Source organism: Salvelinus alpinus, chromosome 7 (assembly GCF_045679555.1).
Source record: "Salvelinus alpinus chromosome 7, SLU_Salpinus.1, whole genome shotgun sequence".
NCBI classification, from domain to species: domain Eukaryota; kingdom Metazoa; phylum Chordata; class Actinopteri; order Salmoniformes; family Salmonidae; genus Salvelinus; species Salvelinus alpinus.
The window spans coordinates 41,213,209-41,357,387 of NC_092092.1; the positions used below are offsets into that span (position 1 = coordinate 41,213,209).

General features: G+C 42.2%; 4 protein-coding genes and 2 pseudogenes across 16 annotated transcripts in view; 2 read left to right on the forward strand and 4 right to left on the reverse strand.

Annotated features, from left to right (window-relative positions):
• Nucleotides 1-10,562, forward strand: part of LOC139581029 (endoplasmic reticulum membrane sensor NFE2L1-like) — an 11,517-nt gene extending 955 nt beyond the window's left edge. For 2 of the 5 annotated variants that reach the window (XM_071410332.1, XM_071410333.1), the window contains exons 2-6: nucleotides 760-1,620; nucleotides 6,223-6,441; nucleotides 6,536-6,628; nucleotides 6,740-6,886; nucleotides 6,967-10,562. In XM_071410332.1, the coding sequence (XP_071266433.1) occupies nucleotides 1,066-1,620; nucleotides 6,223-6,441; nucleotides 6,536-6,628; nucleotides 6,740-6,886; nucleotides 6,967-8,346 (2,394 nt within the window). In that variant the 5' untranslated portion in view covers nucleotides 760-1,065 and the 3' untranslated portion in view covers nucleotides 8,347-10,562. The remainder of the gene's footprint in view (nucleotides 1-759; nucleotides 1,621-6,222; nucleotides 6,442-6,535; nucleotides 6,629-6,739; nucleotides 6,887-6,966) is intronic. The other 3 variants (XM_071410331.1, XM_071410334.1, XM_071410335.1) reach the window with 2 other exon arrangements.
• A 184-nt stretch (nucleotides 10,563-10,746) lies between these two features.
• LOC139581031 (chromobox protein homolog 1-like) lies at nucleotides 10,747-16,595 on the reverse strand. 4 transcript variants are annotated; one of them, XM_071410338.1, is made up of 6 exons: nucleotides 16,214-16,595; nucleotides 15,165-15,249; nucleotides 12,222-12,423; nucleotides 11,926-12,088; nucleotides 11,750-11,844; nucleotides 10,747-11,479 (listed from the first exon to the last, which is right to left on the reverse strand). In XM_071410338.1, exons 2-6 carry the CDS (start codon nucleotides 15,211-15,213, stop codon nucleotides 11,332-11,334), a joined length of 657 nt encoding a protein of 218 aa, XP_071266439.1. In that variant the 5' UTR covers nucleotides 15,214-15,249; nucleotides 16,214-16,595; the 3' UTR covers nucleotides 10,747-11,331. The 4 variants fall into 4 exon arrangements, with proteins under 4 accessions (XP_071266439.1, XP_071266440.1, XP_071266438.1 ...); XM_071410339.1 differs by having other exon boundaries at nucleotides 12,222-12,399; nucleotides 16,214-16,594; XM_071410337.1 differs by having other exon boundaries at nucleotides 12,222-12,447; nucleotides 16,214-16,586.
• Nucleotides 16,596-28,362: 11,767 nt separating this feature from the next.
• On the forward strand, nucleotides 28,363-44,165 carry LOC139581032 (enolase-phosphatase E1-like). 6 transcript variants are annotated; one of them, XM_071410344.1, is made up of 8 exons: nucleotides 28,373-28,411; nucleotides 28,639-28,677; nucleotides 29,271-29,320; nucleotides 29,575-29,661; nucleotides 37,747-37,847; nucleotides 37,978-38,073; nucleotides 38,265-38,486; nucleotides 39,182-44,165. In XM_071410344.1, exons 3-8 carry the CDS (start codon nucleotides 29,297-29,299, stop codon nucleotides 40,710-40,712), a joined length of 2,061 nt encoding a protein of 686 aa, XP_071266445.1. In that variant the 5' UTR covers nucleotides 28,373-28,411; nucleotides 28,639-28,677; nucleotides 29,271-29,296; the 3' UTR covers nucleotides 40,713-44,165. The 6 variants fall into 6 exon arrangements, with proteins under 6 accessions (XP_071266446.1, XP_071266445.1, XP_071266444.1 ...); XM_071410343.1 differs by lacking the exon at nucleotides 28,373-28,411 and adding an exon at nucleotides 28,890-28,982 and having other exon boundaries at nucleotides 28,438-28,677; XM_071410345.1 differs by lacking the exon at nucleotides 28,639-28,677 and having other exon boundaries at nucleotides 28,363-28,411.
• A 7,097-nt stretch (nucleotides 44,166-51,262) lies between these two features.
• LOC139581033 (src kinase-associated phosphoprotein 1-like) lies at nucleotides 51,263-101,321 on the reverse strand. The gene is given in 13 exon segments (XM_071410348.1): nucleotides 51,263-54,045; nucleotides 69,255-69,364; nucleotides 69,661-69,714; nucleotides 72,342-72,554; nucleotides 72,557-72,583; nucleotides 73,987-74,050; nucleotides 74,175-74,299; nucleotides 74,420-74,503; nucleotides 74,616-74,696; nucleotides 97,316-97,432; nucleotides 97,636-97,661; nucleotides 99,684-99,789; nucleotides 101,127-101,321. Coding segments are annotated over 13 exon segments (1,140 nt in total). The 5' UTR covers nucleotides 101,167-101,321; the 3' UTR covers nucleotides 51,263-53,952.
• Nucleotides 62,217-64,171, reverse strand: LOC139580249 (kinetochore protein NDC80 homolog pseudogene; annotated as a pseudogene).
• A 35,618-nt stretch (nucleotides 101,322-136,939) lies between the features above and the next one.
• On the reverse strand, nucleotides 136,940-138,032 carry LOC139580212 (homeobox protein Hox-B1b-like; annotated as a pseudogene).
• Between the last annotated feature and the right edge of the window lie 6,147 nt (nucleotides 138,033-144,179).

Below are 144,179 nucleotides of genomic sequence, written 5' to 3' on the forward strand. Positions count from 1 at the left end.
GTTGGCATGTCAAATTGGTCTTGAGGTACAGTGTGTTCTCTAGAGAGAGTGGTTTTCAAACCTCTCCTCAGGGACCCCCAGTTAACAATTTGATTGTAGCCCTGAACTAGCGCGTAAGGGCTTTATGATTCGTTGACAATTGGAATCAGGTGTGTTTTCTTTGGAATATATCAAATACATGGAACAGCTGGGGGTCCCCAAGGAGAGGTTTGAACACTACTGCTTTAGGAAGTGGCGATGTGATGGTTTGCTGCTAAGGAGTATGTGTCTATTGTTCCCTCCCATAGAAATATGTGGAATATGATTTACGGTTTGTTTTTGCATTCACTGGCAGTGCATATGCTAGGTTTGTGGTTTTGAGTTTAGAGTTTAGTTTGATTTGATTTGGCTATTGTTGGTTATCATTGAATTTGGTCATCTTAAATCGTTTGTGGCTGACTGCCCATTGTACACGTTTGAGGAAAAGCCTGAGGCCGTACTCACATTTCATCTTGTCCGAACAATGTTTGATGCATTCAGCTTCTGTTATGTCATATATTCTTTTGACATTATGTAATGTCATTTTTTAATATATATTTTTACTGTGAAATCATACTGTAGTACACAGCTTAGGTTGGAGGACATTTAACTTAACATTTAATCTAAGCTTGTTTACTCAACAAATTCACATTTCTTTATCCTGTCATACATTTTTTTTAAAGGCATCAAGGTTTCATTTGGCCTTGATCTCTCTGTCTGTCTGTCTGTCCGTCTGTGCAGGTATGGGAGGACTTACTGATGGGGAAGACCAAAGCCTGACCTAGAACACGGTTTACCCTTTGACTGATATTGGGCGCACATACAAGACCACAGAAACCCTCTCTATTCTATTCACATTTTAAGCAAACTCTGCAAAATACTGCTAAAAGAGAAAGTCGCGAAAGTCCCTCTTCTGTCATATCTGCAATTGTCATACTTTCATTGTTTATCCCAGTCTTTATCTCAGTATCAACTATTGCACCACTCTAGTTTGTCCCCTGTTCATTTTTTACTTTTTTACTTCACTTTTTGTTCCTTTGTAAAGAAATGCTTTACCTGAAAAAGTACTTCACAGAGGGCCTGATTCAGTTCACCATCCTCCTGAGTCTCATTGGGGTGCGGGTGGACCTGGACACCTACCTGAGCAATCAGCTGCCCCCACTGCGGGAGATCATCCTAGGCCCCAGCTCGGCCTACACCCAGACGCAGTTCCACAACCTCCGCAACACGCTGGACGGGTATGGCATCCATCCCAAGAGTGTGGACCTTGACCAGTTCTTTACCACCCGCCGGCTGCTGAACCAGGTGCGCCAGCTGGATCGCCTGTCAGTGCCCAGTCCAGAGCTGAGCACGTGGCTGGTCCACCGTGACCCTGAGACTGTGGTGTCCGCCGCCAGCCAGTCCAGCCCCAGCATCACCCTGGACAATGGGGCCGGCCTGGAGGACGTGAACAACTCCGAAACCCCAACCATGAGGGGTGGCGGCGGAGCGCCTGAGTCCACCTACAACCCAAGTGGAGATGACAGCACCCTGGGAGCCGTGGCCCCTGAGGACAGCCAGGAGCAGCGCAACAGGGATGGCAATGATGATCTCACCAAAGAGGTAGGAAAGCCTGAGTAGAGGTGAGATCAAGGCAAGCTGGGGCATGGCACTTCTATTGTAATGTACAGGGAGGGATATGTTACTAGGAGGAAATAGGCCTACTTCTCAGATTGCTGTATTTAGCTGTCTATCAGAGACGCCTTTGTGTGAACCTTGATAAATCACCATTTTAATGAAATATAATTATTTCTGGCATTATTGTGTAATGTGTTTTTTGCATTATTGTAATGTCCTTGCATTAGAATCATCCTTGCCCCTAATAGTCACAGGACCACCACTTGGAGGCGGTGTGGTTTTGGGTGACACTAAGCCATTGTTAAAGTAGAATTAACTAAGTCTCCAAATGGATCACATGCTTTTATGGTAATTAAGTGACTACGGCTGCATTAGTGGGCTTACATCAGGGATGGGCAACTGGCAGCCCCCGTGTGTGTGTGTGTGTGTGTGTGTGTGTGTGTGTGTGTGTGTGTGTGTGTGTGTGTGTGTGTGTGTGTGTGTGTGTGTGTGTGTGTGTGTGTGTGTGTGTGTGTGTGTGTGTGTGTGTGTGTGTGTGTGTGTATACGCTGCTCAAAAAAATAAAGGGAACACTTAAACAACACAATGTAACTCCAAGTCAATCACACTTCTGTGAAATCAACCTGTCCACTTAGGAAGCAACACTGATTGACAATAAATTTCACATGCTGTTGTGCAAATGGAATAGACAACAGGTGGAAATTATAGGCAATTAGCAAGACACCCCCAATAAAGGAGTGGTTCTGCAGGTGGTGACCACAGACCACTTCTCAGTTCCTATGCTTCCTGGCTGATGTTTTGGTCACTTTTGAATGCTGGCGGTGCTTTCACTCTAGTGGTAGCATGAGACGGAGTCTACAACCCACACAAGTGGCTCAGGTAGTGCAGCTCATCCAGGATGGCACATCAATGCGAGCTGTGGCAAGAAGGTTTGCTGTGTCTCAGCGTAGTGTCCAGAGCATGGAGGCGCTACCAGGAGACAGGCCAGTACATCAGGAGACGTGGAGGAGGCCGTAGGAGGGCAACAACCCAGCAACAGGACCGCTACCTCCGCCTTTGTGCAAGGAGGAGCACTGCCAGAGCCCTGCAAAATGACCTCCAGCAGGCCACAAATGTGCATGTGTCTGCTCAAACGGTCAGAAACAGACTCCATGAGGGTGGTATGAGGGCCCGACGTCCACAGGTGGGGGTTGTGCTTACAGCCCAACACCGTGCAGGACGTTTGGCATTTGCCAGAGAACACCAAGATTGGCAAATTCGCCACTGGCGCCCTGTGCTCTTCACAGATGAAAGCAGGTTCACACTGAGCACATGTGACAGGCGTGACAGAGTCTGGAGACGCCGTGGAGAACGTTCTGCTGCCTGCAACATCCTCCAGCATGACCGGTTTGGCGGTGGGTCAGTCATGGTGTGGGGTGGCATTTCTTTGCGGGGCCGCACAGCCCTCCATGTGCTCGCCAGAGGTAGCCTGACTGCCATTAGGTACCGAGATGAGATCCTCAGACCCCTTGTGAGACCATATGCTGGTGCGGTTGGCCCTGGGTTCCTCCTAATGCAAGACAATGCTAGACCTCATGTGGCTGGAGTGTGTCAGCAGTTCCTGCAAGAGGAAGGCATTGATGCTATGGACTGGCCCGCCCGTTCCCCAGACCTGAATCCAATTGAGCACATCTGGGACATCATGTCTCGCTCCATCCACCAACGCCACGTTGCACCACAGACTGTCCAGGAGTTGGCGGATGCTTTAGTCCAGGTCTGGGAGGAGATCCCTCAGGAGACCATCCGCCACCTCATCAGGAGCATGCCCAGGCGTTGTAGGGAGGTCATACAGGCACGTGGAGGCCACACACACACACTACTGAGCCTCATTTTGACTTGTTTTAAGGACATTACATCAAAGTTGGATCAGCCTGTAGTGTGGTTTTCCACTTTAATTTTGAGTGTGACTCCAAATCCAGACCTCCATGGGTTAATAAATTTGATTTCCATTGATAATTTTTGTGTGATTTTGTTGTCAGCACATTCAACTATGTAAAGAAAAAAGTATTTAATAAGAATATTTCATTCATTCAGATCTAGGATGTGTTATTTTAGTGTTCCCTTTATTTTTTTGAGCAGTGTATATATATATTAGTAACTCAGTTGGGGTCTCAACTTAATATGTTGAGTTAGAATAGTAGAATACATAAGGTGCGATTTTGAAATTTGGTTGTCCATTAGCAGTTTTTCCACTTATGTCAGTCACTGCCATTCACTCAATTAGCCCATGTCAGCTAGTGTTTTGCTCAGGGTGGGGGCAAAATTTTACTTAAGCCTCAAAGACTAGGACTAGCTCTGAATGCATGTGTGGGTATGCATGGATGTGGGTATGCAGACTTGCGAGCCACTTCGGCCCCTCATGATTTTTTATGGCCCTCACCCCAATCAGTTGCCCATCCCTGCTTACATGATCTGAAGTTCTGTGATTTTCTATGAAATATGACCTATAATTAATTCTAATATGAGTGAAATGCTTATCTTTTGGAAGGAAAGCTATGTTAAAAAAGCAGATTTTCTGTTTTGGAATGGTGTGGGTATGCATACCCCAACAACAGAATGTAGTCTAGGCCTATACCGGTCATGAAAAAATATTCATGCCAGTAGACTGCTGATTGGCCAACTCATCCTCTATGAGGAACTAGCATGTCTGTTTGAGACACAGGTTTGATGTGGGTTGTTAAGTGTTTTTTCCCTCCAATTTATGCTTTGGCCACAAGAGTACAGGATGAGTCAACAACATTATTTGTGAATGCGCTAACTGAATATGAACTTTTAAAAGTGAGATTTTGACAGGACAGTTACTTTAAATCGCATTATATATCTCACCTTGTGTTGACCTGAGGATGAAAATATTGAAATGTAAAGCTAACAGTATCACAGGTATAGGCATCCTTGATTTTTGCACCACAGTCAAGTACAGTACCATCAGTATTCATACCCCTTGACTTATTCCATGTGTTATATACAGCCTGAATTGAAAATGGATTATATATATTTTTTCTCACCCATCTACCCCATAATGAAAAAGTGAATGTTTTTTTATATTATTGAAAATTAAATACAGAATTATCTCAATTACAAAAGTATTCACACCCATGCGTCAATATGTTAGAATCACCTTTGGCAACGATTACAGCTGTGAGTCTTTCTGGGTAAGTCTCTAAGAGCTTTGCACACCTGGATTGTACAATATTTGCACATTATTCTTTTAATAATTCTTCAAGCTGGTTGTTGATCATGGCTAGACAGCCATTTAAGTCTTGCCATAGATTTTCAAGCCGATTTGAATCACAACTCTAACTAGGCCACTCGGGAACATTCAATGTCATCTTGGTAAGCAACTCCAGTGTGTATTTGGCCTTGCGTTTTAGGTTATTGTCCTTCTGAAAGATTCATTTGTCTGTTGGAAAGCAGACTAAACCAGGTTTTCCTCTAGGATTTTGCTTAGCTCTATTCTGTTTATTTTTATCCCCAAAAACTCCCATTCCTTGCCGATGACAAGCATACCCATAATGTGATGCAGCCACCACCATGCTTTAAAATATGAAGAGCGGTACTCAGTGTTGTGTTGGATTTGCCCCAAACACAACGTTTTGTAATCAGGACATAAAGTTAATGTCTTTGCCACTTTTTTTGCAGTTTTACTTTAGTTCCTTACTGCAAACAGGATTAATGTTTTGAAATATTTGTATTCTGTACAGGCTTCCTCCTTTTCACTCTGTCATTTAAGTTAGTATTGTTGCGTAACTACAAAGTTGTTGATCCATCCTCAGTTTTCTCCTATCACAGCCATTAAACTTTGTAACTGTTTTAAAGTCACCATTGGCCTCATGTTGAAGTCCCTGAGCGGTTTCCTTCCTCTCTGGCAACTGAGTTGGGAAGGAAGCCTGTATCTTTATACACCCTCCAAAGTGTAATTTAATAACTTCACCATGCTCAAAGGGATATTCAATGTCTGCTTTTTTTTATTTTTACCCATCTACCAATAGGTGCCCTTCTTTGCGAGGCATTGGAAAACCTCCCTGGTCTTTCTGGTTGAATCGGTGTTTGAAATTCACTGCTCGACTGAGGGACCTTACAGATAATTGTATGTGTGGGGTACAGAGATGAGGTAGTCATTCAAAAATCATGTTAAACACTTATTGCACACGGTGAGTCCATGCAACTTATTATGTGACTTGTTAAGCAAATGTTTACTCCTGAACTTATTTAGGCTTGCCATAACAAAAGGGTTGAATACTTATTGACTCAAGACTTCAGCTTTTAATTAATTTGTAAACATTTCTAAAAACATTATTCCACTTTGACATTATTGGCTATTGTGTGTAGGCCAGTGACGCATCTAAACATAATCAATTTTACATTCAGGCTGTAAAAAAAAAAAAAAGTCAAGGGGTGTGAATACTTTCTCAAGGCACTGTAGTTCTCTCTCCTTGAAGTGCTTTTTATTTTGAATTAAGTTGTGTAAGACAAGATGTTGTGCAACTCAATCAAGGGGGCTCTTTTCTTTGTAGTCCTAACATCTTTTTCACATCATGGATTTTTCAGGACATTGATTTGATTGACATCCTGTGGCGACAGGACATCGACCTTGGCGCAGGACGGGAAGTGTTCAACTATAGCAGTCGCCAGAAGGAGAGTGAGGCGGAAAAGCCCAGCCCAGAGGAGGAGGAAAGAGCAGAGGCACAGGAGAGATGGAGGAATGGAGTGAACCTTCAAGAGGCTCAGCCTGTGGATGGAGAGACCGGGGAGAGCATACCAGAGCAGGTAGCTAAGGGAACAGATTGTGTTCATGATCTTGTGTGTCCACTGTAGTTGATAGTAAAGGGAGTGACCTCTGTGCTGTCTGCCCCTCCCCCAGACCCCAGGCCTTGGCTCTCAGACCTCACTGTCCCTGCAGGAATGCCTAAGGCTGCTGGAGGCCACCTTCCCTTTCGGAGAAGAATCTCCTGAGGTAAAGACATTTGCATGCTGTTTTATGATATTACAAATGCTAGATTAACATTATAGTCTATGGAAATCAAAAAAATAATTGTGAGACTTTTAAAGGTCAACATCTTATCAGTTTCCAGCCCCTGTAGTCACAGCTGAGCTTGCGGTGGCCAATGAAGAAGCTCCATCCACATCTCGGGCCCTACCACTGCCTCCCCCGTTGCCCCAGTTGGACCTGGAGCAGCAGTGGCAAGACATCATGGCTATCATGGAACTACAGGTTTGTACTTGCGCTTTAATCACAACTGGTTCTCCAGTAAAAAAAGTACTTTTTTCTTACAATTCTTTTCTCTTTTGAAGGAAATGGAGGTTAATAACACCTCAGAGAACTCCTTCCTCAGCACTACTTCCAACAGTACCAATACCAGTGGCAGCACAAGTGAGTCCGGCTCAGTTGGAAGCTTTGGACTTACTCGTTCCTCCACCCTTATTCACCAAGATGTCAGCCTTCACCAGGCCTCCCTCCCTAGCTGCAGCCAGGACTTTCCCACACTTTTCAATCCAGAGATGGATGCCACTAGCACCCCACGGACCCCCTTGCTTAGAATGTCCTCCAGCAACTCCTCCAACGTCAACTCTACATTCGGAGCCACCAACCTGACTGGACTCTTTCTTCCACCGCCTCTGAACAGCACCAACAACATCACTTGCACTCCAGTGTTGCCTGATCCCTTCAGCACTCTGCTGGAGGAGTCTATGCTAGATGAGATCAGTCTGCTGGACCTGGCAATGGAGGAGGGCTTCAACCAGGCCCAGGCCTCTCAGCTGGAGGATGAACTCGACTCGGACTCAGGCCTCTCCCTAGACTCCAGTCACAGCCCGGCCTCCCCGAGCAGCTCTGAGACCTCCTGCTCCTCCGCCGCTTCCTCCTCCTCCACCTCTGCCACCTTCTCAGAGGAAGGGGCTGTGGGATACAGCACTGACTCGGAGTCAGCTGTCGTGGAACCAGAAGAAGGTGCTGTGGGGGGCTACCAGCCCGAGTTCAACAAGCTCTGCCGCATGAGCTACCAGGACCCCTCCCAGTTCCACGGGCTCCCTCAGCTCGACAACATCAACCACAATCACACCTACAATTTACCACTGTCTTCATCGTTCGATGAACACCTAGAGCTACCAATTCCCACTGGCAAGAAAATGGGCCGTGAGAAGCAGTCAAAGCTTAAGCCCCAACAGGACTTCCTGGACAAACAGTCGAGTCGCGATGAGCGACGGGCTCGGGCCATGAAGATCCCCTTCTCAAACGAGAAGATCATAAATCTGCCTGTGGAGGAGTTCAACGAGCTTCTGTCTAAGCACCACCTGAGCGAGGCCCAACTGGCCCTCGTCCGCGACATTCGTAGACGTGGCAAGAACAAGATGGCGGCCCAGAACTGCCGCAAGCGCAAGCTGGATACCATCATCAACCTGGAGCAAGGGGTGCATGACCTGCGTCGTGACAAGGCGCGGCTGCTGAAGGAGAAGATGGAGTTTATTCGCTCCATCCGCCAGATGAAGCAGAAAGTGCAAAGCCTCTACCAGGAGGTGTTCACCCAGCTTCGGGATGAGGAGGGCCAGCCCTACCCCCCCAGCGAGTACTCACTCCAGTACAGCGCCGACGGCAGCGTTCTGATCATGCCCCGCACCATGACAGATCAGCAAACCCGTAAGCCCGAAAAGAAACAAAAGGACAAAAAGAAGTGAGGAGGAAGCTGTTGCCTTTTCTTTCATTTAGCTAAAATCACTAAGAAATATTTCTGCAGATGCAAGAGAGGTCTTTTTTCCTTTGAGAAGATTCTTGTGAGGAGAAGCTGCATTGTTGACTACTTTTCCTGCATTAGGTTTTTTTCCTTTTCTTTTGTGGTTCCTGTGTTTTCTCTGGGAAACGACTTTGAAGCAGAAGTTCTTAATTTGAGTACTGAATTTTCATTGTTTGGGTGGAAAAAAAGGAACAAACAAGGAAAAGAAGGGGTTGAAAGATTTCTCTGGATCTTTGGCACCAGGCCATGATGTTATTACTTCATGTTAGGAAGTGAAGGGAGTGGTATCAACTGAAGTCAGAGTTAAAGGTAAAACTAACATTAAGTCAACATGAAACTGGCTGTAAATTCCGGTCCATTGTTAGTCAGCTTTGAACGGATTGTTAAACCAGTTTTATTTGCTTGGGCCTTGGAGTGATTGATGGAGTGACTGTTCCTGGAGTAAGTAGAAGTTGCACATGTTGAGGAGAGCTAAGACAGGCCTGGAGATGTCAAAGGTTAAGATACCAGTGGGGTAAAGCAAGTCCATCATCCAGGATACCATTATCTTAACAATACCGCCAATACTAACCAAATGTGTTGTGCACTTCACTTGTACTCGAAGCAAATGTCTAGCTAGTCTGACACTGCACTCATTCAAAATGTGTTTATTACAAATACCACCGTTTTTGACTGGCCATTGACTTTGAGTCCATCTGATGTAGAACTAGGACACTGGAACACAAAAGAGGCTTGGAGAGTGTTCTTGGGCTTGCCACGATGGTGGAGCATGACAAGTATAGGAGATGGAACGCTGAGGAAGAAGGCACACGCTGCGTTACAAATGTATCAGCTTCTGTATATATATATAGCTCTGTAATTTGTCCTTCTAAGGCTTGGCTGTATGCATCGTGCCGTGTCTCTGACTATCTGTCTGCCGCAGGTTTAAGGATGAGCTCTGCTGGTAGTCTTTTAGTTTTCCACACATCCTCATACTGTCCAGAATAAGCTAGGTTATAGGTCTAGCTTCATCATGTTGGGTCTACTCCCTGCCCTTATTGCATCACACACTGTGTGTTGTGCCTGTAACCACATTGCAGGAACTTTACAGGCCAGGGAATATTGATTTTGATAGCCGTCTTTGCAGGAAGTATTGTATGAACTGCAACCCTGTGGAAGTGTCCCGTTTATTACAAATCAAATGCACCCATCTTTACTATCATTAATATTAGGTTGGTTTGCTTCTTGTAAGGTGAGTCGTTCGGCTGTCAAGTAATTGCAGTGGTAGCCTTTGAAAGAGTTGTCATTCTATTTGATAAGTTACCTGAAGCAATGGACAAGACAGTTGATGAATAGCCTAGTTGTCGGCTTTAATAGTCTACGGTCATACGTGACATTTAGAATTGTAAACCAATTGAATCGAACTGAGAAGGATAATATGTGAAGTGAGAGCCTTGTTTTCGAATGCCTTTGTTTCACATGCACATTTCTAAATTCGAGGGTTTTGAGAACAAAAGGTTATTGGACTTATCAGAACATTAGAAGTGCTATTGCCTGAGCTTATGTGTTTTTTGGGGTCAAATTGTGTTTTAGCATGTACCCCTAATCAAAAAAAGATTAGGCCATTTATTAATGCAGCAGAGATAGCTGTTTAAAGAGAGTGAGTACATTTGTGAACCCCAGATCTACAGTGAAGGATGGGAAAGAACTAAGTCGCTGCACTGATGAATGTCCTATGTTCTTCTTCATCCACATAACTTTCATAGTTCTTGTCATCATTACCCTCTGAGGGGAGCCAAAGTACAAATACTTTTGCTTTTAAACAGATGTTTTCATGCAGTACTAATTATTTCGCAGGGGGAAAAAAGTTGCTGTCAATTTAAATGAAGAAAGTTGTTCGTTCTTGCACTTCAGAAAACATTTGATATTTAAGACGTGCAAACGTTCACCTGCATTGCAACACAATGCAAAGCCCATTTTAAGTTATTACTACTTAGTGCTGCTTTTGTTAATGGTCTTGTTTGTTCTGTAAATATTTTCTCCTTTTGTCATTCTTTTCTGTAGTTTGTCTGCATTTTGCACAGCCCCTGCTTTGGTTATTTTCTTTGGTTTACTTTTAAATATTTGCTGGCAATCTGGGATTGTTATTTTATTGATTAATAAAGTGTTTATTTTCATCTGTGACTGCATCATTTGCATGATTTAATAATGAGGGGACACGTGTCCATTAAAATAACAAGGTGAAATGTGTCCATTTGGGGGGAATATCTGATCATAAGGTTTTGTGAAGATAAATACATAAGGCCTTAATGTATCCAACTATTTACACACATTTTAAGCTTAGGCTCTGTTAGTATGAGACCGATGACAATTGTAACAAGTTTATTCTCCAAAAACAGACAAGCAAGTCCTGTTTATGAAAATGTTAGAATAAGATGGACACATGAGCAAAGTAAAAAAAAACATGGTTTTCAAAAATGTGTTGTCACCTCAATACACTAAACCGGTCACAAAACGAGCAAAGATTAACATTGTTTTGCACTATAAGCTACAAAACATTTACATAAAACTAAATGGCACCGTTGACTTGTTTACAAGACTATGAATGATAACATTTCCACCAGCCTACACAGTAATGTACAAGGCCTAGACCTCTTAGTCAACTGCCCTGTGAAAATGATCTTGTAGTATCCAAATGGTCACGAGTGAATCTTAAAACATTTAACACTGCATTATACATTTCTTCCAGGGTTGTGATTTCTCAAGAGAACCCATAGCCTGTATTGACTTTGGTCATATCCAGAGATTTTAACCTGATGGGTGATATTAAACCAAAAAGGGAGTCCATGTGCTGTCGTGCTTGTCTCAGACCCTTTGCCTAGAGCCCCATAAGCCCTTGACACTACCTCTACAGTCTTCAGAACCAGCTTGATACCGCTCTCCAAAACGGCTAGTTCTTGTCGTCCTTCTTCTCCTCCTCCTCCTCGGCGGGGTAAGAGTGCCACGTGAGCCGCTCCTCATAGAAGGATATGACCACCTGTGGACACTTCACGTTTGCTTCCTTAGCGGGTACCAGGTCTGCTTCATCCGAGTTTTTCCTACAAGAACAGGCCGTGTAAAGAAAACCACGAGTTGGATGAGTATTTAAGTGGTGGGTTCTGGCTAGTTCAGGGATTGTAGTGGCGCTATGAAATAGGTTAGGATGCACAGAATGAAGAGATTGAAGGCAATGGATCCACTTTTTTTTATTGATGCATAGGCATGATAAACAGAACACAGGGTTATGTGAATTGACAGGTACATTGACTTGCGACTGCTGGATGATTAGGTCTAGTAGCATAAAGGTTAAAAAAAAGGGCCATACAAACCATTTCATGAGGAACATGAGTTCTCCAGTGGAGTCAGTGGCGCCAATAATCCTTTCTGGATCCAAACCTCGAGTGAAGCCCCTTAGTTTCTCTGGCTAAAACAAAGGGCGAGTGTCACTCAATGTGAAAAAGACAAAATGATTCCATCTGTACACGCTTCTGCCTTTAGGACTTACGTCATCTTTTTTCTTCTTGGGTCGACTTTCCTCTCCTTCCACATTAGGCTCTGCAGACTTCCTCTTGCCTACAGACTCATGAGCGGATTTCTGTTTCTGCAGAAACAGTGCAATCAGGTCGGGGCAGTCCAAATTATCCTCTGGCTCCCATGTGTTGTCACCCCTGAAGAAACAAAAGCAGTGTTAATTAAGCCAGAAAATGGCATTGGAGTGAAAGAGGGGTTTTGTTTGGTCAATACAAGCATTCCACATAGGGATAAAAAAATATATATCACATCTGTATTGTGTAAACTCACTCTGAAAAGCCTTTCCACTTAAGAAGGTACTCCACTCTCCCTTTCACCACCCTTCGATTCAAAACTTTCTCCACCACATATTCTTCTTCCTCTTCCTCCACGGCCACCACATCCTCAGCCGCCTTCTCCTGTGTCTTCTCAGCCGGTGTCGTCATCGTCACCTCGGACTGGGTGGGGGCTGTGGGTGCAGGGGGAATGACGGCTGTGGGTGCAGGGTTAATGTCGGCTGTGGGTGCAGGAGCAGCAAATCACGGCTCCAGAAAACGGCCACTGTTGACGGTGACACTTATACTGAACTTTTCATTAAAGGGGTTAACCCCAGTTGAAACAATAAAGTGCCTTCCCGCCTCTGTTTTGGTAAAAAGCTAAGGGAAGGGGCCTGGAGAAATGTGACCAATCTTAAATTTATAGACAGCGCTATGGTTGCAAGGACTGACCACCCAATATATCACAATTATAGTTTTAAGCATGTTTTGAGGCTATAGAGTGTTTGTATACAAACATTGGAGAAAAACAAGATTATATTTTGGGTTCTGATGGGGTACGACAGCTTAACTAAGTTAATGAGGCATTTATAAGTTATATTCTTCAAGAATGAATGTGTATTCAGTCATGACTGAAATTATTGGCACCCTTGATAAAGATAAGCAAAACAATCCTGAGCAATATTGTATATAAAAAAAACAAGGGGAAAGAGATTTTGTTTGTAGTCATAAAACAAAGTCTAAAAGATAGGAGTAAAGTTTTCCAGCACCCTCCCCTTGCAAGGATAACGGCACCAATCCTTTTTCTAAAATGTTTGATGAGATTGAAGAACACATTGGGAAGGATCTTAGACCATTCCTCTATACAGAATATTGCCAGATTCTTGCTATCCTTCATCTGCGCTTATGGACGGCGCTCTGACAATTCAAACTATACGTTTTCAATGGGGTTCATATCCAGAGACAGATGGTCATTTCAAAATGTTGATTTTGTGGTCAATTGCCCATTTCTTTGTAGAATTTGATGTGTGCTTGGGGTTATTGTCTTGCTGCAAGATCCACTTGCGGCCGAGCTTCAGATTTACTGGCATGTAAAATCTTGGTGGGGCAAACACAAACAAAATGTTGGGGATGCATGCCAGTAAAGCCACTACACAACACTAAACAATACATTAATTGCACTATAAAGGTGACAAACCGCCCACCAACTGTTAGGGCCTACATAAAGCTGTCCCAACAGCAGTCCCAACACCTTACCACCGCTACACCTGGCTATCGGCAGAGATTTGTCTGGCAGCGAAACAGTTCATTCAGCCTCATTTACTACCATAAAAAATAAAAAAACATAGCTTATATGCCTGACTTGCTTAAACAAATGTGGTTTCTACTGACAATTGAGATGTACAAACTATAGCATAAGGGGACGACAAGCAGATAAGAGGCAATCCGTAAATTCGATTAAGACATTAATAAGCGAGCTAGGACAGACGTAGTCAATATAACTATTTGTTCGGCACTTTTGAAATGTACAGCGACAGAATTCAGAACATGGGCCGTTCTTACAGTGTTCTCCCTGTACACCAAGTCAGAACCGTATGATAAATAAAGGGGCCATATAAGCAGACAATGACAGCTCTTACAATATTCAATGATTACATTTCTCTAAAACAGGTTATAGGCTACATGTGCACCACCAAGTCAGAACAGTAAGCGAAATTAAGAGAGGAAAATACACCAAATTATTAGGGTGCGCCACATGGGCTACTAACAGCTTACTACACAATATACACTTAGTATTACTTTCTTAGCTACAGTATACACATCTCTCTGGTATATTATTTATGCAGCAGCGTACAACACATATTTGGACTCAACTTGTTGTGCTGTTCTCACTTGAACAGGCAGTCTCTTATGGGCAAATTGTCAAACTTTGTCATCTAAGTCTGGCCATCTCTGGATTTATGGTGATTAAGACAACTGCGTCTACATTTGTTTGTGATAATAACCCCAAGCACATATCAAAATCCAAAAATAAATGGTTAATTTCCCCCTACAAAAAAATCTACATTTCGCAATGGCCATCTCAGTCTCTGAACATGAACCCATTGAAAACCTGTGGTTTGATTTTGAAGAGGGCCGTCCATAAGGCAGACAAAGAATATCAAGGATCTGGGAAGATCCTAAGACCCCTCCCAATGTGTTCTCCAATCTCATAAAACATTTTAGAAAAAGGCTCAGTGCCGTTGTCCTCATAAGAGGAGGGTGCTAGAGTATTGAAAACAGGGGTGCTAATAATTTGACCCCTATCCCCTAACCCCTATCTTTTTAAAATATATTTTATTTTACATGTTTAACAAAATCTCTAAGCAATTGTATTTGTATAAAATAATTCCACTTTTTTTGAGGATACAATAGCTCAGTGTTTATTATTTATTTTATACCGTTTGTTTTTGCTCATCTTTATCAAAAATTTATGTAGCAGCAGCAGATTGTCCCTTTAAAGCCTACACATGCTAAGTTCTTTGGCAAGGCTCTCCAACCCTGTTCCCAGAGAGCTAACATCTTGTAGGTTTTCACTCCAACCTTAATCAAACACCTAATTCTTATCATTAGCTTGTTGATAAACTGAATCAGGTTACTTACAACTGGGGTTATATTGAAAACCTACAGGATGGTAGCTCTCCAGGAACAGGGTTGGAGCCCTGCTCTATGGCATCTTGTGAGACAAATAGCCTCACCTTTTGAATTGATATACTGTAATTCAGTTAAACAAATGAGAGGTAGATGGGGAAACTCAACACTGAGTGCCACACATAAATGATAAACGCCTATGTTTACCCATTGCTGCAGAAGTATATTTGTTAGTAGAAATAGCAGCTTGAGTTTTCAAAAACATATGCTCCCTTTACCCCACACAGACAAAACAGTGACATTGTATATATGAAAAATGTTATAAGACCTTCAGTAGGAGTGGGAGCATCATTAGAAGGTTCTGTAATCTCGCTCATACTAATCAGGTAGACCGTGGGACCAGCAGTTGGTTCCTGGTCAAAGTCAAGAATAGGGCAATGAGGGTCAGGAATCATTAAAAAGGTAGACAGGAAACAAAATAGCATTGGAGAGAAGGCAATTCATCAGTGGCTACATGTCTATATATACATTTTTTTGTACGTTTTACCCCTTTCTCCCCAATTGGTAGTTACAGTCTTGTTTCCAGTTCTCTAACAGGGGCCCTTAGCATAGGTGAGTAAAAAATAATGTAAGAACTTGGTTATTACAGGTTTACTATGTATTTTGTTATTTTTGGGGGTAGATAATTAAAAGGGATGTGCAGCAAGAGACCAGTGCCCAAAATTTCAAAAAACCAATGAGCACAGCGCTCAATAGAAGGCAGAGACTATGGATAGGTTGGCCACAGGCAGTTCCAATTTTAATTACCGTGGCAATCATGCAGGAGATGGTGCATTAACACACATCCTTCAATCTGTGAACAATCGGAGGGCCAGCTAGCTACCGCTTACAATACGAGGTGATACCAAAGTCAAAGGTCGTTATGAAATGATTTGGTCATACTGTATCATGATGTGCAAATAATGATCAGTTCGCTAAAGATGGTTTGAAAACTCTCAGTTAGCAGTCTAGCTTGCTGCCTGTATTATTTAGCTATTTAACGTTAACTAGTTAGCCAGCATTAGTCCTGGTCATGGACCAGCAGTGACACGGACGAGCTTTCCACTTCTAGTATACACGCCACTCTCCTCCATATTGGTTTAAAAAGAAAACAAAAGCAGCGTTACTCCGCTAGCATGCACATTCTGAATGTGTTAGCTATCCAGCTAAGTAATCTAACAAAGGCGCAATGTATATGGAAATGCATTGTATATTATTTTTCCGTAGCTAGATACACGCTGTCGCTATATAAACAGTAGCTAGAAACTATTTCCCAACACAAACGTGCAGGTAGCTAACGTTAAGAGCAAGGATATAATTAATGGAGCGTTAACTCACCTCAAAACGAGTTATTCGATGGTGAAAGTAGTCTGTCTTTAAATGATGTTGAGATATGATTAGAAAAATAACCTGTCTTATAATTTCTTATATAAATCAGTTTAGTTTATTATATTAAATCAAATATGAGCTTGCGTAAGCTAAATAGATCGTGTCCGCCCCCTTAATGTCCGATAAAAAAAACTACGTTTGTACACGTGCATCGATTCCACATTGTGTGGATTTCTCAACGAAACAAGTTCTCGTGTAGCTAGCTGGCGAGGTTTCTCAGATGTTGTAGAGATTAGCTAGTCGGTCGAGCTGAAGTGAGCGTACGAGCGAGGTATCTATCCGCCCCGCTCGAACAACCCAGCATTTTCTTCTGAATGCGAATAATTGTATCCTGTCCATAACAAGAATGTCGGTGATATAACATTTAACATGAAGGTAAACGGGCGAGTTTGAAATTTAATAAAATAAAATTCTTTGAGTTTGCCCGGAAACGGATATTACGTCGCGACTGACGTCTGATCTTATTTAACAGAAATACCTCTCATTCCATACCTTTCATTCCAAGTAATGTATTTAATAAATTGGGAGGTCTTCAAAAATTAAAATTATATTCCTGAAAGAGTTCCCTGCTAATTTGGCTAGGTTTCACCAACAAGCTTTAATGGCATGGAAAATATGTTTCCTGCAAATTCTTTCCCAACATAAAGCTCTTTTTTTGAATAATTCAGACATAACTGTAAGGAATAAGTCATTGTTCTACCCCAGCTGGCATGAGAGGAATATTGACTTTGATCTTGATGTTTTCGACAACAGGGGTAATATTCTTACATATGAACAATTTATAACATTGAAAGAGTTTCCAATACCTTTCAGATAGTTTATTTCTGTGATCAAAGCTGTTCCCAGTGGTCTAACTACACTCATCTTAGCTTTGGTAAAGATCACAAAGCTTATCCAGAACTCAGATTGGAAGGCATGGGCTTACTTGAGAAATCTTGTTGTAATAAATATATAAAACAAATTCTTCATTCACAAAACCAACTTACACCGAGAGGAAAATTTTTCTGGAACATGCTTATTCCTGACATTGTCTGGAAAAATGCATGGTTAAGGCCTTACAAATATTGTATACCATTGTATACCAAATCAAAGTTTTACATAAGATATATCCGTGTAATTCTATGTAGAACTTCCCGGGTGGCGCAGTGGTCTAGGGCACTGCATCGCAGTGCTAGCTGCGCCACCAGAGTCTCTGGGTTCGCGCCCAGGCTGGGCTGGGTTCGCGCCCAGGCTCTGTCGCAGCCGGCCGCAACCGGGAGATCCGTGGGGCAACGCACAATTGGCATAGTGTCGTCCGGGTTAGGGAGGGTTTGGCCGGTAGGGAGGGTTTGGCCGGTAGGGATATCCTTGTCTCAGTATGTAAGAATGTAATAAAATGTATGCACTCTACTGTAAGTCGCTCTGGATAAGAGCGTCTGCTAAATGACTAAAATGTAAATGTAATGTTATCCAAATGTATGGCTATTGATGATAGATTCTCACTTTTTTCACAGAAAACACAGCTGTCTCACTTGTTCTTTGAATGTAAATTTGTGTCAGAATTTTGGGAAAACCTTGCAAAATACTTATTTACCATTATGAACACTACCCATGTTTTTGACATGAAGGATATATGTTACTATTGATGATAACAAGACCATTGAAATGATTGTGATTTTTTTTTATTCTTGTTGCCAAATACTTTATACACAAACAAAAATTCAAAAATTCTATACCAAAATTACACATATTTGATTGAATTTAACTATCTTATTAAAACATTAACCATAGTGAATAACATTTTCCTGAATCATTATAAGATTTTTTTAGAGTGATTACAATTTCACTATAATTTTTTATTACTTCATCGATTTTTTTGTGTTTTAGTATTTTCTCGTTAATACCTGCGTTCTTTTTTGTATGATGTAACAATGTAAATTGTTGATCTGTATTTTGAATTTTAAAAATATATATTTAAAAAATACCTCTTAAAAGCAAGCAAAAACAAGCAATAAACTATCTGGAATCGTTGGGAAGTCACTTCGCTTGACCATAATGACCCGTGTACACTAGCACGCGGTGCCGTGCAGTGAAACACCGCTTCCTATTCATTTTCAGTAGAGGCAGCAGACAACCTTTTTGTCACCGTAAACGCGTCGTGGGAAGCGGTGAAAAATGGCAACCCCAGACTATTTGCATTGCCTCCCTCTTACCTGCTGCTACTCTGTTATTTATGCATAGTTACTTTAATAACTCTACCTACATGTACATATTAGCTCAACTAACCAGTGTATATAACCTCGCTATTGTTATTCTACTGCTGCTCTCTTATTATTTGTTACTTGTTTTTAGGTATTTTTCTTAAAACTGCATCGTTGGTTAAGGGCTTATAAGTAAGCATTTCACTGTAAGGCTGTTGTCACCTGTTGTATTCGGCGCATATGACAAATAACATTTGATTTTATCATAATCTTCAGGATGTAAAATGCAAAACTGACCTTGGATCATTAACTCTGGGACTACTACATCTCTAGCTGTATTTCACTGTCTCTAATAATACTTCCTGTTGACCCGACCAAGTTACCTCACCTCTGATCATGCTGTGCCCTCTACGTAGCCAGTTCAGATGTGGGAGGAGTTCACCAACACAGCGGATATAGCCTAGAGCAGATATTCCCAAACTGGGCAATGCTGTTGGGGTTACGCCAAATAAAAATGTGATTCATATTTGTAAAAACATTTGAATTAATAAAAAAATACGTCACATTTTCAAACAGTACATTTATATTTTCCAACATTTGGGTGAGTTTTTTCCCCCCCTCGCTTGAGTAGCCTCGTTTCACTGCCAAAAATTAAATTAAACCATCTATGTCAAATACAGGTAGCCTCGTCAAATAATTAACATCCGATCACATTAACAGTTACTTTCTAGCGGGAAACCTTCACTCTTGCACAGACATTTAGAAACGAAACATAACAATTTGAAAAATAAGCCACAGGAGTTTTTTGAGTGAGAATAAAGACGACTTTCAAGTAGTAAGACATGTATAAAAGCAACAGATACCATTAATTAATAAGAAGGGGCTAGAAGCGTCTTATATGGTGAGCTACCGAGTGGCTAGGACAGGCAAGCCCCATACTATTGTGGAGGACTTAATTCTTCCTGCTGCCGCAGATATGGCTGGGACAATGCTGGGGGAAAAGGCCCAAAATGCAGACAATGTCTTCATCAAACAACACTGTTTCACTAAGCATCAGTGACATGACAGGAGATGTTTTGAAAGAATTACTGCTTTGCATACAAGCCAGTGAATTCTATGCGTTACAGCTGGATGAGTCAGACGAGGCGGGCCTGGCACAGTTCCTGGTATATGTCCGTTACGTTTATGGGGGGTCAATTAAGAAGACATCCTCCAGTATTTATGCTGCAGTAGTTTATGTGTCGGGGGGCTAGGATCAGTTTGTTATATCTGGAGTACTTCTCCTGTCTTATCCGGTGTCCTGTGTGAATTTAAGTATGCTCTCTGATTCTCTCTTTCTTTCTCTCTCTCTCTCGGAGGACCTGAACCCTAGGACCATGCCTAAGGACTACCTGGCATGATGACTCCTTGCTGTCCCCAGTCCACCTGGCCGTGCTGCTGCTCCAGTTTCAACTGTTCTGCCTGCGGCTATGGAACCCTGGCCTGTTCACCGGACGTGCTACCTGTCCCAGACCTGCTGTTTTCAACTCTCTAGAGACAGCAGGAGCAGTAGAGATACTCTTAATGATCGGCTATGAAAAGCCAACTGACATTTACTCCTGAGGTGCTGACTTGCTGCACCCTCGACAACTACGTTTATTATTATTATTTGACCATGCCGGTCATTTATGAACATTTGAACATCTTGGCCATGTTCTGTTATAATCTCCACCCGGCACAGCCAGAAGAGGACTGGCCACCCCTCATAGCCTGGTTCCTCTCTAGGTTTCTTCCTAGGTTTTGGCCTTTCTAGGGAGTTTTTCCTAGCCACCGTGCTTCTACACCTGCATTGCTTGCTGTTTGGGGTTTTAGGCTGGGTTTCTGTACAGCACTTTGAGATATCAGCTGATGTAAGAAGGGCTATATAAATAAATTTGATTTAATTTGCATACCACTGGAAACCAGGATAACATGAGAGGATATTTTTTAAGTACTGGACAGCATTGTGACATCAAATGGACTTTGGTGGTCATGATGTGTTGGTATCTGTATTGATGGCGCAAAAGCCATGACAGGGAGACATAGAGGAGTGGTAACGCGTGTGCAAGCAGTTGCTCCCGACGCCACTTGGGTACACTGCAGCATCCGAGAGGCTCTTGCTGCCAAGCGAATGCCTGACAGCTTGAAAGACGTCATGGGGAAATCAAAAGAAATCAGCAAAGACCTCAGAAAAAAAATTGTAGACCTCCACAAGTCTGGTTCATCATTGGGGGCAATTTACAAACGCCTGAAGGTACCATGTTCATCTGTACAAACAATAGTATGCAAGTATAAACACCATGGGACCACGCAGCCGTCATACTCCTCAGGAAGGAGACGCGTTCTGTCTCCTAGAGATTAACATACTTTGGTGCGAAACGTGCAAATCAATCCCAGAACAACAGCAAAGGACCTTGTGAAGATGCTGGAGGAAACTGGTACAAAAGTATCTATATCCACAGTAAAACGAGTCTTATATCAACATGACCTGAAAGGCCACTCAGCGAGGAAGAAGCCATTGCTCCAAAACCGCCATAAAAAAGCCAGACTACGGTTTGCAACTGCACATGGGGCCGAAGATGTTACTTTTTGGAGAAATGTCCTCTGATCCAATGAAACAAAAATCGAACTGTTTGGCCATAATGACCATCGTTATGTTTGGAGGAAAAAGGGGGAGGCTTGCAAGCCAAAGAACACCATCCCAACCGTGAAGCACGGGGGTGGCAGCATCATGTTGTGGGGGTGCTTTGCTGCAGGAGGGACTGGTGCACTTCACAAAATAGATGGCATCATGAGGGAGGAAAATTATGTGGATATATTGAAGCAACATCTCAAGACATCAGTCAGGAAGTTAAAGCTTGGTCGCAAATGGGTCTTCCAAATGGATAATGACCCCAAGCATACTTCCAAGGTTGTGGCAAAATGGTTTAAGGACATCAAAGTCAAGGTATTGGAGTGGCCGTCACAAAGCCCTGACTTCAATCCTATAGACATTTGTGGGCAGAACTGAAAAAGCGTGTGCGAGCAAGGAGGCCTACAAACCTGACTCAGTTCCACCAGCTCTGTCAGGAGGAATGGGCCAAAATTCACCCAACTTATTTTGGGAAGCTTGTGGAAGGCTACCTGAAACGTTTGACCCAAGTTAAACAATTTAAAGGCAATGCTACCAAATACTAATTGAGTGTATGTAAACTTCTGACCCACTGGGTCATGAATGAAATAAATAAAAGTTGAAATAAATCATTCTCTCTACTATTATTCTGACATTTCACATTCTTAAAATAAAGTGGTGATCCTAACTGACCTAAGGCAGGGAATTTTTACTCGGATTAAATGTCAGGAATTGTGAAAAACTGAATTTAAATGTATTTGGCTAAGTTGTATGTAAACTTCTGACTTCAACTATACATTGTAAACTTTAATTCATAGGCTAGTTTGTATTAACCTCATGATGGGTATAGGGAATATTTGAGTATCATGTAGTAGCCTAAACCTATCGCTGTTACATTGGACTGGGTGAATGGCATATGAATGACAGTCATCCAATATGCTGTAATAGAAATAAGTCCATGTTCAAGAAAAAATCATAAAAATAAGATAAAAAAATTGGCCTCCCTCATCTTAAACGTCACTGACCGCTACTGGTGTGTAGGTTATAGGGTGTCTAATTGTTGTAAAAAAAATCTCTATGGTGACTTAAAATAGCCTGTTTTTGTACAGACATCACACCCTTACCTAAACAGCACCCTCACCTGAGTAGAAATCCAAGGGAGAGAAACTGGGAATTTAATAATTGCAGTTGACATAGCTAAGTAAATGGAAGAATACTCTTATTGCAATGTGGATAGCTTATAAAGAGCCTTTGGTTGTGCATAGTGTAGTCTATGTTGTTACCAGGGAACAGCACCCTCTTCGAAGTAGGAGGTGAAGATCTCCCGCACACAGATTGCCTCGCTTGCTGCGTTGTTGGACCCCATCCTTGAAACATCCTGCAGAGCAGCAGACTTCTCCTCTGGCACACGGCGAGCTGCAGATCCCCTCCTGTTCCTCGTGTCCATCCTCATGAAGTTATGCAGGACACAGGTAACCTTCACATGCCTTAATTCCCCCAAGAGGCAGTCCCAGATGGCCCTGGTCACCCAACCTTGCAGTGCCCTACATAGCAACTGTAGGCAATCGTTTTGAAGGAATCTCCAGTTACAAGGTATCTGTAGGAATATGGAAGATAATGTCATTAGACTTTTACATCACCAGGTCATTGTAGATTACTCAAATATAATATCCCTTACAACAAATCATGATACCATTGGATAGATAGATGCATGTGCACACACACATGTGCATGTGTAGCATGTGTCAATAGCAGGATCATATCAAGGTTAGCATCACAAATGAATACATAAATACCACTTGAAGTTTGATGATGAGTTGATCATTTGAAACAGATGTGTAGTGCTAAGGAAAAAACAACCCTACCTCACACAGGAAGCAGTGCAGGTCTTAATCCAGGCACGTGTCATCTCCTGTCTGGACTACTGCAACTCTCTGTTGGCTGGGCTCCCCGCTTGTAAGATCAAACCCCTGCAACTTATCCAGAACGCGTTTCTGCTCATTTAGTAAGATTTGCCAATCAGCTTAAATGCAGTAGGTTTTTTCATATTGGACATACAGTACATATTTCACCATACATAATTGAAATAAATGATAGGAGTACACACAAAAAAAACTACTGTTGACCATTTAGGCTTGAAAAATAAAGAATTAACACATACATCACATATCTTATATAAATACTTTTGATTAGTCTTTGTGTGATAAGTATTATAAAATATATTCATAATTGTGCACATTTTCCATAATCTTCGCACTAATTCTTAATTTACAAAGTATACACAACATGACTCTTATTCTAAATGATTCCAAAAATCCATGACCCTTTGAGTCAGAGACTCTGACAGACAAAGTCATGTTAGGCAATATCAGTTATCCTGTTAAAGCTTTTGTGCCCCGTTTATGCAACGTTTATGGTAATGTAGCAGCAAGCAATGCAGTTTCACTGCAAAATTACTGCAGTAAAAAAATATATATTTTAGACACAGTACTTGCAGCATACTGCAGTTATACTGCACTCTGACTGCAGCTATACTCAATCCAAGATGGAGTAGCAGTCAGGAGTCTTGTCCTGTCCTGTGTATATATCTTTTTTCTTTGCATATATTTCGTACATTTTTTATATATTTTTTAACCTCAACTCCAACATACTCTCCGGCAACCCGCCTAACCTTATGTCGTATGGATCTGCTATTTTCTTTACTTTAGAAACGGAACCCCCACAGGAGCTAGCCAGCTAACTAGAGACTAGCTAGAAGTCAGCTAGCCACTGCTAGCGGTCATCAGCTAACCTTTAGCCCATATAAATCCTGCCAGTATGCACAGCGCGATTCAACCCAGAGCTTACCGGACTCTTTTTCCCCACATCTCCGAATTCCTACCGCAAGCTCTGAACCTTTTCACCTGGATCATCGCAGCTAGCTAGCTGATATCCGAGTGGCTACTTCTGGCTAACGTCTCTGTCCCGAAGCAAGCACCAATTAGCCTGAAGCTAGCCTATGCTAGGCCCATCTCCCGGCTAGCTGAAGAGGTCCATCAGCCACTCCTTGGGCTACAATACCTAATTTTGCCAATTGGCCTGGACCCCTTTTACTGTCGATACGGAGCCCCGCCGATCCTTCACGACTGGTCTACCGACGTAATCAGCCCGAGGGGGTTCTCAACAGGCTCCTCCATCGCGACGTCCCCTGAATGCCCATCTACTAGCCTGCTAGCCGTGGCCCGCTAGCTGTCTAGAGCATATCGGACGGTTAGCTGAAGAGGTCCATCAGCCCATTTTCTTGGGCTACAATACCTATTTTGCCAATTGGCCTGGACCCTTTTACTACACGGAGCCCTGCCAATCCATCATGACTGGTTTGCCGACGTAACCACTCGAGGAGGCTACAACTGACTCTTATGTTGCGACGTCCCCCTAAGGCCCTTCTGCTAGCCTGCTAGCCCCGCTAGCTGTCTGAATCGCCGTGTCTCCAGCCCGCCTAGCTACTCACTACACCCCATGATCACTCGGCTACGCGTACCTCTCCCTAATGTCAATATGCCTTGTCCATTGCTGTTTTGTTCAGTGATTATTGTCTTATTTCACTGTAGAGCCTCCAGCCCTGCTCAATATGCCTTAGCTAACCCTTTTGCTCCACCTCCCACACATGCGGTGACCTCACCTGGTTTAAATGTTGTCTCTAGAGACAATGCCTCTCTCATCACATCCTACCATACCCTTATCTGTACATTATGCCTTGAATCTATTCTTCCGTGCCCAGAAACCTGCTCCTCTTACTCTCTGTTCCGAATGCCCTAGACGACCAGTTCTTATAGCCTTTAGCCTTATCCTACTCCTCCTCTGTTCCTCTGGTGATATAGAGGTTAATCCAGGCCCTGCAGTGCCTAGCTCCACTCCCATTCCCCAGACGCTCTCCTTTGTTGACTTCTGTAACCATAAAGGCCTTGGTTTCATGCATGTTAACATTAAAAGCCTCCTCCCTAGTTTTTTTTTTTTTTGTATTCACTGCTTTAGCACACTCTGCCAACCTGGATGTCCTAGCCGTGTCTGAATCCTGGCTTAGGAAGGCCACCAAAACCCCAGAAATGTCCATCCCTAACAATAACATTTTCCGACAAGATAGAACTGCCAAAGGGGGCGAAGTTGCAATCTACTGCAGAGATAGCCTGCAGAGTTCTGTCATACTATCCAGGTCTGTGCCCAAACAATTTGAGCTTCTACTTTTAAAAATCCACCTTTTCAGAAACAAGTCTTTCACAGTTGCGCTTGCTATAGACCACCTTCTGCCCCCAGCTGTGCCCTGGACACCATATATGAATCGATTTCCCCCCATCGATCGTCAGAGCTCTAAACTGGGACATGCTTAACACCCCGGCCACCCTACAATCTAAGCTAGATGCCCTCAATCTCACACAAATTATCAATGAACCTACCAGGTACAACCCCAAATCCGTAAACACGGGCACCCTCATAGATATCATCCTAACCTACCTGCCCTCCAAATATAGCTCTGCTGTCTTCAACCAGGATCCCAGCGATCACTGCCTCATTGCCTGCGTTCGTAATGGGTCTGCGGTCAAATGACCACCCCTCATCACTGTCAAACGCTCCCTAAAACACTTCAGCGAGCAGGCCTTTCTAATCGACCTGGCCCGGGTATCCTGGAAGGATATTGACCTTATTCCGTCAGTAGAGGATGCCTGGTTATTCTTTAAAAAGTGCTTACCTCACCATCTTAAATGAGCATGCCACATTCAAGAAATTTAGAACAAGGAACAGATATAGCCCTTGATTCACCCCAGACTTGACTGCCCTTGACCAACACAAAAACATCCTGTGGCGTACTGTATTAGCATCGAATAGCCCCTACGACATGCAACTTTAACGGGAAGTTAGGAACCAATATACACAGGCAGTTAGGAAAGCAAAGGCTAGCTTTTTCAAACAGAAATTTGCATCTTGTAGCACAAAAAGTTCTGGGACACTGTAAAGTCCATGGAGAATAAGAGTACCTCCTCCCAGCTGCCCACTGCACTGAGGCTAGGAAACACTGTTACCACCGATAAATCCACTACAATTGAGAATTTCAATAACCATTTCTCTACGGCTGGCCATGCTTTCCACCTGGCTACCCCTACCCCGGTCAACTGCCCGGCACCCTCCATAGCAACACGCCAAAGCCCCCACCATTTCTCCTTCACCCAAATCCAGATAGCTGATGTTCTGAAAGAGCTGCAAAATCTGGACCACTACAAATCAGCCGGGCTAGACAATCCGGACCCTCTCTTTCTAAAATGATCTGCCGAAATTGTTGCATCCCCTATTACTAGCCTGTTCAACCTTTCTTTTGTATCGTCTGAGATTCCCAAAGATTGGAAAGCTGCAGCGATCATCCACCTCTTCAAAGGGGGTGACACTCTAGACCCAAACTGCTACAGACCTATATCTATCCTACCCTGTCTTTCTAAGGTCTTCGAAATCCAAGTTAACAAACAGATTACCGACCATTTCGAATCCACCGTACCTTCTCCTCTTTGCAATCTGGTTTCAGAGCTGGTCATGGGTGCACCTCAGCCACGCTCAAGGTCCTAAACGACATCATAACCGCCATCGATAAGAGACATTACTGTGCAGCTGTATTCATCGATCTGGCCAAGGATTTCGACTCTGTCAATCACCACATTCTTATTGGCAGACTCGACAGCCTTGGTTTCTCAAATGATTGCCTCGCCTGGTTTACCAACTACCTCTCTGATAGAGTTCAGTGTGTCAAATTGGAGGGCCTGTTGTACGGACCTCTGGCAGTCTCTATGGGGGTGCCACAGGGTTCAATTCTCGTGCCGACTCTCTTCTCTGTATACATCAATGATGTTGCTCTTGCTGCTGGTGATTCTCTGATCCACCTCTACGCAGACGACACCATTCTGTATACTTCTGGCCCCTCTTTGGACACTGTGTTAACTAACCTCCAGACGAGCTTCAATGCCATACAACTCTCCTTCCGTGGCCTCCAACTGCTCTTAAATGAAAGTAAAACTAAATGCATGCTATTCAATCGATCACTGCCCGCACCTGCCCGCCGTCCAGCATCACTACTCTGGACGACTCTGACTTAGAATACGTGGACAACTACAAATACCTAGGTGTCTGGTTAGACTGTAAACTCTCCTTCCAGACTCACATTAAGCATCTCCAATCCAAAATTAAATCTAGAATCGGCTTCCTATATCGCAACAAAGCATCCTTCACTCATGCTGCCAAACATACCCTTGTAAAACTGACCATCCTACCGATCCTCGACTTTGGCGATGTCATCTATAAAATAGCCTCCAACACTCTACTCAACAAATTGGATGCAGTCTATCACAGTGCCATCCGTTATGTCACCAATGCCCCATACACTACCCACCACTGCGACCTGTACGCTCTAGTTGGTTGGCCCTCGCTTCATACTTGTCGCCAAACCCACTGGCTACAGGTTATCTACAAGTCTCTGCTAGGTAAAGCCCCGCATTATCTCAGCTCACTGGTCACCGTAGCAGCACCCACTCGTAGCATGCGCTCCAGCAGGTATATCTCACTGGTCACCCCCAAAGCCAATTCCTCCTTTGGTCGCCTTTCCTTCCAGTTCTCTGCTGTCAATGACTGGAACAAACTGCAAAATTACTGAAGCTGGAGACTCATATCTCCCTCACTAGCTTTAAGCAGCAGCTGTCAGAGCAGCTCATAGATCACTGCACCTGTGCACAGCCCATCTGTAAACAGCCCATCTATCTACCTCATCCCCATACTGTATTTATTTATTTATCTTGCTGCTTTGCACCCCGGTATCTGTACTTGCACATTCATCTTCTGCACATCTACCATTCCAGTGTTTAATTGCTATATTGTAACTACTTCGCCACCATGGCCTATTTATTGCCTTAACTCCTTTATCTTACCTCATTTGCACTCACTGTTTTATTTTTTCTACTGTATTACTGACTGTATGTTTGTTTATTCCATGTGTAACTCTGTGTTGTTGTATGTGTCGAATTGCTATGGTTTATCTTGGCCAGGTCGCAGTTGTAAATGAGAACTTGTTCTCAACTAGCCTACCTGGTTAAATAAAGGTGAAATATATATATTTTAAATTGACAAATACATTTTGTTTTGATTGAATGCACACAACCGCACAGTAGGTGGCGGCATGCACAAACAAAATGTCTAAACGCCATGATACCGAAGAAGAAAATAAAAAATCCGTTACCCGGAAGTACTTCGTTATTTTGGCCTGTTTCACACAAAGGTAACGAACATAGAGTTGATGCTGCGCCGAGTTCCACAGATCTTTGCATGGTAAGGATTTTGTTGGAATTCGCCATAATTGTAGACAGAGAGTTTTACCAAAGATACAGATCTGTGGTAGTGCACAGTCTATGTACTTTCTAAGACCTTCGTGACATGACATCATTTGTACAAAAACCTCTGACTCATGAATAGCTCAGCAGAGTTAGATAACGTTTGCTATAGCTGTACTTCTTACAAACTAAATAGCTAATTATTTGTGGCTCTTTCAAAACAAGTTTTTAAAGAAGACGTGATACCCTGACTACCATATGGAAGTAAGTAATGTTAACTAGCCTTGCATTAGTAATCAATCCAAAACATTCATCAGTTTGTTTAACGTTACCCACACATTTGCTAGCTAGAGCTAGACTAACTGTTAATGTCAGAGTGACTTGACTTTTATGAAAATTCGTTTATAGAATGTGGCTACAGTCAAAGACTTGCATGTATCAAATCTTCATGGATTGCAAATCCTTTTCTTACACAGGAGTGGGGAGTGATTGGTGGTGGGGGAGTTAAACATTTTTCCAATGCAGTGTCTGTACTATAAAGAGGAGGGCGTTTATCTTCAGGAGAAAGGGCAAGTGAAGGAATTCATCCCAGTCATCTCTTCTGTTCCCAACATGGCTAACATCAAAGAGAGAGACAAGTCAAATACTAACTGCATTTGAGATGTTATCCTTGCATACATTTTTCACACCTTATTGTGGCCCTGAAACGTTGTCCTCCTAAAAGTAGAGGATGAGATTATGTGAGTACTTTAGTCAGACTTGAGCGGCACAACCTGCGGAAGAGAAGCATTGGCTGAGTTCTTTCCCACTTGCTGAATTGTTTTTAATGGTTCTTTGGTTTCTTCTTTGTTTGGCAGATGTCTCCTGTGCAGCCTACATAAGGATGATGAAGAATCACGAAGAAGATGTAAGTTACCATCATTCACTCTTTTACCTTGACCCTCTTCTCCACTGTAGCCTCAGGTTAACAAAGAATTGTTGGGTGAAAAAAAAAAAGTTTCTACAGTAGTCGGTCAAGAGCCATCCATGACTTGGAACCACCTACACCATGTTGTATCACTTCCTCATTGCACTGCTCAAGCTGTTGATTCATCAATTTAGCTAGACTAAAGTCTATAGTTCCCTCTGTTAGTCAAACCACTTCTTTGTTTATCTCTGCAGGAGTTTGTTGCAGTGCGCGTCCAAGACCCTCGGGTTCAGAATGAAGGCTCTTGGAACTCGTACGTGGACTTCAAGATATTCCTTCACGTGAGTATCCATTCACCATAGACATAGGCTAAACCTTACAAAGAAGCAGTTGTCTCCTTAGTAAGTCCTTAGGCCATATTAGAGCTGTAGAACCCAAGTCTTGGGAAGGGCTAGTTTGAAATTACTTAAGACTCATTGTATGCATTTGTCATAGATGAGTCAGGATCAGAAAAAACAAATGACTAATCGCTAGGGTTGGGCGGTATACCGTATGTTACAGTATACCGGTATTTAGTATTTATGCACGGACCTGTCTGGGTTTTTACTTTACCTTCTATAACGGTATTAGAATGTTTATTTTTATTTTTTAATGTGATATGCCGTGTGTATCATCCTTTATAGTTTACACCGCTACTTGAGTAAGTCCTTTCCGCTCTTTCAACTCAAAGCGGAATAGGCAAAGCATGAATATGTTGGCTACATGAAGAAACATTTAAGGTGTTTTTGTAAATTCAATCTGGAGTGTGTTTTGGGCGTTCGTAAGCGTTTCGCTGTCGGAGCTTTCAGAGTGCACACTGGACTCTCGGGCCGAAGAGTAGGGTTGATCCGAGTGTTCTGACCTCAACGGCAGTAACGCACCCAAGAAAACTGGCTAACGTTGGCTAGCTTGCTAGCTACTTCCAGACATAAATGAGAGAATCTCACTCTGACCATTTTATTGGCCTAGTAGAGCAGGTTAGGGTGTTCATGTTATCCAGCGTGTTGGTGACTGACTGCTGCTGCCGGCCATATTCAACAAGTGTTGAGCGTTCGTAAATTCATCAGTTATTCTGCGCTCTAGCACACTCAGACGAGAATGCTCTGAAATCGGAGTAGATAGCCAGAGTGAATTTACGAACGCATCGTAATGTAGCCAACGATTATAGGGTCCCCTAGGAAACACTGAACATCACTTTGGTTCTTACCCTGTCACAATAACTCCTCCCTAGCATTTTCATTCGTTGTCATGTTAAACAACACTATTATTTATTCAGCTATAGAATTAGAATAAACATTCTATTTCCATGATGCTAACAGTTCACCCAAGTGTTTTGATCTAAATCACAAGTGAAATCGCAATTGCAACATTTGGTTTAAAATAAGGCCTTGCTTTTTTGCCCATATCGTGCAACCCTACGTGGCAGTGTGGAAATTATCTAAAATGATTGCAGAAATGCAGGAAATTATTTTAGGTTGAAGTTGAATTGAACAGTATAAAACAATCAGAATGGAGAAAGACCCGTTGACATCACTTAGAATGTATGCGTTGCCAGTAGCGGTGCGTGGGTAAAATCACTGGCAGTCACTTTTGTTGCACACATATCCGGATGATGCTGCGTACCATTTTGCGCAATGACGCTGTAGGTGTGATCGAAGAGTTAGAACCACAGAGTTACCGCAAGTCGCAAAGACAACGGTCCACTAGTCCAGGTCCATTTCAACTTCAACGTTTCAACATCATCAAATCACCTACAATGCATTAGGAAAGTATTCAGACCCCTACCCTTTTTCTACATTTTTTTACGTTACAGCCTTATTCTAAAATTGATTAAATAAAAATATTCCTCATCAATCCATACACAATACCCCACAATGACAAAGTGAAAACAGGTTTTTAGAAATGTTTGCAAATTGATAAAAAAATTAAATAAATGGATACCTTATTTACATAAGTATTCAGACCTTTTGCTATGAGACTCGAAATTGAGCTCAGGTGCATCCTGTTTGCATTGATCATCCTTGAGATGTTTCTACAACTTAATTGGAGTCCACCTGTGATCAATTCTATTGATTGGACATGATTTGGAAAGGCACACACCTGTCTATATAAGGTCCCACAGTTGACAGTGCATGACAGAGCAAAAACCAAGCCATGAGGTCGAATGAATTGTCTGTTGAGCTCCGAGACAGGATTGTGTCGAGGCACAGATCTGTGGAAGGGTCCCCAAGAACACAGTGGTCTCCATCATTCTTAAATGGAAGAAGTTTGGAACCACCAAGGCTCTTCCTAGAGCTGGCCGCCCAGCCAAACTGAGCAATCGGGGGAGAAAGGCCTTGGTCAGAGAGGTGACCAAGAACCCGATGGTCACTCTGACAGAGCTCCAGCGTTTGACTGTGGAGATGGGAGAACCTTCCAGAAGGACAACCATCTCTGCAGCATTCCACCCACTAATCGGGCCTTTATGGTAGAGTGGCCAGACGGAAGCCACTCTTCAGCAAAAGGCACATGACAGCCCACTTGGAGTTTGCCAAAAGGCACCTAAAGGACTCTCAAACCATGATAAACAAGATTCTCTGGTCTGATGAAACCAAGATTGAACTCTTTGGCCTGAATGCCAAGTGTCACGTTTGTAGGAAACCTGGCACCATCCCTATGATGAAGCTTGGTGGTGACAGCATCATGCTTTTGGGATATTTTTCAGAGGCAGGGACTGGGAGACTAGTCAGGATCGAGGGAAAGATGAACAGAGCACAGTATAGAGAAATCCTTGATGAAAACCTGCTCCAGAACGCTCAGGACCTCGAACTGGTGCAAAGGTTCACCATTCCAACAGGACAATGACCCTAAGCACACAGCCAAGACAACACAGGAGTGGCTTCGGGACAAGTCTCTGAATGTCTTTGAGTGACCCAGCCAGAGCCCGGACTTGAACCCGATCGACATCTCTTGAGACCTGAAAATAGCTGTGTAGTGACGCTTCCCATCCAACCTGACAGAGCTTGAGGGGATCTGCAGAGAAATACAGGTGTGCCAAGCTTGTAGTGTCATACCCAAGAAGACTCAAGGCTGTAATCACTGCCAAAGGTGCTTACAAGAAAGTACTGAGTAAAGGGTCTAAATACTTATGTAAATGTGATATTTCAGTTTTTATTTTTCATATGTTTGCAAAGAAAAGTCTAAACCTGTTTTTGCTTCGTCATTATGGTGTATTGTGTGTAGATTGATGAAAAAAAACTATTTAATACATTTTAAAATAAGGCTGTAACCTAACAATGTGGGAAAAGTGAGGGGGTCTCAAAATTTTCCGTTTACACCGGATGCTTAGTCTAATACAGTGAGAACTAGAGGTCGACCGATTATGATTTTTCAACGCCGATACCGATTTATTGGAGGACAAAAAAAGCCGATACCGATTAATCGGACGATTTATTTAAAAATTAAAAATAAAGTGTTTTATATATACACTGCTCAAAAAAATAAAGGGAACACTTAAACAACACAATGTAACTCCAAGTCAATCACACTTCTGTGAAATCAAACTGTCCACTTAGGAAGCAACACTGATTGACAATACATTTCACATGCTGTTGTGCAAATGGAATAGACAAAAGGTGGAAATTATAGGCAATTAGCAAGACACCCCCAATAAAGGAGTGGTTCTGCAGGTGGTGACCACAGACCACTTCTCAGTTCCTATGCTTCCTGGCTGATGTTTTGGTCACTTTTGAATGCTGGCGGTGCTTTCACTCTAGTGGTAGCATGAGATGGAGTCTACAACCCACACAAGTGGCTCAGGTAGTGCAGCTCATCCAGGATGGCACATCAATGCGAGCTGTGGCAAGAAGGTTTGCTGTGTCTGTCAGCGTAGTGTCCAGAGCATGGAGGCGCTACCAGGAGACAGGCCAGTACATCAGGAGACGTGGAGGAGGCCGTAGGAGGGCAACAACCCAGCAGCAGGACTGCTACCTCCGCCTTTGTGCAAGGAGGAGCAGGTGGAGCACTGCCAGAGCCCTGCAAAATGACCTCCAGCAGGCCACAAATGTGCATGTGTCTGCTCAAACGGTCAGAAACAGACTCCATGGGGTGTTATGAGGGCCTGACGTCCACAGGTGGGGGTTGTGCTTACAGCCCAACACCGTGCAGGATGTTTGGCATTTGCCAGAGAACACCAAGATTGGCAAATTCGCCACTGGCGCCCTGTGCTCTTCACAGATGAAAGCAGGTTCACACTGAGCACATGAGCACATGTGACAGAGTCTGGAGACGCCGTGGAGAACGTTCTGCTGCCTGCAACATCCTCCAGCATGACCGGTTTGGCGGTGGGTCAGTCATGGTGTGGGGTGGCATTTCTTTGCGGGGCCGCACAGCCCTCCATGTGCTCGCCAGAGGTAGCCTGACTGCCATTAGGTACCGAGATGAGATCCTCAGACCCCTTGTGAGACCATATGCTGGTGCGGTTGGCCCTGGGTTCCTCCTAATGCAAGACAATGCTAGACCTCATGTGGCTGGAGTGTGTCAGCTGTTCCTGCAAGAGGAAGGCATTGATGCTATGGACTGGCCTGCCCGTTCCCCAGACCTGAATCCAATTGAGCACATCTGGGACATCATGTCTCGCTCCATCCACCAACGCCACGTTGCACCACAGACTGTCCAGGAGTTGGCGGATGCTTTAGTCCAGGTCTGGGAGGAGATCCCTCAGGAGACCATCCGCCACCTCATCAGGAGCATGCCCAGGCGTTGTAGGGAGGTCATACAGGCACGTGGAGGCCACACACACTACTGAGCCTCATTTTGACTTGTTTTAAGGACATTACATCAAAGTTGGATCAGCCTGTAGTGTGGTTTTCCACTTTAATTTTGAGTGTGACTCCAAATCCAGACCTCCATGGGTTGATAAATTTGATTTCCATTGATCATTTTTTGTGTGATTTTGTTGTCAGCACATTCAACTATGTAAAGAAAAAAGTATTTAATAAGAATATTTCATTCATTCAGATCTAGGATGTTTTATTTTAGTGTTCCCTTTATTTTTTTGAGCAGTGTATATATATATATATATCATACACACACATTTTTGTAATAATGACAATTGCAACAATACTGAATGAACAATGAACACTTATTTTAATTTAATATAATACATAAATACACACACACACACACAGCTCTGAAGTGACAATGATACTGAAGAGTCTGCTTAGGAGACAAATACTCTCAACTGTTTGAATAAAAATAGAGTTTAAGTTAACTGTGATGAATGTTGAAAACAAAAACTGTCATTTCTATATGCAGGAAACCCATGACACCTTCTAGCAAAATCTGAAAAGCGGTTCCTTCATTTATTCCATAGGATATTTTTTAGATTCACTTAAAATAAGGTCTGTGTTTCGTGTAGGCTTACACCACCTTGCCAATTTTATAACTGTGTAGATATCCATAGGACAAGGTAACTCTGATCAATATTGGCTAAATATAAGTGAAGATTATTTTTTTGTAGTAGATTTATGAAAAAATGTTGACAAACGTTACCTTATCCTAGTGAGAATTACATGGGTATCAAAACGTTGAGGCAGTTTAAGCCTGCACGAAACACAGACCTTATTTGAAGTAGATCAAGACATTCTCTATGGAAGACATGAACGGCAAAATAACGAAGGAACCCCTTTCAAGTTCAGCCGCAAGTTATTACAGGAATTATAACGCGTCGACTATTTCTCTCTAAACCATATACCTTTGACTAATCCGGAAACTATCACCTCGAAAACAAAATGTTTATTCCGTTCCGTATTTTATCTGCCTCGTTCTGCCCCTGAACGAGGCAGAACGTTCCTAGGCCGTCATAGTTAAATAAAGATTAAATAAAGGTGTAAAAAAATATATAAATAAATAAAATCGGCGCCCAAAAATACCAATTTCCGATTATGAAAACTTGAAATCGGCCCCGATTAATCGGCCATTCCGATTTAATCGGTCGACCTCTAGTGAGAACTAAAGATATAAAATACTATTTAGTCCAGTCAACATAATATTTAGCTTATGTGGCTGCCCATTGTTCTGATTCCTGTGTGTTCGTGCAAGTAGAAAAAACATGTTGACTACCTCCTTGTAGAGAAACGCCAATGCCATCCTCCTCTCTTCTCTTTCATGTTGGCGAAACGGTCTAGCACTCTGTCATACAGCACACGCTTTTATTTCTTGTTGTCCTAGGCTACCTGGCTAAAATGCTTGTTCGGTAGCCTAACTTCCTTTCATGGGCAGCGTTAAGATAGTTAACATTAGTCTTCTATATCTAGTTACGTATTGAACTTCCATCCTCTCTGGCCATTGGCACAACAATGTATGAATTAATGGTTGGATCAGTATCGCCGTTATAATCATCATTGGCCAGTACAGAGAATTAAGTAAACACAAATCCCAATCTCCATCCATGGCTAACTTAACAAAGGGCCAATTTTTATCCACCGGATGACAACAACATGCAACAATTCAAGTTGTTTCTGTCTCAATGCGATTTGATAGGAGCGACGCCATATCCAAACTGGCTTCCCTTGTGTGCCAGGACGATTTACAGTTGAGCTCAACACTGATTGGCTATTTTATACTTTTTTTTATCAAGGGAGGCCAAATGCTCGCTGGCGGCATCAATGTCATAGTCTTTTGGACCCAACAGCATCAGAATGATGGCCTACACATACAGAGACAGAGGGGCGCTGTTTTGCTCTTTCGGATGCTGTCTCTAGTGAGATGCATTCAGCCTCTAACGAATTTATTAAGGAAAAAATGAAACAGAGACAAGATACATTATTTTATGTTTTTTCATTTTGGGGGGGGGAAACCTGGCTTCCCTTGGCATCCACGAGTACACGCCACTGCGTGTTGCATAAAATACAGTCAAAAATGTTTTAAAAAATACAGTGATTTGACATTTTGACCACATCGCACCGCCCTACTACTCCCATCAGCAATTCAACCGGTGTTGAACGTTCGTAAATTCATCAGTTATTCTGCGCACTGAAACAGTTGTTGCAGTGATGTTCTACTGAAATGGATACTTGCATAGTTGAGTCTTTTTGTTAAGTTTTACTACGCAATACATTTTATTTTATTTTTTAAAGCTTAGTTAGAACGGATTGCTTACACAAACTGACCAGCTCCAATAGACGAACGTGTGCTATATTGCAGACCAATCCAAACTCCACTCTCGGCATGTCCAGCCCACTCATTATCTCAGCCAATCATGGGTAGCGGGAATGTTTCTTCCTTTTTCTGTGACTTAAAAAACTAGGCTCGTAATTTAACAATTTTATTTATATTTACAGATGGCATACAAGTTTGTTATTAAGGCACATGAAAGTGCACATCTTCGAGGCATTTCTGCCAAAAGAACTCCTGTGAAGTAGTGACCCACGACAGTTTCCTGAAACTGGTCACATTTGATCAACAGTCTCACACATCCATACATACCTCGAAATCACGTTGTTTGTTACGCTTCCTTTGGAGGTCTAGAGAATTTTGTATTAGCCGAAACTGCTAGAATGATCCTCTGGCTTTTTTATTGGATGTTACATTTCAAGAACCCTCCCCCCACATTCCCATAGAAGAAGGGGTGCTGCGTGTTATGTTCGTCAGTTTAGTTTTCCGACCGTTTAGGACACATTTTGCAGATTTATTGTGTATGCTAGTTTGCAACATTGTAGAAAATGGAAGAAAACTTGCCCTTTCGTGTACCCGTTTCGCTGCCGACTCTCACTCCCTCTCCCTCCTTTGCGCATGGAGTGAAGGGAGAGATGCTTTCTGATAAGCACAAGCATATGACAGTTGAGCAACATTTCAAAACGTAAAACACCGTTTTTAAACAATTTTACTGAGGAGAGTCACAGTTTTCTGAGTGTAAAAAAAACTATAACAGAGGAAAAACCACCGCTAAACAGAGTATGAAACCTTTTTTGTAGGACATTAAATTGACTGTTAGATTAATTACATGGCTATCCAGCAGCAATTTAACATTTGGTGTGTTTTGAGTTCCCACTCCCTCAAGTGGTGAATTATATAGCCGAGGCCAATATGCACAAAAAATATGCCGGCAAATTATCTCTTAAAGTGCCAAAAATAAATCTGATAATTCTGAGTCATTTTGACATGTTGCACATCAAAATATCCATCATGCGTTCCCTGAACATATAAGATAAATAACTTCTTTCATGTGTTACTTGGTCCAGACAAAGTTCATCCAGAGCCCTGCCACTAATGGAAAGTTAATTTATTGCAATATTACTTTTTGTCAATATTGCCCAGCTCTCTAGTTTGGGCTTGATGTTTTCACTCCCATTGGTGTTGTCTGTATCCGCAGGATGTAATGGTGCACCATCTCTTTTTACTCGCAGACCAACAGCAAGTCCTTCACTGCCAAGACGTCCTGTGTGCGCCGGCGCTACAGTGAGTTTGTCTGGCTCAAGAAGAGGATGCAGAAAAACACTGGCTTGGTGTAAGTCATAGCATTGTCCCCCAATGTGCTTGGCTTAACTGCTTGTTTGAAAAATAATTACAAACACCAATGTGAAGTTGTCCTGTTCTGGGAGCTATGGGTTATTCTCTGTCCCCTGTCTGTCCTATAGACCTGTCCCAGACCTGCCCAACAAGTCCTTCTTCTCCTTCAGTGGTGAGGACTTCCTGGAGAAGAGGAGGAAAGGCCTGCAGTCCTTCCTGGACAAGTCAGTTCCTCTCCTAAGTTAATAATTAGCAATGACTTCACCATTTCAATTATAGTGCTTGCTTGTTCCCTCTATTTGTCATTGTCACACCTAGAATGAGCACAAAGGAAAAATGGTACCATGACTAGTCAACGATAGAGAGACCACAGCATTGAGCATGGCATTGACATACCTTGTTTGTCTGTCTTCAGAGTGTGCAGCATGACAGTGTGTCTGTCAGACAGCCAGCTCCACCTCTTCCTGCAAACCCAACTGCCGGTTGGTCACATCCTAGACTGTGTGCAGGGCCACACCCCCTACACTGTGACAGAGGCCATCCTCACCTATGCCTCGTCCAATCAGGGCTGGGTTCAGGAAGAGGACTCGACCCAGGAGCCTAGTCTTACTCCAGTTCCTTATGAGTCCATGGAGAGGTAAGACTGGAGCAGATCAAACTGTCCACACGGGCCCAAATAAGGCGTAGGTTTGAGTTTAAACGCCTGGTGTGCTCTTGAATAGACTTGAGTGTGTTCAATTAACACATTGTTTTAGGCCAGGATTCAATCTGGACCGCGGAAGACCCGCGTTGTAGCGCGATGGACATGTAAAGGTAATTTCCGATTGATCCGACATCTTCAGCGTTTACTTTGAACGTTAGGTTAACTTTGCCTATAAATTGTGCAGAGCCAAAAAGGGCCGGTCGGATTGAATTTCAGCCTAAGTCTTTGCAGATACATGCAATTCTACGGTAACAGAATGAGGACGACTTTTAACAATTATCACGTAAAATTGGACAAAAACACATTTACGCTTAAGAACAGTGCAGATGAGAAGTTTGGTAACAGAATGACAGCACAAGGCAGTATTCTGTTTCTAAGCTTTGCATCTGCACTGTTCTTGAAGTAAATATGTGTATAAAAATGTCTGAAAATGGTTAAAAGTAGTCCTTGTGCATAGTTGCATCGTCTGCTTAACTTTGCAATCATTGGTTTTAGTTTGATATGCATTTTTAAAGTGAAAAATCTGACTCAGCATCAATCTGTTACCCATACCTGTTTTTCAGGTTTTACATGTCAATATAAAGGTAATGTTGAGTAGTGGTACTCTATGGCCTTCTCTTTCCCCACAGCCCTGCTCCTCATCTACCTACCCTGCAATGTCAAAAGCCCCTGAGCCCTGTGAACCTCGCCTCCAGTGAGCCAGAGGGCCTACGGACTGAGAAGTTCCTAGCTGACGCCGAAGACATAGACACTGTGGAGACCCCAGAGGTCACCCAGGAGGACCGCAATGTAGTCCAGGCAGAGGCCATCCTGGAGATACAAAGCCCAGTGGAGACTATCTTTAAGTGGGACAGCCATGAAGAATCTACTCCAGAGAGGCTCGACCATGAGGCGATGATCCACCACCAAGGGGATTGTCAACTGCAGACACCTGTGGAAGTGCACTGTGAAAAGGACACAGGCTTGGAGGAGGAGTGTGTAGTGGAGGTGACAACTGAGAGGGTCATTGAGGAGGTGAGCCATGCTGACATAACTACAGAGACAATCCCTCCCAAACAGAGTAGCCTAGACCCAGATAGCCACGAGGAACTGATCCACCAAGGGGAATGTAAACAGCAGACACCTGAGGAAGAGGCCACAGGCCTGGGGAAGGAGTGTGTATCAGAAGAGGCCAATACTGTCACGACTACAGAGACAATCCCTCCCACACAGCGTAGCCCAGAGCTAGACATCCATGAGGAAACTCCTCGAGATAGCCTAAGGGAGACAGTTCTAGAGGACCTTAGCCTTGCGGAGGAAGCTCAAGAAAGCCTCAGTCATGAGAAGACAACCTCGGAAGGGGACAGCAACAAAGACACAGTAACAGCCATTGAGCTGGACAGCCAAGGGCACATGGATGAGATTAAATCCCATATAGAGATCAGCCTAGAGGAAGAGTGTCATGAGATCACATCAGAAGAGGTGGAACGTGTTGATGACTCCACCCAAAAGGTAGAAAGTGGAGATGAGATACCCCAGAAGAAGAAGGCTCCCTTGGACATTCAACAAGTAGATGATCAGCTGGAAACTACCCAAGAGGTTGAGATTGATGAGGAAATGAATGGAAAGGATGGGGAGAGTCTTGGGGATGGGGCAACAACATCTGATGGGAGTAGCCATAAGGAGAGCGACAACAAGGATTCTGCCAATAACGATAATGCAATACAAGAGACGAATGGCTACATGGAGACAGCTCCCGAGAAGGAAAATCACCAAACAGACTGCACAGAGGCAGAAAAGGCCTGCAACAACCCAGACACTGTAATTCCCGAAACTAACCGAGGTCCCTCACATGATGAAATCACACCTGAGGTACCCAATGCTCAGGGGACCAATGGTGTCAAAGTTAGAGAGGACAGGGATATTTTGTACATGGTCAACAGTTGCTCTGCGAAAACCCTAGACAATGAATCTTCAGAGCTAGTGGGTGATGGAGTTGAGATAAAGGACATGAGAATCCAAGAGAGCAGTCATCTGGAGTCTGAGGGCCACTGTATGGAGCAGGACATCTCATTAGCCCAGGAGGGTAATACTGAGGCCTCAGAAGTGAGCCAGGAATGGGAAGCCCATGGCTTCACTGCTGCTACAAACCAAACTGTGAGCCCAGAGATGGAGCCCTAGATATTAGGCTGCTGCATGCACTCTGAACCTGAACAATGGATAGTGGGATGTCTTCTGCCAAAGACATAACCAGTCTCTCACTCACCCTGCACGCCTATTCTCACACTCCAGCTGAGCTCTGCTTTGCTTGCGTTGATGAACTTCCACTGTTGGGCAGCAGAGAGTGCTCAAAGTCACAGTAATACCTGAGTCTATGGGTGAGAACCTCCCCAAGCTGACAAGCCCAGTGTATCACGCTTCGTATTTAAACATTGACTCTCGTCAAGTCTGGCACTTTCATGTGTTCCTCTGTATACCCTGTGAACTTGGGCCTATAAGGGTATTAGTCCATTTTACTCAACCGGCTGTAGTGCCCCAATGGCATTAATGTGACAATTATTTTGTCCGTTAATCCACATGCCTTAACGCTGTATGCTTGACTATGAGGGGCGAACGTGTCCCAACCTGCCCCAAGTCCCTCTGATGCATGTGCCCGTCTGAACACCTGCCTTGATGAAGCAAAACTTCCTTCAACTGAACAGCAGCAAAACCGAGGCCCTGCTTGTTGGCACCCACTATCAGGTCCAGACTCACCAATAACACCCCTCACCATAGCAGGACAGAACACGCCTCTCTCCCCCTGAGTTTCCAGTCTGGGTGTAAAGCTTGATTCCTCCCTGACCTTTGACAGCCACATCAAACAACCGCGTAAAGCGTCATTCTATCTCCTCAAGGCTGGACTACCTCAACACACTCTTCATCGGGAACCCAGGCAGGAGTCTCCAGAAGCTCCACTACATCCAGAACAGAGTTTCCAGGATCGAAAACGCCATCACATCAACCCCATCCCAGCATCTCTGCACTGGCTCCCCGTCTCATTACGGATTGAATTCAAAACCCTCCTGCGGACATTCCAGTCAGTGTGTTCATGGCAATGCCCCTCCTTATCTAAAATAACTACTCTCCCTCCATAACCTCACCTGCACCCTTAGGACAAGCGACTCCACGCACCCAGGACCAAGCTCAGCTCCTTGGGGGATCAGACTTTCAGCTCGACTGCCCCCAGCCTCTGGAATGCCCTCCCGGACCACCTGAAGGCATCACAGACTCTGGGCTCCTTTTAAATGGGCCTAAAGACCTTTCTCTTTAGGAAGACTTTTAAATAAAATTTTATTTGTCACATGGTTCGTTAACAACAAGTGTAGACTAACAGTGAAATGCTTACTTACGGGTCCTTTTCCAACAATGCAAAGTTAGATAAAGAAAGCTGGGCTTGTCCTTGTCCCTTGTAGCGTCAGCTGTGTTCTTTGTGTCAGTTGCCCGGTCTAGTTGTCCCAAAAAACGTTTTTATATTTGTTTTAAAATTTATTTGATGCACTTTGAGATTATTCTGTATAATGAAAAGTGCTTTACAAATGTAATTTATTATTATTGTGTGATCCATAACTGTTGCAGTTAAGTCGTGATCATGAATTTGGAGTCCGTGAAAGTTTTGCAAAACACAACTTATCTTGCAATCAACTTTGACTGCGTTTAATTAATAACTTACAGCAAAAAGTGTCATCCTGCATGCATTCCCGTTGCTGTTGTGGGTGGTTTCTTGGTTCAACTTGAATAAACAGGGATGAGGGTCGTTCCACCTCAAAAAGCACAAGTAAGAGGATTTCGACACCCACCATCTCAGATTGTGCCGTAATCGTTTATGTAGTTAGAAACGGATAAGATTAGCGTTCCTGAAACATTATTTTGTTTAAATATAATTTGATATCTGAGAAATTAAAGGCCCAATGCAGTCGTGTTTATCTCGGTTTCAAATATTTTCTGGGTAACAATTAAGTACCTTCCTGTGATTTGTTTATTTTTGAACATTTTAATTTTAAACAAAAAAGCTCCTTAGCAAAGAGACATTTCTCAAGCAAGAATTTGGAGAGTAGACCCAGTGGGGAGGGGAAAACTGAAAACTAGCTGTTATTGGCAGAGATGTTTGGAACTATTTCTTATTGGTCTATTAACTTAATTACCGCCTGGTGACGTCACCAAGCAGGCCAAAACTCCATCCCAGGCAGAAATTTCAGGTAGTCTTTTCAAACAGCTCTTACACTAAAAGGCCATTATCATTTTCTGTGTTCTTCCAACGTCATAGTGTATTATTCTAACCTCATATATTTGACTGCACTGGGACTCTAATTGATTGCACCCAAATTGGCTATTTTAATTTATTGGATTTATATATCATTGTCAATAAATATAGTACCTAACATCCGATTTGGACCATAATTCCTCCTAACAATGAGTAAGACATGAGGAATCTAATAAAATGATCACAAGCCTCCCACGGACCTAGCCTTGCAAAGCCGCCGGATCCCGCGAGCTTACATTAAACGTTGTATGGATATGTATGTTCACTGTAAGCTTGAGGGATCAGGACCCCCCCCACAACAAGTAATGTTCCAAGCTGCTTGTCAGACATAACTGATACTGGTTGTTGGGGTGAGACTGGTGGCTTTTGACCACTTTATTGGATTCTTCCTGTCTTGCATAATGGTAGGAAGAAGTTTGGTTCAAATTGGATGTTGTACTATATTTGTTGAATATGATGTGAATCCTAAAAATGTTAAGGGTCAATTTGGGTGCAATCAATTAGCTTACTTTGTCAGAGCAAACTACATTTCAACAAAATAATGTTGCAGGAATGCTAATCTTATCTGTTTTCTAATTACAGAAACTATTTCAGAACAATCTGAGATGGTGCTTGTCATGGCTTGCCATGTTAGCCAATTGAGCCGAAGGCTGCATGGACACTAGCTTTACTAGGCTGTCTGTCCTCAAGGCGGAGTTAGTTACAGTATAGGTATAGTAAACGGTACTCAACACTGGTATCTTTGTAAATTGTCAACATGTTACACCAATGCAGTCAGAGCTAACATATGCTTCACAGGGATACTTCATTATTTTATTTCAAGATGAGCTGTTTGTATTTTTCCAACACTGAGAAAAGGGACTATGTTTTGTGTGGGTAGACAACTACATTAGATATAATTGGTCATGATACTTGTAGTGCATTTGAAATTATGACAGGATCACTGTTCTACTGGGTGTGTGAAACATGATGTGGGGTGGACTACTGGAGGAAGCATAGAGTGCAGATTTAACTATAGCCAACCTTCTGTTAGACCACATTGTCTGGTAACATTTCTGGTATCATGCTTCCCTAGATTCTTTCATCTGGCTATGTTTGTTCTCATTCTGCATTTTAACAGGTGCATTAGTTATTTTAAGTGGTAGATGGTTCCCGGACACACGGTTTTAGATTTTCAATGTTATGTATTTTAGACACATGGATTTACAAGGGCAATATTATACCAATCATCTAAAATGACAACAACAACCTAGGAAAGCACCTGTTGACAATGTTTTATTTTTAATATAATTTTAATTGGAAATAAAATGATAGTTTCCCCCCCCCCACCCAAACTTTGCATCCATGAGTCTATTTTAATGCATGACATTTGTCAGACTTGCACAGTCAAGCAAGTTCATATGTGACAATTTTATATCTAACAGAAAATATATTTTTACAAGCGCAACAATCAAAACAATGATTTAATATTATTCATTATCATGTATTCCAATTTAAATGAAACAAGTGGCGCAATCCTGACCCCTTGTGGCTTACATATTTCATGTCGGCATCAAAAGAACAAGCACTTTTGCATTTCTTCAGACACCAGGCTGTTGGAGGCACAAGTTGGTATGCATTGCAGTGTAGTAGTACTCGAGACCGGTCTAGAGACCACATATTGAGTGTCTCATGTCTCGGGATCTGAGACATTTTTAATCGGTCTCGGACAATGAATACTCGCTATTTCTTCCCGAGACCAGCGGAGTAAACAAAAATCATACAGTAATTATCAGTCAGCTTATAATATCGCTTCGCCAGGCCGAATACATTGCATTCGTAAAATATTCATGCCCCTTGACTTTTTCCACATTTTGTTATGTTACAGCTTTATTCTAAAATCGATTTAAATATTTTTTTTACACACAATAACCCATAATGACAAAGCAAAAACAGGTTTTTAGAAATGGTTGCAAATGTATTGAAAAAAAAAAAATGGAAATATCACATTTACTTAAGTATTCAGACCCTTTACTCAGTACATTGTTGAAGCACCTTTGGCAGTGATTACAGCCTTGAATCTCTAGGAATAGTCTTGGTGGTTCCAAACTTATTTCATTTAAGAATGATGGAGACCACTGTGTTCTTGGGGACCTTCAATGCTGCAGAAATGTTTTTGTACCCTTCTCAAGATCTGTGCCTCGACACATTTTTTTACATTTTACATTTTAGTCATTTAGCAGACGCTCTTAATCCAGAGCGATTTACAGTAGAGTGCATACATTTTATTACATTTTTTACATACTGAGACAAGGATATCCCTACCGGCCAAGAGCAGACGCTCTTATCCAGAGCGACTTACAGTAGAGTGCATACATTTTATTACATTTTTTTTTTTTTTTTACATACTGAGACAAGGATATCCCTACCGGCCAAACCCTCCCTAACCCGGACGACGCTATGCCAATTGTGCGTCGCCCCACGGATCCCCACGGACACAATCCTGTCTCACAATCCAATTCGACCTCATGGCTTGGTTTTTGTGCTGACATTCACTGTCAACTGTTGGACCTTATAGAGACAGGTGTATACCTTTCCAAATCATATCCAACCAATCGAATTTACTACAGGTGGACTCCAAGTTGTAGAAACATCTCAAGGATAATCAATGGAAACAGATTGCACCTGAGCTCAATTTCGAGTCTCATAGCAATGGGTCTGAATACGTATGTAAACTAGTACATCATAAATTATAAACCTACAATAGTCTACACCATCTCAATTTTAATCTCAAAGTGCGGTTGGCAAGTATCATTTACAATAGATACAACAAACAAAGTACTCTTAGGCAACCTTATGACTAAATGCAAATGGAAAATAATTCATCCTTGTGTGTGAGATTTATGTATTGTTTAAATTCCATGTAAAAAAAAGTTTCTGGAATACATTTCAAAGCAATAAATGCGTTGAACAAAAAGTATGAATGCTCTAAGTACATTTTGCATGATGAAAATACATATCCATATTATTTTTTAATTAAGGTTAGGGCCGAGTGTCTGCAGATTTTTGCTCCACCCTTGTACTTGATTGATGAATTAAGGTCACTAATTAGTAAGGAACTCCCCTCACCTGGTTGTCTAGGTCTTAGACAAAAACAAAAACCCGCAGACACTCGGCCCTCTGTGGAATGAATTTGACATCCCTGGGTAAGGGGAAAGGGTTAGCGAACATGCTAAATAGTTGCAAAGTAGCAAGTAGTTGAAAAGTTGCTAATTAGCTAAAATGCTGAAGTTGTCCGTGATCAGATTCAAAAACAGTTCGCGTTATACGACCAACCACCCTCCTCATCGTTTTTGCCTTAAGTAACCTGTTTTTTCTAACTATACCAAACATAACATACATATGAGTATCTTGGTGGATTTTACGTTTACTATGTACTATGAGACCAGGCTGCCTACATGGAGCTCAATGGTATTGAGGTCGCTGTCCTTTCAGCATCATGAGCCTGTCATACACATCCTTTGACGTGTCACTTGTCTTTTTTGGTGATTGTGTGATATTCCGTGTTCAAGTGCTATTCCAAACTAGGAACCTCTGAAATTTCCGACTTGCAAACTGGTTGTAGTTACGGTATACACGTGCCGCGTTCAACGAGTCAGCAAGTCTGAAATGTACAAGTTTCTTATCTCAGTGTGAGTGGCAGTCTGAAGTTTGGCTCAGTCGCAGGCCTGTTCAGCACATTAAGTGATGCTATGTTTCTGTTCTTTCTCTTGATTTGAGTTTGGTAGAACATCTTGGAATATTTTTTCGCCCCACTGAAGGCCTAGGTTCAATATCCACGGTTCGCCACTGCGCAAACATGTCGAATAGATATAAAGACTGCTCTTACTATCCTCCCCCGTCTCCCCTTACTAATAGTGAGCGTGCAACTTTCAAAGAATCACCCCACTCTTCCCTACCAGCAAATCAAGATTTTGACGAGCACGACAAAGTTTGAGCATATTTTTAAATGAAAGTAAAGAACTAATGTTACGACTAAAGTTGGATGCCCAAGTTTCAATAGTCGATAACATATTAATGTTTCATGAAATACGTGTATATACAGTGCATTCGGAAAGTATTCAGAGCCCTTCCCTTTTTCCACGTTTTGTTACGCTACAGCCTTATTCTAAAATGTATTAAATACATTTCTTCCTCATAAATCTACACTTACAATACCCCATAATGACAAAGCGAAAACAGGTTTTTAGAAATTTTTGCTAATTAAAAATAAAAAACATACCTTATTTTGAAAAGGCACAGAAACCTAAGTGTGAATGTTTATTTTCGAACACTATAGTTGTGGCTGCCCATAAGGGTATAGAATCATATTGTATACTGAACAAAAATATAAACGCAACATGTAGTGTTGGTTTCATGAGCTGAAAAAAAAAGATCCCAGAAATGTTCCATATGCACAAAAAGCTTATTTCGGACAAATTTAGTTTACATCCTTGTCAGTGAACATTTCTCATTTGCCAAGATAATCCTTCCACCTTACAGGTGTGGCATATCAAGAAGATGATTAAACAGCATGATCATTACACAGGTGCACCTTGTGCTCGGGACACTTAAGGCCACTCTAGAATGTGCAGTTTTGTCATAGCACAATGCCACAGATGTCTCAAGTTTTGAGGGAGTGGACAATTGGCATGCTGACTGCAAGAATGTCCACTAGAGCTGTTGTCAGAGAACTGAATATTCATTTCTCTAACATAAGCCACCTCCAATGTCGTTTTAGAGAATTTGGCAGTATGTCCAACTGGCCTCATGACCGTAGACCACGTATAACCACGCCAGCCTAGGACATCCACATACGGCTTCTTCACCTGCGGGATCATCTGAGACCAACCACTGATGAAACTGAGGAGTATTTATATCTGTAATGAAGCCCTTTTGTGGGGAAAAACGAATTCTGATTGGCTGGGCCTGGGCCTGGGCCTGGCTCCCCAGTGGTTGGGCCTAGGCCCAGTCATGTAATCCATAAATTAGGGCCTAATGAATTTAATGACTGATTTCCTGATATGAACTGTAACTCAGTAAAATCGTTGAAATTGTTGCATGTTGCGTTTATATTTTTGTTCAGTATATTTATAAAACGTGGTTTAGATATTGTTATTATCAATGACTGTATAGGTTGTAACCCACTATTATTTTGGGCTCAGTCCAAGGATTTCCATTGAGAATTGTTTGTCTGTTGCCACCAGCAGGGGGCGCTAGAGCACAGAGGTTTGCCCTCCCCTCAACAGCACTCAGAGGCTGTGACAACTCTAACCGTTTCTCCTCCTGTCTCTTTTCTTTGTTCTCTTAAGCAGGTATGTGGTGTAAACAAGCACATTATCTATAGAATATGTTAGCCTAAATGGTTATCTGAGTGATACTTACCTTTTATGTTGAAATTGTAGAATGTGAAAATTGATTGAGTGAAACTGTTAGCGATCTTGACATAGAGATTAGGGTTGTGGCTAAGTAAGACTAGCTCATAGAATAAGATAAGAAAAAATGGTGCCAGATAATATTTTGGTTTGAATGTATTGATGTTTAGCTCCTCTGAGGTAATATTCTACTTTGTTTATATGGTCTAGGCACTGACATCTCCCCACCCATGTGTTATGTTACAGAGTTGTATTTTTTAGAGAAACACTGTATACGCTAAGCTAACTGTGTTAACGCTAGCCTGTCAAGCATATAGGGTTGCAATTAGGTTAACGACTACAGTTAGCTGGCTCAGTATTGCTTCCTACTGTGTATTCCTTTTTATTTAACTTTTTTTTCATCTTAGGTTAAGATAAATACTGAGAAGGTATATTTTTAAATACAAGTTACTGTATCAGCTAGTTATGACTATTTTAAATACAGAGAATGTATGTTACTGTACTTAGTTATAGTACTTTCTAGTCTTTTGCAGCATCTGAGTGGATTATTTATGTTGCAGATCAAAATTCACCCCGGCTCAGACTTTACTGTCCCAAAGAACATCTGTAGTGCGGAGTTGTCAACCATGACGGAGAGGTCTTGGAGCAGGCAGGCCTTCACCGGGAGGAAGAGCAGCTCCGTTTTGTAAAGATCATGGCTAGGAGGGGCTTGGCCATGGGGTCTCGGGAGTAGCTTTCTCAGGCGCAATAGAATTTAGTTCAAAGAAGATCTAATCACATTGGGTCATTTTTGGGGTGGTCTCCAACACAGAATGCACAGGTGTTGTATCGGAGATGCATCGTCTATGAAAAGAGGCTACTTGCTGTTCACTCAAACCAACAGTGTTTCAGATTCTATAGGACAATCGCTATATGCAGGAGCGCAACTTTGGTTTTAGAAGTGGGGACATTTATTTTATAGATTTTTTTTCTAGTCGGATAAACACTCCAAACAGCCTACCCGACCACTCGGAGGCGTCCGCATGGTCCTGAAGCACGCCGGTGCCTCGGTTTGTATCACATTCCAATGATGAAACTGGGGGTGACAAAAATGCAATTTTCAGAATGGACATGTCACTGTCCGCAGTGAAAGTTGCACCCCTGGCTATATGTATGTATTATTTGTAGCATTGTACAGCTAAGTCAGAGTCATCTTCAGACCTAACTCAAATTTAAATATCTGGCTGTGTCATTATGACTTTGGATAAATATTTGACACATTGAAGTTATTTCATTTGAACAATGGTTAAGCTAAAAGGGGAGAAAAAAGGATCCTGAAAAAGTGACAGTAATTGGTGAGAAGGTTTTTGTTCATTGATTGCAAATATGCATTTGACAGTGCGGGTATGGTCATGATATTATTAAAAAAATAATATAAATCATAAATGACTCATGGCAGAAATAATGGTGAATATTATTCCAGACACTGACATGGCTTAAAAGGATACTGTGAGATTTGAAGATTTAGGTAGTGTTTTAGTGAGTCCGACGAACTCATGGAAACCCATTTTTAGGTATTTTTCTTACATAGCTATACATAGTATTCAATATTTTATAAATTAGCTCATTTGACTGATAGAAAACGAGATTCTAGCCACGTCCTCATTCTCTGTCCGGTTAGAGATCGCAGAGATGTACTGTATCTCTCTTATTATGGCGTCTGTGAGCGCATGGGCAGCGCCATTGAGACAACTCTGAATCATGGATTACAGTTTCTCCTGGCCCATGGACTACTTTCAGGGTAAGGAACCATCTGACTATAAGGTGTAAAAAAGTGAACTATCCCTTAATTGAATTTACAAATCATTGCAAATAGGGCATTAATGGTCAAGGATTTCTAATAGCTTTAAGCTTTTCACAACGTTTTTTCATTATATATATATTTTTATTTTATTTATGGCCTCAAACCCAACCCTAACTGTTCTATGTGCTCTTTATCTTATGTGTTGCTTTCCCCCCACAGATGCTGTCATGATGTGCTTCCCTGGTGCAACAAAGGGACAAGTGGGAACGGCTTAAAACAGTAAAAGTTTTTAAAAAAGTTAATGACTAGGATTAAGTGTAGTGTTTTGTATCGTTTGTTCTAATGTTTTATTACCATAGCTACAAGTATTACTGAAATAATGCTCCCATAACATACAGTACATGTTAACACATATTATTTCCCTTTATACAACGGGTGGGTCTAATCCCGAATGCTGATTGGTTAAAACCGCATTCCAGCCGGTGTCTATTCCACAAGTTACCACCGGCTAAATCTATGACGTTAAAATGCCTATTTACTGTGTTCCATCTGATTGTGCAATCCACTGTCTCATCAGCCCAGCCAAGCAATTTATTAACTTGATCTCCACTTTTAAAAAGCATCTAGACATTTTCACATTTCTTTAAGATTAACATTTAGTTTTCAACAGCGGAGATTTGTATAAACCTTGCTGTCTGTCTCTCCGACATTTGCAACATTGTTTCAATATTTAATATCTCCAGCTGTCCCATAGTGATGAACATGTCGGGATGAGACAAACAGGCAGGCAGCGTTTCTCAGCCAGTCGAAATCAGCTGGCATCATTTTTATGGATATACGTATACAAAGTCATGTCAATTGCAGCTAGTTTGCAGTCTTTCCAGCTTCAGTTTGAAGTGATTGTGTTAGCTGTGCTGTTGGCTAGCTCCTCTGAACAACAGTGTCCTGACGAGTGAGCACGTTTTCTATGCCAGGCGAAATCGCACCTAATTAGCTCATTGTTATGGATGTATCCAAATAAATGTCACTAGAAAACAGCTTAAACACATGCAAATGGGGCTACTTTGCTGTTATTCTGGCTACACCTTTTGACGTGACTGTAAGTTAGCCATAGTTGGCTAGCTAGCAAGCAAGGGATAAGAACGTTGCCAGCAAGTATGGCAATGGAGCATTTAGAACGAACGACTTGTTCTCTCCATAGATACAGAACAAAAAGACTAAACATCTCTAGCAACCAAACCAATAGAACAAACGACCAGCCAGCTTGGGTAGCAACCCTAGATTTGTTTTGGGACTATATCTTGTGGAAGGATGAAATAGTATGAATAAATTCATAAAAATAAAGTTTTTAATGAAAATATGTCAATCATTATTTGAACATGTTGTTAACCTGTTGTATAAAAGTGAAAATCCCCTTGAAGCCGGTGTTTGGAGAATATATTGGCACGGTTTGCCGGCCCTCGTCTCGGGCCTAACAACACCCATGCCAATGTATCCTTCAAACACCGGCATCTCGGGCATTATCACTCAACTATTGTGAGATACAAAGGACATATATGTAATAAACATTTTAATAATATGTTCCATACATATACAGTATGAGCATATGTATTATAAATATATGCATATACGCTGTATGTGTATAAAAGTAAGAAATGTATGTAACATAAATGAAAATGGCCAATTCTTGTATATTTCAACATATACAGTATGTGACATATACGTACTTATATGTGTGGATACATATATAAGCATACTGTATATGGGCATATACACTGAGTGTACAAAACATTAAGGACACCTGCTCTTTCCATGACATAGACTGACCAGGTGAATCCTGGTGAAAGTGATGATCCCTTATTGATGTCACTCCTTAAATCCACTTCAATTTGTGTAGATGAAGAGGACAGGTTAAAGAAGGATTTTTAAGCCTCGAGACAATTGAGACTTGGATTGTGTATGTGTGCCATTCAGAGGGTGAATGGGCCAAACAAAAAAAATGTAAGTGCCTTTGAACGGGGTATGGGATGTAGGTGTTCCTAATGTTTGGTATACTCAGTGTATGTTTCCACCATATATGCCCATATAAAACATATCCTTAATATACATATATTGCCATATATTCGTTTTCCGTATGGGTAGGTAGCCACAACAAATTGGAATTCATAACATAAGTTTTGCAAATGTGTAACATATTCGTTTTGCAAATGTGTAACATATTGGACAAATTGCAATCCGCAACATAATGTACGAATTGCAATTCGTAACATATATGAAATGGATGATGGACATCCACAAATGAATACATACCATATGAAACGTAACACATCCTACTAAATGGAGTGTCTTGGATGTACATACAGAATAATACGAAATGCTCTGAGACCAGGTTGATGTAGGATAGTGCACTTTTTTGTAAAACACAAAAAGCCTATAGAAAGACAGCAGTCACAAACAGCATGATGTCAAAGCATAAGCACCCAATTCACTCGGACATAAAAGGCCAGTAGGTCCAAACCATAAGAAAAACACAACCGTTAGGCTAAGAAAATATATTTGTACAAGCTCAACAATCTAAATATAATATTTTTCTTGATATTGTTAATTATCAGGTATTCCAATTTCAAATTCTTAATTGAAACAAGATAGTGGAGCAAGCCTGAACCCTTGTTGCCTATATATCTTAATGTCAGCATCAAGATAACACGCACTGTAGCCTTCCTTCAGACACAAGGCTGTTGAAGGCACAAGTCAGTATGCTTTGTAATGTCGAATAGCCCCCAGTTCACTCAGAGGTGAGGATTTCCTATTTTAGTCACAGGGGCATAATGTTTCATAAATATCTGGCCATTTCCATTCACACACATGGGTACAAATACTGCGCACTGGAAACAATTGGATAGAGGAAACCTTTTGACATGATCCGTAATTCAATGTGTAGATCAAACGCCTCAGAAGGACCACGGTAATGTCATTTATGCATGTAAATTAAGTAAATCTTTACAAAAACATTTTACAAAAACCTTACACTAACAGCATTGCATTACATTATATTACAAAATAATAAAATATCTCAGTTTGTCATCAATCTCGAAGGGTTCAGTGTTTGGGACTGGGAACGCAGTCAGTCACATCACTCAACTGTAGAAGTAAGGCATAATACAAAGATAAGCTATCATCAGAGCGGAACGTGTAACATACAGTTCCTGTAGGATAGTGCAGTATGATCTGTTTTCTATGGCGTATAGTTGGAATCATTTTTCCCAATTAAATGATGTCAATGATGCTATAATTAAGCATTACTGAGCATATCAGTATCTATAAGACGGGTTAGCTGACAACGTCACTAAAAAACGATGCGCGCACGTCGATGAGCCAGAAGGCCATGTGGTGTAATGATTCTGGATGGTCAGATAGCTAGTAACAATGAGAAGAAGCTGCCATGTGGGGAATCGTAGGTGGCTCGTTTCAGCTCATTGCATCTTGTTATTGATACCATGTCTTGTTTTGACTCATGGCACGTCTACGCTAATATGGCTAAAAATGAATTAGCTAGCTAACCAACAACTGTAACTATGTATTTGAGAGACAACAAGTGCTCATTGTGCAAATATATTTACATTTTCAATAAACATTTAGAGACTAGATATAGTTTACATGCTGTCAACAATCTAAGCCAGCCCCATCTGTTTTGCCCCATAGTTGCGCACGCGACGGTTTTGTTGCTAAACAACCAACCCGTCTATAATGCTGATTCAATTTCACACGCAGTTCTACGTTCAGCCACCAGATATCTTAAATGGCCGGTCAAGCGCTGTGAATATACACCTCCTGTTCTCTCAATGGCAATCTCAATGGGTATCAGGAGAATTGTTATGCTACATTACTCCATTAAATTATTTTATAATCTTAACGATAAAAGAGTGATCCAGTACTTCTTGGAGCTCAGAGGATGTAGGCAGAGTGGAGGAAGTCTTTAGGGACGATACCGATGGTACCATTTAGCTCTCCGACCCACCAGCCATGGATGTTATACTCCTGGAACACATAGAGACACAAGTATGGTGAGGAGGAACACGCACAACTATGCTCAGTAGACTATGTCATCATAGGTTTATAACAGAATTTAGCCTTGCCTCAAAATGGCTCTTGACACCTTGTTTTGTCATTTTTGGGGTACATGCAGATTGAGAATTACCAGAGGCCCAGGGGGGTCTCAGACCCCCTGAATGAGTCATGATGCAAAAAAAAGTCTAATTTGGGGGGGGGCTCTAAATAATGCTAATTTAACAATTCTCCTATTTGTTTAAAATGCAATTTGTACTGCTACAGTGGTAAATATTCAAATAAAAGCTTATTCCAAATTAAACGAACACTCCCACATGGTAAAAATTAAAAATATCTCATGTGGCTGCACTTGCCATCCCGTGACAGTCCCATATTTCAGCCTCTTTTCAGGTGTCCCAACTTTTCTTACCACAAAAAAAGGTCCTTTTGTCAGTCAGAAAGGCGCATCAATTAATTCAGGCTACAAGAGTGTAGACCCAATGACAATCACTAAATGTCATTACACTTTTTGGTGTTTTGTAACAGATGTCTCTTTCCATTCATCAAATGGCGCGAGACCCCCCGAATGTCACGGTGTAATTCGCACTCTGGGTACAACATCTGAAAGCCAAAGGCTATCTTATATCTATCGATCAATTTTGTATGAGGTTTACGTGTAGAATGCATGTTTGTAGAACCATTTCTCCCTCTCCTGGCTGTCTCTCTGGCCACTGGTGTGATATATCCCACATCCTCAGTCAGCAGCCCATCCTATCATACAGAGAGTTCTGACACCTCACTATAGAGCCAGAGGAATGAAAAACAGACCTACTCCTAATGACTGGTGACTGGACAGAGATAACGTATAAGTTGTGTCTGGACAGAGATGACATATTGGCCGGTTAGAGCTCACAGATCAGAGTGATGGCCCAGGCCTGAAGTGTTCTTAGAGCAGGTCATGATAAGCAGCTCATCCATCTGGATGTGCAGAACAGAGAGAACATTATCATTCTGTCTGCTCGCCTACACAGAGCACTGAGAACTGACTGTTTCAATGCAATTACAGAGTGATTGAAGGTGGAATACTCCACTCAAAATGGCAAATTGATGTGCTTGCTGACTTTAAGACAAGTGAAGCAAGCACACACATTTTCTTCATTGAAAGGTACATTTTCTAGTCCCTGTGATTTCCAACACATGGCCCTAATAAACCCATGTTTCTATCTTAAAAACCAAAAACATACAGCGAAAATGTTTTGTTGTGGAAAGCTAGCTTGAATAGTAATCCAAAAAAGGAGAGAAACAGACGGACTGGGGCATCAGAGTAGGAACGAAACAGTTTCTCTCCCCCGGGGCTGTTGCAGCTCCATTCCTCCAACCCCAGTGACAGAAAGTTGTATTTATCTCCCCAGCCCATCTGTGCAGCCAGTCTCATGTCCTCCCTGAGAAAGCTCTTTTTGATTATTAACGCCACCATTTGAATACGCTTGCTACATCACCACAGTGTGCCAATGGCAGCAAAGGTCTGTCAAGCATGCCAACTCCATCTTCCTCGCTGCTTACTACGGGTTCATACAGAGTACACCTGCTGGAAGGGGAGGTCTCGTAGTGAAGCATAGGGAGTAAATGTATTCCAATGACAATGCCCTAACTTCAATCTCTTCTACCTCCTTCTGATTTTTCTCCTTTCATTTGGTATAAAATGCATATCAGACTTTTGGATATGATGATCTCCCAGTGATTTTTTGGGGACTTTTCCTGCTGAAAAGTGATATAAATACAATAAAGTACACTCACTAAAGGGTAAAAAAATATATCTATATTTTGAGCAAAATAGTGTTTTTTCGACACAACTGATGGTTGGTCTGATGGTCACTTTGTGACGTCATCGGCCTCCTCCCGTGCTTGAGGAACAAAAGAGGAAGCCCCCCCACACACACTTGTTTCATGTGATGGGGATACCAGTGGACCACCTATTGAGATGTGACTTTTGTTAAGTAAATCAGGTGTTAAATGAGGTGAAAAGGAGACTGGAGTAGGACTTTAAGTTTCAGGAGAAAATACAATGGATAACACCTTTCTGTGGATGCCAAGGATGCCATGCCATTTCCATACCAAGACATTCTCCTTCAATAAAAAAATTATCAAGCGGCCCTCAGTGGCAGTCTGGAATTTTTTGTGTGGCCTGGGTTCATAACTGTATATGGTGGGAGGAGGTTGAATGAGGAGAGAACAGCGCCATGTTGTGGCGGTGCGTTGACTCGTTGACCTCCCCATGACTCCTCCATTGAGAGGGTGCAAATGAACATGGGTGGGGCTGGCACGGGGAGAGAGGGGGATTGAGCGAGTTGCCATGACAACACCTGCAGTACACCAGTAGCATCGTTTATTTACCACTCAGGGGGCTGGCTAATGGTGACATTTGGATGGGCCCATCGCTCACTTTGGGCAGGAGGACAGATTGACAGCTAACGATGCCTGAAGAGGGAGGAGGTTGGCTTGACTGTCTCTCATAGGGTGAATGACAGAAGCAGGATACAGGAGAAGGAGCACTTTGTATGCCATGCCAGGTCACTGTGACAGCTGCTCTACCCGATTCCCACTCTCCTCCTTGAGCTATACATTCACTCCTTTTTGTAGAAAATCAGGTTCTGCTCACGTTCCATTGTCATTCTTTGTATTTTTGCTCTCACTATTTCTCTTGACGTATAAGCAATACATACACACGTAAACACATACATTCACATACACAGATGCACACACGTACGAACACGAACACACACCTATATACACACACGTACGCAGGAGGAGTGTTAATAAGACTGACCCATAAGGCAGGCCTTGGACGTGATGGAGCGCAGGAAGTCTCTCATTGCCCTGCCGCTGAACCCGCCGTCTGGGCGTTACAATCTCCCCCTGCCCTCCCTTCATCTCCCCCTCTTTCTCTCTAGCTACCTCTCCCCCTCTCTGTTTCGCTCTCATCCACAAGGAGAGTCATCAGACACACACTGCAGCGCTGCGTCTCCTTCCACTAGTCATCCTAACAATGAAACATGGACACCTCTTACAAGTCGCAGCTCCTGGTCTATTTGACCACAAATCTAGTCAAAGAATTTTGCTCACACAGGTGGACTGGACTGCCTTAGCTGTTCCAGAAATATTTTTGCACATGGACACGTATCCGACCATTGCAAAATAAATGTCTACTTATTTTGCCAGATATGAATATTTAAAGGGAATCCTAGCAATGCCTATTTAGAGATTTGGACACATTGGTTTTAGGCTCGGTGATTTCTTTCAATTGTTTCGATCTGTTTAATAAACAGGCAATCTTTTAATTTAATCAACGAGATAGATTCAAAGTCGAGAGATGACTGAGCATGAGAGCAGTCTAAATTATGAAGCAACAAACAATCCGCTTCTCTTCGAAAGCCGCCTTGGGATTATGGATGGTTCTTTAACTTAATAACAATTTAAAGTGGATTTGTGTATGCCGCTGAGTGTCTGTAATGATAGCTGTTTACGCTGCCCCTCATTTATAATAATTAGGCAGAATGTTAAGGGTTGCCCAGGCACAGTTCTAGGCTATTGGATGGGCCTGAAAAATAACCTTACTGTAGTTGACCGGGAGATGACCACTGCCTCCTAGATGACCCCAAATCCCAGACTCACCCCCTACCACTTTGGGTGGTAAATAGGATGTCTTGCCCTGTCTATAGGGTATTGGTGTCTATAGCCACAAAAGCAGCTTTAAAGTGGTGTGTGACAAAGAAAGGGAGCGATAAAAAGGGGGGGGATAAAGGGTTCACACAAAGAGATAAAGGGATCTCCATCTGATTGTTTTTCCTCCCTTTCCCTTTTCTTTAGCCACATTCAACTGGGGTTGTTATGGACTTAAGGCAGTTGAGGACATGAGAATATGACCCTATATGGAAATAAGATACAAACATATTATTTATACTAAGAAAATACAAACTACATCTTTTTTTCAATCACATTGGCAAATTGTTCAGATGTAAGTGGTATACTTTCAAAACTCTTAGTACAACAGTAAAAACTGCAAACACTTGCAATGCCCCCCGTCTTTTATGTTCAGAACCTTTGATTGAGCATTCATTGGAGTTCCACTCATCTTTCACCCGTGAGAACATTTAGTTTAGTCACCAATACATCCGATAATAATAAACTCACAGTTTAGTTTTAACTCAAATGTAATCCAATAGCAAAAAATAAATAAAAATATTTTTAAAACGGATCTTTATGAAGTGCTGAATAGAAGGAATATTAAAAGTTAAATCAAATGTTCCATACAGTGTTTAGCTATGTACCAGTATGTAAAATGTGTTCAAGTTTAGTGCAAATCATATAAAAAAAGATACAAAATTGTTCCAATGTAAGGTTTAGAGCAAGATGTCAGTCTTACAGTTTCAGTATCCTCATAACGTACATACAGTGCATTCGGAAAGTATTCAGACCCCTAAAAAACAGAAATACCTTATTTACATAAGTATTCAGACACTTTGCTATGAGACTTGAAATTGAGCTCAGGTGCGTCCTGTTTCCATTGATCATCCTTGAGATGTTTCTACAACTTTATTGGAGTCCACCTGTGGTCAGTTCAATTGGTTGGACATGATTTGTCAAGGCACACACCTGTCTATATAAGGTCCCACAGTTGACAGTTCATGTTAGAGCAAAAACCAAGCTATGAGGTCGAAGGGATTGTCTGTAGAGCTCCAAGACAGGATTGTGTCGAGGCACAGATCTGGGGAAGGGTCCCCAAAAAATGTCTGCAGCATTGAAGGTCCTCAAAGAACACAGTGGCCTCCATCATTCTTAAATGGAAGAAGTTTGGAACCACCAAGACTCTTCCTAGAGCTGGCTGGCTACCCAGCCAAACTGCAATTGAGGGAGAAGGGCCTTGGTCAGGAAGGTGACAAAGAACCCGATGGGCACTCTGACAGAGCTCCAGAGTTCCTCTGTAGAGATGGGAGAACTTTCCAAAAGGACAACCATCTCTGCAGCACTGCACCAATCAGGCCTTTATGCTAGAGTGGCCAGACAGAAGCAACTCCTCAGTAAAAGGCACATGACAGCCCACTTGGAGTTTGCCAAAAGGCACCTAAAGGACTCTCAGACCATGAGAAACAAGATTCTCTGGTCTGATGAAACCAAGATTGAACTCTTTGGCCTGAATGCCAAGCGTCACGTCTGATGAGACCTGGCACCATCCCTACCGTGAAGCATGGTGGTGGCTGCATCATGCTGTGGGGATGTTTTTCAGCGGCAGGGACTCGCAGACTAGTCAGGAATGACGGAAAGATGAACGGAGCAAAATACAGAGATCCTTGATGAAAACCTGATCCAGAGGGCTCAGGACATCAGAATGGGGTGACAGTTCATCTTCCAACAGGACAATGACCCTAAGCACACAGCCAAGGCAATGCAGGAGTGGCTTCGGGACAAGTCTTTGAATGTGCTTGAGTGGCCCAGCCAGATTCTGGACTAGAACCCGATGGAACATCTCTGGAGAGACCTAAAAATAGCTGTGCAGCGACACTTCCAACCTGACAGAGCTTGTGAGGATCTGCAGAGAAGAATGGGAGAAACTCCCCAAATACAGGTGTGCCAAGCATGTAGTGTCATACCCAAGAAGACTTGGGCTGTAATCGCTGGCAAAGGTGCTTCAACAAAGTACTGAGTAAAGGGTCTGCACACTTATGTCAATGTCATAATTCAGTATTTTAATTTGATTATAAATTAGCAAAAAAAATGTAAACCTGTTTTTGCTTTTGTCATTATGGGGTATTGTGTGTAGATTGATGAGGAGGAAAAAAAACATTTTAATGAATTTTAGAATAAGACTAACGTAACAAAATGTGGAAAAGGTCAAGTGGTCCGAATACTTTTCGAACGTAGAAATTGTTTCTATGTAGAAGAAATCATCAGATATTATGGGATGTATTGCACAAGATCAACTTTTCTATGTGACTTACATCATTACTGCAACTGCTACCGTTTCACCAGCTAAAATTATCAGCGTACAGTGTATCAATGACATCCAGAAGATGAGTGGAATATATTGTTATATTACAACCAAATTATTTCAGCACATTACACTATAATTCCAAATGGTAGCATATATAGTTTCCACTTTGTCCTATTGAAGCACGCTGACTGATGGAGGATAATGATGTAGTTATTACAGCCACATTTTTATATGATTTGGTTCTACCTTCCAACATAATGTCCATTGATACATTTCTGATGTAAAAAATATAGAATGTGACACATTTATCAGCATCATTTCTCTTGAAGCCGTTAATCACGTCTCCATTTCTTCAACGCATGGAACCTTTTAAGCGCACATTTTATGTGCAGAACGTAACACAGTAAATGCTTGCGCCTTTAGCTACATTGCCGAAGACCGTGTGCCTCTAGACAAAATAATGTAAAAGTTATGCCCAATATTACCGGAGTTACAGTGGGCCCAATATGTTATTTTATTTCTGCTCCGGATTCGTGAGCCATTTTAAACTACTCGTAGGTCGCTATTTTTTGGTTTGATAACGAACGGTTGCTAGCAACCGGATAACTTGACCACTGACTAGGCTATGTACATATTTGGATGGCGCAGGAAAAACTGAAAAGGAATAGGCTACTCAAAGAGATGTTTCGAAGGTAGGCTGCATATGCAAGCGTGGGGTGTGTATGATTGTGTGTGTGTGTGTGTGTGTGTGAGAGAGGATGTGTGTGAGATCGGGAGTAAGTAAGAGAGAGAGGGTGTGGAAGGGAGGAAGGGTAGGCCTACACTCATAGAAAAAAGCGTTCCAAAAGGGTTCTTCAGCTGTCCCCAAAGGAGAACCCTTTTTGGTTCTAGGTACAGCTCTTTTGGGTTCTATGTAGAACTCTCTCTGGAAAGCGTTCTACATGGAACTCAAAAGGGTTCTACAAGGAACTCAAAAGGGTTCTACAAGGAACTCAAAAGGGTTCTACCTGGAACCAAAAAGGGTTCTTCAAAGGGTTCTCCTATGGGGACAGCTGAAGAACCCTTTTAGGTTCTAGATAGCACCTTTTTTTCCCTAAGAGTGTATGTTTAAAGTTCTCTGAACAGTACAGATGGTTACAATGTTTTCATAACATTCTTCAACAAGTTTAATATGTTCCTTGTATGCATAGAGCCAGTTCTTTTTTCCTTTAGTGACACTCATTTAGAATGAGTTGTGTGTTTGTGTGTGTGTGTGTGTGTGTGTGTGTGTGTTTGTGTGTGTGTGTGTGTGTGTGTGTGTGTGTGTGTGTGTGTGTGTGTGTGTGTGTGTGTGTGTGTGTGTGTGTGTGTGTGTGTGTGTGAGCGAGAGAAAGAGTGTGCCTGTGTGTATGTGTGAATGTTTAAAATCAAAGTTATTTCTGTTTTGATTGCATTTATGAATAAAGGCTTTTAATTAATTTAATCAATTCTAAATGGTTTGTTTTTTCTCCTCGCTGCAAACTTAAACATAACTCATAGTTATTTACTTAGGGTAAAGTTCATGTTAATTTAAGAGGGAGATATAGCCTACTAGTGTAAATCAGTCTCAGAGTGTGTGTGCTGTCAACCATTAAAGATTCTCAGTATTAATTACTCAGTTATTGGCTGAGACAGAAACGCACAAAGGTCAGCCACTAGGTGTCACTAGTGTCCATGTTCTGGAGAGCTGCATGGAACAGCAGTGTCTGGAGTTGTGTCACAACCAACTTTACAACTGCTGCTGGATTGGTTGACTGATTCTCTCTCACTATCTCTCTCTCTCTCTCTCTCTCTCTCTCTCTCTCTCTCTCTCTCTCTCTCTCTCTGTCACTATCTCTCTCTCTCTGTCACTCTCTCTCTCTCTCTCTCTCTCTCTCTCTCTCTCTCTCTCTCTCTCTCTCTCTCTCTCTCTCTCTCTCTCTCTCTCTCTCTCTCTCTCTCTCTCTCTCAAAGAGATGGACGTGTTAGCAAGAGTTTAAAGGAGACTAGGTGGGTTGACATCGTAAATCTCTCCCACTCCATTCCACCATTCCAGATGAGCGCCTCTGGGAATATCGGAATGTGGCTGCTAACCTGTGGAGCCATGTCTTTTGATTCCGGCTACATAAATTACAGTCCTGGAATGCAGGACAACCCGACGGGTTAGTGAGAACCATGCTTAGGAGTGAATGTAAGTAATACAGATGTTAGGAGAGCAAAGATAGCATTTACTCATTTTAGACATTTTGGGAGCAAAAAAAAGATGGCATTTACTAATTTCAGACATTTTATCAGGAAAATCATAATATGCAGTGCCTAGTGAAAGTCTACACACCCTTTACAGTCTTCACATTTTGCTGACCTTTACAATGAAATCTAAAAATCGAATTTCCCCACAAAAAAATGATATATTATTTATTTACACTGCATGAATATTAACACAAGGTAAGGTTAAAATCACTATTCAGCACAGCACTATTTGGCTTTAGCAATGAAGCTCTCCATAATTTCCTTTTAGCTTCAGGAGGTCCGTCTCGTCCTCCTGAAGGGCTTGCCTGTAGACTCGAGCCACTATTGGTCGTCCATGAATTTCTCCACAATGGACAGACAGGTGGTTGACAGTCGTGGTGAGCACACTGACTAGGTTGTTCGCCAGAGTCCGCCACTCCTCTTTGGTTTCTTGCAGAACAATCTCATACTGCAGCTTTCAGCTTCTCCACGGCGTGGTCATATCCCAAGGTCACCTTCTTCTCCAGCGGCTTGTGGTGGTTCTCCGCATCCTCAATCTCAGCAGCCAACTTCTGATTTTCACTGGCCATCTCCTGCATGTGGTGTTCAAGCTGCTCGTCCACCCTGCGAATACACTCTTCTTCCACATCATTTATCATTTTCCTAAGTGGATTTTGAATCTGTGTTCTGTATTGGACCATAGTCGATGGTTTGTATTCTGTTGTGGTCCTGATAACATTTACAGGCCAGCTTGTGGTACACAGCTACCTTCACTTCAGCTGTCTCCTAGGCCAGAGAGATCTCCTCTTTCCACATGTGCTGCTCAGCCTGCTCCAGGTTTTTGGTCAGGCTGGTCTGCTACAGCCCACACTTCTCCCAGTTGATCCTCTCGATATTTGCTGGGGTGAACTTCTGGGTGGACAGGACGCATTGGACCCTCAATTGCTCCTATTTCAGGATCATCACCTGCAGACCCGATGCTTCCACCTCCTCAGACAGTCCTGAGGAGGTTGGCTTTGAATGATGTCAGTTCACTGCGAAAGCTCTGAAGCTTCTGCAGGTCCACGTACATTTCACTTTCTCCACTCGTTAAGACTTTAAATCTGCCTGTTTGACTTTCTTTCTCCAGCCGCTCAACCTTATCACACAGGATCCTGTACCTCTCCATGGACACCAGAAGAGCTTCGTCCACATTGTACAGTTTCTTTAAATAAGCAAGGCATTATTTGTTCTCCTCTGCAAATGTGTCTGCTCCTTGCATAAACCTGTGGTCGGTTTCAGCAGTGTAGTCCAGAAAGAGCTTATTGAAGTCAACACCATCCTTGATCTCCATGCTGCCATCATAAAAACCATAGATTAGTTGATCCTGTTGTTTGCTCATTCAGCAAAATATCTTACACGTATCAGTGAGCCAGGTCAGAGCCCCTAACACCTGTGGCCAGGTATGTGGAGCTCCCACAGAGAACATGGCACTTTTAGAGAGTGCAAATGGATATCCCTAGTCTTTGAGGATCCCCTGGACCTCATCCTCCAATTTGGAGGTGGGCATCTGGTAGGTGAGGAACTCAAACATCTTCAGGAACTCCTTGGAGGAGGGACCCTGGAGAGACTTGACCAACACTGAACCAGGAAACTCCTTGTGACAGAAACGTATACAACTGTCTGATGAACAAAGGCCTTGTCATGTAAGGGCCGGGTATCCTTCATCTTCTCTGCATCTCCAAAGGCTTCAAAGGAGCGGTAACGAGCCATGTCAGCACCACTGGTCTGACTTCCAAAAAAACTGTCAGGGAGTCATTGATGGACAGCAATATTCAAACCGTATACCTGATTTTCTAGCAGATTTAAGTCAGGACTGAGACTGGACCATTCAGGAACACTCCACACCCATTGGGAAGCCATTCTGGTGTGTCTTTTGGCATTGAAATTAGTGTAATTGTCCCGCTGAAAAACAAAACTATATCCCAGGGTTAGGTATTCAGAATACTGAGGCAGGGTTTTCTCTAACTTTTCATCTGGACTGCTCCGTTCATATTTATTTTGATCCTGACAAACTCCCCAGTCTCTGCCTGGTGAAAAGCACGACATGATGCTGCTACCACGATAAGAATGAAGCCTGTGTTAAAAAATCCACTCCATAATCAATTTTGTTTGCAAACAAATTATATTTTTGGCCTAAATACCTAATAACTACAGGCTTGGGTCAAATCCAATACAACACAACAGTGTGAATCCCTCTGTATTTTCAAGTATTGTGATGGCAGAATTATTTTACGGGTATGTTTGTCACCGGCAGGGACACGGGAGTTTGTCAGGATCAAAATAAACATAAATAGAGTAACCACTAATAAAATGTCAGAGGAAAACAATTACACAATTGTATATGCCAAAGACACACCAAAAGGTGTTAAATGTCTCAATCCTGACTTAAATTTGCTTAAAAATCAGAGACATGGTTTGAATATTGCTGTCCATCAATGACTCCCAACCAAATTTACTGAGCTCGAGCAATTTTAGCAAAAACAATGGATAAATGTTGCCCTAAGAGTTGTTGGTAGAATCCTATTCGAAATGATTCACAGCTGTAATGGCAAAATGTGAAGAAAGGGTGTATCGACTTTCACTAGAGACTGTATATGTGCAATACATAGTCCTAACCTGTCAGTTCTGAAAATAAGAACTCGAAAAAGTTATCATTTCCGTATGCATACGTAGGATATATCCAGTAGTATGTCCAAAAAATATAGAAATGGTAGAGAGTAAAATGGTATGATATTAGTATGATAATGTTTATCAGAAGAATCTATAACACCTAAAAACATGCCATGCTCTAAAATGTTATACACACACACACACACACACACACACACACACACACACACACACACACACACACACACACACACACACACACACACACACACACACACACACACACACACACACACACACACACACACACACACACACACACACACACACAATTCCCCCCTTATATACAAACACAGTAAAAAACCTATCCGATAAAAAAACAACACAAATACTGTAAAAATGCTCCTCTTTACAGTAATATCTCGCTAGATCAATAATGATTGATGGGGGCTCTTTGTATAATCGTCATGTATTACTCAGTTCACAGCCATACGACACCGTGCCTGTGGCCAGCCCTTAGCCTGGTCTACACTCAGGCAATCAATCAAATCACAGAGTTTCTGTATTCCAACGTGCCTAGAATTTTTGGGTTGATATTTCTGCCAATGTGCATGATTTTTTTGTTGTAGCTGATTGCCCACCGCTGCCTACGTAGCTGCTGTGCTGAGTGCCGCTAACCCCCCCTCCTGCCGCCAACCCCCCCTCCTTGATCGCCTTTGTCTGGTCACTGGTGTAGCCTACAAACTTCATGTTGTACACAAAATTGTTCAAACTATTGGATTCCATGCCTCGGTAAGCATAAGCGCAATTTCACCAGTCCCTCCTGCAGCAAAACACCCCCGCAACATGATGCTGCCACCCCCGTGCTTCACGGTTGGGATGGTGTTCTTCGGCTTGCATGCCTCCCCCTTTTTCCTCCAAACATAACGATGGTCATTTTGACCAAACAGTTCTATTTTTGTTTCATCAGACCAGAGGACATTTCTCCAAAAAGTACAATCTTTGTCCCCAAGTGCAGTTGCAAACCGTAGTCTGGCTTTTTTATGGCGGTTTTGGACCAGTGGCTTCTTCCTTGCTGAGCGGCCTTTCAGGTTATGTCAATATAGGACTCGTTTTACTGTGGACATAGATACTTTTGTACCTGTTTCCTCCAGCATCTTCGCAAGGTCCTTTGCTGTTGTTCTGGGATTGATTTGCAATTTTCGCACCAAAGTACGTTCATCTCTAGGAGACAGAACGAGTCTCCTTCCTGAGCGGTATGACGGCTGCGTGGTCCCATGGTGTTTATACTTGCGTACTATTGTTTGTTCAGATGAACGTGGTACCTTCAGGTGTTTGTAAATTGCTCCCAAAGATGAACCAGACTTGTGGAGGTCTACAATTTTTGGATTTTCCCATGATGTCAAGCAAAGAGGCACTGACTTTGAAGGTAGGCCTTGAAATACATCCAGAGGTACACCTCCAATTGATGTCAATTAGCCTATCAGAAGCTTCTAAAGCCATTAAATAATTTCTGGAATTTTCCAAGCTGTTTAAAGGCACAGTCAACTTAGTGTATGTAAACTTCTGACCCACTGGAATTGTGATACAGTGAATTATAAGTGAAATAATCTGTCTGTAAACAATTGTAGGAAAAATGACTTGTGTCATGCACAAAGTAGATGTCCTAACTGACTTGCCAAAACTATAGTTTGTTAACAAGAAATTTGTGGAGTGGTTGAAAAACTAGTTTTAATGACTCCTACCTAAGAATATGTACACTTCCAATTTCAACTGTATACAAAGAAATGTCAATTGAAAAAAGGTAGAACAAAATGAAAAGGTTGGAATGCTGAATGCCAAGCATCACATCTGGAGGAAACCTGGCACCATCCCTACGGTGAAGCATGGTGGTGGCAGCATCATGCTGTGGGGATGTTTTTCAGCAGCAGGGACTGGGAGACTAGTCAGGATCGAGGGAAAGATGAACGGTAAAAATACAGAGAGATCTTTGATGAAAACCTGCTCCAGAGCGCTCAAGACCTCAGATTGGGGCGAAGACAATTTTATATATTTTTTTATTTATTTAACCTTTATTTAACTAGGCAATGACTCTAAGCACACAGCCAAGACAACATAGGAGTGGCTTCGGGACAACTCTCTGAATGTCCTTGAGTGGCCCAGCCAGAGCCCGGACTTGAACCCGATCAAACATCTCTGGAAAGACCTAAGAATATTTGTGCAGTGACACTCCCCATCCAACCTGACAGAGCTTGAGAGGATCTGCAGAGAAGAATGGGAGAAACTCCCCAAATACAGATGTGCCAAGCTTGTAGAGTCAAACCCAAGAAGACTGGAGGCTGTAATCACTGCCAAAGGTGCTTCAACAAAGTACTGAGTAAAGGGTCTGAATACTTATGTAAATGTTATATTTCAGTTTCTTTTTTAAAACAATTGAATCCATTTTAAAATAAGGCTGTAACGTAACAACATGTGGAAATATTCAAGGGGTCTTTATACTTTCCGAATGCACTGTATGGTATAACTATGGCACAGGGTGATGCAAAACACACTTTTTTACCGGTCTGAATACACTCTCAACTGCCTAGAACATTCAGCTGGAGCCTTCATAATATATAGGTTTTTGGAATGTTCGTTCTAATCACCGCAGGGTTTTGATTCAGCTGTTCAGAAATATGAGGCAGAGACATAGGCTACATCTTCATGGTTCAGAAGAGGGTGAGTAAAGAGCGAAACGTGAAGGGCGGGGGAGGGTGAGCAGCAGCTAAGTTAGAAAAACGAATGTGTGCATAAAATAACACATGCGCAGAATGTGATCCGGATCTTACGCTTTAAGAAAGAGGTTTCCGGAGGGGCGGGCGGGACGTGGGGGAAAACTCAGTGTATGTAGCCTCGGCCTTAAAAATAACAGTTTGTTAGCACCATTGATTTAGCACTTAGAGCGTGTCCTTATTACTTTGTAATTATGGGCAGTGTTGACATAGAGCCCATACACCCAGCCTACCCCAACACCCCAAGCCTCTGTTCAGGAGAATTTATGGGCCTTAGTTTTATTATGGCCATTTTATGTCTGTGTTCCCCAGTTAGAGTTAGGCTTAAGTTGCAGCCAAGGGCCTGTATTTCATTCGTAGAGGTCAGGATTCCCAGGAAACCCCTGTTAAACTAAATCGACTGCTCTACTGACGCACCAGAGAGGGAACAGGGATTGCCCTCCCTTAAGGCTCGTTAAAACAAACATAGCCACGTAGGGTCCTAATCATGTGATTCATGTAATTCATGAGGAAAATACGGTACAAGGTTATGAGTGTGAGTAGGACACGGGTGGACTAGTGTCACACTAAACCAAAGGCTTCCATTCAGAAACAGACAGGAAGGAATCACCTCGAAATGAATTACAATGAGGCCCTCACTTTCAATCCATTACGGGACCGTTAGAATGCTCTGTTGTAGTCTATCTGCTTGACAAAACGAGTCATCTGCATCATTATAGCCGTGTACCAGATGGTACAGCTACAGCCACTAACAGTTGGTCTGTTACAGTGAAAGCTAGGTAAGCCAACACCTACACTGAAAGGTAATACTGTAGAAATCCTAAAACACTTGAAGGCTGGTAACGTCTTCTTGATCCACCTCCAACAGATTCAGAGCAGGTGGCATTATTACGCTTCTATGAAAAATGTAGTGGGTTGTTTTGACATTCCCTTATAAACTAGTACACATAGACACATGCTCTTAAATAAAGGCCAGCTACTGTGTTCAACTAAAAATGACTCTTAACTCTTCCTATAAAATACCACTTGTACATAGTGTAAAAAGAGGATATATGATGACACACAAATCCAAGCCTTCCAAAATAGCTTCAATCTGCGAATTAGGTCCTGAAAAGGTTAGTGGGCGGCGGTGCCCAAATTACAACACATTGATTTCCACTAGAGTGGCTGTAACAAGTAGATAGACTGCATGTTACTACACAATTGCCATAAAACACAGGGAAATAGATTGAGGGGGGAAAAAAACGGAGATGCAGGATGTTTCACCTGCAATTTGTGTTGAACACATCGGAGTTTCGCATGGCTGCTCTCTCAATTAACCCCCATGATACAGATACAGAGTCAGTAATGAACCACAATCCCATTACTGAACATCTGATGGGCATTTCCCCCCCCACTGGCCTTGGAATAGACAATGGATGGGTTGGAGTTAGACTTAAATAAGTGTTACAAAGAGGGATTGAGGCGTTATTTGGAAAATATCAGAATAGAATAGAACATACTATATGTGGCATGTTGCTGAAGTGTATGAAGGAACTTTGACTGGCGTTGTTGATGCTGACCTTACTGACGATATAGATGAGGTCACCTCTCTGGAAGGCCAGCTCATCAGGCTCGTCTGCCTCGCAGTCCCACAAGCCCTGGTAGTAGTTGGCATAGTCCATGGACCAGACTAAGGAAAAACACACAATGCTGTTACCTAAAATATGTCAGTAATACGCCTATCTTTAACTCTATAAAAGGCACACCTACACACCTCCTCTCTAGAACAGCAGCTTGCTGATATCTAATTTCCTTCACACCCTCATCTCTCTTGTATTAACATAAACAGCTGACAAAGGCTGACAAAGAGGACTTTGTGGAAGATGAAAAGTTGATACAGATTGTTGAAAGGGTATCCAACATTTATACAGTAATGTTTTGACTTTCCTATTTTGCTGGTCAATGCGTGCTCTTTGGGGTTCAGACCTGGTTTTGTGCTCTTCTCACTGATCTCCTCAATGGGTTCTGGAAAGTCATCGTCTGGAAAATGGGATGAAAACAAAAGAGGTGAGAAATTCCAAGACCTTTCCTGAAAAAGATAATGCACTTTCTGTATTGTGGAGATGTGGGTACCACCTGTCTTCCCACCACCTCCCTTGGCCCTGGCGCCCTCACGCAAAACTAGAATAGTCACAGTAAGCAAAATTACGTAAAAAATATGTATTTTCCAGAAGTTAAGATCTGAATGAAAGGTGAAAAGATATTTTCCATATGTTTAAAATAAATATTTTCCAGGACTTTGAAAAGGTATCTTTTCCAGACGTTGAAAAATAAGTGTTTCCAGACGTTGAAATCAGGTTCATTTTTGGTTCTGAATGAAAGTGGAAAATACTTATTTTCCGGATGTTGAAAATAAGTATTTTCCTGACGTAAAAAAATTGTATTTTCCGGATGTTAAAATCAGGCAAATTTTGGGTTCTGAATGAAAATTGAAAATAAGTAATTTATAGACGTCTATGTTTAGGCCAAATCAAGGCTGGTCCAGACCAGACAGAATCTGAGCCAAACATAGACGTCTATCATTGGTTCAGATTTGGTCCGGACCGGACCAGAAACCAATGTTCTTGGATGTGGAAATCAAGGCCAGTCCGGACTGCACCAAAAAAAGACGTCCAAAAGATGTCCAAAAGACGGTTCGTGCTTACAGAGGTGTAGCCTACAGCGTTGCCTGAAATTTTATTTTATGAATGCCCATCTATGTGGTAAGCCCACCATTTGTAAAACAGGCCATTGCAGTGGCTTTATTAGTCCTGATCCTGTGACTAATCAATTTGGCTATTTAAGCACTGAATATCAACTACCCAACTTTATCAGGAGTTTTCGTGAGCTTATTTGCAATTTGTTTACACAGCGGGAAATGCAGAAGTGTTTTCTTTTTCGCTATGATCAACATGTCAAAAATTGAAGGATACAAACTTGAAATCACTGATCAATGACAACAGGGTGAAACTCCTGGACAACAGTTGTGATTGTCCATTCCATATTGTCCATTTTACTTCGACCTGTCCTGTTTTTAGGATATGTTGTTTGTTAACATGACAGTGCATTTATTACTTGCTTGAGCGCCATTTAGGTTTGGCAATTTGATCGGAGAAACCTGCATGATGTAAAAAGTGTCCGTCTCATTACATTGTCATACATTTTATCTCCAGCCTGTAGGCTTCAGAAAAGGCCACATACTCTTTCTACCATATCCTATATCTGCTACATGATTTATGTTAGCTCATTTTTTTTGACAGAACGTTGGTGGATTGCCACAGCGATGCGTCTCTCCAAAAACACCCTGGAGAGGTGCGCTGGAAATGGACAATAGAAATATTTTGCACCCCTGCCTTTGACAACACGGGCAAAGCTTATCACAGGGTGTCATCAGCGCTCACCTAAAAAGCCCATATGCCACTGGTTGGAAGAAATCGTCATTGTTTTTGGGCAGAATTATGTGATGTTTTATGTGTTGTTGTTGGAGGTGAGTTTAGCTCAGAAAATGCTGGCGCCATAGGAGGCTGCCTAATCCTGCCTATTGAGCCCGCCGGCCTTGCCTACACGCAGCCAATAGGGCACTTACTCTACCTTACGTTTTAACAGTGCTAATCAATTGCCCAGACAAGCAGGGATGTGCACTTTACCACATTTCAATGAACAATAGAGTTTTAAACTTTTAACATATGCTACTGTTAATTTTGAATCACATAAACCAAATATCTAAAGGGGACATTTCTCAACCTTAGCCTTATAGAGCTAGATGTGACATGGATTACGGGCGTGGCACCTCGTGGTCTGAGGGGTGACAGTGATATCCCTGCTCTCTGTCTCCCACATCCATCGTCACGCTGTCAGTCTGACAGTAAAGCCACCAGCCAGCAACCCTATACACCCTCCAGACCAACCTGCCCTCTGCTTCCAGTAACAGCAGGGAAAAGACACACACACGAAGATGCACATGTGCACACACACGTGCACACACACGCGCACACACACGCGCACACACACACACAAATACACCCAGACCACTGACCAATACACCTACTGCACCAACTTAACAGCCATGGTTACCCATTAAAAAGTTAACTTGTTACAATAATTATAATAATATGAAAATATCTTTCTTTAAAAGAAATATGTGAAAAGAACAAGGCTTGTAATCAATGTACTACGTCCAGTGCCTTTTAAGAACATCTGAGAGCGATCAAAGAAGGAAAGAGAGATTGATAAGTGATAGGGTGAGAAAGTGAAAGAAACAGACATTCGATACACCATCTGTGGTCAGGGTCTGTACCCATCCCAGATGGCTTTTTATGGTGAAAAGGCAGTTGGCAAGACACATATCTCTCCAACCAATGATTTCGCCAAAGGGGAAACAGAATCTTGATGTATCTTAAATGGAGTGATGGATAATGACACTGAGAAGTCGCCCCCTTTGGTCGTTCTCAGGATCCCTTCAGCCACCCACCTGCCTGTGGGACAGTCCTGTATCTCCTCTGTAACAGCAGCCAGACCTCTGACACTCTTATTAAGAATAAATGATTTATAAGAATGTAATTAGTCTTTGAGTTACAGTGATAGTGATGCATCTCTGAGGGGTAATGAGAATGTGTGTGTTCTCATACCTGGGAGCACCTCGTAGATATCATCCTCCTCTTCTTCCTCCTCCCCCTCTTGCCCCCCCTGCTTGGGCCTCCATTCCTCCTGGCTACTGAGAGAGGCTTTGGCCTGCTGGGGCAGGACGGAGGCGGGGGTGGGACGAGGGGGAGGGCTGGCCGCCCCGGTCACCCCCTCAATGTCATCATAGGTCTCCTCCTCCTCTTCCTCTTCCTCATCTCATCAAAGGGGATGAAGCTGGAACTCAAATCTGCATGGGACACAGACATGGCATAAAATAATGAGCAGTCTCTCTCTCTCTCTCTCTCTCTCTCTCGCTCTCTCTCTCTCTCTATCTCTCTCTCTCTCTCTCTCTCAATTCAATTCAATTCAATTCAATTTGCTTTATTGGCATGACGTAACGATGTACATATTGCCAAAGCTTATTTTGGATATTTACAATATAAAAATAAATAAAATGAGAATCAAAATTGTCAACAGGACAACAGTAACAACAATAACCAAGTGTCAAAATAACCATACATTCAACAATAACAATAAACATACAGTAGAGTACATGTGCAGGTTGATTGGTCTGTCAGACACTGTCCCTCAACTTATGGCAGGCAGCAATGTAGTGCGCTGCCAACCCACAGCTCTCTGCGTCCTCCCCCAACAGGCTAGCCTCATCAGAGAGGTCTTCGAAACCTTGAATAAGGGTTTCAAATTTGGGAAAATGACACTCTCTATTCACTCACTCTCTACTCACTCTGATATGAGAGGGGGTCACTGTATTTTAGATGTTTCCAAAACTTAATTGCTCTTTTTTTAGTTTTTATTATTAGTGGATATTTGCCTAATTCTCTCTCTCTCTCTCTCTCTCTCTCTCTCTCTCTCTCTCTCTCTCTCTCTCTCTCTCTCTCTCTCTCAGCATGAGCTATAACCAGTTGAGTATCCAAAGGGCCCAGAGTAGAAGATGGCATCCACTGACTTCCCCATTTGATTATATTTGAAAAGATATCTGTGAAACATCTAGTCATTCCATTGGACATTCATGTACTCCTTTGATGAACAGTTGGCGGGAAAAAGGAAAAATCCACCCTTCATAAATCCAGAGCAAGTAACAGAGAGCAAAATCTTCGCCTCAAACTCCATGTCTATCTGGATCTTGTTAAGTAGTAAAAGAGGACAAGACAAATGATGGGGTGTCTGTTACATCCCGCAAATCAGCCCATTTAAGAGCAGCCGGTGCAGCTCGCCTCTCTCAGATGGAACAGCGCTGTGATTGCTGACGACTGGGCACTGCAACACAGGGTATCAGGTCCTCTGTGATACACCATAGGCCAGGCAGAAATCAATGCCGCTAGAAGATAACCAGAACAACTACCAATCAATTTCCCGTAAGGGGGAAATTATTAGGGGGGGGGGGGACGACACATGACATGAATGCCTTGTGACGTAGCGGATGAGGAGGTTTGGAAGGCGTCTGATTGGTCGTTTTGGGGATGGATATATTTGGGAATGGATATAAAATGGTTTGTTTTCTGCCCTTTCAGGCAAAAAGGCAGTGAGGCAATACCAATCTAACAGAGGACAAGAAAACATACATAGTCATCGCTATATCATTTTCTACTGCTGTGTCTTTGAAATCGTTTTCGAACTATGCTGATATACCTTTCAGGACAAAGTTGATCTGATCCACCCATTCCCTGGCCTCTCGCGGACTGCTAGCAGTGAACTGGGGAGGATAGACACCATCATAAAGTATGATCATTAGGTCAGACTGGTATGCTATGAAACATTACTGTCATTCAATCCCATTGTTAGGAGTCAGTTGTATTGTTATTGCACTGTACACCCACCTGGAAGGAGCGTCGGTCAGGGGCACTCAGCTCAAAGCAGGCATTCTTCTTGGAGTCTTTACGTAGGTTGGCCACCAGCTCTGCACTGTAGCCATTGATATAGAAGGAACCCTTCTGCTGCTTGTCTGAAGGAAGAAGTGTCAACTGAATCTCCTCACCAAAATGTTCACATGTATGAGTTCCAGGCATAAATAACTACATGGGTAAATTGTATGTCTTAGTGTTATGTAAGGGATCAAACCAACCCTTGTCGCTCCCGAAGTAGTAGAATATTGTGTTATTGAGGACACACCATCGCTTTTGCCATTCTAAGCTGAAGAAGCTGTGATCTAAATGGAAAACGTAATGAAAATAACAAATAATGTCATTCTTCCCACACGTCTTTAAATGAGCACTCAACATTCCATAATTCCATAATAATCGACTCCATAATCTTAGTACCCCGTCGTTTCTTCTCCAGGTAGCCTTGTTTCAAGATGTTACTGAGATCCTGGGCTGCCACCATTTGGATCTCCTCAAAGTCTGTAGAAGATCACAAAGTAGGATACATATAAGATGACAGAAAAATGTTGGTCTATTATTGTATTCGTCATGGACTCCACGTTGAAGATGGTTCTCTCATACCCAGGAAGCAGCAACAGCCAGCTGTCCCTGGATCAAATACACCACTGCTAGCTTAGGGGAAACTGGGATCAATACATTTACAGCACTTCTGTAAATGTACTGAGATGACAGAACAATTTTGGTGCTGCAGATTAGCGATGCAGCAGAAACACTACGTCTGCTCCCACTGCAAAATCAAATCAAATCAAATTGTATTTGTCACATGCGCTGAATATACAACAGTGAAATGCTTACGTACAAGCCCTTTAACCAACAATGCAGTGGGGAATGAACAGAAAGGGTCTCTGTATGACTCCCTCCTGGTCTGGAGCTTCAGTCATACAGTGACTCTGCACCTCAGAGGCCTTTAGGTGTGTGCTATTAACTGACATCTAACAGATGTGGTACAGAGAGCCGCACCGTGTCACACATGTAGCAGTGTAAAATCAGGGCAAGCTCAGGACCCTGAGACCTGACGCCTCCCTCTGCAACTGGATCCTGGACTTCCTGATGGGCCGCCCCCAGGCGGTGAGGGTAGGCAACAACACATCCGCCACGCTGACCATCAACACCGGGGCCCCTCAACAGTGTGTGCTTAGTCCCCTCCTGTACACCCTGTTCACGCATGACTGTGTTGCTGCGCACTATTCCAAAGCCATTGTCAAGTTTGCTGACGACATGACAGTGGTAGGACAGATCACCAACAACGATGAGGCAGCCTACAGGGAGGAGGTCAGAGACATGGCAGTGTGGTGCCAGCACAACAACCTCTCCCTCAACGTCAGCAAGACAAAGGAGCTGATAGTGGACTACAGGAAACAGAAGGGCGAGCACGCCCCCATCCACATCGATGGGGCTGTAGTGGAGCGGGTCGAGAGCGTCAAGTTCCTCGGAATTAACATGGTCCACACACACCCACACATTTGTGAAGAGGGCACGACAGTGCCTCTTCCCCCTCAGGAGGCTGAAAAGATTTGGCATGGGCCCTCAGATCTTCAAAAGGTTCTACAGCTGTACCATTGAGAGCATATTGACAAGCTGCATCACCACTTGGTACGACCACTGCAAGGCACCCGATTGCAAGGCGCTACAGAGGGTGGTGAGTATATCACTGGGGCCAAAGACTCCAACCAACCAAGCCATAGACTGTTCTCTCTGCTTCCGCACGGCAAGCCGGTACCAGTGGACCAAGTCGGGAACCAACAGGACCTTGAACAGCTTCTACCCCCCCAAGCCATAAGACTGCTAAACAAGACTGCTAAATAGCTAATCAAATGGCTACCCGAACTCCCTGCATTGACCCTTCTTTGCACTAACTGTCTTGCACTGACTCTATGCACACACACTAGACTCTACCCACACACTCACACATACAGTGCCTTCAGAAAGTATTCACAACCCTTGACTTTTTCCACATTTTGTTGTGTTACAGCCTAAATTTAAAACTGATGTCACTGGCCTACACACAATAACCCATGTCAAAGTGGAATTATGTTTTTGGGCATTTTTACAAATGAATTAAAAATGTAAAGCTGAAACTGATTGAGTCAATAAGTATTCAAACCCTTTTTTTATGGCAAACCTAAATAAGTTCAGAAGTAAAAATGTGCATAACAAGTCACATAAGTTGCATGGACAGTGTTGCAACAATAATGTTTGACATGATACAATTATCTGTAAGGTCCCTCAGTTGAGCAGGGAATTTTAAACACCGATTCAACCACAAAGACCAGGGAGGTTTTCCAATGCCTCGCAAAGAAGGGCACCTATTGGTAGATGGGTAAAAAATTTAAAAAAATATGAATATCCCTTTGAGCGTGAAGTTCTTAATTACACTTTGGATGGTGTATCAATACACCCAGTCACCACAAAGATACAGGCGTCCTTCCTAACTCAGTTGCCGGAGAGGAATGAAACCCCGGAGGGATTTCACCATGAGGCCAATGGTGACTTTAAAACAGTTACAGATTTTAAAAGGCTGTGATAGGATAAAACTGAGGATGGATTAACATCATTGTAGTTACTCCACAATACTAACCTAAATGACAGTGGAAAGAAGGAAGCCTGTACAGAATCAAGATTTTCACAAATGTGAATCCTGTTTGCAACACGGCACTAAAGTAATACTACACAAGTAATCACTTTATCCCTTCCTTATATGTACAGAACTACCTAAAATGATCTTGTACCCCTGTACATCGACTCGGTACTGGTGCTCCCTGTATATAGCCATGTTATTCTTTACTCATAATTGTTATTCATTATTCAATATGTATTCATTCCTCGTGTCACTATTTATATATCTTTTTTAAAATCTTTAACTCTGCAATGTTGGAAACGGACCCGTAAGCATTTCACTGTTAGCCTACACATGTTGTTTATGAAGCATGTGACAAATACAATTGGATTTGATTTAAACATCCACTCCATCTTCACTTTGACTTTAAATGGCCATTATTTGTCTCTCTTTACGACTCCATCTAGGATTCCACAGTTGAATGGAATTCAACCAAAGTGCCTGTCCTCCTGAACATACATGACAAAACAAAGCTCAATCCCAACCACTTTTCAATTAACCTGTCATCAGGCTTGAGCCTAGTTACCAAGGAGGGAGGATGGGGGAACAGGTGGCCCCCTTTGGTTTGGGGTGCAGGAGTTATTTAACGCCCATTTATACTAGTCTGGGTGACCTTTAATTCAATTCGGACCACTGATGACAGAAAAAGAGGCCTGGATTCCATCCCCTTTGAACCAGACCTTGACTTTCAACGAACAAAACCAAACACACTGCGCCACAACTGAGTTTTCTTGTCCAAAAAAGGTAGATGAAACCCCCAAACGTTCAGCGGAGCGTCTCTCTCATTTATTACAAAATCCAAAACACGAGAGAGGAAGAGACAGAGCTGATAGCTTCTAGTCTGCCACTGGTAGAGCTCCCCTAGCCAAAATGTCAGCGGCTATCTGCCCTTGTTGTTTTACTGTATGCAAATGAACCTGGTCCAGAGTGCAATGGAATCAAAGTCATATCTGAACTTCATGCCGTATAAGGAACATAACAGAGATTCACGTTATAAGCCCATCCTATGCGTGTGTGACATATAAATGCTGCACAAGGTGGTCACTGGCGGTCAACTCAGAGTACGGTCCAAGACACCTCATGACACTACCACACTCACATATCACTCTGCTCTGTGGATGACTTGACTCGTGTCACTAGAAATACGGCAGCTAGCGCTACGCCGCTACAGACTATTTTGTTACAGAGAACCTTATCATAACAAAAGCCCAGTCACCTCATCCATCCAGTGCTCTGTTCCAGGCCTGCTTCCTTGTCATGGCACCTTTTAATCCCCTCATCCATCTACTTCCTTCCCTTTTCAAAGGTCTTTCCCAGTTAATAGTTGAGGAGACATAAAGTCAACAAAGGGACGGTTAGATTTGCTTGAATCAGTAAAGAACAGAACAATGGCTTCTCACACTCAAAGGGAGCTCCTTGACCAGGCCTCATGGTTTAAACCAGGGATGTGTTTCATACTGGATTTAAAATATATCGCAACGGTCGCGGAATTGGTCTTACAGCTTAAAAAATTCACCAACAATTAAGGGGCTGGGGATTTAGAATGGTTCTTGATTGGTCCAGGGTTCTATCACAGGGTAGCAGTGTAACCTTAAAGTTCACATACTGTACATTCAGAAATCCTACTCCCCTGACATATTTTTATCCCACCCCTCTGTATAACAAATTCCGATTGGTTGAGAGCAAGCAATACCTCGTCTTATGAAAATACTTATCAACAGCTATACCAATGTATCTACTCTTGGTTTGAGCCAAAATGTGAAAATATTTATTAAAAACATGTATGATTCACACAAACCACAAATACAGAATCCAATTTGTTTCAATTGGAATGTTTCTTAAAACACAGACACATAAAGAAGAAATTAGATGATATTTTCCCTAAACTGAAGAGCACCATCTATTGAAGGCTTCTTCCAAATCCTAAATCCAAGATGGAAGCTGTTCTTCTATCAATCGTAAATTGCATTATTAATTATTCAGCGCTACGCATCTCCTTTATTTTAATTCTTTCCTGTCTAAATTAGTGTCATTCATATCATTTATATTGTTATTAATTAAACAGATATATACCTACAAAAACCCCATGTTAACCCTTAAACCAAAGTGATATATGATGCATGTGAGCTGCCATAGCAGTGTCATGGCCACTCTCTCTCATTTGGTTATTCACCCTTCGTCTCAGCATGGTGTTACGAGCTCAGCAGTTGATCCAGCAAAAAATCTCTTGATTTATGTGATAATGACCAGAAGGAGTTAATGTATTCTCCCATTAAAATCCACTTTAGTTATGCTGCAAGTCAATCCGGGGCCGGCTAGAGAGTGAATCACAATGAAGGCAAATGGTAGGTGGGAGGACGAACACATTATATTATATCTATATTGCCATAACGCAACAAATATGTTATAAAAACAATAAATGGTGTAAAGAGGCTGTCCGTGATTTACATTGAGTAACATAAAAATCTCAAGGTAGCCTGCCTGGTGTGCAGGGTGCTGCCCAGACTCAGTGTGTCAGCTCAATGTGAAACTACCCTGGGTAGGTGTCAACATAACCTGGGTTAAATTACTCATCGTTACCTGGAGGGCCTTGCCATATACAGCTGCTAACCATCCTATCCAGGAGTGGACTTTCTCCTAATCAGTTTTAGGTGAGCCAAAATGGTTGTGTCCTGGAACTGTTCAAGCTGAGTCAGGTGGGTTAGTAGAGCAGGTGAATTGATGACACACCTCTTACCGGGAGAGGATTAGGATAGGAACCATACTGTTTCTCCTCAGTAGTCCTTGGATCCCTAGCACTAGCCTCTTCCCTGTGTCTTTTGCTGAGAAAGATACTGCGTTGAGTCTGAGTAGAGATAAAACAGGGCCAAGACCTGACCTCCGTGTGAACCCTGCTGATGAGGTGAACCAGAAGGAAGAGGGTGGCCCCCCCAGGCCTGGGGGACGGAGTGAGAGGGAGGAATGCTGCTTTGGAAGACAGAGCGACAGTGTGACCCCCTCCGACACTGTCCTTAATTAGGAAAAAGGATCCACTCAGTGCACCCTCACCCTGCCCAGCACTCCATCTGCACACAGCCCAGGCTAAATGGAGACATTTCTCCTCATTACAGTAGGAGAGCCTCCTTCTTCCCTGTGTGTGCATCCCTCCACAAAGCCACTGTCAGGGGGAGGAGGAGAGACACAGAGGCTCTGAGGTTAAAGACCAAATGTCCTCCCTGCCCCCAACTCCAACCACTGATCTGATTAGGATTTTACTCATCGATACGCAGAGCATATAGAATCAATCTTGTAATGTACGCTTCTGAGCAAAAGCATACAGTAGAGGTAGAGGTCCATGTTTTATTTATGTAAATAGAATGTACAGTATGTTATGTATCGGTATTGTGATAGCAACGAGAGGTCAAATATTAGCCTCTGTGTAGGCCAATGGCTATGAGGGGGAGCAGATCGCTTGCCTTTCTGTGCCTCCTATGCAGGATAAAAAATATTGTGTCAGTCCTGCCAGGCTCTGCTGCTTTCCCATTCCCTGTGCCAGTGTTCAGGGGCAGAGGGAGCAATCTTAAGTGACATCAGATTCCCCCTGGGCAGCCATAAGGAGTGACTACATCGCCCTAAATTCCCTCTCATAGATTTACAACCACTATTCAAATGCTTAACTGCAGATACAATTATCCTCTAATCACAGGGGATGGCTTTCAGCCGCCTCACTGACACTTGGAAAAACTACAGTCGGGATACGAATACCAACAATGGCGGAGCACGGCCCACAGGAAAGTTTGTCTATCTGTGATAAAACACTGAATACAACAGCAAACCAATGAGGGAGTTTTGGATGAAAATGTATAAATCTAGATCGGCATAGAGTGGGAATAATAACAAAAATAGGGATTCAGATGGCATACATATTGGCAGTTGCCTCATTTACATCAGGAAGCAAAGTACAATTGTTTTGTGCTAACATTGTGGGAACTGAGAAGTAGCAGCAAAAGAAAATCTAAGTAAGCTAAACCTGGGATTAATGTATAATTGATCATCTAAAAAAGTACAATTAAAGCCATTTTGGATAAGAAAATAATTGCCTTACTAATTGTATGTTTTGATAGAGGCTATTGTAGAGAAATTGATTCAGTATAAAAGACATGCAATAGAACGTTTTTCTATGGAAATATAAAATAATATCTATTTTTTTGTTGTTTACATACAAATCTAAATGAAGATGTATCAGCCAGCCAATAAGGGGGGAAATGTCTAGAAAGTTAGAGTTTCCTTGATCATGTCATCTGTCTAACGAAAACCTCAGTGATTCTTCAATTTGTGGAAAAATATTGATCATTATTAGCCATTCTAATGTACCAATACATTTTATTTGATGAGAAACAAGGGCTAAAACTGGTGGAAGATACTGTACCTTGTTCTACATAAAATAAATAGCAAATAAACATTCGTTTTTTTCATCAACATGGAAAGGATGACCTTCTATTTAGACCAATTTAGTAAAACCAATAGCATATTTCAAAACAAAATGAATGGGCTATTATATTATATTGAATGTAACACGTCAGTTTGTAAGTAGATTGTTGTAGTAGGCCAATACTGTATAAATTCAGAATGAGGGAATTCTTCTAGCATTTGCAGAAGGAAAATGTAAGAAAAATGTAAGAAAATCTAAACCTGTCCGCTGTCAGAAATATGTAAATGATGGCCTACACAATCATTCTTACCGCATAGTTGAAATCAGAGCCATAAATACTGCATATAGATTGCCTTCAGAAAACATTCACCCACTTGATTTTCCCCCACATTTTGTTGTGTTACAGCCTGAATTTAAAATGGATTAAATATAGATTGTTTTTGTCACTGGACTTACGCACAATACCTCATAATGTTAAAGTGGAACTATGTTTTTGAAATGTTTACAAATGAAAAACTGAAATGTCTTGAGTCAATAAGTATTCAACCCCTTTGTTATGGCGATGCCTAAATAAGTTCAGGAGTAAACATGTGCTTAAAAAGTCCCATAATAAGTTGCATGGACTCACTCTGTGTAATAATAGTGTTTAACATGATTTTTGAATGACTACCTCTTCCCTGTACCCCACATATACAATTAATCTGTATACAGTGGGGAGAACAAGTATTTGATACACTGCCGATTTTGCAGGTTTTCCTACTTACAAAGCATGTAGAGGTCTGTAATTTTTATCATAGGTACACTTCAACTGTGAGAGACGGAATCTAAAACAAAAATCCAGAAACTCACATTGTATGATTTTTAAATAATTAATTTGCATTTTATTGCATGACATAAGTATTTGATCACCTACCAACCAGTAAGAATTCCGGCTCTCACAGACCTGTTAGTTTTTCTTTAAGAAGCCCTCCTGTTCTCCACTCATTACCTGTATTAACTGCACCTGTTTGAACTCGTTACCTGTATAAAAGACACCTGTCCACACACTCAATCAAACAGATTCCAACCTCTCCACAATGGCCAAGACCAGAGAGCTGTGTAAGGACATCAGGGATAAAATTGTAGACCTGCACAAGGCTGGGATGGGCTACAGGACAATAGGCAAGCAGCTTGGTGAGAAGGAAACAACTGTTGGCGCAATTATTAGAAAATGGAAGAAGTTCAAGATGACGGTCAATCACCCTCGGTCTGGGGCTCCATGCAAGATTTCACCTCGTGGGGCATCAATGATCATGAGGAAGGTGAGGGATCAGCCCAGAACTACACGGCAGGACCTGGTCAATGACCTGAAGAGAGCTGGGACCACAGTCTCAAAGAAAACCATTAGTAACACACTACGCCGTCATGGATTAAAATCCTGCAGCGCACGCAAGGTCCCCCTGCTTAAGCCAGTGCATGTCCAGGCCTGTCTGAAGTTTGCCAATGACCATCTGGATGATCCAGAGGAGGAATGGGAGAAGGTCATGTGGTCTGATGAGACAAAAATAGAGCTTTTTGGTCTAACTCCACTCGCCGTGTTTGGAGGAAGAAGAAGTATGAGTACAACCCCAAGAACACCATCCCAACCGTGAAGCATGGAGGTGGAAACATCATTCTTTGGGGATGCTTTTCTGCAAAGGGGACAGGACGACTGCACCGTATTGAGGGGAGGATGGATGGGGCCATGTATCGCGAGATCTTGGCCAACAACCTCCTTCCCTCAGTAAGAGCATTGAAGATGGGTCGTGGCTGGGTCTTCCAGCATGACAACGACACGAAGCACACAGCCATGGCAACTAAGGAGTGGCTCCGTAAGAAGCATCTCAAGGTCCTGGAGTGGCCTAGCCAGTCTCCAGACCTGAACCCAATAGAAAATCTTTGGAGGGAGCTGAAACTCCGTATTGCCCAGCGACAGCCCCGAAACCTGAAGGATCTGGAGAAGATCTGTAGGGAGGAGTGGGCCAAAATCCCTGCTGCAGTGTGTGCAAACCTAGTCAAGAACTACAGGAAACGTATGATCTCTGTAATTGCAAACAAAGGTTTCTGTACCAAATATTAAGTTCTGCTTTTCTGATGTATCAAATACTTATGTCATGCAATAAAATGCAAATTAATTACTTAAAAATCATACAATGTGATTTTCTGGATTTTTGTTTTAGATTCCGTCTCTCATAGTTGAAGTGTACCTATGATACAAATTACAGACCTCTACATGCTTTGTAAGTAGGAAAACCTGCAAAATCGGCAGTGTATCAAATACTTGTTCTCCCCACTGTATCTGTAAAAGGTCCCTCAGTCGAGCAGGGAATTTCAAACATAGACTCAATCACAAAGATCACCTATTGGTAGATGGGAATATTTATTTTTAAAGCAGACATTGAATATCCCTTTGAGCGTGGTGAAGTTATTAATTACACTTTGGATGGTGTATCAATACACCCAGTCACTACAAAGATACAGGCGTCCTTCCTAACTCAGTTGTTGGAGAAGAAGGAAACCACTCAGGGATTTCACCATGAAGCCAATGGTGACTTTAAAACAGTTACAGAGTTTAATGGCTGTGATAGGAGAAAACTGAGGATGGATCAACAACATTGTAGTTACTCCACAATACTAACCTAAACGACAGAGTGAAAAGAAGGAAGTCTGTACAGAATAAAATATATTATAATACTGCTGCCTTGCAGTTATGGTGGGTGATCAGTGACAGTTCAAAAATGCAATGCTTAAAGTACCCCCACCACCCACCCCAGAGGAAGTTGCCACCACGTCATTTCCTTTCTTAGAGAGGAAATGCACAGTTCGGTTCCACCTCCGAAGAATGACGAAGACTACTTATACATATTCACGTATAGGGTGTGGGAATTTCCACGTGGAGTTGATAAACATCAACAAATAGGGTACTGACGGCTGTCAGTGTAGCTAGCTAGCACGCTAACCTATATCTAGCTAGCTAATCTGTTGTTGCTGTTTTTTTAACTACACCGTATTCAAAAGATTAGCAAACTGGCTCTAAGGCTGGTTCTGGAGCTGGATTTGTCATAAGCATTGATTTAGGGAAAACTTCGCCACAGATGGAAACCACTTGCCTATCTTTGACGTCAGCATCTATTGTTATCTCCAAAGTTTTTACATCTTCCATAAATTGCGAATCCGCCATAGAAATAGTTAGAAAGTATAAGATGAGGCTCCGGTTATATGGATAACTATTGGAAGATAGCTGATATGGTTTTTCTATATTGTAATGGACACGATGCAACCTTTGATAGGTAAGCTACAGGCAGGTTTCGGCCTACGTACAGCAAAGCCAAGTCATCCGAGCTCATGGTTCTCACAGGGGAAGTGAAAAGATATGAGCAAAGTCATTTTTTAGCCTGATCATGCATGCTGCAAATGACATGTAACTAACTATAAGTTCCTTGAATTTTCTTTTGCGGGTGCCTTTTCGTTATCTGGATAGACACTTGTGGTTTCTAGCTAACGCTACACCAATCAAAGCAGTACAGCATGTAGTGACACAAAACGTTAGTGGTCAAAACCAATCTTGGGGCGACGGGGGAGCAGCTTTGCAAAATGCTATCATATCATGCAATTATACCATTTATTTAAAATATATATATACAGAAAAAATATTTTGAAAATTGACAAATTCTATATTTTTTTTAAATTGCTCTATGGCTCAGGCGGCCAAGTGGACACAAGGCTGTTTGGCTCATCTCAGTCGTGAAGAGGAATAACTTTGCAGCTGTTTCTGATTAATAAACAATGCTTGTGGGTGGTAACATTCAAATAAAACCTAGCCCTGAAACGAAACGTAGGCTTCAAATATTTTTTACATCATAGGAAAAGACACCGCATTTACACACATTTGCATGAAGTGGGCAGTTCGGGATTTGTCACTTCAAGCCCAAATATATCATACTTTAACTAAAACGATGACTTTTTGACTTAAATCGTTGTGCAACATCATGGTTAAGCTCTGGCCATCGGGCGTTTAATTGCTAACTAGGAATGTGAAAACAATCCATTCATTTCTATTTTCATGTTATTGCAAATGATTCATGCCACAATTAAAACTGCAAAGTAAAAATAGAAAATGGTTCAATTCAAATAGAAAATGGTAAACAGAAATGTTTTATAAAAATGGTAAATGGTAAAAGGAAAAAGAGAAATGGTAAACAAAAAATCGTAAATGCAATGTGCATAGGGAATTTGAAAGTGCCTGTTTTCCTTTTCCAGCTACCCAATTAAGCATTTTCTCTTTCATTTTCCATTTTAATTTTCAACGTGTATGCAAATTGCTTCTTGGAGGCGTGAACCAAGAGAGCAATACAACACCGTCATGTAGTAGTATATCCCAGCCATGCCGGGCTTCTGTACATGGATTTTAAACTAGTATAACCAACTCACAGGCTGTGAACCAACCCAACCCAGGTCTCCTGCGAACCAGAAAAGCATAGACTTGAAGCTGAAGCCTGGCATTGATTCGGGGAGCGAATGCAACTCTTCAGATCTCAGGCAAGGTTAGGCCTTCATGTGTGGTAACTGAATCACCTCAGTTACAATTCACCATCCTTTGACCTCCTCCTCCTCACAGAGACCCATCTGAGTCACAGGACAAACAGTCTTCTGCACATCAGAAGAGCACATTAGTCCACTAAACCAAAGCCTATAGCCAATGCAACTATTCAGGTAACTATTCAAGGTTACTCATCATGCGAACTACTAACCAGGAAGAAGTGGTTCGGTGACTACTCACAACCCACATGTGATGAATAATTTTGCCTTGTGTTGAGTAACTTTGGCTTAGCAGGCTAATATGTTCTTCTGGTTTACAAAACACCAGATTCAAACCCCGGTGGTTACACTAGTCTAAAATCAATCCACAGCCAGCGTGACATGTCTAGGATGTACAACTACATGGTGGTGCCGTGTTTCTCGTCTGGTTCACGCCTCCAGGAAATCATTTGCATACACTTTGAAAGTGAAAGTGAAAAGAGAGAGGTTGGAAAATGAAAACAGCCACTTTCCATTTCACTTTGCTCATTGCATTTACGACGTTCTGTTAATCATCTGCCATTTTCTGTTTACGATTTTCATTTTAACTTTGTAATTTCATTGTAGCATGAATCGTGTGCAGTTATATGAAAATATAAATGCATTTATAATGTTGTGCATTTCAATTGAGCATTTAAGTTTTGCATTTTGGAACTGGCACAGATCACCCTCCCTATGTGTCTGATTATGTACATTGTCATTTTTTTATTGGTTATAGAATATCAATATTTCTTAGACACTTATATGGGCTTTACTGAATTAACAATAATAGCATTTGATTTTTAATCAATGTATCAACGTAGTAACATAATTGATCATTTATGAGAACAATAAACATACAAGAAAAATAACCAGAATTTAAAATATCAGTGTCACTGAGGTAATTTAGTGCCAAAAGTCCAATAAAGTAATCTGCTATTTGGATAGAATAAGCCTCGCTCTATGATTAGATTTAGCCCATTATTATTTGCATTGTGGTGTGCTTGCTGATGAGTGTTATTTAATCATTTTACTTGCTTTTTAAATCAATTTAACTTATGGATCAACACTATATTAATATAATGTTGAGAGCTTCCCATGTTTGGAATACACTGCCATCAGACACACATAACTGCACCACCTATCACACTTTCACAAAAAAACATGAAGACATGGCTAAAGGCCAATCAGATTTGTGAACATAATCCCTGGTTGTGTATTGCCGCTTTCCATGTTGTCTGTAGCTTGTGAGGTGTGGAAACACTTTGTCGCTTTTATGGATTTTGTCTTGTTGCTTTTTGTGCTATGTTGCTCTGTCTGCATGCTGCGTCTTGCTTGTCCTATGTTGCTCTGCGTGTGCTCACTGCTCAATGATTGTCTGTATTGTTATTGTAATTGTTTTTAAATAACCTGCCCAGGGACTGTGGTTGAAAATTAGCCGACTGGCTAAAACCGGCACTTTTATTGAAACGTTGATTAATGTGCACTGTCCCTGTAAAGATACAAATAAACTCAAACTCAAATCTATCTACATAGGCCTATTATGTGGTGAATTCACATCAAGTGGTTTCAATCATTGATATACACATTTTCCATGAGCTGTTTATTCAGAGGGGAGAGGTTTATTGCTAACAATGTTTTTGTTTTCAGAAGAAAACAGACAGATCTGCATTAGGACAAACTCCCAAACTCAGGATTAATCCTCGCATGACGATTATCAGTAGAACAATCTAATCCGGCCGTAAGACGCTACAGAGGGTAGTGCGTACAGCCCAGTACATCACCGGGGCCAAGCTTCCTGCCATCCAGGACCTATATACTAGGTGGTGTCAGAGGAAGGCCCCAAAAATTGTAAAAGACTCCAGTCACCCAAGTCATAGACTGTTCTCTCTGCTACCGCACGGCAAGCGTTACCGGAGCGCCAAGTCTAAGTCCAAAAGGCTCCTTAACAGCTTCTACCCCCAAGCCATAAGACTGCTGAACAATTAATCAAATGGCTACCTGGACTATTTACATTGTACCCCCCCCCGCCCCCCCCCCCACCCACTTTGTTTTTACACTGCTGCTACTCGCTGTAGAAATTACCTCGACTAACCTGTACCCCTGCACAATGACTCGGTACCGGTACCCCTGTATATAGCCTCGGTATTGTTATTTTATTGTGTTACTTTTTATTAAAAAAATGTACTTTAGTTTATTTAGTAAATATTTTCTTAATTCTATTTCTTCAACTACATTGTTGGTTAAGGGCTTGTAAACTAAGCATTTCACGGTAAAGGCTACACCTGTTGTATTCGGCAGATGTGACAAATAAAATTTGATTAGATTTTTTGACAACATTTTACTACTGTGTTTTTACAAGATTGAGTGTGTTATTTTCCACACAGAGTGATCCCACACTATTTCCCTGAGATAAGGCTAAGTTACAATACAGGCTACAATATATCATTGGAGATCATTTCCATTGAAGATAAGCAATCTGCTCACAAAGTACAGGCACATGGTTCCACACAGAGGCAACCCTGTCACGCTGACACACACAGTGCGATTCGCTCTCCAGAGGTATCCCTGATGAACAAGAGGGATGCATCGAATTCAGTGTCCTCAAATGACTCCACAAGGGCATGTTAATGACCTCAAAGTGCTACATTAAAGCCCCAATTAAACAAAAGAATCCCAGAGGCCTTGGAAGCTGTTGTGCCACTGTCTTTGCACAGGCCAACACATCTCTCTACTCTCCATTTATTACCCTAAGAAATCAGCGGGCCACCTGGGCTTGGCATCAAAACTTGATTCATCTCCAGAAATGGATTCAAGTGGAGAGAAAAATCAAATTCTCATTTGCAAGACAGGAGGGGGGAGAGGCAAGGGAGTGAATGCAGGAGATACCTGGGAAGCCTAACCTCTGGGTGAACCTAGCGCATGTGATAGTTTTGCTATTTGTCTGTGTCATTGAAAGCTAAAGGGGATATTAGAACCACCCAGCCCGGGCTTCCCACTCTGCATGCTGTCTATGTAGACCAGGGGTGTCAAACATACAGCCCGCGGGCTGGATCTAGCCCATGATGGGGTCCAGTCCAGCCCACGGGGGTTTGAGTAAAAAAAAAATATATATATATTTTTTAAATAAACTTAATTTACTTTTAAATGACTAAAACCAAATCGAAACTGTGCAGAAATTATAATGGACCTACATTCATACCGTTTTTTTACTGTGTCCAACTCGCAAAAAAATCACCAAACAATCAGGGAGCAAAAAACATTTCCAAAACAATGTATAGAGAACAATTTATTCCAATTTTTGACGGCGAGGAAATATAAGACATTTTCAGTGCTGTCCTCTGGACCTCGTCGAATATCGAATGCGGCCCCCGGGGCAAAATGTGTTCGACACCCCTAATGTCGACTGTTACACGTTGACATTCTCACAGCCCTGTTTCCTCTGTGTGTTTTACCAAAGACTTACACCAGAAAAACAATTAAACAAAGGAAATGAAGGAGAAAGCTGAAACAAAATAGCTTTTTACAGAAGCTGCCAGAAAACAACATGGCAGAGCTTGTAGTGGGGGCCAGGAGACAAGAGTGATGAATGCCCCTCAGTTAAAGACATCCAAATCCCCCCCTTCAAGCAGTCCTCTCCTCTTGCCAGGCAGCATGAGAGAGTGTTGGAGATGAATAGTCTAAACAGGGAGAGAGGGCGCAGAAGGAGAGCGAGGGGGAGAAAAGGAGCAGGGAGAGAAAGGAAAAACTATCAGCATCTGCAGCAGCACAGTAGCCCCAGGGGAATAGCGTGAACTTTTGAACCCTGATGCCAGTCTTGTAATGTGTCTCTTGACTACAGCAGAGGGGAAGAGCGAGGGAAAAGGAGAGAGTGAAGGAGAAAGGAAAAAAAGAACATGGTCAATCATATGTTCTGTGCATCCTGCAAATGAGTAGCACGAGTGGCTTGAAATCCGTGCACCAATGAACACTGGAAAAGGAATCTCCCAGCAGCTCTGTTTTCTGAAGGGTGGGTATTCCCAAGTCAAAAGAAATGTAGAGCTGTGGAGTTACTATGGGCAGCCAGGTCAATATTCTAGACAAGGTTACTGGGTTCTGACAGGTCACAGATTGACCAGCCAAGAGGCCAAGGGTCAGAAGTTCACTGAGTGGATAGACAACATGACCACTCACAGGGAGAGCCAGGTCTGCTTCTCACAGAAGTTCTAAGTACTGTAGCTGAGTCAGCAAAGTACCAGCGAAAATAAAGATAATCTGTATCTGAGGTATTTTTGTATTTGTATTTATTAGGGATCCCCATTAGCTGCTGCCAAGGCAGCAGCTACTCTTTCTGGGGTCCAAACACATTAAGGCACTTACATTACACATGTACAAAAATATAAAACAGTACATCATATAACATTATTAGACCACTACATAGCTACAATACAAAATGTATAATACCACCATACAACAGTATACAATGCACGTGTGTAAGTGCATGTGCTAGCGTATGTGTGCGTATGCGTGTGTCTGTACCTGTGTGTGTGTGTCTCTTCACAGTCCCCGCTGTTCCATAAGGTGTATTTTTATCTGTTTTTGAAATCTGATTCTACTGCTTGCACCAGTCACCTAATGTGGAATAGAGTTCAATGTAGTTATGGCTCTATGTAGTACTGGGCGCCTCCCATAGTCTGTTCTGGACTTGGGGATATTGAAGAGACCTTGTGGGGTATGCATGGGTATCCGAGCTGTGTGCTAGTAGTTTAAACAGACAGCTCGTGCATTCAGCTTGTCAGCTTACAAAAACAAGTAGTGATGAAGTCAATCTCTCATCCACTTTGAGCCATGAGAGATTGACATGCATATCATTAATGTTAGCTTCCTGTGTACATTTGTTCTGAGTCAATTGTCATTCTCCTAAATCCCTCTTTGTGGCACCTTACCACACGACTGAACAGTAATCCAGGTGCGACAAAACTAGGGCCTGTAGGACCTGCCATGTTGATAGTGTTGTTACAGTAAGTAGGCAGAGCAGCGCTTTATGGAGAAACTTCTCCCCATCTTAGCTACTGTTGTATCAATATGTTTTGACCATGAGAGTTTACAATCCAGGGTTACTCCAAGCAGTTTAGTCACCTCAATTTGCTCAATTTCCACATTATTCATTGCAAGATTTAGTTGAGGTTTAGGGTTTAGTGAATGGTTTGTCCCAAATACAATGCTTTTGGTTTTTGAAATATTTAGGACTAACTTATTCCTTGCCACCCAGTCTGAAACTAACTGCAGCTCTTTGTTAAGTGTTGCAGTCATTTCAGCCGCTGTAGTCGTTGACGTGTATAGAGTTGAGTCATTACTCAAAGCCAGTGGCATGTTGTTAGTAAAGATTGAAAAAAGTTAGGTGGCCTAGACATCTGCCATGGGGAATTCCTGATTCTACCAGGATTATGTTGGAGAGGCTGCCAATAAAGAACATCCTCTGTGTTCTGTTAGACAGGTAACTATTTATCCACAATATAGCAGGGGGTGTAAAGCCATAACACATCCGTTTTTCCAACAGCAGACTATGAACAATAATGTCAAAAGCTACACTGAAGTCTAACAAAACAGCCCCCACAATCTTTTTATCATCAATTTCTCTCAGCCAATCATCAGTAATTTGTGTAAGTGCTGTGCTTGTTGAATGTACTTCCCTATAAGCGTGCTGAAAGTCTGTTGTCAATTTGTTTACTGTAGAATAGCATTGTATCTGGTCAAGCACCATTTTCCCCAAAAATTTACTAAGGGTTGGTAACAGGCTATTTGAGCCAGTAAAGGGGGCTTTACTATTCTTAGGTAGCGGAATTACTTTTGTTTCCCTCCAGGCCAGAGGGCACACACTTTCTAGTAGGCTTAAATTAAAGATATGGCAAATAGGAGTGGCAATATCATCTGCTATTATCCTCAGTAATTTTCCATCCAAGTTGAGGTTTAACAGCTTCCTCCACTAAAACCACTTACTATACAGAGGCCATTCAAGGTCGAGCCACAACCCCACAAATCTCTTTATTTATTTAGTCCTGCGTTATCTTTGACTGGGGCAGGTGCATCTTTAGATACTGTATACTACCCACTAACCTTTTTCCTCTATGCAATTTTGTTCTCGATAGCATAGTTATAACTGATAGCATAATATAATTGAAAGCAAACTCTTTCCGAACTAAATTATACCAATCAAAACACAAAAATGTTACGTTAGCACACTCTTTGGCAATTCAAATTCTAGATTTACATTATATTGACCCAATGTAAGAAAAAATGTATACTATTTATTTGAAATTACTATTTCAAATTCAAAATGTTTATCTTGGCCTTTTTCTTATTGGCCGTAATTGATGCAGGAAATAGTGTTGGCACTGTCAGAGCTGGAGCCTGCTGCCCATTGTCTCTGATATCTATCAGTCAGCAGACACAAGGGCCCAGGCTACCTGCATTCTCTGATACCACACAGTAGCTCTGCCTACCCCTGCTTCTAACGAACAGACCTTTCTCACCACTCAGACACACCTGAACAAATATAGGAGATAACAATATATGAGCACAATCATTATGACTACAAAAATGTTGCGGAAGCAGAGATACAGTATCAAAACCCAATCTCCTCTGGCCGCTCCTGATACAATGGTCCGATGCAAATACTTTCATCGCCTCGGCTGCCAACCAATATCACTATACTTCTTTTAAGACAGATCGTAAACTTGACACTGCAAAATGGCATGCCAAGACTCATAGTACTTTGACCCCCATCTCCTACTTCCCTCCCTCTGCTTCTCAAGTCCTCCTCACACTGGAGGAGTGCTGGGTGGTGATGGGGGCTGTTGTCAACCAGGCTGGGGTGAGACTGCAGGCACGGACGGTCAGGTCAACTGTGTGGTCGGCGGGTGAAACGCAGTTCAAATTACCATGCAGACACGGAGGCAAACAATAGAGGGTCCATCTGTTCCTGTCAGCCATTACGAATCTGGTGTCAGCCAGTCCACTGGAGACAACAGGCCAGGCCATTTAGTGAAACAACACTGGGCGCTGTGTCGGCGACTACATCGAATGCACTTATTCAACACTCAGGTTAGGGAGCAGAGAAATAGAGGCAGTCAAATTCCCATGTCAAATACCTACTGAGTGTCAACATCCATTTACCTATACTTACTTCCTGCAGTTCTTTCAATCCCTTGTAAACTCAGCAACAAAAAAAAGTCCTCTCACTGTCAACTGCTTTTATTTTCAGCAAACTTAACATAACAAGATTCAACAACTGAGACATAAACTGAACAAGTTCCACAGACATGTGACTAACAGAAATGGAATAAAGTGTCCCTGAACAAAGGGGGGGGGGGGGTCAGTCAGTATCTGGTCTGGTCTTCCCTGTAACGCACAGCGTTGAGATTGCCTGCAATGACAACAAGCTCAGTCCGATGATGCTGTGACACACCGCCCCAGACCATGACGGACCCTCCACCTCCAAATCGATCCCACTCCAGAGTACAGGCCTCGGTGTAACGCTCATTCCTTCGACAACAAACGCAAATCTGACCATCACCCCTGGTGGGACAAAACCGCGACTCGTCAGTGAAGTGCACTTTTTGCCAGTCCTGTCTTGTCCAGCGACGGAGGGTCTGTGTCCATAGGTGACGTTGTTGCCGGTGATGTCTGGTGAGGACCTGCCTTACAACAGGCCAACAAGCCCCCAGTCCAGCCTCTCTCAGCCTATTGCAGACAATCTGAGCACTGATGGAGGGATTGTGTGTTCCCGGTGTAACTCGGGCATTTGTTGTTGCCATCCTGTACCTGTCCCGCAGGTGTGATGTTCGGATGTACCGATCCTGTGCAGGTGTTGTTACACGTGGTCTGCCACTGAGAGGACGATCAGCTGTCCGTCCTGTCTCCCTGTCTTAGGCATCTCACAGTACGGACATTGCAATTTATTGCCCTGGCCACATCTGCAGTCCTCATGCCTCCTTGCAGCATGCCTAAGGCATGTTCACGCAGATGAGCAGGGACCCTGGGCATCTTTCTTTTGGTGTTTTTCAGAGTCAGTAGAAAGGCCTCTTTAGTGTCCTACGTTTTCATAACTGTGACCTTAATTGCCTACTGTAAGCTGTTAGTGTCTTAACGACCGTTCCACTGGTGCATGTTCATTAATTGTTTATGGTTCATTGAACAAGCATGGGGAAAAGTGTTTAAACCCTTTACAATGAAGATCTGTGAAGTTATTTGGATTTTTACGAATTATCTTTGAAAGACAGGGTCCTGAAAAAGGGACGTTTCTTTTTGCTAGGTTATCTTTAGAAATTCTATTGTTTATTATTCTCATAAGGCTAAATACATTCGAACAATTTGGGATTTTTACTGAGTTGAGAAAAAATAAGAAACCCGCACACCGCTCTTGCTAGTATCACTGCTCTTTATTAAGCTTTACATATCGGCCTCAAGGCCATAGACATTGCTCCACCCACATCCGTTCAATGCATTGAACGGATGTCGGTGGAGCAATGCCTACATTAGGGTGCAAATTAAAAACACTCACAAGAGCTCTGACGAAGGGATTGAGGCCGATACGTAAAGCTTAACAAAGAGCAGTGATACAAGCAAGAGCAGTGTGCGGGTTTCTTCTTTTTTCTCATCATATTCAACTGTTACCATGCACCTGCAACAAAGATAGCTCAGACGTGCGATTGCCTTTAGGATTTTTACTGAGTTAAAAGTTGACCTCATGTAACGGATGTGAAATGGCTAGCTAGTTAGTGGTGGTGCGAGCTAGCAGCCTTTCAGTCGGTTACGTCACTTGCTCTGAAACATAGAAGCAGTGGTTCCCCTTGCTCTGCAAGGGCCGTGGCTTTTGTGGAGCGATGGGTAACGACGCTTCGTGAGTGACTGTTGTTGATGTGTGCAGAGGGTCCCTGGTTCGCGCCCGTGTCGGGGCGAGGGGAAGGTTTAAAGTTATACTGTTACATTGATGCTGTTGACCCGGATCACTGGTTGCTGCGGAAAAGGAGGAGGTCGAAAGGGGGGTGAGTGTAACAGATGTGAAATGGCTAGCTAGTTAGCGGTGGTGCGAGCTAGCAGCCTTTCAGTTGGTTACGTCACTTGCTCTGAAACCTAGAAGTAGTGGTTCCCCTTGCTCTGCAAGGGCCGCGGCCTTTGTGGAGCGATGGGTAACGATGCTTCGTGGGCGACCGTTGTTGATGTGTGCAGAGGGTCCCTGGTTCGCGCCCGGGTCGGGGCGAGGGGACGGTTTAAAGTTATACTGTTACACTCATATAGGCCTTTGTGGTTTGGGTCACTGGAAGGGCCGTGCTACTAAAATCAGTGACGCATATCCAGTGTCGGGGAATCTACTCTGAAAGTATATTTTACAAAACGACCAATTATTTCACACCGAAAGAAGTTAAGGCTAAATACAAATAAATAGTAATAAATAATAAATAAATAGATTTTTTTTACTTTCCGTTGCATGCCCTAATGAACATGAATAAAGCTGAAAAATACAGTTTACTGAACTAAAGCTACTTTAAAGAAGTAATTCACTACATCCATACCACTTCGTGAAAAGTTATCCTATGGAAATCTGAAATGTCATAGACCATGAATTGAAAGAACTGCAAGAAATTTGGGGTCATATGTTAAGAGAATCATATGTTAAGAGATTGTGTAACTTAGCCTATTAAACACAAAAACAACGTTTCAAGTGAGAATTAGGCAGGTCTGACGCCGAAAAAGAAAGGAAGTGATTGCCTACTTCACCCATGTTTTTTTTGTTGCTAAAAAAGTTGTGTTGTTCCAATAGTTAGCTAAACACACGTACATGGCAACAAAAAAAGTAATTAACTACTGAAAACACTATTCAGGTGTGAATTTAGTTGAACTACCACCAAGCTACTGCGAAACGTAGTTAAATGACTAATTACTAGTTCACTACACTCCAACACCGCATATCCAGCTTCTGTAATTAAACCATGAATAAATGTTCTTTCTAAAATGTCATTGATTCCATTGGCTCATTATTTCATTATTTTCACACACACCCTCTTCCTTTGAAATGCACCGCTCTGCAAAGCGAGTAAAGCCAGAGACAGTGAACTATGAACTCCAACTGCCCTGGAGGAAAAGGCACAGGCCTGTATAACCTAAATTCACAAAGTAGACAAGTTATACGTAGGAAGTTACAGAAACGGATGCCCATCATCTATGTCATGGCATAACACCCACTTAGTGCATGGGGCACCCAAGGCTCTAGGTGAGTCACTGTGCCACTTCTGAATAACCAGTCAAGTACTACCATGTCTCATATAACTAAAGATAGAGAGACAGAGAGAGAGACAGAGAGAGAAACAGAGAGAGAGAGAAAGGAAGATGGAGAGCAAGACTGACAAAGGGAAGAGAGATGGAACACACATGGCTTCTCAGCTACAGTGTTGTATTTCAAACTGAGTTGGGAATGGAGAGCAGGGTAAGGGTTAATCAATCACCTCATGCTACAGAGCGCACTTCGTGTGGGCTGATCTTAGAGAAACTGACTTAACACCTCTGCCTCCCCCGGTACACACGGATGGATACTCTCACCACTGAGAGCTCTTGGTCACCTATCAGTTCTGTGTGAACAATCCCCACACCCTTAGTATTACCACCAACACCCCATTCCTGCAGCAGAGCCAACCACTAGGAGGCATGTTGTTACTTGACACCCATTTTATGTCCTGACAGAATTTAGGTAAAGTGCACAGGAAGAGTCCCTATGTTTTATTTTATTTAACTTTATGTTCCCCTTACAAATGGCAAATATAATGTAGCAAACACCCTCTTGACATGCCCAATGCAGCTGTTTTTATCTCAATATCAAATCATTTGTGGGTAACAATTAAGTACCTTGCTGTAATATTTTCCCTTTAAAATTGTCAAAAAGAAACAAAAATAGATTTTCTGCAAAAATCTATTTCTCAAGCAAGATTGTTGCTAGGACTGTCTGGCAGTGGTCTGAGTGAGGGACCTAATAGGATGGATAAGTAAACTGAAAACTAGCTGATGTTGGCAGAGAGGTTTGAAAATCTCTTTGTTATTGGTCTATTAACTTATACCGCCTGGTGATGTCTCCAGGCAAGCCAAAACTCCACCCATGCAAAACCTGCTGATTGGAAGGTCCTGTGTAAATTGCATTTTCAACCAGCAACTATCAGGAAATAAGTCTAATCACATTGTTTCACACTTGTACAGTGTTAGTTTCATCAGCTGTTGTACAAAATGATTCGAAACACAGGAAAACAGAATTTTGACTGCACTGGGCCTTAAACACATATGCACGTTGCATTGAAACACACACACACACACACACACACACACACACACACACACACACACACACACACACACACACACACACACACACACACACACACACACACACACACACACACACACACACACACACACACACACACACACACAAACCAAGCCTTTACTCACACTCAGGAGAGCCCTCGTCCTGGTAGTCAGAGGCCACAGAAAGGTCGTCTGAGGGGGCCGAGCGGCCCAGACTTGAGCTCTGGTTGTCATCTGAACTGTCCTCCTGTCTGGACTCAGCTAGAAAGGCACCAACACAATATCAGGGTCAGGAAGCCAGTGGGACAACTTTCAAAAGCAAACAGGAAATGCCCTAATATTATGTAGTGTTGTGTTGTCTCTCTTGTTGTAATGTGTGTTTTGTCCTATATTTATATTGTATTTATTTTTTATTTTTCATCCCAGGACCCCGTCCCTGCAGGAGGCCTTTTGCAGTCACTTACATCTGAAAGGAAACTCCTGAGGATTTCTGCAAAATAAAAGTTGGACATGAGTTAAATTTAGACTGCAAATTAATTATAACACAAATAGGTTGTAAGGTTTTTGGGGTGTTTATAGCTCTTTAAATTGCTTCAAACACCCTACTTTGGCTTCCTGCTTCACAGACCACAAGACAACCTCTTGCAACGTGCAACGTGCACAGAGTAGAGCGTCAAAGGCTTAGTTTCTGGTGCAGATATCTCAGATTGCAGTTATCTATTAATTACACCTCGTGCTTGCTTTCACACATTTTTGTTTCACAAACCACATTTCCATCCAGAGTTTTTATGCGAGTAAAGTCATACTGTATAATAAAAAAATCACAAAGGTTGTGATGGAAATTTAGGTACAATTTTATAAACGCGGACAAGTCATTTGTTCGTTTGTCATGGTGGGATCTTTAAGTGTCGGTAAAAATGAATTATGCGAGAAATGGCAGTGGAAGACTTTATGCGCAAATATTGATGTAATAACCATCATATCGAAGTAAACTTGGAGTCACGAGATGATATGGTGTGTGGTCCTCCCACTACGACTCAAGAAACCATGCAGTTTAATAGGCTAAAGATGAAATAACTTATAATGAACTTCACACGGTGATCTTGATGCTCCTTTCCAATAAATACAGTGGGTCTGATTCTGGTGACATGATGATCGATGCTTGACTGCCGTTTGAAAAATATATATATTCTCTCTCTTATCCATAATAATCTCATCATATAGACTGTATTGAGTAGGGTGCAATTGCAGCCTGAAATTCGGGGTGTTCCTGCATGTGGGCATTCCTGCAACTGCAGGAACCACTCTTTATTCTTCTGTTGGTCAATTTAATTTAGGACTCCAGCACAGAAAGTGGTGTTAATGCACGATAACGTTGGATGCCAGCCGCCGATAAAACTGACAGAAGAAGGGGCGACAACGGTAGCTAGCTAGCCTTACACCGGTAGACAGTGTCCTTCGCCCCTGCCTGTCGGCCACTGTTTTCCCGTATTTCTGTTAATGGCGGCAAAGGGCAGGTGTTCGGGAGGCGGGAGCGAAGGACACTGTTTGCTAGCTTAGCCAGCTAGGCCTAAGGAGGACTCTGGTACACAGCATGCGGGAGGTCGGGGCGACACCATGTGCTAGCTAACTAGCAAGCTAGCTAGTACACAGTGTCACCCTAGCCTTCTGTCTGCTGTGCTAGTGGGTACAACCGGTAGACAGTGTCCTTCGCCCCTGCCTGTCGGGCACTGTTTTCCCTCAGTTCTGAGGTGAGGGCAGGGGGAGCGAAGGACACAGTCTACCGGCTCCCACTAGATAGCAAGGAAGACTGGTAGGCGGGGGCAAAAAAACTCAGTTAATAATTTTATTTCCCTTTTGATCCACATAAAAAAATGTTGTGCAGGAACCAATGGGGTGCTCAAGGGAGGGGGGAGGGGGGGGGGGGCGTTCATGCAAGAACCAATGAGATAACTCGAAGGGGGACGTTCCTGCAGATGCAGGAATGCCCACATGCAGGAATGCCCCGAATTGTGGACTGCAGGTGCACACTATTGACGGTATCTGCAAGCTGTTGGGTAGAGCACACGTGCCAAAACCAGGGTATACAGAGTAGATTCGCTATTTAACGCAACAGTTTCTGTGACAAAACTATCGTTAGATTTGAAAATGCGATGGAAACACATTGAACTTTAGATTTGTATTCGGTACAAGAAAACTTAAGCTAAAAAGTACATTTTGTGTGCACTACATAATCACAAATGGATTTTTATCCTCAACAAGTCCGTTTAGTGGAAACACACCACTGGTTGGAAAATGTGGATATTTTCTTTCTACAGATTTTAGAATATTCATATGAAAATATGTCGTCAATTGGATGGAAACCTAGCTACAAACAAGACTCTAAAATCTATATTTTCTATCATCCAAAAATCCTCAGGAAATGTGAACATCTAATGTAAGATTTAAGTGACACAAGTTTCTTATTGGGAGATAAAGGGGGCCAATTGGGAGGAACAGCACTTCCACGTACCTGGAGTGGACCACCCTGAAGTTATTAAGTAGGACGTCCCGTGTTTCTCTGGCATGTTTACTGAGGTTCTCGTCCTGTAGGATGTCTGATACAAAGAGCTCACAGTCTGAAAGACAAGTCAGGCAAGTCACACATTTAATAAGAGGAGGAAAGATGGTTTACCTGTACATCACAATCCTGAAAAGACATGATATAAAAGACATTTATATCATTTATATCAAAGACATTTAATCACAAACTGTATGCCAAGTCACGAGCGTATCAGAAATAATGTTATCTTTCATGTTCAGACAGGAAAAACAAGTTGAACTTCAGATTTCTTTTTGTAATATTACATAAAGAGGTTAACATATGCAAATGTTGGTCAGAGGGCCAAGTCTGGTTGCTCTGGTTGCTAGTACATGCAAATATGACAAATGCCAGTATTCCTGTTTGGGAACATTGACAGTTGTCACTACAGGGTGAATCAGATTGAAATCTATGATGGATAACCATAAGGAACTTGCAACATTCTTTTGTCATAAAGACCATAGAATGGGAAATACAGTAAGGCACACGTATAGTAGTTCACAGCGCCACTGTAGATAATAGTGTAATACAAATCCAGACAGTTTGATGAGTTTTAACACAGATTACTGAATTCTGCAGCACATCATAATGTTAACAGGCATTGTTTTAACAATTCAAAACACTCAGTAGGCCTACATATAGCAGCAATGTTATACAATATGGCCTCTTATGCAGTGGTGTAAAGTACTTAAGTAAAAATACTTTTAAGTACTACTTAATTCGTTTTTTGGGGTATCTGTACTTTACTTTACTATTTATATTTTTGACAACTTTTCGTTTTACCCCACTACATTCCTAAAGAAAGTAATGTACTTTTTACTCCTTACATTTTCCCTGACACCCAAAAGTACTCGTTACATTTTGAATGCTTAGCAGGACAGGAAAATTGTCTAATTCACACACTTATCAAGAGAACATCCCTGGTCATCCCTACTGCCTCTGATCTGGCCGACTCACTAAACACAAATACTTAGTTTGTAAATTATGTCAGTGTGACCCTGGCTATCCGTACATTTTAAGAACAAGAAAATCGTGTCGATTTGCTGTTTGCTTAATATAAGACATTTATATATTTAAAACCAAATACTTTTAGACTTTTACTCAAGTAGTATTTTGCTGGGTGACTTTTACTTTTACATTTTCTTTTAAGGTATCTTTACTTTTACTCAAGTATGAAAGTTGGGTACTTTTTCCACCACTGCTCTTATGAACAATGTTTCTAGTTATACGTAAGAATGTCAAAGATTTCGAAAAGCTCACTAAGTATATGATTGAGTACTACATCTTTATGACAATAATAGTACATTACATCACACTGCTTAAAATAAACAGACAATATATACTGTATATATATATTTATATATAAAACATTACCCTCCAAAAGCCTCCTAATGTCATCAGAGACTGTCCCCATCCTTCTCTCAAAGTTCCAGAAGAATTTTCAGACAATTTAAATTTTGATACGGTAAATCAGAACTATACTTTGGTGAAAGGTTATAGTATCTGTGTAGACCTGACCCCTGTCACACTGTAACACCTCACTGCTTGAAATGAAAGCCTGTGAATACTCACACACTACATTCATACACTCACATAGCACCTGTAGCCTACTATTCTCAAACCCAAACTATTTCCGTGTGTGCATCTAATGCAAAGCCATATTTACAAAAATGGGGCGGAGCATGAGGTGACTAAAAGCTTCCTTTGAACTGTGTTCTTCAGTTGTTATATCAAATGTCACATCAGCTTATTCAAAGTCCCTGGCTGTATGCATCCAACCTCAAGTATGTCTATTAGAGTCCAGTTAATATGGTGATACCGGGTAGCATGGGTGGAAGAATCTGGTTTAGCCAACTCCTTTGTTATTGTCATCGATACACCTTGTTTTCTGGACCACAATAAAGGACTTGGCTAAAAGAGAAAGACTGTCACTCAGGCTATAGATAACTGGTGATGTTTTGGTAACAGTTGACTCTATTTAATTGCTCAGGTCTACTCTTTAGCTAACTGAGATTAATGCATGCTCATAACATGAGTAAAATATGTGGATAATAAATTATACACTCATGACAGCCACTTGCAGAGATTATTTTCACAGAGTAAATAGGCTACCCTACATCAAATGTAGAAATATGTCTCTATGTTTCCGATGGAATGTCTTATCCAACATTGTTAAGGCCTACTATAGGCCTGCTGAGTGGACATCTCTCCACCAAACACTGTAGGTTACTAGTGCTCAATACAACACATTTTTACCCAGAAATCGCTATGTCCGGTTATGACATGTAACAATCTGTTTGGTCTACCTGCAGTGGAGGTTATCTACACCTGTTGCAGCACAGGTCAGATGATAACTTGGCGCGTGAGCTGCTGGATCTCGACGTAAAATAAGAGATGTTCGCCATACTACTTAATGGAGGCAAAGTAAGTGCAGCTTTTTAAATCAGTAAGTAAATTGCTGAATAGCTTCACGTGTCTTCCGAAATGTTAATTATCCTATATTTATGAGAAAACACCAACCAAAAAACGATCACTGAAACTTCCTCGCTTCCTCAGGTCACTTTTTGGTTTGTAATCCATATTGCTAGTAGGGGGGCATCAGCACTACTGTACATAGCCAGTACATACATATATAGCTCTGCTATGGAGAGATTATGATAAAAGACTACTTTGGGCTAGTGTCCTGGACTGATAGGGTGCGCTGTGTTGAAGCAACTGAGGTATAATTAAGTAATAAGGACCAATAAGGTGTGGTATATGGCCAATATACTACGGCTAAGGGCTGTTCTTATGCACGACGCAACGCAGAGAGCCTGGATACAGTCCTTAGCCGTGGTATATTGGCAATATATACCACAAACCCCAAAGGTGTATTATTGCTATTATAAACTGCTTACCAACATAACTAAACCAATAAAAAAAAAAAATGGTCATACCCGTTTCAGCCAAAAAGCAGTTTTTGCTTTGTCATTATGGAGTATTGTGTGTAGATTGATGAGGGGAAAAAACAATTTAATCCATTTTAGAATAAGGCTATAACGTAACAAAAGGTGAAAAAAGTCAAGGGGTCTGAGTAGTTTCCGAATGGACTGTTTATACTTTTTTAACTATAACCACTAAACATTTGCATAAATTAACATGAGTTTGAAGGAAATCCATAAGAATACATTTTTACACATTTTTGTCACTTAGCAGATGCTCTTATCCAGAGGGACTTACAACAGTACATCAACATATTTTTCACCTAGTCAGCTCAAGGAACACTCTTAACTGCTAGGCTACCTACGGCCCCAGAGGTAGCTATTCAAAATGGTCCTGCTCCTTGGCCTAAACAAATTAAATAAATGTACATATATTAGCATAACATAACCCACCAACATTAACTGTTGAACCGTTCAAGCTAGAGACACCAAACCAACTTTGACATGTTCAGGCTATTCTAACTTAACATTCTTTTAAAAAAATATATAAACTATAGCTATATAAATTATCATAAAATAACCCATCAACAGTAACTCTTGAACCGTTCAAGCTAGAGACGCCAAACCAACTTTCACATATTCATATTAAAGAGATGAAGCAAGTCACATTTTCTTGTGTTTATTGAAGCAATACAGGATTTGGAAATAACATTTATATGTGCATTATTGGACCATATTATTACATTCTTATTTTTTTATTTTTTATTTCACTTTTATTTAACCTGGTCAGCTAGTTGAGAACAAGTTCTCATTTACAACTGCGACCTGGCCAAGATAAAGCAAAGCAGTGCGACACAAACAACAACAGAGTTACACATGATTTTAACAAGCGTACAGTCAATAACACAATAGAGAAAAAAGAAAGTCTATATACAGTGTGTGCAAATGGCGTGAGGGGGTAAGGCAATAAATAGGCCATAGTAGCAAAGTAATTACAGTTTAGTAAATGAATACTGGAGTGATAGATGAGCAGATGACGATGTGCAAGTAGAAATACTGGTGTGCAAAAGAGCAAAAAAGTATTTAAAAACAATATGGGGATGTGGTAGGTTGATTGGGTGGGCTATTTACAGATGGACTATGTACAGCTGCAGCGATCGGTTAGCTGCTCAGATAGCTGATGTTTAAAGTTAGTGAGGGAAATATAAGTCTCCAGTTTCAGCGATTTTTGCAATCCGTTCCAGTCATTGGCAGCAGAGAACTGGAAGGAAAGGCGGCCAAAGGAGGTGTTGGCTTTGGGGACGACCAGTGAGATATACCTGCTGGAGCGCGTGCTACGGGTGGGTGTTGTTATCGTGACCAGTGAGCTGAGATAAGGCAGAGTTTTACCTAGCATAGACTTATAGATGACCTGGAGCCAGTGGGTCTGGCGACGAATATGTAGCGAGGGCCAGCCGACTACAGGTCGCAGTGGTGGGTGGTATAAGGGGCTTTGGTGACAAAACGGATGGCACTGTGATAGACTGCATCCAGTTTGCTGAGTAGAGTATTGGAAGCTATTTTGTAAATGACATCGCTGAAGTCGAGGATCGGTAGGATAGTCAGTTTTACGAGGGTATGTTTGGCAGCGTGAATGAAGGAGGCTTTGTTGCGAAATAGGTTCTAGATTTCATTTTGGATTGGAGATGTTTAATATGAGTCTGGAAGGAGAGTTTACAGTCTAGCCAGACACCTAAGTATTTGTAGTTGTCCACATATTCTAAGTCAGAACCGTCCAGAGTAGTGATGCTAGTCAGGCGGGCGGGTGCGGGCAGCGAGCGGTTGAAGAGCATGCATTTTGTTTTACTAGCGTTTAAGAGCAGTTGTATGGCATTGAAGCTCATTTGGAGGTTAGTTAACACAGTGTCCAAAGAAGGGCCAGATGTATACAGAATGGTGTCGTCTGCGTAGAGGTGGATCAGGGAATCACCCGCAGCAAGAGAAACATCGTTGATATATACAGAGAGAAGAGTCAGCCCGAGAATTGAACCCTGTGGTACCCCATAGAGACTGGCAGAGGTCCGGACAACAGGCCCTCCGATTTGACACACTGAACTCTGTCTGAGAAGTAGTTGGTGAACCAGGCGAGGCAGTCATTTGAGAAACCAAGGCTGTTGAGTCTGCCGATAAGGATACGGTGATTGACAGAGTCGAAAGCCTTGGCCAAGTCGATGAAGACGGCTGCACAGTACTGTCTTTTATCGATGGCAGTTATGATATCGTTTAGTACCTTGAGCGTGGCTGAGGTGCACCCTTGACCAGCTTGGAAACCGGATTGCACAGCGGAGAGGGTACAGTGGGATTCGAAATGGTCAGTGATCTGTTTATTAACTTGGCTTTCGAAGACTTTAGAAACGCAGGTCAGGATGGACATAGGTCTATAACAGTTTGTGTCTAGAGTGTCACCTCCTTTGAAGAGGCGGATGACCGCGGAAGCTTTCCAATCTTTAGGGATCTCAGACGATACGAAAGAGAGGTTGAACAGACTGGTAATAGGGGTTGCAACAATGGCGGCAGATCATTTTAGAAAGAGAGGGTCCAGATTGTCTAGCCCAGCTTATTTGTACGCGTCCAGGTTTTGCAGCTCTTTCAGAACACCTGTTATCTGGATTTGGGTGAAGGAGAAGCTGGGGAGGCTTGGGCAAGTTGCTGCGGGGTTTGCGGGGCTGTTGGCCAGGGTTGGGAAAGCCAGGAGGAAAGCAGAGAAAAATGTAGAGAAATGCTTATTGAAATTCTCGATTATCGTGGATTTATTGGTGGTGACAGTGTTACCTAGCCTCAGTGCAGTGGGCAGCTGGGAGGAGGTGCTCTTACTCTCCATGGACCTTACAGTGTCCCAAAAGTGTTTGGAGTTAGTGCTTCAGGATACAAATTTCTGTTTGAAAAAGCTAGCCTTTGCTTTCCTGACTGACTGCGTGTATTGGTTCCTGATTTCCCTGAAAAGTTGCATATCACGGGGACTATTCGATGCTAGTGCAGTCCGCCACAGGATGTTTTTGTGCTGGTCGAGGGCAGTCAGGTCTGGAGTGAACCAAGGGCTATATCTGTTATTAGTTCAAAAAAAATTGAAAGGGGCATACTCATTTAGATGGTGAGGAAATTACTTTTAAAGAACGACCAGGCATCCTCGACTGATGGGATGAGGTCAATATTCTTCCAGGATACCCAGGCCAGGTCGATTAGAAAGGCCTGCTTGCAGAAGTGTTTTAGGGAGCGTTTGACAGTGATGAGGGGTGGTCGTTTGACCGCGGACCCATAGCGGATGCAGGCAATGAGGCAGTGATCGCTGAGATCCTGATTGAAAACAGCAGAGGTGTATTTGGAGGGCATGTTGGTCAGGATAATATCTATGAGGTTGCCCATGTTTACGGACTTAGGGTTGTACCTAGTGGGTTCCTTGATAATTTGTGTGAGATTGAGGGCATCTAGCTTAGATTGTAGGACTGCCGGGGTGTTAAGCATATCCCAGTTTAGGTGCAATCATTTCACATTTGGTGTCCAGGGCACAGCTGGGAGCTGAGGGGGGTCTATAACAGGCGGCAACAGTTAGAGACTTATTTCTGGAGAGATTAATTTTTTTAATTAGAAGCTCGAACTGTTTGGGCTTAGACCTGGAAAGTATGACAGAACTTTGCAGGCTATCTCTGCAGTAGATTGCAACTCCTCCCCCATTGGCAGTTCTATCTTGATGGAAAATGTTGTAGTTGGGGATGGAAATCTCAGAATTTTTGGTGGCCTTCCTTAGCCAGGATTCAGACACGGCAAGGACATCAGGGTTGGCGGAGTGTGCTAAAGCAGTGAGTAAAACAAACTTAGGGAGGAGGCTTCTGATGTTAACATGCATGAAACCAAGGCTTTTTCGGTTACAGAAGTCAATAAATGAGAGTGCCTTGGGACACGCAGGGCCTGGGTTAACCTCCACATCACCCGAGGAACAGAGGAGGAGTAGGATGAGGGTACGGCTAAAGGCTATCAAAACTGGTTGTCTAGTGTGTGGTGGACAGAGAATAAAAAGGAATAAAAGGAGCAGATTTCTGGGCGTGGTATAATAGATTCAGGGCATAATGTACAGACAGGGGTATGGTGGGGTGCGGGTACAGTGGAGATAAACCCATGCACCGAGTGATGATAAGAGAGGTTGCATCTCTGCACAGGCTAGTTATGCTTGGTGAGTTCATTACATTATTGAGATATTATCCCATTCACAATTTGTTGATTAGACATCCCCCAACTATTCATTTAACTACCATAACGGCTATAGGTCTGCTGAGAGAGAATTGCGTTTTTTTACAATAAATAAATCATATAATCTAAATTTTGAAAAAATTAAGGCCTTTACCACAGTTCCATGTCTGTCTGCTGACCGCTGCCTATTCATCTCTCATTGACCTGTCATTAACCTGTTGGTTTTCCATGGATTACAGGCAACATTGGCACTGAGCTAAAGGGTAGAGCTGCCGCTTTCAAGGTGCGGGACTCTAACCCGAAAGCTTATAAGAAATCCTTCTATGCCCTTCAACGAACCATCAAACAGACAAAGCGCCAATACAGGACTAAGATTGAATCGTACAACATCAGCAGCGATGCTCGTCGGATGTGGCAGGGCCTGCAAACTATTACAGACTACAAAGGGAAGCACAGCCACGACCTGCCCAGTGACACAAGCCTACCAGACGAGCTAAATCACTTCTATGCTAGCTTCGAGGCAAGCAACACTGAGGCATGCATGTTCCGGACGACTGTGTATTCACGCTCTCCGTAGCCGATGTGAGTAAGACCTTTAAACAGGTCAACATTCACAAGGCCGCAGGGCCAGATGGATTACCAGGACGTGTACTCCGAGCATGCGCTGACCAACTGTCAAGTGTCTTCACTGACATTTTCAATATGTCCCTGATTGAGTCTGCAATACCAACATGTTCCAAGCAGACCACCATAGTCCCTGTGCCAAAGAACACTAAGGTAACCTGCCTAAATGACTACAGACCCATAGCACTCACGTCCGTAGCCATGAAGTCATTTGAAAGGCTGGTAATGGCTGACATTAACACCATTATCCCAGAAACCCTAGACCCACTCCAATTTGCATACCGCTCAAACAGATCCACAGATGATGCAATCTCTATTGCACTCCACACTACCATTTCCCACCTGGACAAAATGAACACCTACGTGACAATGCTATTCAATGACTCCAGCTCAACGTTCAAAACCATAGCGCCCTCAAAGCTCATCGCTAAGCTAAGGATTGTAAGGGAATTCCGCACTATGTGCACACAAGTGACAATAGGAAACTTCTTTGATCAGAGGTTAGTTTGTTTAATAAGGATTGCAAGCCGGACTGCAACCCGGAGTATACACTTACAGTAATTTGCAAGTAACACACTTAGTACAAAAGATGGTGCTTTCCTTTTTAATCTCCTACTGAGGTTCACCCCGCCCAGGGTGATGTCCCTTAACTTTAATACCATATAAGCTCATAATTAATAGTTAGTAATACAAAGATGTCTCTGCTAGGCGGAGTTCATCTTATTGTTATTTGCAGTTAGTTTCTCAATCCTTCTTCCTGCTATTGCTATCATGTGCTAGCAGAAGTAAGACTGGAACATAGTATCAACAGGAACTGAAAGTATAGTTTCAACACACAGACATCTGACTTTTGTACAGTTGACCTCTTCATGCACTTACAAAGTCTAACACTGATTCTTAATCTCAAGCTAAAGCAAAACATTAATCATTGTACTTTTGTAATTACAGGTGTTCCTATAATGTACAGATATTATAAAATTCATTTCAGGATCCTGGGACTAAACACCTCCCTCTGCAACTGGATCCTGGACTTCCTGACAGGCCACCCCCAGGTGGTGAGGGTAGGTAGCAACACATCTGCCACGCTGATCCTTAACACTGGAGCCCCTCAGGGGTGCGTGCTCAGTCCCCTCCTGTACTCCCTGTTTTCCCACGACTGCATGGCCAGGCACGACTCCAACACCATCATTAAGTTTGCAGAGGACACAACAGTGGTAGGCCTGATCACCGACAACGACGAGACAACCTATAGGGAGGAGGTCAGAGACCTGGTCAGGTGGTGTCAGAATAACAACCTATCCCTCAACGTATCTCAAGACAAAGGAGATGATTGTGGACTACAGGAAAAGGAGGACCGAGCACACCCCCATTCTCATCGACGGGGCTATAGTGGAGCAGGTTGAGAGCTTCAAGTGTCCACATCACTTAAAAGATGCACTGTTGGTTAGGGCTTGTAAGTAAGCAAATGCTTACTTACAAGCCCACTATAGCCCCGTCGATGAGAATGGGGGTGTGCTCGGTCCTCCTTTTCCTGTAGTCCACAATAAGCTCTACACTGTAAGCTCTACACCTGTTGTATTCAGCGCACTTGACAAATAAACTTTGATTTAATTTGATTTAATTTGATTAGGATTATAACAGTGGTCTGTTTTGGTGGGCTCCCTGAGGCCCAAAGGAAATGGATGATCAGCACACTGGGCTAACAATCATTTTATAACCAGCTAACCTAAAGAACCGTATGATGCATCAACAAATTAGATAAACACATTGAAAATTATTTGAATCTTCTCTTAATCAAATGTATTTTGAGTATGTTTTAGATACAAATATGATTACACCATTGTTGTTGTTCTTTCCAGAAATCCATTCTACTATATCCTAGTCTTTTAGCTTGATATCCCATTAACCCTACAGCCTACACAGGAAGACAGATGAGGTCAGGGGGAGAGGATTTCCAGTGATGTAATTGGGCATTTGACCTGTATTTCATTGTCACCCCAGCCATGCTCCTGTGAGGGCTAGAAGAACCGGTCATCTTTCCATCATCTCCTGCCTGCTGGGCTTTCACATATGAAAGGACAGGCCCTTTGTAAGCTGGTAGGTACTACGCCACCCAACAATGCAGTGCTAAAAGATTGACAAAAGCCCTGTATCAAACGCAACCCTAGGCTGCTGAGGGGAACCTGCTATTATCTCCCACTACCAAAACTGCCATGACCACCTCTCATCTCCCCAAGAGAGCCCTTTAGCATTCAGTCCCCGTGTCTTTTTCCCTCTCATCTTTAGCATCAGGCCTCTTTATCTGTGTGTTCCTTTTCATTTACATTGCAGTGAGGGAAGGACAGTGGGTCTCTCTGATCTGATATAGCCAGGAGGGAGAGTAAGGAGAAACCTGAGGTAAGACCTGAGCCCCCCCCCCCCCCACTTCACTTTGATTCTTAAGAGTCTGCAAATGTTTAAATTACTGAAGGAAATGAAAGAGGTAGTTTGCTTTAGGAATTTCCCGGGAAATCATTGTATTCCTCTCCCACCCGATAGTCAAAAATATGAGAGAGAGGAGAGGGATGGGATTTGGTCTTGGAAGGTCAAATGTGATGATAGATGGAGAACACCAAAGGCAGGTATAGCCCTTACTCAAGTTCTAGAGAACCTGCACGCATTCAGTGAGTCAGTCACTCTTACAAACTAAGACCTAAGAAAAGCATGCCGAACCATATTCCAAACCGTGGTGCTTTTGTCTTTGTATGACTTGATTTACCACAGTGTGTGCTGTGCTGGAGAACGTTATCTTTTACTGAACAATTCCCCACCTCTTAAATGCTTCACTGTTCAGACATTGTCCCTTGAGGCATTGAGAAAAGAATAATCTGTGCTATTTCCACACGGAACAGTTAGCTTCAGTCAAAGAAAAAACACAATAGTGCACAGGGGTACTGAGCGTGGAATGAGAGACAAGGAGGGCACTAGGAGTGTGTAGCTACTTCTGATCCTGCATGTCGCGGCTTCTCTCTGTCTGGCTAATTAGAATACAAAACACACCCATTTCTCACCCTCCTGGCAGCATCAAATTCGCCACTTTGAACCATGTGACGTGACGCTGATCGAGTTCTCCTGTCTCCATTTGGAACAATACAGCTGATCAATAAATGTATGCAAAGAGGCACTGCAGGTAAATGAGGGTAGGTTTTCTGTGACAACACTTTAACCTTATTATACTCAACCTGCCATGGTTACAATCGTCTTGTCTCACCACCCCTCATTCTTTCCATAGTGCTGCTTCGTTACTCTGCTTTTCTGCAACTCCTGTTTTTCTTACGCCAAACAGCCATGGTGAACTGACAGACATAAACTATTAAGGTGGTCATTTGGATCCTGGAGGCAATTCTAGCAAGTATCAAGAAGTTAACCCTGGCTTAGCCACTTGTCCCTCCTGGTTAGCCTGCGTATAGGGTAGAGAATGGATGCAGTTGCTGGAGGACTGAGGAGGGTTGGCCTGCAAGTTGGTTTAGGGATGCAGATAGAAAAGAGCCTCCCAAGGAGGGGGAAGGTTTTGGAGATACCTAGGAATCATACAGAAGCAGGACACATGTGCCATTGTCTTTGAGGTCTACTGAACACCTGTAAAGAGATTTTATCCTGGTTCTAAAATGTTTAGGATGCCACCCTGATTTCTGCTTTGATAATCAACAAAAGTGACTGTGCTGCCCCTGAAATCCCCAACCCCCGAACCCATGAATACTGTATCCAGTTCAGTTCCTTTGAAGCCTGCTGTCCCTGCCTTGGTGGTTGGTGTCCCTGCAGAGCACAGGAGGTTGGTGGCACCTTAATAATTGGGGAGAACAGGCTTGTGGTAAAGGCTGGAACGGAATTGGTGGAATGGTATCAAGTACATCAAACACATGGTTTGAAACGAAATGCCACAGTGGAACCAAAGACCAATGAAGTCAGCCAAGCATTCAACTTGTAAAAGAGCTTGCAACATCTGCAATCAGCATGGGGCTCACTGTTCATCTGCCTCAGAGAATGTTAGCATGAAGAAATAAGGATGTTCAAAATATTGCAAAACGTTGGTTTGTTGCTTTGCGTCTGTCTTTATGTTTCTGCTGGCATTCATTCCATAACTCAGTGGTTCCCAAACTTTTTATAGTCCCGTACCCTTTCAAACATTCAACCTCCAGCTGCGTACCAGGGTCAGCGCACTCTCAAATGTTGTTCTTTTGCCATCATTGTAAGCCTGCCACACACACACTATACAATACATTTATTAAACATAAGAATGAGGGTGAGTTTGTCACAACCCGGCTCGTGGGAAGTGACAAAGAACTCTTATAGTACCAGGGCACAAATAATAATATAATAATAATCAATAATGTTGCTCTTTATTTTCACATCTTACATATAAAACTTTATTCATTCATCAAAAATTGTGAATACCTCACCACAGCTTAATGAGAATGGTGTGCTTGAAAGGACGCACATAACTCTGCAATGTTGGGTTGTATTGGAGAGTCTCGGTCTTAAATCATTTTCCACACACAGTCTGTGCCTGTATTTAGTTTCCATGCTAGTGAAGGATGAGAATCCACTCTCACGTAGGTACGTGGTTGCAAAGGGCATCAGTGTCTTAACAGCGCGATTTACCAAGGCAAGAAACTGAGCACAGCCCTATCCAGAAATCTGGCAGTGGCTTCTGACTAAATTCAAATTTCACAGAACTGCTTGTTGCAATTTCGATGAGGCTCTCTTGTTCAGATATTGGTAAGTGGACTGGAGGCAGGGCATGAAAGGGACCACGAATCCAGTTGTTTGTGTCGTCCGTTTCGGGAAAGTACCTTCGTAATTGCACACTCAGGTGCTTCGCCATATATCACATTTGACATTGTCCGTAAGCTTGAGTTCATTTGCACACACAAAATCATACAATGATGGAAAGACCTGTGTGTTGTCCTTGTTAATGCACACAGAAAAGAGCTCCAACTTCTTAATCATAGCCTCAGTTTTGTCCTACACATTGAGTATAGTTGCGGAGAGTCCCTCTAATCCTAGATTCAGATCATTCAGGCGAGAAAAAACATCACCCAGATAGGCCAGTCGTGTGAGAAACTTGTCATCATGCAATCGGTCAGACGTGAAAAATATGGTCAGTAAAGAAAACTTTAAGCTCATCTCTCAATTTAAAAAAACATGTCAATACTTTGCCCCTTGATAATCAGCGCTTCGTTACATGGTCGCTGCCCATATCATTGCATAATGCGGAAAATACAAGAGAGTTCAGGGGCCTTGCTTTAACAAACTTAACCATTTTCACTGTAGTGTCCAAAACGTCTTTCAAGCTGTCAGGCATTCCCTTGGTAGCAAGAGCCTCTCGGTGGATGCTGCAGTGTACCCAAGTGGCGTCGGGAGCAACTGCTTGCGTTACCACTTCCATATGTCTTCCTGTCATGGCTTTTCAGCCATCAGTACAGATACCAACACATCTTGACCACCAGTCCATTTGATGACACAAAGCTGTCCAGTACATTAAAAATATCCTCTCATGTTGTCCTGGTTTCCAGTGGTTTGCAGAAGAGAATGTCTTCCTTAATTTACCCCCCACAAATGTAACGGACATATACCAGGAGCTGTGCCATGCCAGCCACGTCTGTTGACTCATCCAGCTGTAACACATAGAATTCATTGGCTTATATGCGAAGCAGTAATTGTTTCAAAACATCTCCTGCCATGTCACTGATGCGTCGTGAAGCAGTGTTGTTTGATGAAGGCATTGTCTGTATAGTTTTTTGGGCTTTTTCCCCAGCATTGTCCCAGCCATATCTGCGGCAGCAGGAAGAATTAAGTCCTCCACAATAGTATGGGGCTTGCCTGTCCTAGTCACTCGGTAGCTCACCATATAAGATGCTTCTAGCCCCTTCTTATTAATGGTATCTGCTGCTTTTATACATGTCTTACTACTTGAAAGTCGTCTTTATTCTCGCTCAAAAAACTCCCATGGCTTATTTATCAAATTATCATGTTTAATTTCTACATTTCTGCGCAAGAGTGAAGGTTTCCCTCGAGAGAGTAACGATTAATGTGATTGGATGTTAATTATTTTACTAGGCTACCTGTATTTGACATTGTGTTGTTATTTTGCTGAACACTAAACAACCTCACCCAAATGTATAGCCCCATTGGAAAATATAAATGTACTGTTTGAAAATGTGAAGAAATTGTATTTTTTTCAATCAAATATTTGTATTTTATTTATTAAAAAAAATGTGAATTACATTTTTATTTGGCGTACTCCCGTCTGCATTGCGCGTTTGGGAATACCTGCTATAGCTTATGGCAGGGTTCCCCAACTGGCGGCCCACGGGCCGAATTTGGTCCACGGGTGGTTTTATTTGGCCCCCCAAGTTTTCAACAAAAAAAACAAAGAAAAAATATATATACAGTATATATATTGTTGGACATAAAACATTGGAAAAACAGCAGGAAATCAGCTCCAAGTGATTTTCATTTAACAAATCTTTTCCCAAGTATTCCCTCGCACAATAGAGAGATACATGATTGTATACAAATTTAAGGTTTAGAAATTATTATGTTTTAGTCAAACATATCTGTTTGGGCTTCTTGCGGTCAATTTGCAGTCTACAGATTATTTGTCATTATGTCCTTGGCCCCCCAGCCATCTGCTTAAGAATAAATTGTCCCGAAGCTGAATCTAGTTGACGATCCCTGGCTTATGGTATTACCATTGGGCCTAGCAATACTCTCTGCCTGTGAGGTGGCAAGATAGCGCTGACAGACATGGCAGCTCTGCTTCTAGCTCCTAAGAAACTTTGCAGTATTTTTTTAATGTATTTCTTACATTATTAGCCCAGAAAGTTTTTTGTGTTATTACATACAGCCGGAAAGAACTTTTGGATATCCGAGTGGCGGTAACTCACCAGCATTATGAAAGGAATACGACTTTCCCGAATTGGATCCTTTGTTCGTACCCCCCAGGGCAATTGAACTTATCCCAGAAGCTGTTCCAAGACGTAGACGGCGGAAAAGAGTTATTCGGAGTTGACTTCTAGTCCGACTCAGGAGGCGTGCACACCGAGTATATTACTCGCTAATGTTCAGTCTCTGGACAATAAAGTACACAAGCTCAGGGCAAGGATCTCCTTCCAGAGAGACGGCAGGGACTGTAACATCTCTCCAGATATACTGTCCCCATCCATACAGCCAGCTGGGTTCTCAGTACATCGCAGAGACAGGAAGAAGAAAGGCGGTGGTGTATGATCAAGTGGACTGGGATATGTTCCGGGTAGCCTCTGAGAATAACTTCAACGTATACACTGACATGGTGACTGAGTTCATCAGGAAGTGTATAGCGGATGTTGTTCCCACTGTGACTATTAAAACCTACCCAAATCAGAAACCGCGGATAGATGGCAGCATTCGCGTAAAATTGAAAGCACGAACCACCGCATTTAACCATGGCAAGGTGACTGGGAATATGGCTGAATACAAATATGAGACGTATGTGGCAGGGTCCACAGACAATCACGGATTAGAAAGGGAAAACCAGTCACATCGCAAACACTGATGCCTTGCTCCCGGACAAGCTAAACACCTTCTTTGCCTGCTTTGAGGATAACACAGTGCCACTGACGCGGCCCACTCCTAAGGACTGTGGGCTCTCGTTCTCTGTCGCCGACGTGAGTAAGACATTTAAATGTGTTAACCCTCGCAAGGTTGCCGGCCCAGACAGCATCCTTTGCCACATCCTCAGACCATGAGCAGACCAGCTGGATGGAGTGTTTACGGAAATATTAAATCTCTCCCTATCCCAGTCTGCTGTCACCACTTGCTTCAAGATGTCCACCATTGTTCCTGTACCCAAGAAAGCAAAGGTAACTGAACTAAATGACTATCGCCCCGTAGCACTCACTTCTGTCATCATCAAGTGCTTTGAGAGGCTAGTTCAGGATCATATCACCTCTACCCTACCTGACACCCTAGACCCAATTCAATTTGCATACCGCCCCAATAGATCCACAGACGATGCAATCGACATCGCACTTCACACTGCCCTATCCCATCTGGACAAGAGGAATACCTACGTAAGAATGCTGTTCATTGACTATAGCTCAGCCTTCAACACCATAGTACCCTCCAAGCTCATCATTAAGCTTGGGGCCTTGGGACTGAACCCTGCCCTGTGCAACTGGTTCCTGGACTTCCTGACGGGACGCCCCCAGGTGGTGAAGGTAGGAAACAACACCTCCACTTCTCTGATCCTCAACACAGGGGCCCCACAAGGGTGCGTGCTCAGCCCCCTCCTGTACTCCCTGTTCACCCATGACTGCGTGGCCATGCATGCCTCCAACTCAATCATAAAGTTTGAAGACGACACAACAGGTGTAGGCCTGATTACCAACAATGACGAGACAGCCTACAGGGAGGAGGTGAGGGCCCAGGCGGAGTGGTGCCAGGAAAATAACCTCTCCCTCAACGTCAACAAAATGAAGGAGCTGATCGTGGACTTCAGGAATCAAAAGAGAGAGCACGGCCCTATCCACATCGCCAGGACCAAAGTGAAGAAGATGAAAAGCTTCAAGTTCTGCGGCGTACACATCACCGACGATCTGAAATGGTCCATCCACACAGACAGTGCTTGGCCTCTAAGACCCTCACAAACTTATACAGATGCACAATTGAGAGCATCCTTTCGGGCTGTATCACCGCCTGGTATGGCCACTGCACTGCCCGCAACCGCAGTGCTCTCCAGAGGGTGGTGCAGTCTTCCCAACGCATCACCGGGGGCACACTGCCTGCCCTTCAGACACCTACAACACCTGATGTCACAGGAAGGCCAAAAAGATCATCAAGGACATCAACTACCCGAACCACGGCCTATTCACCCAGCTACCATCCAGAAGGCGAGGTCAGAACAGGTGCATCAAAGCTGGGACCGAGAGACTGAAAAACAGCTTCTATCTCAAGGCTGTCAGACTGTTAAATAGCCAGTCACTAGCCGGCTACCACCCGGTTACTCAACCCTGCACCTTAGAGGCTGCTGCCCCATATACAGCGCCTTGTAAAAGTATTCACCCCTTTGGCGTTTTTCCTATTTTGTTGCATTGCAAGCTGTCATTTAAATAGATTTCATGTAATGGACATACACAAAATAGTCCAAATTGGTGAAGTCAAATGAAAAAAATTACTTGTTTCAAAAAATTAAAAAAAATTAAAAACAGAAAAGTGGTGCATGCATATGTATTCACCCCCTTTGCTATGAAGCCCCTAAATAAGATCTGGTGCAACCAATTACCTTCAGAACTCACATAATTAGTTTTAAAAAAGTCCACCTGTGTAATCTAAGTGTCACATGATCTGTCACATGATCTCAGTATATATACACCTGTTCTGAAAGACCCCAGAGTCTGCAACACTACTAAGCAAGGGGCACCACCAAGCAAGTGGTACCATGAAGACCAAGGAGCTCTCCAAACAGGTCTGGGACAAAGTTGTGGAGAAGTACAGATCAGGGTTGAATTATAAATAAATATCCAAAAGTTTGAACATCCCACAGAGCACCATTAAATCCATTATTAAAAAATTGAAAGAATATGGCACCACAACAAACCTGCCAAGATAGGGCCGCCCACCAATACTCACAGACCAGGCAAGGAGGGCAATAATCAGAGGCAACAAAGAGACCAAAGATAACCCTGAAGGAGCTGCAAAGCTCCACAGCGGAGATTGGAGTATCTGTCCATAGGACCATTTTAAGCTGTACACTCCACAGAGCTGGGCTTTACAAAAGAGCGGCCAGAAGAAAAGCCATTGCTTAAAGAAAAAAATAAGTAAACACGTTTGGTGTGAGCCAAAAGGCATGTGAGAGACTCCCCAAACATATGGGAGAAGGTACTCTGGTTAGATGAGACTAAAACTGAGCTTTTTGGTCATCAAGGAAAACGCTATGTCTGCCGCAAACCCAACACCTCTCATCACCCCTAGAACACCATCCCCACAGTGAAGCATGGTGGTGGCAGTATCATGCTGTGGGTATGTTTTTCATCGACAGGGACTGGGAAACTGGTCAGAATTGAAGGAATGATGGATGGCGCTAAATACAAGGGAAACAATTCTTGAGGGAAACCTGTTTCAGTCTTCCAGAAATTTGAGACTGGGATGGAGGTTCACCTTCCAGCAGGACAATGACCATAAGCATACTGCTAAAGCAACGCTCGGGTGGTTCTCCAATTGAGAATCTGTGGTATGACTTAAAGATTGCTGTACACCAGCGGAACCCATCCAACTTGAAGGAGCTGGAGCAGTTTTGCCTTGAAGAATGGACAAAAATCCCAGTGGCTTGATGTGCCAAGCTTATAGAGACATACCCCAAGAGACTTGCAGCTGTAATTGCTGCAAAAGGTGGCTCTACAAAGTATTGACTTTGGGGGTGAATAGTTATGCACGCTCAAGTTTTCCATTTTTTGTCTTATTTATTGTTTGTTTCACGAGAAAACATATTTTGCATCTTCAAAGTGGTTGTGTAAATCAAATGATACAAACCCCCCAAAAATCTATTTTAATTCCAGGTTGTAAGGCAGCGAAATAGAAAAAATGCCAAGGGGGATGAATACTTTCGCAAGCCACTGTACATAGACATGGAATCACTGTTCACTTTAATAATGGAACACTAGTCACTTTAATAATGTTTGCATACTGCTTTACTCACTTCATATGTATATACTGTATTCTATTCTACTGTATTTTAGTCAATGCCACTCCGACATTGCTCGTCCTAATATTGATATATTTCTTAACTCCATTCTTTTACTTTAGATTTGTCTGTATTGTTGTGAATTGTTAGATATTACTGCACTGTTGGAGTTAGGAACACAAGCATTTCACTACACCTGCAATAACATCTGCTAAATATGTGTATGTGACCAATAAAATTTCATTTCATTTCATTCTGCCAATGACTGTATGTATGAATGGACAAAGCCATGGATCACGTGACACCAGTCATTCCTATGTGAAGACTCAATAGTATATTAAAGCCAAATGGAGCCGGTTAAGATGGCGTCTCAGGGAGACATAACACGCGTCGTTTGAGCTACTCCAGGAAGTGACGCTGCAGGCTCGCTCAGTGCTACACCCTCCCATTGAGTATCTCAAGTTGAAGGCCAACCGGGTACTGCAGGTTGCCATTAGCAAATCAATTATCCTCAACTTCTTGTGTGCTATTTAAAAATATTCGGTTCAAGGACATAGAGTGCGGTGAAGAAGTACAGTGCCTTCAGAAAGTATTCATACCACTTGACTTATTCCACATTTTGCTGTGTTACAGCATACCCCACAAGACATGCCAGTAGAGGTCTCTTCACAGTCCCCAGGTCCAGAACAGACTATGGGAGGCGCACAGTACTACATAGAGCCATGACTACATGGAACTCTATTCCACATCAAGTAACTGATGCAAGCAGTAGAATCAGATTTCAAAAGCAGGTAAAAACACACCTTATGGAACAACAGGGACTGTGAAGAGACACACACAAAGATACAGACACATGCATACTGTGATATTGTTGTATGGTGGTATTGAACATTTTGTGTTGTGGATATGTGGTGGTGTAGGGATGTTATATGGTGTACTGTTTTATCTTTAGCTCATTCAGTACAAACATAGTTCACTGTTTTATCTTTTGTTTTATATGTAATGTGGGTATTTTGATGTGTTTGGACCCCAGGAAGAGTAGTTGCTGCTTTGACATACAAATTCAAAATGGATTACATTTAAAAAATGTCTCTCACCCGTCTACACACAATACCCCATAGTGAAAACATGTTTTAAATTTTTTTGCAATTTAAAAATAAGTAAATACAAAAGTATCTTATTAACATACAGTGGCAAGAAGAAGTATGTGAACCCTTTGGAATTACCTGGATTTCTACATAAATTGACCTTCATCTAAGTCACAACAATAGACAAACATAGTGTGCTTAAACTAATAACACACAAATTATTGTATTTTTCTTGTCTATATTGAAAACATAATTTAAACATTCACACGGTTGGTTGCGAAATGTATGTGAACCCCTAGGCTAATGACTTCTCCAAAAGCTAATTGGAGTCAGGATTCAGCTAACCTGGAGTCCAATCAATGAGACGAGATTGGAGATGTTGGTTAGAGCTGCCTTGCCTTATAAAAAACACTCACAAAATTTGAGATTGCTATTCACAAGAAGCATTGCCTCTTGAATTGTTGACTTGCATAAAGCTGGAAAGGATTACAAAAGTATCTCTAAAAGCCTTGATGTTCATCAGGCCACGGTAAGACAGATTGTCTATAAATGGAGAAAGTTCAGCACCGTTGCTACTCTCCCTAGGAGTGGCCGTCATACAAAGATGACTGCAAGAGCACAGCGCAGAATGCTCAATGAGGTTAGGAAGAATCCTAGAGTGTCAGCTAAAGACTTAGAGAAATCTCTGGAACATGCTAACATCTCTGTTGACGAGTCTACGATATGTAAAACACTAAACAAGAATCGTGTTCATGGGAGGACACCACGGAAGAAGCCACTGCTGTCCAACAAAAAAACATTGCTGTATGTCGGGAAGTTTGCAAAAGTGCATCTGGATGTTCCATAGCGCTACTGGCAAAATATTCTGTGGACAGATGAAACTACAGTTGAGTTGTTTGGAAGGAACACACAACATTATGCGTAGAGAAAAAAAGGCACAACATACCAAGATCAATCTTATCCCAACTGTAAAGTATGGTGAAGGGAGCATCATGGTTTGGGGCTGCTTTGCTGCCTCAGGTCCTGGACAGCTTACTATCATTGAAGTAAAAATGAATTATCAAGTTTATCAAGACATTTTGCAGTAGAACGCTAGGCTGTCTGCCTGCCAATTGAAGCTCAACAGAAGTTGGGTGATGCAACAGGACAACGACCCAAAACACAGAAGTAAATCAACAACAGAATGGCTTCAACAGAAGAAAATACGCCTTCTGGAGTGGCCCAGTCAGAGTCCTGACCTCAAACCAATTGAGATTCTGTGGCATGACCTCAAGAGAGCAGTTCACACTAGACATCCCAAGAATATTGCTGAACTGAAACAGTTTTGTAAAGAGGAATGGTCCAAAATTTCTCCTGACCATTGTGCAGGTCTGATCCACAACTACAGAAAATGTTTGGTTGAGGTTATTGCTGCCAAAGGAGGGTCAACCAGTTATTAATTCCAAGGGTTCACATACTTTTCCCACCCTGCACTGTGAATGTTTACACGGTGTGTTCAATAAAGACATGTAAACATATATTGTTTGTGTGTTTTTAGTTTAAGCAGACTGTTTGTCTATTGTTGTGACCTAGATGAAGATCAGATCAACTTTTATGACCAATTTATGTAGAAATCCAGGTATTTCCAAAGGGTTCACATATTTTTCTTGCCACTGTGTAAGTATTCACACCCCTGAGTCAATATTTTGTAGAAGAACCTTTGGCAGCGATTACAGCTGTGAGTCTTTCTGGGGAAATCTATAAGAGCTTTCCAAACTGGATTGTGCAACATTTGCCCATTATTCTTTTAAAATTTCTTCAAGCTCTGTAAAATAGTTTTTTAAGCATTGCTAGACAACCATTTTCTGGTCTTAACATAGAGTGAAGTAAAAAACTGTAACTCGGCCACTCAAGGACATTCACTGACTTCTTGGTAAGCAACTCCAGTGTAGATTTGGCCTTGTGTTTTGTGTTATTATCCTGCTGAAAGGTCAATTCAACTTTTAGTGGAAGCAGACTGAACCAGATTTTCCTCTAGGATTTTGCCTGTGATTAGCTCCATTCCGTTTCTTTTTTTATCCTGAAAAATGCCCTATTCCTTAACGATTATAAGCATACCCATAACATGATGTAGCCACCACTATGCTTGAAAATATCGAGAGTGGTACTCAGTAATGTGTTGTATTGGATTTACCCAAAACATAACACTTTTTATTCAGGACAAAAATTTAACTGCTTTGCCACATTTTTTGCAGTATTACTTTAGTGCCTTGTATTCTGTACAGACTTCCTTATTTTCACTCTGTCAATTGGGTTAGTATTGTGGAGTAACTACAATGTTGATTATCCATCCTCCGTTTTTTCCTATCACAGCCATTGAACTCTAACTGCTTTAAATTCACCATTGGCCTCATGGTGAAATCTCTGAGCGGTTTCCTTCCTCTCCAGCAACTGAGTTAAGATTGGGTGTACTGACTCCCCATCCAAAGTGTAATTAATAACTTGTGGCCGAGTTAGTTTTTTACTTGAATCTACTTAAATGGACCATGCTCAAAGGTATATTCAATGTATGCTTTTCCATCTACCAATAGGTGCCCTTTTTTGCAAGGCATTGGAAAACCTCCCTGGTCTTTGTGGTTGAATCTGTGTTTGAAATTCACTTCTCGACTTAGGGGACCTTATAGATAGTTGTATGTGTGGGGTACACTATTATTGCACACAGAGTGAGTCCATGCAACTTATTATGTGATTTGTTAAGCACATTTTTATTTAATGTATTTAATTAAAGGTTATGCAACACCCACTGCCCCTGTGTGAAAAAGTAATTGCCCACTTATACTCAATAAATCCATTAAAAATATATATTTTATTAGTCACATGGGACAAATACAACAGGTGTAGATCTTACCGTGAAATGCTTACTTACGAGCCATTAACCACAATGCAGAGTTTTAAAAAAGTACAAAAAACTAAATACTACTAAATATACTAAAGGAAAAATATTAACACAATAATAACTATAACGAGGCTATATACAAGGGGTACCGGTACCGAGTCAATGTGCAGGGGCACAGGGTAGCCGAGGTAATTGAGGTAATACACTACATGACCAAGAGTATGTGGATACCTGATCATCGAACATCTCATTCCAAAATCATGGGCATTAATATGGAGTTGGACCCGCCTTTGCTGCTATAACAGCCTGCACTCTTCTGGGAAGGCTTTCCACTAGATGTTGGAACATTGCTGCGTGGACTTACTTCCATTCAGCCACAAGAGCATTAGTGACACGGGGACTTTCAGTCGGCATTCCAATTCATTCCAAAGGCGTTCGATGGGGTTGAGGTTAGGGCTCTGTGCAGGCCAATCAAGTTCTTCTACACCAATCTCAGCAAACCATTTCTGTATGGACCTCGCTTTGTACACGAGGGTATTGTCATGCTGAAACCGGAAAGGGCCTTCCCCAAACTGTTGCCACAAAGTTGGAAGCACAAAATCGTCTAGAATGTCATTGTATGCTGTAGCTTTAAGATTTCCCTTCACTGGAACTAAGGGGCCTAGCCCGAACCATGAAAAACAGCCCCAGACCATTATTCCTCCTCCACCAAACTTTACAGTTGTCACTTTGCATTGGGGCAGGTAGCATTTTCCTGGCATCCGCCAAACCCAGATTCGTCCGTCGAACTGCCAGATGGTGAAGTGTGATTTATCTCTCCAGAGAACACGTTTCCACTGCTCCATAGTCCAATGTCGGTGAGCTTTACACCACTCCAGCCGGCACTTGGCATTGCGTATGGTGAACTTAGACTTGTGTGTAGCTGCTCGGCCATGGAAACACATTTCATGAAGCTCCCTGCCGAACAGTTATTGTGCTGACATTTGGAACTCAGTAGTGAGTGTTGCAACCGAGGACAGACTATTTTTACGCTTCAGCACTTGGCGGTCCCGTTCTGTGAGCTTGTGGCCTACCACTTCACGGCTAAGCTGTTGTTGCTCCTAGATGTTTCCACTTCACAATGCATTTCACGAACTGACTTGTTGGAAAGGTTGCATCCTATGACGATGCCACGTTGAAAGTCACTGAGCTCTTCAGTAAGGCCATTCTACTGCCAATATTTGTCTATGGAGATTGCATGACTGTGCTCGATTTTATACACCTGTCAGCAACGGGTGTGGCTGAAATAGCCGAATCCGCTAATTTGAAGGGGTGTCCACATACTTTTTTATATATAGTGTATGTACATGTAGGTTGGGGTAAAGTGACTATGCATAGATAATAAACAGAGAGTAGCAGCAGCGTATGTGAAGAGTGTGAAGGAATGTGTGTGTGTGTGCGTGTGTGTCGGAGTGTCAGTGTAGTAAGTGTGAGTGTGTGGTTAGAGTCCAGTGAGTGGACATCGAGCCTGTGCAAGAGAGTCAGTGCAAAACATTTGAAGAAAAAACTATAAAATAAGGGGCTCATTGCCATTTTATTAACTGTTCAGCAGTCTTATGGCTTGGGGGTAGAAGCTGTTAAGGAGCCTTTTGGTCCCAGACTTGGCGCTCCGGGACCGCTTGCCGTGCGATAGCAGAGAGAAAAGTCTATGACTTGGGTGGCTGGAGTCCTTGACAATTTTTAGGGCCTTGCTCTGACACCGCCTGGTATAGAGGTCCTGGATGGCACAGAGCTCGGCCCCAGTGAGTTGCCATACCCAGCGGTGATACAGCCACTCAAGATGCTGTCAATGGTGCACGATGTGAATGGGGGCGTGCTCGGCCCTCTTTCTCCTATAGTCCACAATCCGCTCCTTTTTCTTGCTCACGTTGAGGGAGAGGTCTTAGTCCTGTATTGACGCTTTTCCCTGTTTTATGGTTCGTAGGAGGGCGTTGCGGGATTTCTTATAAGTATCCGGATTAGTGTCCCGCTCCTTTAAAGCCTTTAGCTCAGTGTGGATTTGGCCACACTGGTTGGGATACTGTATGTATGAACAGTCACTGTGGAGACAAGGTCACCGGTGACTGATATGGATAAACTCCTCAATGCCATCGGCTGAAACGCGGAACATATTCCAGTCTGTGCTAGAGAAAGAGTCCTGTAGCTTAGCATCCACTTCATCGGACCACTTCCGTATTGAGCAGGTCACTGGTACTTCCTGTTTGAGTTTTTGCTTTTAAGCAGGAATCAGGAGGATAGAGTTATGGTCAGATTTGCCAAATGGAGGGTGAAGGAGAGCCTTGTATGTGTCTCTGTGTGTGGAGTAAAAGTGATCTAGAGTTGTTTTGCCTCTAGTTGCACAGGTGACATGCTGGTAGAAAGGAGGTAAAACGGATTTCAGTTTTTCTGTATTAAAATCACCGGCCACTAGAAGCGCTGCCTCTGGATGACCATTTTCTTGTTTGCTTATGGCCCTATACAGCTCATTAAGTGCAGACTTAGTTCCAGCATCGATTTGGGATGGTAAAAAGACAGCTATGAAAAATATAGATGAACATTCTCTTGGGAAATAGTATGATCTACAGCCACATGTATTCTAACTCAGGCGAGCAGAACCTCGAGACTTCCTTAATATAAGAGGTCGAGCACCAGCTGTTGTTAACAAAGAGACACCCCCCCCCCCCCCCCCCAATTTTACTGGACTCTGTCGCTCTATCCTACCGATGCATAGAAAAACGAGCTAGATGTATATTACCCACGTCCTTGTTCAGCCCGGACATAGTAAGATGGCGCCGGAGCAGAAGGCAGACATTTTTCGTGCCCCCAACCGATTGTGTTTTTTTGTTCATTTATCTGCGTTGTTTGTAACTTATTCTTTTACTCTTTTAGTACATAATGTTTCCGCTACCGTCTCTTATGACCGAAAATAACTTCTAGACATCAGGACTGCGATTACTCACCACGGACTAGCAGAATCCTTTTTCTTCTTTCATGACTCTGACGAGCCCGAGGCGGAGGATATACGGCTCCCTTGGGAACAGCCCCCAACCCCAGTGATCTGCGTGAAGAGGAGGTGGAGAAAGAGAGGCTGGAGAGCGGGCTGCCTTCTGAGAAGTTGGAGACGATCGAATAAACCCCCACTTCCCTCAATTCTGCTAGCAAACATGCAATCTTTGGACAATTAAATGGACGAGTTACTGGGAAGAATAAACTACCAACGGGACATTAAAAACTGTAACATCTTATGCTTCACGGAGTCGTGGCTGAACGACGACAATATGAACATACAGCTGGCTGGTTATACAATGTACCGGCAGGATAGAACAGCGGCGTCTGGTAAGACAAGGGGCGGCGTTCTATGTATTTTGTAAACAACAGCTGTTGCACGATATCTAAGGAAGTCTTGAGATATTGCTCGCCTGAGGTAGAGTTTCTCATGATAAGCTGCAGACCACACTACCTGCCGAGAGAGTTGTCATCTATATTCTTTGCAGCTGTTTACATACCACCACAGTCAGAGGCTGGCACTAAGATAGCATTGAATGAGGTGTATTCCGCCATAAGCAAACAAGAAAACGCTCACCTAGAGGCAGCACTCCTAGTAGCCGGGGACTTTAATGCAAGGACACTTAAATCAGTTTTACCAAATTTCTATCAGCATGTTAAATGTGCAACAAGAGGGAAAAGAACTCTGGACCACCTATACTCCACACACAGAGATGCATACAAAGCTCTCCCTCGCCCTTTATTTGGCAAATCTGACCATCCTCCTGATTCCTGCTTACAAGCAAAAATTAAAGCAGGAAGCACCAGTGACTAGATCAATAAAAAAGTGGTCAGATGAAGCAGATGCTAAGCTACAGGAATGTTTTGCTAGTACAGACTGGAATATGTTCTGTGATCCTCCAATGTCATTAAGTAGTAAACCACATCTGTCATTGGCTTCATCAATAAGTGCATCGATGACGTCGTCCCCACAGTGACCGTACGTACATACCCCAACCAGAAGCCATGGATTACAGGCAGCATCCGCACTGAGCTAAAGGCTAGAGCTACCGCATTCAAGAAGCGGGACTCTAACCCGGAAGCTTATAAGAAATCCCGCTATGCCCTCCGACGAACCATCAAACAGGCAAAGCATCAATACAGGACTAAGATCGAGTCGTACTACACCAGCTCTGATGCTCGTCGGATGTGGCAGGGCCTGCAAACCATCAGAGACTACAAAGGGAAGCACAGCCGAAAGTTGACCAGTGACAGGAGCCTACCTGATGAGCTAAACTACTTCTATGCTCGCTTCGAGGCAAATAACACTGAAACATGCATGAGAGCACCAGCTGTACCAGAAGACTGTGTGATCACGCTCTTCGCAGCCGATGTGAGTAAGACCTTTAGACAGGTCAACTTTCACAAGGCCGCAGGACCAGACGGATTACCAGGACGTGTACTGCGAGCATGGCCTGACCAACTAGCAAGTGTCTTCACTGACATTTTCAACCTCTCCTTGTCAAAGTCTGTAATACCAACAACAACGAGACAGCCTATAGGGAGGAGGTCAGAGACCTGGCCGTGTGGTGCCAGGACAACAACCTATCCCTCAACGTGATCAAGACAAAGGAGATGATTGTGGACTACAGGAAAAAGAGGACCGAGCACACCCCCATTCTCATTGACGGGGCTCCAATGGAGCAGGTTGAGAGCTTCAAGTTCCTTGGTGTCCATATCACCAACAAACTAACATGGTCCAAGCACACCATGACAGCCGTGAAGAGGGCACGACAAAACCTATTCCCCCTCAGGAGACAGAAAAGATTTGGCATGGGTTCTCAGATCCTCAAAAGGTTTTACAGCTGCAACTGCTCGGCTTCCGACCGCAAGGCACTACAGAGGGTACTGCGAACGGCCCAGTACATCACTGGGGCCAAGCTTCCTGCCATCCAGGACCTATATACCAGGCGGTGTCAGAGGAAAGCCCTAACAATTGTCAAAGACTCCAGCAACCCTAGTCATAGACTGTTCTCTCTGCTACCACATGGCAAGCGGTACCGGAGCGCCAAGTCTATGTCCAAGAGGCTTCTAAATAGCTTCTACCCCCAAGCCATAAGACTGCTGAACATCTAGTCAAATGGCTACCCAGACTACTTGCAAAAAGGGGGACGCTAGCAAGCCGAAGAACACCATCCCAACCGTGAAGCACAGGGGCGGCAGCATCATGTTGTGGGGGTGCTTTGCTGCAGGAGGGACTGGTGCACTTCACAAAATAGATGGCATCATGAGGGAGGAAAATTATGTGGATATATTGAAGCAACATCTCAAGACATCAGTCAGGAAGTTAAAGCTTGGTCGCAAATGGGTCTTCCAAATGGACAATGACCGCAAGTATATTTCCAAAGTTGTTTCAAAATGGCTTAAGGACAACAAAGTCAAGGTATTGGAGTGGCCATCACAAAACCCTGACCTCAATCCTATAGAATATTTGTGGGCATAACTGACAAAGCAAGTGCGAGCAAGGAGGCCTACAAACCTGACTCCGTTACACCAGCTCTGTCAGGAGGAATGGGCCAAAATTCACCCAACTTATTGTGGGAAGCTTGTGGAATGCTATCCGAAACGTTTGACCTAAGTAAAAAAAATTAAAGGCAATGCTACCAAATACTAATTGAGTGTATGTAAACTTCTGACCCACTGGGAATGTGATGAAAGTAATAAAAGCTGAAATAAATCATTCTCTCTACTATTATTCTGACATTTCACATTCTTAAAATAAAGTGGTGATCCTAACTGACCTAAGACAGGGAATTTTTACTAGAATTGAATGGCAGGAATTGGGAAAAACTGAGTTTAAATGTATTTGGCTTCGATCTTACTTACACAGTCGTCCAGCAGGGGAAAGTTTGCGAAGTTATCGTTCTCTGTTCGTCGTTTCCATAACGGTAGCTTTTTTTGAAAAGCCTTCAGGTTTTCCTCCGCTTCAATGATGTTGACTCCACCGCCCTGCATCTTTTGATTGAGATGATTGAGAGCTGCGAAGATATCAGCCATGTACGCTAAAATGAGAATGAACTCAGAATTTTTGAAGCAATCTGCATGACAATATTGGTGCTCTTGCAAAAACAGGGCTAATTCCACACGCACGGCAAAAGCACAATTCAGCACCTGTCCCCGGGATAACCACCGAACGTTAGAATGGTACAGAAGTACCTCGAATTCAGAGCCCATTTCTTTACACAGCCCACTGAAGATGCGGTGCCTCAGAGCACTAGTTCGCACATAGTTCACGCATTCCACTACAATTTTTAATACTTCTGCCAGTTTTGGAGGCAAGGTTTTTGTTGCCATGCCTGTGCAGAATACAATGCGTAACAATGATGTGTGGTGCATCGGCTTTCACTAGCGCACCAAAACCAGACTTTCTTCCCAGCATGACTGGAGCTCCGTCCGAACAAACTGCAGAAACCATATCCCACGAAAGATTGTTGTCTTTGAAGAAGTCATCCACAAGTTTCTTCACATCGGCTGCCTTAGTTGTTGTTGTAAGAGGCTTACAAAAAAAAAAATCTTCCTTTATCACGTCGTCTTTCACATAGCGCACGAATACAGCAAGCTGGCTTAGATTGGAAACGTCTGTGGTCTCGTCGAGTTGAAGGCTGAATTTTGCCGGGCTTGAAATCAGATCTGCAACTACTTGAGCCAAGATGTCTTTGCTCATGTCCTCTATTCTGTCGCTGATGGTGTCATTTGAAAGAGGAATTTGGGATAACTTAACTTCAGCCTCTTTTCCCAGCATGATATTCGCCATCTTCAACACAGCTGGTTTTATGAGTGTTTCACCAATGGTGTGTGGTTTGCCCTGCTTTGCGATCAGGTAAGCAACTTCGTACGATGCTGTGAGGATCGGTTTGTTGATGGGTACAAAGCCGAGAACAGGCAGAGTAGCCTTTTCATCGAATCTGGCTCTCTTCACCTTGAATTCAGCGAGCGTTGTGTTCTTGTATTTTCCATCTCCATGCAGCTTGGCATTGCAAATCATGCAGTTAGGACGCTGACTCCCATCACGTTCCGTTATACATGTGAATCCATATTGTACATATTCGTCCGACCACTTTCTTTTTTTGCTCGACATAGTAAGTATGAAGGGATTAAAATATTAAGAAAGAAATCACAAGACGTACCATCACGACGGTCACAAGTCGACTACTGAGCGCACCAAATTCCCTGCAGCACAGATAGGCCAAGCGATGTAGCGTGATCACCTGCAGCCAATGATGGCCAAGCGGGGCGTGTCATCACGAATCATATGAGTCGGATGTGTGTCTTGACCTCCGCCGAACCCCTGAGACTGACTCACCGAAACCCTGGGGTTCGATCGAACCCAGGTTAAGAACCACTGGGCTAAGGTGTATGTAAACTTCTGACTTCAACTGTACATCCAAATCTCCAAATTAAATGCCAACCTATTGCGTAACTGCAGCAACAAAATTACACCATGGCTTGACATTTTAATTACACCATGTGGTGCCGTATCTTAGCTGTTAATCAAACTCTGAAAAGGTTCACCACCGCTGTGGACATCTGACTGACGATTCTACATGTAAAATCGGTGCACACTCGGTTCACAAATTAAGTTCAGAGGTGCTAAGTACTCTCGGCCAGCAAACACTATTGGTGTTTCTGAGCCTTTAAGTTTAGGCATTAATTCAGAGTGGTTAAGTTCAGTTTGAGAAAGGTTTGAGGAGCGGCTGGTCAAAAACATTTATTTTAGTTTCAAAATTTACTTAATAGTGTAAATAGTGTAAATAGGAGAATCGAAATATAGTTCAGGTGCATCCTGTTTCCATTGATCAACCTTGAGATGTTTCCACAACTTGATTTGAGTCCACCTGTGGTAAATTCAATTGATTGGACATGATTTGAAAAGGCACACACCTGTCTACATAAGGTTCCAAAGTTGACCGTGCATTTCAGAGCAAAAACCAAGCCATGAGGTCAAAGGAATTGTCCATAGAGCTCCGAGACAGGATTGTGTCGAAGCACCGATCTGGGGAAGTGTACAAAACCATTTCTGCAGCATTGAAAGTCCCCAAGAACACAGTGGCCTCCATCAATCTTAAATGGAAGAAGTTTGGAACCACCAAGACTCTTCCTAGAGCTGGCCGCCCGGCCAAACTGAGCAATCGGTGGAGAAGGGCCTTGGTCAGGGAGGTGACCAAGAACCCGATGGTCACTCTGACAGAACTCCAGAGCTCCTTTGTGGAGATAGGAGAACCTTCCAGAAGGACAACCATCTCTGCAGCACTCCACCAATCAGACCTTTATGATAGAGTGGCCAGATGGAAGCCACTACTCAGTAAAAGGCACATGACAGCCCACTTGGAGTAGGCCAAAAGGAACCTATAGGACTCTCAGACCATGAGAAACAAGATTCTCTGGTCTGATTTAACCAGGCTTGAACTCGTTGGCCTGATGCATGGGGGTGGCAGCATCATGCTGTTGGGATGTTTTTCAGTGGCAGGGACTGGGAGACTAGTCAGGATCGAGGGAAAGATGAACAGAGCAAAGTACAGAGAGAACCTTGATGAAAACCTGCTCCAGAACACTCAAGACCTCAGACTGGTGCGAAGATTCACCTTCCAACAGGACAACGACCCTAAGCACACAGCCAAGACAACGCAGGAGTGGCTTCGGGACAAGTCTCTGAATGTCCTTGTGTGGCCCAGCCTCAGCCCGGACTTGAACCCGGTCAAACATCTCTGGAGAGACATGAAAATAACTGTACAGCGGTGCTCCCCATCCAACCTGACAGAGCTTGAGAGGATCTGCAGAGAAGAATGGGAGAAACTCCCCAAAAACAGGTGCGCCAAGCTTGTAGCGTCATACCCAAGAAGACTCGAGGCTGTAATCGCTGCCAAAAGGTGCTTCAACAAAGTACTGAGTAAAGTGTCTGAATACTTATGTAAATGTGATATTTCTGGGGGGGTTTTCATTTTTTTTTTTTTTATGTTTTTGCTTTTTCATTATGGGTATTGTGTGTAGATTGATGAGGATTTTTAAAAATCCATTTTAGAATAAGGCTGTAACGTAACAAAATCTGGAAAAGTCAAGGGCTCTGAATACTTTCCGAATGCATTGTTTGTCAACAAATCATGCCCCCTTTCGCCAAGCTCCAAATGCAAATTACCTCTCCGCCCACTTTGCTTCCCTTCATTGAATGGGGCTATGTTGATTTGTTGTTTTGTCCAACTTATCACCTCTAAAATGTACATAAAACACTATAAAGAGTGTATATAACGTCTCATTACATACTTATTTGAAGCTTTGTGTCGAATTTGAATAGGGTTTATCTTCACAAGTGATCTGCAGCTGTCCCGGTTTTTGAGAGTCATGATGGCTCGCAGTGATGACGCGAAAAATGAACAATTGAAATAACTATTGAACTCATGAGTAATTAACTTTACACTCACCATTACATTCACCATTGATAATTTCTTGTTTTAATCTGCGAGAGAATGAGTTGCATAGTGCGTGCCGAACGTTACGTTGTGACACGTCACACTTTAACGTACAGCGTCGGAGGGGTCCGATTTTTCAACTTTTCTCCAATACTATTGGTCCATTATCATGTCAATCAACGCTGAATAGAAACTTAGTTCACACCCGGAGTTTGATGCCAACACAGTCACTACAGTCCCATTAGTTTTCAATGCAGCCTCATTTGAATACCGCGGTTGCCCAAAATGTGTATGGAACGGTGTTAGTCAATGTTACCTAACGAGCTACCTAGCTAGCTCGTTAGGTAACGTTTACTAACACGATTCCGGATATGGCTTGGAAACACGATAACATTTCAAAAGAAGGCAAATAATTAGTAGGAAAACCTTTTGTCATGATTTTGATGTCGCCAGATTGACTTAAGATGCAGTATAACTTTAGCCAGATATCTAAGATTGAGGGGACCCCCGCATTTTTGCTAGCTAACATTAGCATTGATAGCTATTTTGTTATGAACTTTGCTAGTAACAGTAATGGCAACATTGCCATCTCTCGAAAGTAAATTTGACGACATCATAATATGTCAAAGTTGTTTCCAACTAATTACTTGCCTACTTTAGCAATGTCATCGTATTTCCATGCCACTAAGTTAGTGTCATTTAGATGAAACAGTCACATTAGCCTCTGAAGTGCAACCCATATCTAGGGCACAAATAAATATTGGATGGAGCTATGGTGGTACTATCTAACTCATGTCTGACTACAACAGTGTACGAACTAGCAGCAACAAACTCATACCAACCAACAAACTCAAACCAACCAAGGGACATACCAAAACATGTCACAGTTGGTTGCATAGTGAAACGGCATCACGGCCTGAATCAAATCCAATCTGGAGTCAGCCAGTCTACATCTGTAAAGAATAGAATTAGCTTCCAACTGAGATTTTACTATTTGTCTAGTTATGTTTATAATTGAGGGATGATGACAATCACTGTTTTTCTGTTAGACAAAGTTGGTTCCAAACTGATCCCCAGGTTATGAACATGTGCCAGGACCTACCAGAAGAAGCAAAAGTGGGTATCATAACATGTCCAGAAATGTGATTGCAATGGTTTAGCAACCTCCAAAAATAATTTCATTCCAAGAGGATAAGGGAGTATAAACCAATTGGGTGGGAGGGGGGGGGGGGTTATATGGCGAAGATGACCACAGATGGTATTCTGTCATGGCTACCAGCATCTCTTCAGGAGCAAGTCAAAGTAGTCCAAATCAGTGGGTGCAATTCCCCTTAAAAAAAATATAGAAAAAAAAAAATTATGCCTAGCGCTGGGATTGAACATACAACCCTCGGAGCCGTAGTCTGCGGCTGGTTCAAGTGCTTAAATTAAGGGTTAAAACCGCTAAAAGTCTAAGCCTTTGCGTGGTTCTACTAAGCTAACATATGGAATTGTTTTTACATGGTCATAGCATGGATCATTTAGCTATTTGATTTGGAATTTTAGGGCCCCTGTAGGTATTTAAAAAAATATATATCAATATATTGAATTTGGCCTTTACTACTACTGTATAGCCCATATAAATTATTCGAATAGCACATTCCTAGAGCAAAGTGAATACCATCTTGTTCGTTAGAATCCCATCTTTACATAGAGTGGTCATATTAGTTTGTAGGCCAAACCGTTCGGACACTACAGACATTTTCGTGAGAAGACCGATTTTCGGGATGTCTCATGGTCTGACAAACACCGCTGGACCTCGGCCAACTTCCACCACAGATGCGGTAGGCCAACATAGGCGGATGTGGTGGATTGAGATTCAACCTATATCTCTATCTTAAATTGAGGGATTTTGATGGGGATTTTTTAAATTATATTACAGTTGCGTCAATAACCTCTTAAGGATTAAGGTTTGGGAAAGGCTTAAAACAAAAACCAGTGCCTAGCGCTCACGTTGCCTCTAGTGGATGATATAGCTTCCTCATTTTGCCTGGTCAAAGCGTGATCTGCTACCTGCAGAATCGGCATCCCCTGGCATATTCCAGAAGAGAATGGAATGAAAATCTATCAATTACTAATGCCAATTGTTAGAAGAGAACGTAAAAACTCATGTAGATGTATTTCAAATCCTCGGGGCTTGCCTGCTGACTAGCTGTTCAAACAGTCTGAAGAGGGAAATGGGAGGAAGAGAGCTAGAAAAAGAGAGAGACAATGAGGGAGGAGAAGATGGCATGGGTTGTGGGCGGCTGGAGGCAATGAGGCAGATATGCCTTTTAATGAAATTATCATCATCTAGCACGAGTTCCATCTTTGTTAACAATTAATGGTAACATTTTGAAAGGAACTATGATGATTATCCACTTCAATTGTCTAACAAGCCATACAATATGTAGATGAAAAAATATCCCCTGCCATTTTTAGCCTCGAATATTAAAGGCAAAGAAAAAGGAGAGAGGGAGACCTGTAGTTGACTCTTCGAAGCCATTCTGGTGTCCTGACAGATTGACTAGAGGCCTTCGTGAATCCATTTGTGGGTGAACTTTGAATGAACCTCGGCTTTGGTGGAGAGGGCACTGACAGGCCAGTGCCTCTGGGGCAGGAACTGTGCAAACCTAACAACCAGTGCAAATATTGAGACTGTCTATACCATCCGGAGATGAATGAACAATTATAACAATCAAAGAGAAAGTGGCAAGTGCAAGTGAGAAACTGTGCTAATTGATTGTGGATCTCAGGGCATTTTTTTTTTACAATTGTAAATATGAAAATAAAAGCTTCCAAATGAAACAAACACCCCCCACCTTTATGTTATTGTTTAATAAACCATTACATTTATTTGTGGCTGCGCTGTCCACTCAGTAGTAGGATTGGTGCTGAATTTCTGCCTTAGCTGAGCTACTTTACATATAGATATTCCGTTGTACTTCCTAATTTTCGCCATTTGTTTGGCATGGATCTTTTAATAAAAACCGCCTTTATTCCAATGCTTTCGATTTATCCGTTGATTTAGACTTTTTTTTGATTTTGTCAGTCAGCTGTTCATAGTGCTAATTGCTTTGTTTTTCAGGTGCGCACGGATACTGGTGTTCTACTTGCCATCTGTGGCCAGAAGTAGTAGACCAGTTATTTACCTTTATTATTTTCTATCGATATTTGTGGTCGACAATATGATGGTCGAGAATATCACTAGACAACTAGCCTAGAGCTCGACACCAATGCGCATCCAATCCATCCAACAAGTAGGCTATACGTTATTGACAGTAGGCCTATAAGGTGACTTTCGGTTAGAAGAGGTTTAACGTTCGGTTAGAAGCATGTGATTTTGCAATGGCATAGACCTGCAATGTTTTGGGTGTGTGTGCCCATGAGAACTGTTTTCACAGCGAAACGTGTAATATAGGCACAGTTACACTTACAGTGCATTTCCCCCGAGATCTCCAAGATCCATAATTTGTACAGGCTTTAAATGCAGTGTTCTATTTGAATTGTTGAATGCTTAAGAATTACAAATAGCCTAACACTGTCATAAATGTCCTTAACGTAAGGAAAGAAAGGTCGTATATTGTGTAACAAGATCTGTGAAGACTCCAGGTATTAACTCGTGAATTATGGACAACTGATGAACTAGGGTGTAAGACATGTTTTGATTCAACTCATGTATTATATTGAATGGTTACCTGTTCTGCGTGTGTTCACGTGTGTATAATTGCCTCGGTTTAGAGGGTAGGCTACCGGCGGTTAATTTATAATAATTTTTTATTACCACTGGCCTACATCACTGGCTACCAGTAGGCCAATTTGAAGTTCATGGTAATGCACATTTTAGTAAGTTGACCGTGTGTGTTAGGGTGACCATCACGTTTTTCCTGGGACAGTTTCAGACCCATTTCAGGTGTCCCGACTTTTCAGGCTACAAAAATTGTGAATTTGTCAACAAGACGAATCAATTAATTTAGGCCTAATCAATGACAACTGCTGAATGTCATTAGGCACACATTTTGGTGTTTTGTAACAGATTTATATTTACATTCATCAAATGGCTCGAGTATACATGCAGTTTGGATGCTGGAATTATTTTGGAGTGTAAGAACATGCACAGGTAGCCTACTTTTTGACGTGATTTGTTTGACAATCAGATGGAAATATAATGACTGGTTGTGTTCATGCCACATTCAAAGGTCATTCATTTTGACCGTTGAAGTTTTATTTTTATTAGTCCCATAAACAATTTGGTACACTGGTAACACTTCTAGTGTGAGACCTGGCGCCATGCAGTTTGTTGTCATGGTTAGAACCCCTGGACGTATTCCGAGGTGTGGTGAAAGACTTCTCCTGTCACATTATGCAAAGAAAAAGGACGAGTAGAACTCAACTGCAAAGAGAGACAGAACATTGTATTTTAGTCGTAGTTTTATAATATATACATATATTATATAGAGATCAATAATACGAGATTGTCAATCGATCTGATTCCTAATTTCCTGAGTAGCCTGATTTAAAATAGTTTCACAAAACAGCGATATATTTTCCTTTCAAAATACTATTTGCATAAAAAGAACACCAAGAAGAAGAACTATAGATTTATGTTTTCTTGCACCATATCCTTATGGTCATACTTTATAGCCTACTGTATGGGAACATTCCGTTCACTCACAAATATGCAAATCAGCACAAATACAGACTTACATTTTCAAAACAAATATTTCATTCATTTTATTTCTCTCATAATTAGTTAAATTATAAAACGAATTTGTCTGAAAATACCATGTGTGAATAGTGCAAACATTACACTGAATTGGCTGCAGAAATAAGTGCGCCTTAATCCTACCTGTAAAACCTGAGTTATCTTTGAAAATGTGATAAGCAAAGTGCAGCACCCTGAGTGCGGTATTTCAAATATTATTTGTAAAATGGTTGCTTTTGGTCTTCGAGCTTGGTGACACATTAGGAGAAGATGAGGTGATCTCTACCACATCATTTGCCGGTACTGCTGTGTTTATAAAAAACGTGCCTGCTTTCTCGCGCTTTTTCTGCTTCGTCCTGCGGTTTTGGAACCAAATTTTAACTTGAGTTTCGTTGTGCTTGAGTAGCGGCAATTTCCACTCGACCGGCCCTGGTCGTTGAAATGGAACTCCTTCTCGAGCTCTGTCAGCTGCTTTGTGGTGAAGTTGGTGTGGATTACAGTCTTTTGGCCAGGGACTCCATATTGTTAAACTGTAAAAGTGAATGAATGGATGAAGGAACTGATTGAAGGAATGTAATTTTGAACGAAGAAATGAAAACAGGAATCAACTATGTAGACTTATTATGATTGTGTGATGATTGTGAGCAGCCAAGCAAACAGTGCAGTTATACTAATACAAATACACATTCTATATTTGATCATTTATTTTACGCATCACGGTACATGTTTTATGCACAAACATGGACACCACACACATTGATTAGGCAGTGTCTCTGTTAAATGTCCTCAAAAAATATATATTTTGTAATGTTGTCTATAAATTAACTTTTGTCATGACAATGTTATTGCTGACCATGTCCCAGTAGTTAACCAACCTGTTTTACGGGATTCCTCTTAACTTTCATCCAGTCGAAAGTTTTTTTAAATTTGATCAGCAGAATCCTTATCACTACATTGGGAAGGAACTAATAGAGTAAATACTCTCCAAGTCTTCTTGCTGCCCCTGTTTCCCACTGCTAAAGTGAAGATACTAGCTGCTTGGTGCAGACCCTGGCCCACTGTTCCCCTCGTCCAGGGGGGGCATGTTCGTTCCAATGGCTGAAACAGGAATCCCAGGCGACAGAATGAAACCTCGTTCTTTCTCATGATTGAGAGCGTATTGATGAAGTCCTTAGTCCACGTTTGGCCCTAATGGCGAGCAATACACTGAGTTTCCCGTTGTGCCAAACTGGAGATCTATATGATGTGGCTGATACTGGCGGAGAATGTGTCTCAAAGTCTTATGCTGAGGCATCCGAAGAACCACCAACTAACCGCCCATCGGACCCGTAACTATCACTTGTTGCGCATGAATTGGAAGACGAGGACATGTAAACATTGTTTCAATTGTGGTATCCGGCCTTGGCATTGAATATGTTCGTCCCCCGGTTATTACTTGTATAATCTAAGTAAGAGGTCATACTGTATTGTTATGGCAAAATTAATGAAGACGGATAATGTATCTTCCCTGTGCCCTACAACCTAACCTCTAGGTTGTATGTCAAAGCTGTAAAACTGCCTACCAAAGCTCATATCACCTTAGTGACAGCCCATGTGACTCACTTTAGGTCAATGGCAAGGCACCTACAGCAGTTTGTCAAATCGGGATCATCCATCAAACGTCCTACATTTACATGACAAATGGTTGAATCAAACTCGCCCATCAATTTGATAGGAACGCGAACACGTAACTTCTGCAAATACCTTCTGGTCAGACTGTGGGAGAATGATAAAGTCTTTAAAAAAATGAAAGATTTCGTTTGTCGATATTTTAGAGTTTGAAGCAATCGGTTGATTTGGATGGGCTATGTGCTCGAAGTAGTCAATTAGCTGTGCTTTTTTACGAGTGTGCCAAGAATAGGCCTATGTAAGTTTAGTGAACTGAAATGTTCCATTGTTCCAAGATGATACAATAAAATTATGTTCCCAATGTGTATAAGTAAAGCAGCTCGTGAATTGTTTTATTAACTCGGCGTGTTTTACTGGCTGAGAGATAAGTTTAGAGAGGAGTCTTGAATGCAATGATCAATCTTCCGCTCCTCTAAACGCTTGACAGCTGGTTCTTCAATTTGTTCAAGCGGGAACAAAGAAACGGCTAAATCATTGTGCCTTTTAGACTTTTAACCATTTATTTTTGCATACAATTTTCACCAGACTACACTTCGTGTGGCCTCTTTCATTTGACATATTTTAACATACTTTTTATGTATTTTACATTTAGTAGATTTGTAGGTAGGGCATGCTCTTTTTTGAAAACAATATGTGTCATAAATAAACACACAGGTGCTGTAGAACGTCTGAACAACCAACACATGCATTTTATTCAACAGTACGACAATTCTTCGTCAGCATATAGCCTACATGCACTTGATAGAGTACATAAAAGGATATCACATTTAAATAACATTTTGAGGAACATTGATTGATTCATCGGTCCCTCGAGCATAAGTGTCAGTCTGTCTGTAAACACTAAGCCCTATGATAAAAAAATGTCAGTCTTACAGAATAAAAAATAAGAATTTCCCATTAATTAATTTAATAAATAGCCTATAAATAATACAAAATAACATTGTAATAAATATCTTTCTAATATTCCAATGCCTGCTCCAATTATAAAAGTACACCACGTCAAGTCTAGCACAAACACACAAGTGAGAAACGTTTTTGCTTGATATTGATTTAAATTTGAACTACACTTGATGTTTTACATTAACCTGTGGTTTCAGATAATTGGATAAGAAACCAAAATAATATAAATAAAGAACTGTCCAACAGGACCAATAGCCTGTAGGTGCTGCATGCATTTGGATATTGCGAGTAATGTGCCTTTGCGCCAAAAAAAAATATATTGCACAACCTGAAGTTTGGATTCCATCAACTAATGAGTCAGTTTAAGAGCGTGTTTGATTCTTTCTTGAGAAGAATTATGCCCCAACAGGTATGATGTGTTTGGATCACAGTGTATGTTTATGTTGCCTTGATGTCATCTGTGCAGTATTATTACACAAGTTATTTATCCCATATGCAGTGAATGGCAAGTTCACGTCAACATAAACAGGGCCATCTTGAGCATTATGAATAAAATACTATCATTGTCCTGCATACTGCATGGAGCATATTCTGGGGTTGTGTTGGCATATTTCTGTTGGGCTTTCATTGAGTTTGAATAGACTGGTGCACTGACATAATATTTTTGTTGAAGCTTTAAATATAACTAAATGCAATCTACTTAAATCCCCAAAAGTAATGATTTATCATGAGAGGGCCATAAACAATAACTAGTAATGCTACATACTCCAAGAAAGGTTGAAAATCTTACCTTTCTGGTAAAAATAGTTATACATTGCTGAGGTGTAGTCACTTTTGAGGACAAGCTCAAGTACACAGTACAAATATGATAAAATATGAAAATATGAAACAGTATTTCCTATTCAACAAAACTGTATGAATAAGGCTTCACATATTTTTCTAAATACAGTATAATCAATTGATAAAACCACTAACTATAAGATTTCACCTTCCTTATAACTGTAAAATACATATTTGTGTATTTAAAGTTAGAGAAAAGGTTCATATTTTCTAAAGCTCTCTCTTTATCAAAACCTCTGACCCCATTGCGGTGAATGTCTCAAAGAGCTCTAGCGTGGTTTACTGAACTCCTTAGGAACTCGCCTTTCATCTCATATTTATTTTATCCATCCATGACAAGCAGAAAGTGGTTTTGTTTCAAATCTATGAATTATTTTAGATTACTGGCTATAAATCGATCTCTGAATGTGCTACGGCAACAAAAAACACTCTCTCCTTCTGCATTACGATGTAAGGATTCCAGGCATATGTGGTGTTAGTGGCGTTGACATAGGATTCAGCTCGGAGTTGATGGACAATTGGAAGAGCAAATGAAATGGTAGGAGAGACATCCCAGCTTCAAGTGGAGTCAGATTTCAAATCCAGCTTCATACAGGCAGAAGATATATACTCCTGTGTCAGTGAGAAACAGGGCTACCTACCGTTCATTGCAAGCCATCTCCACATATTAATTTATGAGCAAAAATGTCGGTCGGAACCAGTACCAGAACCAAGCAGGTCCCCTAAACAGGGGATTTTACATCGAAGAGCTTTTAAAAGTGCAATATGCAGATATCGCTCTGCCATTTTTCTAATAGTTCCACAAATTTCAGTTTATGTGACAAAACAAGCAATGCATAGTGTAGAGAATCATTGTACCAGCTAAACTACTGTGAAATATATAGTCAACAACCCAAAATATTGTATTTTCAGCTGTTTAAAGCTGGTGTACAAAACCTAAAGTTAAAGACCCAAAAACGAAACTTAAGAATGGGAAGCATAGAAATAGCACAAATAGAACAAATCTACTGCTTCTTAGACTTGCTGTCAATGATCATAACATAGCTATAACTCCCATTTCTATGTTAATTTGGTCAGTCACCCAGAAAGTTACATATTGCAGCTTTAAAGATGGGGGGGAAACAGCATAATAATCATCATCACCCATTGCATTAATATAACCAAGGATGGTAAGAGCTTCTGGGCTCCCTGATGAAGAGCACAGTCCTTAAACTTTTCATCTTTCTTGTACTTCTCAGATTTTGAAACCAAATCTTGATCTGCCTTTCCTTTAAATTGAGTTGGTTAGGCATCGCCACGCGCCTGGGATGGCACAGGAAACTATTTAAGTGGAACGCCTCGAGCTCCACCAACTGGCCGCTTGCGTACGCAGTGCACACCCTTTTTAGGCTGTAGTTGTTGGGCTTTCCTCTTTACCAGAGAGTTCTGCCGAGATAAAATTAAATGTAACATAATCATAAATGGAATCTTATCAACATGATATTACATTATATCAACATTTAAGCTTCAGTCGAAACTGGAAATAAGCTAGAATTAGCCATCGCCCATTGGTCGTAATCACCTAATAATATTAGCATTTATCAAGCTTAAAAATCTATTATTTGTAATTGGGATTTCGCCTACTGTCCATCTGTTTGGCTACGCATTTGAATACACACCATATACTTTTACGGGTTTGTCTCGGTTGTTCTTTTTACAGATCTGCCTTGTCGACTCCTTCATCCATGGGAAGATGCTTTTGGTGAAGGTAGAATTTGAGTTAGGGTCACGCTCCTTTGGGTGCTGTGAATGCTGTGATTTGTTGCCATTTAACTGCGATGAGCAATCCAACTCCTTCAAGTTGCTCTGGCTCTCCAGGTGGGCCAAGGGTTGGTGGGCTGGTGCGTCATGATTGTGTCTAAACCCATTGACACCTTGATTATGGGGAATCTCCAAATATATATGGAACAAAAATAAACGCAACATGCAACAATTTTTACGATATTGCTGTTACAGTTCATATGAGGAAATCAGTCAATTGAAATAAATTCCTTAGGCCCTAATCTATGGATTTCAGATATGCATCTGTTGTCACATACCTTTAAAAAAAATGGGCCTCACAATGGGCCTCTGGATCTAGTCATGGTATTTTTGTGCATTCAAATTGCCATCAATAGGGCCTCCTGAGTGGCGCAGTGGTCTAAGGCACTGCTTCGCAGTGCTAGAAGTGTCTCTACAGACCTGGTTTCGATCCCGGGCTGTATCACAACCAGCCGTGATCAGGAGTCTCATAGGGTGGTGCACAATTGGGCCAGCGTCATCCGGGTTAGGGGGGGGGCTCTAGCGACTTCTTGTGGCGGGCCGGGTGCCTGCAGGCTGACCTCGGTCGTCAGGTGAACGGTGTTTCCTCCGACACATTGGTGCGGCTGACTTCCAGGTTAAGCTGGCTTGTGTTATTAAGAAGCGCTCTTTGGCGGGTCATGTTTCGGAGGAAGCATGACTCGACCTCCCCATGCCCATTGGGGAAACCATAGGGGAGTCCGTTGGGGAGTTGCAGCGATAATACATTAAAAGGGAGGTGTTCCAATGCCATCAATAAAATTGTCTTTGTTGTCCGTAGCTTATGCCTGCCCATACTATAACCACACCGCCACCATGGGGCACTCTGTTCGCAATGTTGACATCATCAAACCGCTCGCCCACACAATGCCATACACATTGTCTGTGGTTTTGAGCCCGGTTGGATGTACTGCCAAACTCTCTAAAACACGTTGGAGGTGGCTCACTAACAGGAATGTAAACAAATCTGTGCTCAAAATTTGAGAGAAATAAGCTTTTTGTGCGTATGGAAAATGTCTGGGATCTTTTATTTCGGCTAATGAAACATTGGACCAACACTTTACATGTTGCGTTTAAATTTTTGTTCAGTGTAGTAGTTATGAAGTCATGGTAGGTATATTTTTCAGCATTGCCAAGAAAGGCCTCACCAGCTACTGGGGCCTTTTTGACCTTCTGAAGGATCATTTGCACCCAGAAGTCACGTGATAGTTTTCTTCCAATGGCCTCTTGGTTGCTGTCCTGAAAGGTTATGAAAAAAGACAGAATCAATGAAACAATCAAATTTATTTATAAAGCCCTGTTTACATCAGCCGATGTTCAGAAACCCAGCCTAAAACCCCAAACAGCAAGCAATGCAGATGTAGAAGCACGGTGGCTAGGAAAAACTCCCTAGATAAGGGGGGTGACAGCATGAATCCATCTTATCATCTCAATAGCATCATGACGTGAATAGGACACTTTCAACCGACTTAGAGGCAATGTCACTACCGTTCAAAAGTTTGGGGTCACTTAGAAATGTCCTTGTTTTTTAAAGAAAATCACATTTTTTGTCTATTAAAATAACTTCAAATTGATCAGAAATATAGTGTAGACATTGTTAATGTTGTAAATGACTATTGTAGCTGGAAACTGCACATTTTTATGGAATAATTACATAGGCGTACAGAGGCCCATTATCAGCAACCATCACTCCTGTGTTCCAATGGCACGTTGTGTTAGCTAATCCAAATATAAAAAGGCTAATTGATCATTAGAAAACCCTTTTGCAATTATGTTAGCACAGCTGAAAACTGTTGTTCTGATTAAAGAAGCAATAAAACTGGCCTTTAGACTAGTTGAGTATCTGGAGCATCAGCATTTGTGGGTTCGATTACAGGCTCAAAATGGCCAGAAACAAATAACTTTCCTCTGAAACTCGTCAGTCTATTCTTGTTCTGAGAAATGAAGGCTATTCCATGCGAGAAATTGCCAAGAAACTGAAGATCTCGTACAATGCTGTGTTAAATGAATAGACAAATGAATAAAACTAATTAAAGACATATGAATATAGCTATTGCATGATAATAACATTATTACAACTATCTATAGATATTTATCCAACAACTCCACACAAAAAAAAACAAGATAAGCCTGTCAATAGTCTCGATCATAAAGTCCCATTTACAGAAAAACATAAACAAAACCCTAACTTGCCACTGGCAGACTACACATTTCTTTATTCAATATCAGATACAGTTCCTTCAGAAAGTATTCACACCCCTTGACATGTTCCACATTTTGTTGTGTCACAAAGTAGGATTAAAAGGGATTTAACTGTCATTTTTTGTCAACTATCCACACAAAATACTCTGCAATGTCAAAGTGAAAGACAAATTATTACATTTGTAAAAATAAAAATAAATGTAAACACGAATATAACACTTGATTAGATAAATATTCATCCCACTGAGTCAATACATGTTAGAATCACTTTTGGCAGCGATTATAGCTGTGAGTCTTTTTTTCACAAAGGATCTAACGTGGTCAACACACACCAGCACAGTTATGAAGAAGGCATGGCAGCGCCTCTTACCCCTC

Excerpts from the sequence above, each read along its gene's own strand:
- LOC139581031 (XM_071410337.1), bottom strand. The coding sequence starts at position 15,213 with ATGAGCGAGATTACAGAACCTTCTAATGATGCTCCCACTCCTACTGAA. Across the intron at positions 12,089-12,221 it reads AAGTGGAAAGGCTTTTCAGA|GGGTGACAACACATGGGAGC; the intron begins GTGAGTTTACAC and ends TTGTTTCTTCAG. Across the intron at positions 11,845-11,925 it reads CCAAGAAGAAAAAAGATGAC|CCAGAGAAACTAAGGGGCTT; the intron begins GTAAGTCCTAAA and ends CCTTTGTTTTAG.
- LOC139581032 (XM_071410341.1), top strand. Across the intron at positions 29,662-37,746 it reads ACTTCAAGATATTCCTTCAC|ACCAACAGCAAGTCCTTCAC; the intron begins GTGAGTATCCAT and ends TTTTACTCGCAG. Across the intron at positions 38,487-39,181 it reads CCTTATGAGTCCATGGAGAG|CCCTGCTCCTCATCTACCTA; the intron begins GTAAGACTGGAG and ends CTTTCCCCACAG.